Source organism: Callorhinchus milii, unplaced genomic scaffold (assembly GCF_018977255.1).
Source record: "Callorhinchus milii isolate IMCB2004 unplaced genomic scaffold, IMCB_Cmil_1.0 Scaffold1, whole genome shotgun sequence".
Taxonomy (NCBI): domain Eukaryota; kingdom Metazoa; phylum Chordata; class Chondrichthyes; order Chimaeriformes; family Callorhinchidae; genus Callorhinchus; species Callorhinchus milii.
The window spans coordinates 79,646,089-79,790,267 of record NW_024704742.1 but is presented as its reverse complement, the minus strand read 5'-3'; positions in this window follow the sequence as shown (position 1 = coordinate 79,790,267).

Here is a 144,179-nt window from a genome sequence, read left to right as displayed (position 1 = left end):
TTATTATTATGAAGTGCTATAAAAATGTAAGGATTATTATTATTATAACTCCTGATTTTGAAATTCCTTTTGAAATCACTGCATATTGGACCCCAGTTTGCTTGTGTCAGTGCTGGTTCTGAGCTGCAATCAGGCAGGAGGTGATTAAAGTGTGATACAATCAGTCTCAGGTCATCTACTTCAGTACAGAACTGGCAGGTATGCATATTACAGCCATTAATGGAGAACTGCAAAGTACATGAGACCAAATTGGTGTTTAAATCATATTCTTATATTCAGTTCACCTTGGCAGTGTTATACCAGCAGGAGAGCACCACTGAAGCAGATCAAAAACTTATACCAGCTCCATGCTTTAATCAACCAATAACTGATAGTGGTGGTATGAGCTCAGGATCTAATTCTGTGTATGGGAGGAATCTAATGCTGGTTTTATGCCAACCACTCTGTACAAAGTAATAATTCAATTCAGATCACTGGAAGGAGTGACTATCCCCAAAACCAAGTGCTTCTCCTAAACAAGACAAATTGAATTTATATGGAGCCTTTCACATCAAAAGGATGTCCCAAGGTGCTGGACAATGAGGGATTTGCACCTGAGTGGGATGGGATCAGAGAGGGATGACAGGCAAAGGGGGTGTGGAGTAGAAAAGATATTCGAAGGCACGGTTAAAAAGGAAGGTTTTAAGATGGCCTTGAAAGAGTTAGGCGAGAGGGTGAGATGGAGGGGCTCCAGGATGGAATTCCAGAGAGTGGATACAGAAAGACTGATGGTTGAACTGCTGAGAGTGGAGCAGGCAGGGCAGGAGATGTGGAGCAGGCCAGTGCCTGCAGAGGGGAGGGAGTGGACAGATTTTTGAAGCTCTAATAGGTCGTAGAGGTCGAGAGGAACAAGATCATGGAGGGCTTTCAAGATGAAGACAAGGAACTTGAACTTGATCCTCTGGGGATGGGGAATCAGTGAAACCAGACAAGGAAGGGGGTGATTGGCTCACAAAGGTTAATGTGGGAGCTGCAGAGTTTAGAATAATCTTGTAGAGAGAAGAGTTCGGAAGTTTGCTGAGCAGGAAGTTAGCATAGTCAAGTCTGGAGGTAGAGAAAGTGTGCTGATGTAATGAAACCAGCGCCTTGGGATGTCCTCCCGACGTGAAAGTTGCTATACAAATGTAATGTTTTTGTTGAAGGCGTGGATGGAGTCAAGAGAAGGAGGGCAAATCAGAGAGGGAGTTATGCCAATGTTATTTGTTTTTTTCCAAAAGGATGTTTGTAGAGCATACAGCCATAAAATCTAGAGTCAATAATGACTTTCAAAAGGGAGTTGGATGTATACTTGAAAAGGGAAAATTTGCAATTTGAAAGAGTGTGGGAGTGGGACTATTTGGATATCTCTTTCAAACAGCTGGCACGATGGACCAAATTGCCTTCTGTGCTGTAAGATTCTAGGACTGAAGCTTAGAAATTACAGCACAGAAAAATGTCATTCATCTTATTTTGTCTATTTTGGCTCTTTTAAAGAGCAATCTATTTTGTCCCATTTACATGCTTTTTCCCTACCCAATACTCCTTTTACTTCAATGACTTACTACTACGAAAGCTAATATTGATTCGACCTCAACTATTTCTCCCCTAGGCACTCCACAACTTTCTGTGTAAAACAATTTCTCCTAATCTACCCCTTCGCTCCCTTGCTAATTATCTTATTAATGCCCTCTAGTCACTGACTCATCGACCAGCGGAAATCATTATATCCCCATTAACTATCAAAACCCTTATAATTTGTTATAATAGAACTGGACAGCAATGGCAGAGGCTTAGGTCCAGGTTCCATGTGTGTTAATGTGGTAATCGGAAAGAGGAAAGAAATATTCAAGAGGATAATTGAAAAAAATAAACTCAGATATTCCTACTCTACATTGGAGATACATGGTAAAAATGTGAAACTGCTTTTCAGCAGGGGGTGCCAAATCACCTTTGCAAAACCATAGTGGTTTTTTCATAAATCCTCAGACAGCATTAAAATATGGGATTTTATAAGTAAATGACATAAAGATTTGCAGCCATTCAAACTACCTATTTTATAAAATAATTTATCAGTTTAAACATCTATGTTATGCAGTTTGTTGCACAGGTTTTAATGCATTGAGTTTAGCTTTCATTTCAATGTTGCACACTCAATGTTTAACAAGGAGTTCGATTAAGGCCTTTTGACTCTGTGTGGTCTCATCCTTTATCTGAGTTTATGATGCATCCAATGCAAAGTGAATGCGATTGCAAAGTCAGTTGACAGTACTCTGTGAATATGTGTCCTTCAGAATCGCTCTCGTGGGGATGCACTGCAAGAGATGCCTCTGTTCATTTGCAAGTTTTTCTTAAATGGAAATTTGACTTTGTCTATTTTAAGTATTCACACTGTGGTGTGATGTGAAATTGCTGGTTTTGTATCTTTAGGAGTGGAAAATGACCCGATATATTCGGCTTGGATTCTTTGGTATGGATACAACTTGGCCAACTGTTTATGATAACCTGTTTGTAAGTACAATGACATATTATTGTCTTCAGTGCATTTTGTCAAATGCTCAATGAAGCACTTTAGCCGTGTGAAGTGCTTCAAGGACATCATCCCGATATGAAAGCCGCTATATAACTGTAAATTGTTTTTATGTTCAATGTGAGGAGGTGCTGTATTTCCTCGTTGTGCTACCAGCACTCCAAATTCAGTCAGAGGACAGCCAAGTGCAGAGTAAAGATCCTACTTTCCTCAGCAATATGCTGCATTCCCACCCCACACTCCCCTCCACTTTCACCTCATGATCATATAAGAGATTTGGGTGAAGAAGTCTCTTTGACCCATTTGTCTCAATTTCCGGAATATTAACTCTGCCATCTTCCCATTACAGCATCTTAAAATGAATCCAGTGTTCGGGCCCTATTGTATCAGTGACAATTCCATATCTTTCAGGTCTCTTTGAGTGAAATTAAGGGTAATTTTGAGCCATCAGTATCAGGGACTGGACTGACAAGCTCCATTACATTCAGTTCTGTGATTTTTAAGGGATCACTAACTGAACATGCAAAATAATTTACTGTATTTCTGATATTAAGTAAATCTGGATTAGAAACCATTCTAACTTTGGTAGAAATAATAGTTTTCTTTTCAAATGCAGAATGCCACATAACAAATACAGAATCCAGTTATACCAATCCAGTTTTACCTGCTTTGTTTTACCAATGAAAACTGCCTTAAATTTGGGCATACTCCCCAGTACAGTCATTTATTTATGAAGGTCAAAATATTATTACATGTTCTCTTTCTCTGCAGTGATAATTTTAGACCTACTATATGTTCTGCATTCTTTTCTCCTTCAATTTGTATATTTCGATACATTTACTTGTGCACATGAAGTTGAAAGTAATAGCACTAGAAATGGGATACATTAGAAGAATGGACAAACGAACAAAGCTTTCCTTAGCTAATTTCTGCAGATGTGCCTCACGAGGTTGTGTGATTGTAACATGACAATAACATTAACAATTGTAACATGATTGGTATTGTGATTTGTTTTGTTCTTCCCAGCATCATTTTACAGTGAAGGAGATTGAAGTGTTTGGATACTGCCCCTGCAATGATCTGGAGGAGGACTGTGTGATCAATAATGTAACTGGACAGTATGAATGTGTGTGTGGAGGGAACACTGAAGGAAGATACTGTGAACAATGTAAAGACTTCTATAACCAAAGAGCATATCATCCTGGAATTCCTTGTGAAGGTACTTCTGAGAGTTTCTATTGGAAAGTCAGAGCGGAAAACATAAAACAATTTTGCCCACAAAATATACAGTCAATTCACTTTACAGTATATTCTGTGAAGCACTTTGAGACTTCTGAAAGACATGATAAGGTACTATATCAAATGCAAGGATTATTATTATCAGTACAATATAATTTACATTTATATGGTGCTTCCCACATCAGGAGAACGACTCAAAGAGTTTAAATTAGGGTATTTCAACAGGCTTCATCTGCCCACCCCTTTCACCATTTCACGTGGCCCACTCGCTTTCTCCATAAACTGTAAAATGTTATGTTTCTGAAGGGAAACACAAAAATATTGCTTATGCGACCTGCTGACGTTTCTCAAATAGGGCATCCGGCCCTCGGCAGCCAAAACGTTGGACCACCCTGCTTTAAATCATGGACCTTTTAGATTATTCAAACTCAGCGGCAGACTACTCCACTACATTTTAGTTTTGTCTCATCCTCTACTGATTTAAGTGCTCTGAGACGCTACTCTGCATGAGGGGTGCTACATAAATGCAAATTGGGAAATCCATAAGGGTTCCTAATCTTGACTTAATGTCCAGCGATTCCAGGCTATAAAATTGAATATGAATAGGGTTGGGCTCCACTGTGATTTCTTCCTGTCCCCCAATTTGTTGTTTGTTTCATAGCTTGATGGTATTTCACCTACAATTACACAATAAAGTCCTGCAAAGCGCTTTGAGATGTCTCAACATGATGAGGCGCTATAAAAAGATGCTTTATTATTATTTATTATCTTTATTATTATTTATTATCTATTATTTATTATCTATCTCACTATTGAAGAATGGCCCCTTGAACAAAGTACTGGGGGAGGGATCACTAGTGCCTATGTTATAAAACTCAGCATGGTGTCTAACAGGAGAGGAGGGTGTTAGTTGGTGAATTTCATTCTACTGTTCATTGCCTACAAATACAGTCAATTAATTTTAGAGTATGTCCTGCGAAGCACTTTCAGAAGTCTTGATGAAGTTATAAGGCGCAATATGAAATGCAATGATTATTATTATTGTTATATGTATTGCCGAAAAATAGTGAATGATTTGTTCACCTTCAGTGTCAAGGAGGAAGCTATTCAGATAAGGCAGTTATCCCATTACTGTGCAGCTCACGTGTTTGAGGTCTACCAGCGATGTGGAGACTAATGCATTTTAACAATTGTGGACAGAGTCGAGCGCTGCGCCACATTACTGCAACTTTCAAGATTCATCACATCTTTGCATAGAGTGAGAGAACTTTAATTTTTAGAGCTCCATACCACTTTCAAGCATCTCAAAGCGCTTCACAGGTAATTACTGTCAAGTGAATGATTGTTCAGAGTCCATGGGGCAGAAAGATGCAAACAGATGGGCAAGAGGATTGCAGTGCTGGGGAATTGTAGGACTTTGACAAGTGATTGGGTGAAAGTCTTTCAGCTATAAAATAAATTGACAGTTGCTTGGTGTTTGCTCTGGAAATTGCACGTTTAAACTTCAAGGGCAAACTGCTTTATTTGATATGAAAACAAAGGGCATTTTGATTTTTGATGGCATGTTACATTTGTATGCAAAACTAAACTATTCTACCAAGTGTTGTAATTCATTTTCTGACTGTCTGGAGAAGAGTTTAGATAATATCAGTGATCTTTATTGGTAAAACGTACAATTTATTTGTGACTGACGTAAACTTGTCATCACCCTTGTGCACTCTTTCTTATGCTCACTTTCCTTCTATGTCTCTTGTTCATTTTGCTTTGGGTATGCAATGTTTTTATTGTGAACAGAACAAAAATAAAACCTTGAGACTTTTAAAGGCATGTTTAACAAGATCGCAAATGTTACCCCGTAGTAGCAAAAAGATTGAAACATCTTAAACTGTTTCACAAGTAATTACTATCAAGTGTAATGATTATTTGTTGGCAAAGGTAGCAGCCAATTTACACACACCAACATTCTGCAAACAGCCATGAAGTGGAGTGAAATCCTAATTTATCTGAAGGATTGTCTGCCATGACACCAAGGGAAACTCTTTTTGAATTGTAATATGGGATCCTTTACCTACCCATGAACAGGCAGGCAAGACTTCAGTTTAACATCTTATTCCAAAGATGGCACCTCTGACAATGCAGTATTCCCCCAATACTGCATTGGAGAGTCAGCCTGGACTTGAGCCAGCCCTGATGTGGAGCTTGAACCCAGAACCTTCACACATAGGCTGAGATCCAATTCTGTAAAATATGAGGGCTGAAGCTAAAAGACCAGGAGCTCACTGGTTTGAATCCTGATCCCTGCTGGTTTGAGTTTGTGGGCTACATGGGAGGCTACATTTTATCCAGCCTTCCCATGCTTAGGAATGCGAAATACAGCCAGGGTTCCTGCCCCTGGAGTCTCTACATCATCTTCTGCTGGCTGTGTTTGACAGCTGGGTGGGGAGAGGTCAGGCTCGGCTAAGACAACCTCAGTAGTTGAGTTGCCTGTCGATACTCTGTCAACTTTCAGACATGAGCAATGGTCATTTCATGTGACCAGAGGGCAAATAGCACCTGTGCAACCACACCCCAGCAAGACAAAGCCAAACCAAGAGCTGAGAGACATACATCATTGGCGAAATAAGCAGAGAAATAATTGACACATTAAATATTAGAAAAAAAAGAGAATGTGAAACAAAAAGTGGTGAAGCCATTCAATGGAAATGGGTGGGGGCACGGGCTTTAGTCCCAATCCTGCTGTGAGAGACCTGAATTCAATTCCAGGCCGGGCGAAACCTTGGGCAAGTTTCCTTACTCCACATAGAGCCTAATAATAATCCCTCCAAAACCAAAAACAATAATAAATTGGTCATTTTCAATCTACGACTGTCTGTGGGACATTGCTGTGCGCAATTGGCTGCCGTGTTTCCCACAAATGTACAGTCAATTTACTTTACAGTATATTCTGTGAAGCGCTTTGGGACATCTAGAAGACATGAAAAGCGCTATATCAAATGCAAGGATTATTATTATTATTATTTGTGGATAGCTTTTAAGGATAGATTTTAACAATCCTCCTTAAAGTTTTTCTTAAATAGCTGTTTGTGTCCCTTAAATGGCTGTTTGTGGGACATTGTTCTTCAAAAGGTAGCTATCACATTCACCTACAAATACATAATCACTAAATGTTTACAATATATCCTGTGGAACACATTTCAGATGTCCTCACAATGTGAAAAGTGTTATATCAAATGCAAGAATTGTTATTATTAAATAAGGAACATCAATAATTAAGGAATTGAGTGAATTTGGGAATAGCTCATTCCCTCATCTGGTCTACTAAAGTCTTCTGCTTTTTTTTAATAGCCTGCAACTGTTTGGGACACAGTGATAAATGTGTATATAATCAAACAGCAGCAGATCTCAACTGGAGCAAGAACACACAGGGACAGCAGGAGGGGGGAGGGGTCTGCCTCAATTGCCAGCACAACACCACCGGTATGTGATAATAACCCTCGAGAATAGATCATCTTCCTTCACAGACCCTAGCCATCTGACAGCCAGCTACTTTATTAATCCCTACAAAGGCTGTGACAGCATTTGTTCAGTAAAATAATCTGACAAGTCAGAATAGCTTCAGTTTATCTGTGTTTTAAGTAGATATAACTCTCTGGTACCATGCCTCAGATAGTGCTTCTCGATGATAATCTGAGGCCACAGGCAATGCAATTATAAGTACCAGCCATTATGTAGGAGATTTTTGTTTTTGGGTATGAATAATGATGATACATGTTATAAAGCTGGTTGGGAATACATAGTGGAGGGCTGAAAGTCATGAATGGAGTGGAGTCCTGTAGCTCAGTGGTTAGAGCCCTCGCTTTGCAAGTGAGAGACCTGAGTTCAATTCCAGGCAGAGGGCGAAACCTTGGGCAAGTTTCCTTACTCCACACAGAGCCTAATAATAATCCCTCCAAAACAAAAAACAATAATAAATGGGTCATTTTCAATCTACGACTGTTTGTGGGATATTGCTGTGCGCAATTGGCTGCCGTGTTCACCCACAAATATACAGTCAATTCACTTCACAGTGTGTTCTGTGAAGTGCTTTGGGATGTCCCGATGTGAAAAGCGCTATATCAAATGCAAGGATTATTATTAATGCTCAGTTCTCAATTTCATTCAGCCCAGCTGTAAGGGGTACTGAGGTGGGCTCGAGGGTTAGGGCTAAATTGCATTGTTGGATCAGTGTAGGGGCAGTGATCATTTAGTCTACATTTTATTCCAGCTGTACCAATTGCAGTGCCATGTTTCTACTGCGCCGCTGGGAGAAAAGCTGCTGCACACCTGGCACTGATGTGAAGAGACTGATTTTGAACTTCCTGTCCCACATTGCATCGAATCGGAGCACAAAAAGCAAATTGCTGATTGTGTGGTTCGGTGCATAAAGCAATCTCAATTGTTTGACCTTTGCAATTTTAATGCAGGATACACAAATATAATTGATGTCCTGTAAGACTACTTTGTACTGACAGTTGCATGCAACAGGTTGATTAAATGGGATTATATCCCCATTTACAGTTATCCGCCTGGACTAACAGCAATTTGGGAGTGGAATTACTCCCCTTTTCATTCTACGGGAAGAATTTCACACCCTAGAATACACTTTGTTGGCAATGATGAGCATAAATACACTATTTACATGCCCATTCACACCCATGACTTGCCCAACAGAATCTGCTCGTTTATATAGTCAAATCATAAAGTGTAGCAATACAATTGTGTGTATAAAATAATGCCAAGCATGTTGCCTCAATGTTTGATGTGTGAAGACCTTTCTTTTCAACCGTGCTTTTGGCCACCTTCCCTTCCCTCCCCCTGGCTCGGTCCCGGGATCCGAAACTGTAAAGTTTTATGTCATATGATGAACACTGATATGCCTGTCTGTATTGGCTCCATGCTGCTTCCATATCAGTTTGATGTAGTTTGAGTTGTGGTTGGAAGCACAGCGTTATTTTAGCTCAAGGAAGCTGTTTGTTTCCAAAGCTGCACACTGGATAAGTGTTTGTGAAGCAATGGTAACTTGACAATAATTAATTAACCTGTAGAGAGCTCTGTCCAAATGCATCACAGTACTAATTTAGCTTCTCACTCCACCTTACACGGCAGCTGGTCTGACTGAAATTGGCAATTTTATGCTAACTAAAAGCAGCTTGGTATTGTGGACTCATATCCACCAGAAACTAGGCTTAAGCCGCCAAACTCATTTCAATTAGAACTCCAGCAGCCAACAGACAGAAGAGTTTTTTGTCAGGCCAATTGGATTCACATCTTTGTTACCAACTAACTCAATTTCTCTGACCAACTCCTCGATTATCTCCCCTGTGTCACCATCCATAAGCTCCAGTGCATTAAAATTCCACCACCTGCATCCTCATGTGCACCAAACTCTGCAAGTCCATGACCTCAATCCTTGCCAATCTCCACTGGTTCCCAGTCTTCCAGTGGATGCACTTCAAGGTCCTCACCCTCATCTCTTAATCCATTCACACCATCTGAAACTGATCTTAAACTGCCAAACCCATTTCACATAGAATTCAAGAATTCCTTACAGGATACCTTCTGATATTGGGGTTATCAAAGTGGGTAATATGAAATTCTGCCTATAATTCTCTTAAGACCTGGCCTGTGGTTAAAATCAGCAGACACTGCCTTGGTGTAGTAATTTAGTTACTTTTAGTTATTGTTATTAACTAAAGCAATACCAATTATTTAACCTTTCCAATTTGTCATCTCTTCCCACAAATGTCATCTCACCCTCTCTGCTTGACAAACTCAATCCCTGCTGCTGATCCCTATTATTCAGTGGCTGTGCCTTCAGCAACTACGCAGCCATTGTTTGGGAACACCCTCCCTCTACTCCTCTGCCTCCTATCTATCCGTCTTTAATTCCTACCTGAAAACCTATCCCTTCCCTTGTTACTGTGTGGTAATCAAGGGCCTGTTCTCTTCCAGGCGTGAACTGTGAAAAATGTTTGCCGTTATTTTTCCACCCAGAGATGGTGGGGCTCTCCTCCACGGAGGCATGCCAGCCCTGTGCTTGTTTCTTACCTGGCGTCAGACAGATTGCAGGGCAAGTGCCTGGTGATTGTTTTAGGAAAGAAGACCATCTGCTAGTCAAGGATAAAGTAGGTGCACGCCATTCTAAGATTATTACCCCTTCCCCTCGCCACCTATAGATTAATTCAATATAAAAGTTATTGCGGGATGAACGTCGCAATTTTCTGCAAAATATGTATTTGCGGGCAGGAAGTGAGCCGATAGCACATGTTCTCAATGAAACTGGCTATCGTGCCTTGTTGGGATTTTATGCATCTCTGCCAGCCACTTTGTTGTAATGGGGCTCCTCTGTGTCTTGTTTCTGAAGGGAATGTCTCCATGTCCACAATCTTTAATTTTTTCTTCAGGATGCTTCTTCAAATTAGAAATAATGGATAAGGTTTGTGGTAATCCTCAAAGCCAATGTAAAGTAACTTTTGTGTAAACCACTAGGTGGCAGCACTCGCCTCCAGTTTTTCTTATTCTACATTGTTGCGAACCTTTGTCTACATTATTCTGAGCGTCTCCTTAACACAGTTTGAATACTTAACCTCTATTTTCAGTCGCCTGGTGATTGCTTTTGTAAGAAGAATGTGATGGACAGTAAATGCAGCCTGTGTAAGAATGGTTTCTTCAACCTTAGTGCCGAAGAGCCTGAGGGATGTACAGGTAAGTCAGAGAGGACACTGGACTTATAAGAAGCAGCTTGAAGCAGTGTTGGGGGGAACGGTAGGGTGACTGTTCTGAAGGGATGAGTTCTGATGGGCCAAAGTGCCTTCTTCATCCAAACTGATCTGGTGAATAGCTTCTTTGATATTGGATACAAGATTGTTGGTGTGTTTCGATGCCAAACAAGGCAGCCAATTTATGCACAGCAATGTCCCACAAACAGCGATGAAGTGAATGACCAAATATATTTGGGGATTTTGGCCAGGACACTGGGAGAAAGTCCCTTTTGGAATAGTGCTGTGGGATCTTTACGTCCACCTGAACAAGCAGACAGGACCTCGGTTTAACATCTCATCTGAAACACGATGCCTCCAACAATGCAACTTTCCCTCCAGCCCTGCACTGGAATGCCAGCTGAGAATCTAAGCCTTAGACAATATAAATTCCAAGTCCCGATGTGGGACTTGAACACAAAACCTTCTGACTCAAAGCCAAGTATGTTGCTAATTGAGCTATGCAGCAGATATCAAGATAACAAATAAACAATTTCCACTAAATTCCCTCTCCATTACTGTACCTTTCATTGCACCCTCAACCTCATCTGCTTCCTCCCCTCCTTGGTGAACCCCGTTTGGTAATCTTTGTGAAGCACTTTGGAATGTGTATTCTGCATGTGAGTTACTCTGTAAGCTGCTGTTCTAACCTTTTCTTGTTTTACCTATTTGTAGCCTGTGATTGTGAGACTGCAGGGACCAAAGACTTCTCGCTCCTCTGTGACAAAACCTTAGGCCAATGTCAATGCAGAACGTATACCACTGGTCGCCGATGCTTTGAATGTCTGGATGGTTACTATGGTCTGAATCAGAGTAACGCTGAAGGCTGCTATCCTTGCAATTGCAATGCCGGGGGCTCCACAAGTAAAATATGCAACACGTTGACAGGACAGTGTGCCTGCAAAACTGCTGTGACTGGTCAGCGGTGCAATAGACCTGCTCCAAACCATTATTATCCCAACATGCAGTTTATAGCTGGAGAATTTGAAGGATTCAGGTCAGAGATTTCAAAAGGGTCTTTTGTCTGGAAGGACTTTAGTGGCTTTGGTTATGTATTTGCATTTGGAGACCCTGTTCATGCAGTCCTGACTGTACCCAGTAGCACAAAGTTCAGTGGTTTGTTCAGAATATTTCTCCGATTTATCTCTTCAAAGAATACAAAAGCAACAGTGTCTGTCGTTCAAACAAAGGTAAGAGCTTCTTCCCTGAATAGGTAATAGATGAATGAAAGACAATTCATTCTTGGTTTGAAGCCTTGACATTGGTGTTAGTTTGTGTGATGGTTGGATAACCTCAAATTTTTGAAAAGGCAAGGCTAGAATGTATGAATGTGGCTACCAAAAATCTTGGATTGTAGTTAAAAATAGGCGGTAGTGCAAATTTGAAACTGTCTGTCAGAAGCTATGATTGAAGGATCAATGTATTTAAGAAAGAATTTGATGCAAACAGTAGGGAGAAGGAACTAGAGGAGTATAGGTGAGGGCAACAGTAAGGGTGGGGGGCTTGTGTGGAGCATAAACACCCACACCCAAATGAGCTGCTTCTGTGCCATATCATTCCACATAACTCAATATAAATTCAGCCTCTGATAGCCTTGAGAATCTTTGAAACAGATGCAAGTCAACTATTGTATGGTTTCTTTTATGAAACAGAGGGCAGGCTATTCGTCAGTTGTAACGTTGTATGATGGCTGTCAGACCTGGTGCTATGTGTCTCTCAATCCTGCGGGAGAATACTGGAAGATGGCGCCTGGGGACTGGAAAGTGGAGGTTCAACTTAACATTGAAGAAGACATTAATGTTCTTCTGGACCAGGTAAACTCCTAGCTTTACAGTGAACATTATAATAAGAGAATTTGCATTTGGTAGATTGCCTTTCACGATAGGAGGATTTCCCACAACGCTTGCAGGAAATATTGTAAAGTGGAGTGACTGTGTTTTGTGGTTGAATGCAGCAGCACATTTTGTGCACAACAACGTCTCACAAATGGCCATGGACTAAATGACCAATTTTATTTCATTGTGGCCTATTGTCACTTTGGGAACTGCAGACATTTCATGGGGTTGAAGGGAAAGAGAAACATATTTTACTTTCCCCATCTCCCTGAAGGCATTGACTCATATGAGTTCGAAGTGGCTGGCTATCCTGCAGTGCATTGTAAAAAAGGACTGTTACTTATGGGTAACGAGGGCCAGTGAGTGTCAGCAGTCCTCCACTCCTCCCCAACATCCACGCTCTTTAGAAGAAGTGACAGTGGTTTGTCGTCAGTGATTAGAATCCAAGGTGACTTTCTCGATCATTATCCCTGAATTCATGTGAATCATGTGGCCAATTGTAACAACAACAACTTGCATTTACATAACACCCTTCACGTGGGGCAGCGTCTCAGAGCGCTATAACTGCACGACTGAGATCAGCGTTCCCATTAAAGGCCAGGGACTGAACTTGGTTTCCTTCTGATCTATGTTGCTCAGCAACACACTGGGAGGTATAATTTGCTTAATAGATGAAATATTCCATACTGTTATAGTTTTTTAGTGTACAGATTACAAATTAGGAGAGGGTGTTGTGTCTTGCTTTCAAACTGCAGTTGCGGGGTGGGGGAGGGACTATCTGCACCATAAGCGTCTAAATTGAGGATGGAGTCATGTTCCCAGTTGTTCTAAAGTTAAGATTGCCACATACCCTGTGTTGTTAATGAAATTAAATGCAGTATAATGGACAGCAGGGAGCAAATTGCAAACCTGTAATCTAATTGAAGAATTCAATCATAAACATCACAAGCATGAGCCGGGTTAGTGAGCTCAAATCACTCCCTGCTGTTTTTTTTATTAAAATACATAATTTGCAATTCATAACTTGTAATGCATTGTGAATTGTCCTCAATATAATTCACAGTATTATTCACCGAGAAGTTTGTAAGGTATGATAACACTTAACATTTGATATAGTACCTTATTGTGTAAAATCATCTAAAAAATAACTCACACAACATGTCAGTGCTGAAACAGGTGACTAATACAAATCTTGTAATACTTATAACCTGTGCATTTAATATAGTGTGATATATACACAAATTTGTGAAGGCCTATGTAAAGAATGCTATATAAATGCGAGTTGCTAATTTTCTTATCATGATTTTGAAACGTATCAAAATGCTTCAAACAATTTATTGTAGAGTGTAGGGTCTTTGTATTTTTTTAAGGAGAAATGTTGCAGCCAACTTATGCACAGCAATGTGTCATCAACAGCCATAAAGTGAGTCAACAATTTTATTTGTGTGATTGTTGGCCAGGAAAAGAAGAGAAAACTCCCTCTTTCTTTTAATGCATGTCAGCAAATTACACAAAAAAGTGGAGATAGATAACCATTTCATCTAATTTATAAGACATTTGAATCGGAGAGCGGTACTGACCAAGGTGCTGGGAGGATTTTGCTCCACAATAATAATAATCCTTACGTTTTCTGTAGTGCCTTATCACATGCTGTAGGATTTTTGATTTATATATCATATATATATAATAATCCTTGCCTTTTGTTATAGCACCTAGTCACGACTTTGAGACGTCTCAAAGCGCTTCACAGAATATACTGTAAAGTGAATTGACTGTATATTTTGTGGGCAATAAACAGCAGCTAATTGCACACAGCAGTGTCCCACAAACAGTTGTGGATTGAGTAACCAAATTATTTTTATAATTTATATTTGAAGGAATTATTACTCCAGGCAAAGTGATCTGCCAATCGAATACAACTGGATTCCTATTTACTGCTAGGTAAACAGAGGCATGTGGAGTAAAGAAACTTGCCCAACGTTTTGCCCTGCCAGGAATCAAACCAGGTCCTCTCACTTGCGAGGCGAGTGCTCTAGCCACTAAGCTGCAGGTCTTCCATCTGAACAGGCAGATGGAACCTCAGTTTAACCTCTCATCCGAACGACAGCACTTCCATCAATGCAGCACACCCACAGCACTGCATTGGAGTGTCATTTTAGATGATGCAATTCCAAATCCCAATGCGAGTCTTGAACACACAACCTTCTAATTCCAAGGCAAAAGTGCTGCCACTCAGCCAAGCTGACACACAAGGTCCTTATTGTCCAACTAAGCCACTAGAATATAACTTTAATTTCACATCTCACACAAATGCACTACCAAAAATAGTGTGCTCCACATTTACTACATTGACCTGCAACGGAGGATTAATCTACCTGAGCATGCCAGTTGATCAAGAAATAATCTGCAGTTATGAAAGGAACATTTATATGCTGAGCATTCATCAATATTTTATTTAATTGGAGTACTTTACCTACAGTGAAGAGCATCTAATAGATCTCTATTATGTTTGCAAGTGCAAAAATATATTAAAGTTAAGTATGTTCAGGTGAAATACCTTCTTTGCTGCACTCTGCAGTGTAAGCACTTGTTATTAGAATTATGTATTTATGATGGAGGTTGAGGTCTAGGTTGAGTGCAATATACTTAACATTTAGATCAACATTTTGATCTCTGCCGTTAAGAAAATAAATCTTATTTTTATTACTTTACATTTCAAACAAGTACATAAAACCTTCATCCACCAAGGTGAGAACCTCCAACTCCAATGCACCATTTTGCCTCAAAATTATAGTCAATTCGCTTTGCACTATATATTTTGTGAAGTGCTTTGAGACGTCTCGATGAAGTGATAAGGCACTACAGCAAATGCAAGGGTTTTTTTTCTTTCCCAACTGCAAACAACCTCTCTTCTTCACCCATACCATGCCCCACCATTCCACAATTTTTAAATTAGCATGGCTAAGTTGAAGAGAACAGTGATCATTATTTTATTATTAATAATAATAATAATCCTTACATTTGAGACAGCTCCTTTCACGAGAGGAGGACACATGGCCAAGATGCATGGAGAAACTCCCTTCTGTTTTCAAATGGGGGATTTTTTAAATTTCTAAAAAGATAGACAGGATCTCAGTTGAACATCTCATCTGAAGAACATCACCTCTGTCACAGCATCACATCTGCAGCACTGCGCTGGAGTGTCACTTTAGACTAAATTAGTTCAATGTCCCCTCTAATCTATGCAAACTCCCTGCTTATTGGGTTCTCCAACTCCTCCCTCAATAAGCTGCAGATCATCCAGCACTCTGCAGCCCGTGACCTCTCCCACACCAGGCTCCATGATCCTATCACCCCCATCCTCGTCTGACTCCGGTGGTTTCCCACACAGAGGATACAGTTCAAGATCCTGGTCTTCACCTTCAAAGCCGTCCATGGCCTTTCTCCCCTATACCTCTGCGACCTTCTACTCACCCACACAAAAGTCTGTGACCCCATCACACCATTCCTTGCCAGGCCCCACCGGCTTCCAATTACCAAATGGTTCAATTTCAAGTTCTATCACTCGATTTCAAATCGCTTCATGGCTCGCACCGACCTACCTGTGCGATCTGCTTACCCCCCACTCCACCATCTGCTGTCTGCAATTTTCTGGTTCCAGCCTCCTGTTTGTCCCTCATCCCCTCCGCTCACTGATGGCACGCATGCCTTCAGCCACTACATAATAATAATATATAATAATAATCCTTGCATTTGATATAGCGCTTTTCACGTCAGGAGGACGTCCCAAAGCGCTTCACAGAGCACACTGTAAAGTGAATTGACTGTATATTTGTGGGTGAACGCGGCAGCCAATTGCGCACAGCAATGTCCCACAAACAATCGTAGATTGAAAATGACCAATTTAATTATTGTTTTTGGTTTTTTGGAGGGATTATTATTAGGCGTGTGGAGTAAGGAAACTTGCCCAAGGTTTCGCCCTGCCTGGAATTGAACTCAGGTCTCTCACTTGCAAAGCGAGTGCTCTAACCACTGAGCTACAGGACTCCACAAACTACACCCCGAAACTTTGGAACTCTCACCCTCAATTTCTTCACCTTGACCCCTCCCTCCTCACTTTCCAATCCCACCTAAAGAACTTACTTTTTGATCTGCCACTGTCAAGGGGTCTGGGACTCTACCTCAAGTGACGGGCGCTATATAACTGCAAGGTTTTGTTAATAGATTTTTGTTAGGTAAGGTTATCAAGGGATACAAGCCAAGAAATTGGAGTAGAGGCAAAGATCAGCCATTATGTAATAGGATGGCAAAACAGGCTTGAGGGGCTGAATATCTTACTCCTGTTCTTATGTTACTATGAGTCATAAATTGGGGCAACAATTCATCACACCTAGGCTTGACTACGCAACTCCCTGCTGTCGGCCTTCAACTCCCTCCACAAGCGGCAGATCATCCAGAATTCTGCAACTCGTATCCTCTCCCACACCAGGCTCCATTCCCCATCACACCCACCCTCACCTGGCTCCACTGGCTCCCCATCCCTCAGAGGATCGAGTTGAAAATCCTCATCCTCACCTTCAAGGCCTTCCATGGCTTTGTCTGCTCCATATCTCTGCAATCTGCTGACCCCATATCAACCTGTCCACTCCCTTCACTCCGCAGGCTGTGGCCTGCTCCACATCCCCCACTCGGCGTGCTCCACCATCATCGATCAGGCTTTCAGCATTTCTGCTCCACTCTCTGGAACTCCATCCCACATATCTTTCACCTCGCTCCCTCCCTTTCCTCCTTCAAGGCACACCTCAAAACCCTCCTTTTTGACCGAGCCTTCAGCCACCCTCCTTACCCTCCAGGCCCTCCACCCTCCCCGATCCTGACCCCCAGCTCATATCCAAATCACTGACAAATGTAACTTGGTATTTTAATAGTTATATCTATTTGAATATATAATTGCTCCACTAAATATGTCCTGACAGCCTCCACAAACTGTATGAAGCTATTACTGGCGAGTGTTGGAGTTTGGTTGCACATCCTTCCAAACAGCAGTAAATAATGTTTAAGAATTTGATGACCTGGTAAAACTTTTCTCTCCATGTCTGTAATTTTTAGGTAGTTGCCATTCCGTCAGAGTTTATTTATCCTATTGGAATTCTTGAAGAACAAGACACTATCACGTACATGAGTAAATGCAGCTTTCCGTCTGAACGCTGGGGGTATGTATGTCATTGTTACAATAGAAACACATCTATTATTATTTTCGAAGAAAATCATCACTTTAATCTATATGTGTGCTTCATATACTTTTGCAGCTTTGTGAAAATAAAACTATAGAAATTTACAGAAGAGAAGAAAGCCATTTGGCTCAAAGTGTCTGTGCTCCATCTTTGAAAGAGCAGTCCTTTCAACAACAATAATAAATTACATTTATGTAACTCATTTCAGGTCAGGAGGATATTCCAAGCCACTGGATAATCAAAGATTTGCACCCAGGCTGGGGGTTGGATTCAGGACCAGTTGGACCTATGTAGTGGGGGAAGATGATTGAAGGTGCAGTCAAGGAGGAACGTCTTGAGACGGGCCTTGAGGGGGAGGTGAGGGAGGGGCCAGGTTGAAAGCATTCCTGGATAATAACAATAATAATACTTGCATTTGATATAGTGCTTTTCACGTCTTCTGGATGTCTCAAAGTGCTTCACAAGATATATTTAAAGTGAATTGACTGTGTAGTTGTGGGCGAAACAAGGCAGCCAATTGAGCACAGCAGTGTCCCACAAACAGTCGTGGATTGAAGTGACCAATCTATTATTTTTTTTTCTTGAAGAATTATTATCAGGCGTTTGGAGTAAGGAAACTTGCCCAAGATATTGCACTGCCAGGAATCAAACCCAGGTCTCTCGCTTGCGAGGCGAGTGCTCTAACCACTGAGGAGTTCCTGAGAGTAGACGCAGAAAGGCCGAAGGCCCAAACGTCGATGATTGGGCTCATGAAGCTGGCCATTGCCTGCCGAGTGAGTGCAGGGAGTGGGCATGTTGGTAGGGTTTTTAAACGTCACAGAACAGGCTGGTGCAAGATTGGGGAGGGATTTAAAATTGAGGATGAGGATCTTGAACTCATTCTTCTAGCGAATGAGGAGCCAGTGAACCGGGTGAGGATGGGGCGATTGTCCCATGGAGCCTAGTATGGAGAAGCCATGAGCTGCTGAGTTGGAGAGAAGAGTTGGGAATTAAAGTGAGCAGAGAGTTGGCATAGGCTAGCTTGGATCAGATGAATACATAGATAAGATTTTCAGTGGCTCCCGGTGTGAGGTCGTGGCAAAGGGGGCTAATATTGCAGAGGTGGGGTCAAGGCACAGATGTGGAGTTTGAAGGACAGTTGAGAGGTGAACACCAAACTTCTGTATTGGCTCGGTGAGGTGGAGCTTGTATCCATGAATAGTGAGGCTGTCAACGCCTGAGATGAGAAGACACTAATGGGCGCTAAGCAGAAGAGCCTCTGCTCGACATTCAACTGGAGAAAGTTAGCTCTCATCTAGGACTTGGCAATCGGTCAGGACAGCAATATTCTTGGAATCGAGGGTGGAGGCAGGGAGATAGAGTTGGGTGTTATCTACATACATATGGAAGTTAACCCCACGTGCTTGTGGATGACATCATTGAGTGGGAGCGTGTAGATATTAAAGAGGAGAGGACTGAGAATAGAGACACCCTTTCAGCCAATTGCCTGCCCTTTCCCCATACCTCTGTAGTTTGTTCTTTTTTAGATGTCAGTCTTTAGATATTTAAAAAATCTGTCATGATAAACAAAACAATGTTTCATTATGACTTATTTTCACAAGATTTGATTCATAATTTTCAAAAGTGTGCTAAAGGGTTTTCCATTTTTCCCTTTGGTGCTGATGATTCAGGAGAATATTAAATATCCTGCAGCTTTACTTTACTGTAGAAAGTATAGAATGCAATTGGAGAAATCCTACATGTGCTTATTGAAGAGTAACTGTAAGATTATTTTTTAATTCCCCCTCCCCTTTTTCAATCCCATTAGTCATTTTGTAACATTTGAACATAATAATACTTGCATTTGATAGAGTGCCTTTTATGTTAGGAGAACATCTCAAAGGGCTTCACATGATGTACTGTGAGGTGTCTTGGTGCCAAGTGTTTCTCTTCAATATTTATTGTGCAATTTATTTCACAACATTCAAATCCTGTATAATTTTCATGCTTAGTGACTGCAATAATCTTCTGTGTATTCATAGCTGAATGCAGCATGGCTGCTTGTGGTACATATATTTGCATACAAAATTGTCCCACAAGCAGCAATGAAGTGAATGTCCAGTTTTATTTTGGGGGATTGTTGGACAGGGGCACTGGGAGAGGGAAACTCCCTTCTCTTTTTGAATAGTGCCATGCAATCCTTAACATCTGCCGGAAGAGGCAGACAGGACCTCGGTTTAACATTTCATACAAATACAATACAAATTGACATGTTATAGCGCCTTTGACTTTGGGAGCACGTCCTAAGGCATTTGACAGTCCTGCCTTGGAACCTGAGCTGGAGGTGGTGCTGAAAGGGGTTGGGAGGGGAAAAATGACTGAAAGCACAGTCAAAGAGAAAGGACTTGAGATGAAGCTTGAAAGAGTTCATCTGAAGGACAGCTTCTCTAAACATGCAGCAAACTCCCAACACTATATTCAAGTGTCAACCTTGTTCTGACACATGTGGAAATGGGGCTTGGACTCGAATCCTTCTGCCTCAGAGACGAGAGTGCACCAACTGAGGCAGGCTGATACCTAACATACTTGTAGACAGTTGATGCACCAGCTTATTTTTGAGTTTAGAAGCACATCTCCCAAATACAATAGTGGTTTCTGGTATACAATATTGTCAAATCCGTTACCAATCCTGCCAGATGCAGCCAACATTGAAGCACTAATAGAAAACTCAATTGAAATAGGAGAGATCAAATCTATTAACATTGATAATTCTGCTTGTTTTTTAAACAGTTGTCTTGGTGCCAACAATTAGCATGCAATTTATCTCACAACGTGCAATTCCTGTATAAGTTTGAATACATAGTGACTGCAATAATCTTTGCAATTATCACTTGTTTCGTTTAACTTAGTGTGTCTATAATAATGTCAGGAAAGTCCATAACAAATGCCAGGATCATACAATTCCATGAGGAAATAGAAAGCATTCGCATTATATGTTTCATTCTGGAATTTTAATGTGCTTAAAAGAAAAATTATAAAATCATAAATGAGGAAGAGAGGGATAAATAGGAGAGGGGAATAGGAGCGGTGGAGGCTTGTGTGGATTATAAACGCTGGCGGGGACCAGGTGAGCCAAATAGACTGTTTCTATGTGATATCACTCGATACAATTCTGTCAAGTATCCCAAGGCTTTGGTTTCCCGCCAAAATATAATTTGCCATATTTTATCAACATTTTTCTGTTTTATTCCTTATGAGCTTCTTTTAAGTGTGGGTCCATACACACACACCTATAAAGGAACTTGCAGTTTTTATAGCGCCTTATAGGTCAAAAGTGTTTTACAATAATTATTGTTAGGTCTATTGCTTTTGGTGAACACAGCAGCCTGTTTGTATACAACATGGTCCCACAGATAGCCAAGAGGTAAATAATCAATTTATCTTGAGGAATGTTGGCCAGGCCAATGGTAGAAAATTCCCTTTCTTTTCAAATTGTACTATGGGATTGTTAACATCTACCTGATCAGGCAGACATGACTTTGTCTAACGTAATACTGTACTGCAGAGTTAGCTTGGACTATGAGCTCAATGTAGATTTTGTTTTAAATATATATTTGTTTACAATCATCCTTTGCAGGTACTGGCCCCCGGATCCAATTTGTCAAAAGTACCTGTTCACATTGGTATTGTCTTTCCTGGACGGGGCTTTCCCTTGTGAATGTAGTCCAGTCGGAAGCATTTCTTCGAGGTGTGAGGAATATGGTGGGAGATGTAACTGCAAGCCAAGTGTGGGTGGCCAGCACTGTGATACATGTTTCCTACAGCATTACAACTTCTCCAACAGCGGCTGCACTTGTAAGTGTAACTTTGAGAAGCACTTAATTCTATGAATATTCACGGTTGTCAAGCAGACAGGCTCCTGCTTATATGTAAAGACATCATTCATGGTTACATCTTAAGTCATGACTTACTGCTCTACTCTGCCATTCAAAATTGTCCAGAGCTTCGGCAGTCTTTGTTTTGGTCAGGCAGGTGTCTGACACAACTGGAAACCCATCACATATTTAAGAGCATCCAAACCAAACTGAGAGTTCCGTATAAGCTACTTACACATGGACATTCACGTGAATGGAATGGCATGCACACTCTCTCCCAAGAGGGATGCACCCTGCCTGACTAATTCCAGAGAATATTCTGTTGAGTATTTTGGCAGAAATCTAGATATAAATTCAAACATACTGGATTAAGGGACTTTCAGTATTTGCAAATAATACTAAACCTGTACCTAGTTATTTTACTGACTTTGTACATCCGAAATTATTGCCTAGAAACAACCGCATGAGCAGATCTGAATCAGCACAAATTTTAGGGTTAAGAAATTACAGGTGGTATTTGTGTCATTGTGTACTTTTTTACTTTTCTTTGCATCATTGCAGTTTGCAACTGCACAGGAGTAAACAAGATGTGTCATGCCTTGTCTGGACAGTGTGACTGTCTGTCAAATGTGAATGGACAGAAATGTGACCAATGCATTTCGGATACATGGAGATATGACGCAGCTGCTGGATGTCTGGTGGGTAAAATTATTCACAATGCCAGTGTTACAATTTTTCACGTATTGAAGTGTATCAAGCAATATTCCAATAAAAGCAATGTGGGGAGAGGGGTGAAAATTGCAATGTTTTCAAACCAATTTAATAGATTTTATATTCAGAGTAATTGAATAGAAAAGTAAGGAAGTGTTAATGAATCTTTGTAAGACATTGTTTGGATCACCATTGGAATATTCTGTGCAGTTTTGGGCACTGTGTTATAGAAAAGATACTGGAGATTTTAAAAGTGTATTGTAGATGTTCATGCGAATACAGCAATATGATTCAATTTATAGAGCGCCTTTCATGTCGGGAGGACGTCCCAAGGCGCTGGACAGTTGGGTCAGGACCCAAGCAGGGGGGAAATGGTCAGGGGGAGGGAAGGGAGGGAGCGAGGAGGGGGTATAGAGTCGAGTGGGGAGCTGAAGGCACAGTCAAAGAGAAAGGTCTTGAGACCGGGCTTGAAGGAGGAAAGGGAGGAAGCAAGGCGAAGGCACTGGGGAATGGAATTCCAGAGCCTAGGGGCTGAGAGGCTGAAGGCCCGGCCACCGACGGTAGGGCGGTTGGGGCGGGGGATGTGGAGCAGACCGGAGCCAGAGGAACGGAGGGTAGGGGGATAGTAGGTCGGAGAGGTAGGAGGGAGCAAGGCCGTGAATGGCTTTGTAGGTGAGGATGAGGATCTTGAATTCGATCCTCTGGGGGGTGGGAAGCCAGTGGAGGCGAGCGAGGGTGGGAGTGATGTGGTCACAAAGCCTGGTGTGGTAATATTGGTAATGAAAGGATAAAAGTATGAGGAGAGGCTAGAGAGGTTAAGACTCTTTCCATTGCAGTAGACAGGGATTACAAGATCAGGTATGGATCAGCCCATTTGATCTCAATCTTCATTGAGGGGGATGTGGAAGAGGTGTTTCAAGATAATGAAAGGAATTGAAAGAATGAATTGAAAAAAAATCCTTTCCTTTGTTGTGCATTTGAGGACAATAAGGCACAAAGTTAAGATGTAACTGGGGGAGTGAAACGAGAGGTTGAGAGCAGCCTTTGCCCAGTAGGTTGTCAGAGTATGGAGTCATTTATCGGGGGAGAGGTAAGAGTAGAGCTATTTGGAGTATTTCCTAGAGGAAGGGTATATGGCATTTGATGTGATATTTCTCAACGGTGTCTAGGCTCTTACGAACATGAACGATAGTCACTTTAGTCATAAATTTCTCCAGTTGAACTTCAACAAGACCGAGGTCCTCCTGATTGGCAGCATCACCGTACATGGATGCACACTCCACCTCACTGAGCCAGTCTGGAACCTTAGCATTTTGTTTGACCCTCAACTGTCCTTTCTACCCCACATCCGTGCCATATCAGCACCTTGGGACGTCCTTCCGACGTGAAAGGCGCTCTATAAATGTAATTTTGTTGTTGTTGTTGTCAATCTGCTCTGCCTTTCCCCCACCTTCACAACATCACCTGACTCTGCCAATCCCTTTCCCCTCAGGCTACCAAAAACCTCATGCATTCATTTATTACATCTAGTTCAACTATGCCAACTCCCCACTTGTCGGCCTTCCCAACTCTTCCTTCCACAAGATGTAGATCATCCAGAACTCTGCAGCTTGTGTCTCTCATGCACCAGGCTCCATGACTCCATCACCTCCACCGTTGCTCGGCTCCACTGGTTTCCCATCCCCCAGAAGATATTCAAAACCCTTGTCCTCACCTTAAATGTCCTCCACAGCCTTGCACCTTTCTATCTCTGTGACATGATAATCCCATATCAATCAGCCTAATCCATGTCCCATCAGTGGTCGGGTCTTCATCTTTTCTGCCCCCATCCTTTGAAACTCCATCCCACAGTCCCTTCACCTCATCTCCCTCTCTTGTCTCCTTCAAGGCATGTCTCAAGAACCTCCTCTGTGACCACTCCTTCAGCCACCCTTCCTCTTCCCAACCCTGCCCCCCACCCCTCCTAGTCTCAACTCCCTGATTGGGTCCAAATCCCTGACTGTTCAACATCTTGGGACGTTCTTCCGACATGAAAGGCACAATACAAATGTAATTTGTTGTTGATATTTGATGAAGCCCTGGACAAGCAGCACCCCAGCATAAGCTTTAATGAGAGATGGTGAGAAGGGCAGAAATGTGCAATGGTGGGGAAAAAATAAAAAATGTATTCCGTCTCAATGTAATTCTTCATTCTTTTGCAGGAATGTTTGTGTAATGCCACTGGATCCCTGTTTAGCCAGTGCGATGTGGTGAGCGGTGCCTGTGAGTGTGTGCCTAACGTAGCAGGGAGAATGTGCAACCGTTGTGCTCCAGGATTCAAGCACTTCTCTGTGGACGGATGTGTTGACTGTGGCTGCGATCCAGCTGGGAGCCAAAGCGATATTTGTGATCCTTTCAGTGGACAATGCCCATGTAAGGTGAGTGCCATAAAATATTTTGCCACTCCAAGAATAATAGGTACATTATCCCAGACTAGCCCCTTATAATGCCGAAGAATGGACCCGTAAACCTATAACTGGACATGCCAAGTAAGGGCTGCTAATTTGTGCTTCCAAGTCTAAGGTCACTGCTGATGCCATGTGATGTATACTATGCATAAGAAGTGTCACTGCCATCACTTCCTATGTGCTGCTTATGTATGCTATCCCAAGGGAGCCTGCCCAATCCTGGAGTCGGCTCACCCTGCCTGGGGTACAGTGAGGGAGCCCCAATTCAAGAGTGCGACCAAAACTGAGTGACAAGGCTAGTCTGTCGTTTGCCCCACTTTATCTGCCCAGATAAAGTTCGACCCTCAACTGTCCTTCCTCCCCCACATCGATGCCATGTTCCACTCTGCCTTCCCCCACTTCTGCAACATTGGCCGACTCTGTCATTGCCTCACCCCTCAGGTTGCCAAAATCCTCATACTTGTCATCATTACACTTGCCTTGTATAGCACCTTTCACGCCTGATGACGTCCCTATAATGAGTTGCTTTATGATGGGGACTGCCTATACAGTTCACAGCTGAGAATGTGACATTGCTTTGCCGCAAAACTTGTCTCATTCAGAATTTGGCCATAAGATTGATATGGAGAATTTAATGCTGGTACAGTGGGGGAGATAAGGAGCCAGTGGGAACTGTTGAGTATACTGGATTGATGGACACAGAGTCTGGTGTAAGTGAGGACGTGGATGGCAGAGTTATAGATGAGCTGAAGCTTATGAATAATGGAGCTGGAGACACCAGTGAGGTGTGCAATAGAACAGTCTAAGGGAGGTAACAGAGGCACGGATAAGTGTTCATGCTCAACAGTGTAAGAGAATCCTCTCACCCTTGGTAAAATCTTAGCAAATCTAGACTGCACTCTCATCTGTCTGCTTAAAAGAGATGGATATTTAATACAAACTGTATATTAACTTCAAGACTTTCAAGCAGAAGACCATTTAATGTGCTATTAATGAAATACATTACACTTTAGCAGTGATATATTAAAAATAAATCATTGGCAGCTGTCTGCTGGGTAAGAGCTGATGGAATTTTCAGCATTGTGTTGGCTTATTTTCATTAGCTCTTTACTTCTGATTTTTTTCTCTTTAATTAAAAAGCATGTACGGAAAGTGTGCTTGTTTGGAGTTATATCCGTGCTCCTGTTTCCTTCCTGTCCCTGTGGGGAGGCACTGGAATCTCCGTGTATCCCTAATCTGACATCTCCCTAATCTGTTTTAAGAGGGTGGCAGATAATAGCACCATGGCCTGCCTCTCTGGTGCTCAGTACAGAGGGCTCAGCATTATGTCTTAGTGATGTGAATCTGCATCACAAATCCTGTTGTGTGACATCTTCTTCCAAAAAATTAAGAAGATGTCCACAGCGGTGCAGACAGCAGTGTGTTGCACAGTACTGGAAGATTGCCAGCATTGTAATCACTCATAAGATAGGAAATGTAGAAAGCCCCAGTTGATATCTTGTCAGTTTTGCTGCAGCTGAGAAGCTGCAGTTTATGACTTCGCCCTCCACGCTTTATAGCCATGTAAAACATTGTAACCCAGTTGTTGTTCATGTACTACACAGATCTCAGTCCAAAATCCAAGTCTGCCCTTGTATATTCCTATATCAAATCTGAAGCAGTGTTTTACTAATCCTCTGTATCGATGAAGAAACAACTATTTTGCAGGGCCTGTATCCTATTCTATCAGGATTTTGCCCTCAAATATGTAGTCAATTCACTTTACAGTCTATTCTGTGAAGCGCTTTGAGATATCTGGAAGATATCTGAAAAGCGCTATATCAAATGCAAGGATTATTTATTATTACTATTTATCAAAATATAAAATTGATGATATTAAGCCTGTGGAACAGGAGGGAGGATATGGTGAACAGGAGAGACAAGAAGTTTTCAAAACTTTTATTAGGTCTTTCCCCAGTCTCAGTAGTCAGATCCTGAGGCAGGCAGGTCTGCAGTGCTCCATGCCACTGCTGATAACAAACCAGGAGGACAAGAAGGGGCAGACCATTGGGGATAGGGATTTTTTCCATTCAGCTCCTGTTAATCCTGCAAGGCAAAGTCCTAATGGATAGGGTGGTCCTAGCTGGACAAGTAGAATACACAAAGCTCGAGTGAACAGCAACAAATTTGCTTTTTATTCTGCTTAAACTCTGAACAGGAAATACTGCTGAAGTGGCTTTCTGCCGATAAGTCTGAATCCTGCCCAGATTTAAGGGCTGATAGTTTTGCTATCTTTTAAGAGTCTAAGTAAAATGCATTAGGACAGAAACCACACTGTGTCATTACTGACAGTGTGGCACCTATTTGAAGTCTCATTCACAGAGACAACAGGATGACGTGTCTTTAGTTGCTGCACAGATTTACGGTAGAACACATGGAGCTTGAGTAAATTATATTAAAGATTGCTTTTATTCTGCTTGAGCTCTGAACAGGGCATAGTGCACGATCGTTTAAAGTGCCTTCCTGCTGATAAATCTGAAAATAGGCTTTAAGGTTGCTACTGTTTTCCTTCACCAAGGGTTTTACTTATTTATGGTCACTCTAGATCTGCTTTGCTGCTGTGAGCACACTAATGCAGTGAAGTTCATAATGGGCAAATTGATCACACTATATCAATCCTTAGGCAAACTCCTTAAGCCTGTCACTCTTTGTTGAGACAAAGTGACACTGAAGAATGGTGCTGTAGTGATTTTAGTTGCTACCATATGCATTTATAAAGCCTTCATGTATCAGACTGACTCAAATGTTATCAAAGTCCACAAATAATAACCCACTAGTTCACGGGATTGCTTAAAGTTAATTTTCTGTTCTAGGATAATGGGGATTTCAACTCTCCTAAACTATCTTGGGAATGCAATATTAAGTAAAATAATGACCAGAGTCTGATGAACATCAAAATATTATCTTTTAGCAATTAGGCTGTCCAGACTTGAAGCCTCTGGGCCAATCACAAGATGTTACATTTTTGGCTGGGGAGAGCATTCATTTCAACTGTCTTAGTCAGCTAACCTAGCCATGATTAAGCTTCTCTTGAACAGAAAGCCATTAAACTACATTTTCACTGTTGTGAAATAATAACTTCAGGGGATTCAATCTGTTTCAAAATGGTTTGTTAAATAAGAAAGAAAAAGCATAGAATGTGGGAATCCAGTTTGTCTCTTTTCACAAGCAAGATTATAATATACAGGTTAATCTCAGTTAGTAGCACTCTTACCTCTAAATCAGAAGGACGTCGAGATTTGGGACCCATATAATCTATGCTGACTCTCCAATGCAGTGCCGGGGGTATTAGTTAGAGGTGTAATGCTTCGAATGAGACATTAAATAAGGTCTCGCCTGCCTGTTCAGGTGGATGGTAAAGATCCCATGGCACCATTCGAAAAGAGAAGGGAGTTTCTCACTGTGTCCTGGCCAACAATCCCCCAACATAAAATTAGTCACTCACTCCATGGTTGTTTGTGGGTCATTGCTGTGTGTAAGTTGGCTGCCATGTTCGCCCACAAAATACACACAATTACAATACTTTACAGTGTATCCTGTGAAATGCTTTGAGACATCTCAATGATCTGATAAGCTATATTAAATGCAAGAGCTATTCTAATATATCCCATCTTAGACTGTACTCCATATATGGAATCACTTGAAAAAGCGCTCCATAAAAATTCTCTTAGTCCCCAAACCTTAAACCTTCCAATTTCATCTTCATGATGTAAGACACTCCAAGATCACATCTCTGCTATTCAAGTGAGTTGTTGCTTCCACAGATGGTATTTCCATGGTTCCAGTAGCACAGGAAGCATCATTTAATCTTCACTTATACTCCATTACTAATTAAATGCTTGTCGAGATTCTTTATGAAGGTGTTAATTGGCACAATTTTAGTGGATTTTCAAGGGATTTCTTCCGTGTAGTCAACACTCAAAGCAAAGAAAACAGAATTATTCTGTTTCATTATTTGAAGCTTGTTCTGTTTGCATTTGTGACTCACTTTTAGTTAAATACAGTGCAAAACAATTTATGTTCATATAGCGCCTTTCATGTCAGGAGGATGTCTCAAAGCACTTAACGTTGCTGTCTGGGCACCCAAGCTGGGAGTGGGAGTCTATGGGGGTAGGGAGAGGAGAGATTGCGGTCAAAGAGGTATGTCTTGAAAGTTAAATGTCTAGAACTTAAAAGCTTAAAGAGTTAAATTGAACATTTTAAAGTTAAAAGTTTAATTTTTTTTTACCTGCATCAACTGTTTTTCACATCTTGGATTATGACTCATCAGGCTTCATATTTGCAATGAAAATAAATTATACTTCATGAATCTCTTCTCATAAGTTGAAGCTTTAATTCCTGTAATAATCAATATAAATCAACACTGACTCCTCCTCATTGTGTCTCTGCTCTTGAGATGAACATTGATGGCAAGCATTTTCTGCATCACCAGTGCAGACTAACTGATCCACCGTTTATAGGAACAGGATAGGTCATTCAGACCCTTTGCTGTTAGATCACGGCTGATCTGTACCTCGACTCTAATTACCCGCCTTTGTCCCATATCTCTAGATATCCTTACCTAGCAAAATTATATCCATCTCAGTCTTGAAAATGTGAATGGATCCAGCATCCACAGCCTTTTGGGGAAGAAAGTTCCAGATTTCCATTACCTTTTATGTGAAAAAATGTTTCCTGATTTCACTTCTAAATGATTCAGCTCTAATTTTAAGATTATACCTCCTTGTTCTTGATTCTCTCACCAGAGGAAATAACTTCTATGTAGGTTCTTGTCTTATATTTAAATATCAGAATAACATTTTCTATCTTCTTATTAGCATTATTTATCTAACCTCCTGTTTGTGACTAAGAGACTGAATAGATGTGTGTTGTTTTTTAAGGAGCTTGTCACTGGACCTCAATGTAATCAGTGCCATCAAGGATCATTTCATCTGTATGAAGACTATCCCTCGGGTTGTTTGAAATGTTACTGTTCAGGGATAACATCAAACTGCACTAGTCTGAAAGGGAGTCTGCAAAGGGTATGTAATCCAGAATCATTGAAATTTACAGCACAAAAGGAGGCCATCAGGCCTACACTGACTCTTAGAGCAAGGTGTTCATTCAGTCCCACTGCTCTATCTTAACCCCAGAAACCTAAAGCCTCTGTTTGTCATATCGCTCACGGAAGGATAAGAGCCTAAAGTCACAAAACTTTATTTTAAATTGTATCTGTCAAACCCTTTAATTTAATGCTCCCAGCTTTCCACTCTACTGTATATAAATGCACAAGCAATAAGGGCATTACTCTATTTTTCAGGAATAGTAAAGCAGCCTGTATATTTGCATAGATGTATCTGGCATCTCATTTTTTAAAATGTTTTTTTAAAATGCACATACTTATTTTCCTTCGGCAGCTGGTAAGAACATACAAAATCATGGAATGAGAAAAAGACATTCAGTTTATCAAATGTATTCTTCCCATTATCACGTAAAACATACACACTATCATTCACATCTTCCCACACACAATCTACTTACAAACTGTTGTATTGATTATCTTGAATCACAAACCTAAGAAACAAAACTCCAGAAAAGCAAAGTGCGTCATTGTTTGTAAGAGGAAGCTTGATACATACACAGCAAGGAAGTAAACAGAGGGGTATTGAAGAGGGGATTAGGAGTGGTTGAAATTCATGTGAGCATAAACACCATCAATGGTTGATCTTAATGGCCTGTTTCCATGCTATACGTTCTATATAATTCTATGTAAATGATTTTGTCCAATACTTTTGACAGTAGAACCACAAAACAGTACTCTGATCATTTCTGTTAAAATCCAAGAGTAAAGTTCAGGCATTGGAGTTATGTGCCATTGAAATAAGTCATGTTTCTGTTTGCATGTTGAGGAAATGATGATTAAAGAACTGAAAAGATTAATGTGAACAAGCTTTTTCCCACTTCATTTCACTGTTTCAACCATTGGGGTTAATTTGGCCCTACAGTAACTGTTTAGATATAGTATCCAATAGACAATGTTCACAATGAGCTTCTTGTGTAGACTGTTTGGGTGACAATTTCACCTTGTTGGTTTTGTAGGTGCCGATTCCTGCACAGGAGAGTAACTGGCAACTATGGCAGAAAATGAACTCTACAGCCCTCTTGTGCCAAAGTGTCAGCAAACTGACTGCTGTCAGGAACACTTTGAGGCTGTTATCCCACAGTGTGCAGTCTGAGGTCTTCTGGAGACCATCAGCTCTCGTGGGAAATCTCCTGAATCTCTATGGAACAAGAGTTAGCTGCACTGTGAGCTGTAGTGGAGAAAACTCAACATCAATGGCAGTGACATTGCTAGAGGTACCGATGAAATCTGAATTACTTTTGACTCTGAACAGTAGATTTTCGATCCTGGATGAAATCCATTGCATTTGAAATAGACACTTTGCATTTCAGTGTTGGAGCTGTTTTAAAAGTCAAATGATTTTTGGTGTTTTGCTTTCTTTTAATGTCTTTTTTGAGTAATTCATTTGAACAGTGAGCTCTGGTGACATTATCGGGGGAGCTGGCTTGAAGGAAGTATTGAGGCTTGACTGTTCGAGGCAGCTGAATTAACATCTGTACAGATACAGTCATTAACCACAGAGGCATCAGCAATCTTGTTATTTCAACTTTACATGTTAATCAAGTTAGCTTCCAAACATTATCAGGCTCATTTTCCAGAGTGTTGTTAACACTTTGATTTAATGAAAATGATCTCTCTTATACACATGCACACGCATGCATGCACTCTCTTTCTCTCTCTCGCTTTCATGCTCTCTCTCACATTTCCATGGCATTTTAATGATTATAATATCATTTTAAAATAAGTTATGATTCTTTGTAATACATTCATTTTAGGTTCGGTAGAAGACTTGGAGGTAGCAATTCCAGCTCAGTCTAGAATTACTCTCATTATGTAATATTTCATGCAGGATAGTATTCCAGAGTGCTTAAAGAAAGTCCAAGATTAAAAAGTCTTAATGTTGAAACTGGTTTTCTGTAAGTTCTTTTAAGAATCAAAAATAGAGCTGCAAAGGTTCAATTGAATTCAACAATTTGAAAAATTCTGGATGCTCTGAAATGCTAAGAAGAGTGAGTAAATTTATTGATTATTGGAAAACATAAATTTGCCATTTGATAATAGGTTTGAAGTTAGTCTGAATTTAAAAAATCATAATCTGAAAATAAATAATATATGAAAAATCCTGGAGAATGATTGACAGATTCTCAAGTGATGAGGGGCATTCAATTCAATTGCACTTGCAGTCACATTTTAGTGCTGATTGACATTGGCTAAATTGCATTTCAGTAATTATGTTTTATATTCATATATTTTCCCTCCAAAAATAGGGATCTGGTGAGAAACTGAAGCATAACATTGGATCAATTCAGTGCAAAGGACAGAAAGAAGTGATTGCTTTCCCTTTGTATGAGTGGTTCTGGATGCATCAGATAACTGATCGGCCTGTAACCCGCCAGGACTTTCTCTTAGTTCTATCCAATGTGACGGATATCTTTATCCCTGCTTTATTTTCTTGGAAAGAGACACAAACGATGTAAGTTTAAGTGTAATTACATTTTCCACCTTATTCTCTTTCAAACACAAATCTAAGGATTTATAAGTACTCTGAATTGAATAAACACAGAGGTTAAGTGAAATGTGGAATGGTGTGCCAAGGAGAATGATGGGGCCTCATTTAAGAAACAGCTTGATGCTGTCATGGTAGGACGAGAGGGTGAGTATTCTAGAAAGATGCGATCAAATGGAGCAAAAGGAGTACTTCATCTGAACCTCTCTTGTGATCTTACACTGCACTTCTATGAAGGATACAATGGTGCAATAACTTAAATAAGTATCAATGTTAAAACATCTTAGTCCTAAGGGAAAGGTATATACTGCACAACATAGTAATGGATATGATAGGCTGTGTGATGATTTGGAGTAGGCTGGGGAAGGGCGGTTATTCATGCTTTAGAAAATCCATGGCACTCAACACAGCACTTACACTAAATATACTTAACCCATTAAATTATTTGTAGAAGCTAATTTTGGTAAACTTTTGCAGCTGTCAATACACCATTAAAAGCTATGAATTCTGAGGAAATGTGAGTCTCCAAAGTGAAGAGCAATCTCTTAAGAGCCCTGGATGGATGAGAAACTCATCTACGTATAGTATGTCAGATTCTGATTCTGATTTGTTTAGTGGATTTATAGCCATGTTCATTTATAATGACTCGCCTTCCTGCTTCCTTCAATAATGCAAACAAAGTTTTGCAAATGTCAGGCTGCAGTGAAAATTCTTCCCCCTTCTCTTCCCCACTTGCAATTTTAAAATCAGAATCAGAAAATTTGAGTTCTTCTGTGTTGTATAAAGCCTGATTGAGATCTCTGTTTGACTCCTCATCTGTGCTGCACCATAAGTGGCTCAATTAAACTTGTAACACTTCCCAATACCGTGGTTCAAGGAGCAGAGAGGTAATGGGGACATCAAATTCTGTTCAAACCAGCTTAATTACTGCCAAGCCTTACAACCTGCTATTTTCTGAATATATTCAGTATTTAAAAATGCAAGAAAACACTGGGAATGATTTTAGCATTTGAGTGGGGGATTTTCAGTTTATTTTTCAATCCTTTGCATCCTAACTTCCTGTTGTGAATGTGTTAGTCCTAGCTGGAATAAATACAGACACTGGCCACTATCTGGTATTTTGTCCAAGTGACCATTTTTCATTGGCAACCGTAGATAGTTGGGTTTAATATGTGAACGTCGTAAAATAATTTATTAATTATGTAATAGTTTTGTTGGTTGTTAATTATATAATTAAGGACACCTTAATCCCCTACGCATACCTTGTTTACACACGCACATGCCTTTAAACTTGCCTTACACATGGCTTATACACAGAGCATTCTTAATAACATCCAAATCACTTTATATCTATATAGCACCACTCATGTGGGGAGGACCTTTCAAAACTCTGAACTGAATTGGGAGTGGGGAGAGGTGATAGAAAGCACTTTGTAAAGGATAGGTCTTCAAGCCCAAATTTATTCATATGATTGTGTAGTCTACACCACAGATATGTATTTCAGTGAAAAAAAGTTGAAAAAGTGGTTTATGTCAACATGATTATTCTTGCTCATTTTGCACTAGGAATGATCACTTTGGTTAACAGTTTAATGATGGAATGTTCAAGTGAGGAGTTTAAATTTTGCAATATAGCGTTAATATATATTTGATCTGTGTATTTCTGTTGTGAGTTGTTGCATTTTGCTTTTAGCAGTTGAGTTTTTGCAGCGCAGTAACAAGAGTTCAGGGTCAAAGAAAACAACATTGAAACTGGGGTATGTGGCAATTAATATTCTGGTGTTTGTCAGGAAGATACTAATAAGATGAAGCAAGGCAAAACACTCTAATGATTACAATTTGTCTCAATAACGATTAATAAAGTACTAATAGATATGGTCATGCCATATTATTTTGTATACAGTCTTTATGAAGCCTCCTATACAGTTGCCGTTGCTGGATCAGACAAAGGGAATGACCGGGATCTTGCTGTTGAAATGTGTTCCTGTGGACCCTCCTACGGTGGATTATCCTGTGAGGTCAGAATCTTCAATTTTGCCATTAAGTTTAGAGTAAAATGTAGTCAAACCATACAATACTATATTAATCAACGCTGTGTGTGACCATCCCCCCTCCCCCCACCACCACCATCTGACCACCTACCAACTGCAATACAATGACTTAGTTAAAAATCGGACTAAAATGGGAGGTGTTCATGCCCATTGTTGATAACCGGCTAACAATTATCGAATGGCTAGAATGCAATTTTGCACAATATGATAATAATATGTGGCATGTCCCATTTTCCGCTCCTATATGTTATGTTGCTTCTCCATGTTTGCTAGTATTTGCTTGTATTTAAATTCAATAAAAATAATCCTTATAATTGGAATAGCACCTTTCACATCAGGAGGACATCCCAAAGCTCTTCACAGGACATCTTGTAAAGTGGAGTCATATTGTTTTTATGGGTAAAAGCGGCAGTCAATTTGCATACAGCAAGGTCCTTAAATTTAACATAGCTTGGGGGTGAAATAAATCATCCAAATGGATGACTGATTTAGGCCAAGTGAGTTTGTTTGGTTTAAAATTTCTTAATGGAATTTAAACCTGATTGTGTTATCCCTTGGCTGGAGCAATGACAGTATACTTGGAAGTTTGTACAAAATATTTGACTTGCCTTGAAGGGAGGATTCCTACTGTTGATGTATCAGTCCTGTATTTAATATTAACACAATACATTAAATGCAAGAAACAAAATGCAAAATACTGCAGATGCTGGAAATCTGAAACAAAAACAGAAGTCGCTGGGAACACTCAACAGGTCAGGTAGCATCTATGGAGAAAGTAAGGTTAGTCAACGTTTCGGCTCCATGACCCTTCGTCAGAACAGCTCTACATCAGAACAGTTCTAACAAAGGGTCATAGATCCGAAACATTGACTCACTTTCCTTTCTCCATAGATGCTGCCTGACCTGCTGAGTGACACTAAATGCAGGGCTGTTTATGGAGTGGAACATCTCTTGAGTCTGTTTTTTTGATATGAAGATAAGTCCTCACTAATGTGTTCAAACATATATATTCCACTGCCCATGTATGTGGAGTTGTTCTTACACAAAAGTGATTTAGCTGGACATGTAAGATCCTTTGAATGTTTTTCCCACTTCCCAATTTCATAAAAACTGGATATCCTCTCTGCAGTTTTGAAATAGGTTGTTTAGTGGCAATTTGACTCAAACAGAGCTGTTGGTTGAAAACCTGACTTTCCCCTGTGCACGTGAGGTTTGATGGGATGTAGATAAACCACGTTTGCTCCTGCACTTTGCTTGCTCTTAACATAGCATATTTCTGCTTTATTCCTGGTCAAAAGTTACTCTTCACTACATATTATTTGGATTAGTGTTTCTCTTTTTAAATTTTCTAATGTTTTAGTCAGTGCAGCAAGCTGGGTAGAAGCTGGGTAGAACCATGTTTCTGGTTAGAGCAGATGCATAATACACATTGCCCGTTTCCGCTACTACCTCTTTTCTCGGGCTGCTGAGATGCTCTTCCACGCTTTCAGCATGTTCAGCCTGGACTGCATGATCTGATCACTGGACTCTCCAGCTCTTCCCAACACAGGTTGCAGATTACCAAGAATTCTGGCAGCCTGTGTCCTCTCCTTTATCAGGCTCAATGAGCGTATCACTCCCCCACCCCAACCCCCCCATCCTCGCTCAGCTCTACTGGTTCCCTAGCCCTCAGCAGATCAATTTCAAGATCATTTTTCTCAGCTTTAAATCCCTCCATTGTCTTGTCCCATTCTCCTTCAACCACACCATCTTGGCTGCTCCCTTTGCTTAACAAACACTTCATGTCCCCTACCTTATCTGCCCCACCATCAATCAGGCAGGCTTTCAGCGATTCTGCCCTGATCTCAGAGTACCTTCCTTTTCAAAACATACCTCTTTGACTGCGCTTTCGGTTATCTTTCCGCTCCCCACCCCATTGGGTTCCCACCCGTAGCTCGGATACCCAGCCAGAATTATCAAGCACTTTGAGACATCCTATTTGATGTAAAGGCACAAAATAGGTGTAAATTTTACTGGAATTGTATAACTCAGGCAATCCTATATTGAAAGGTGCTTAAGCAGGGTTTCCTTGTATTATGCTATTTCTCCATTGCAACTTTTAATAAATATTTCTTAAACAATCGAGTAGCCTATTTCTTGTGCAAATATAGCAAAGTTAAACAACTGTATTGCAGTGGGCTTGGCAGCCAGTGGAGGCTGAAACATGTTAATCGAAGCAGCTTTGTTTCAGTTGCTTTCTTTTTCATTTCCGCAGATGTGTGCAACAGGATACTACAAGGCTGAACCCGGTGACCGAGAACCAAGAAACTCCTGTGTCCCTTGCAAGTGTCACGGTCACTCATTAATGTGTGAATCAAACACAGGAAGGTGTTTAGACTGTGCAAATAACACTGCGGGTAAAACCACTTAACCATCATAAACATGACAGTCCCCAGCAGTAAGAGAATTATGCAAGTTTTGGTTAAAGTTAAATCTCTTGTCTTATTCCCATTAAGCTCCGACTATGGCCTTTAAATTTAAGTTCGCAACCTAAAGTCTCTGAGAATTTAAGACCATGCAGGACCATTAAAAAAAAATCATAAATTCATTGCTAATTTGAACATCTGTTTTCTCTATTTAGCTTCTAATATTAGCTTCCAACTTGAGACTAAATGTAAACATTTTCCAAAGTTCTGTGGAATGTTAAATGTTAAGACAATGGTTTTATGGGGTAGACCATCTGGAAATGTTGTGCCTCCGGGAGTTTTCTTTTAATTTCCTTATCATAAATAATTCCTCTGCTCTTTTTGTGTTTCCTCCAGGAGACAGATGTGACTGCTGCATGCCTGGGTTCTTCAGGTATTCGTCTGCCAGCCTCCAGGAGCCTTGCTTGGTTTGTCCTTGTCGCTCACCCCAGGCTTCAGCAGCTGAATGCGATGTAATGGAAGGGAAGCTGACTTGCATGAACTGCTCTGATGGTTACACTGGCCCACTGTGTGACAGGTGATTACTGGAGACACACAGTAATCATTTAATGATATTGGTTGAGTGCTTATCAGGGGCAGTCATCTCGCTGCAGGGAACATTGACATTTGGTTAATTTCATAAATCAGTTTTGAACCTATCAAGATTTTACGCTGGGATTAAATTTCCTGGCATGCTTTGTCACTGACTTAATCTATTATGAAATATTGCAAATGTATCCTGTAGCCGTCAAATTCATGTAAGAATTGGCAACATATGGGCTGAAGATAATCAGTATTTGTCACACCTTAGAACCATGGGAAATGTTGCTCTGTTGATGTCTGCAGTTGCCCCTCTCTCTCCGCCCACCCTCCCTCAATTTTGGTAAAAGGGTTGGGCCTGAAGCCTCTTGTGGCTACCATTAGATTCACAGCCCGTGGAATGTGCCATTTGACTGCCATTTCTGGGCTACTTGCTTCAGTTTTTTTTGAGCTATCAACAAAAAGGTTTCACAGGAACTGCCACTTAAATTGCGCACAGGTCAAAGATAAGGGAAAAGAAGTGGTGGGAAGTGTTACGATATGACATTGACAAGAGTGGGATTTTCTGTGATGTGACAAATATTAGATTATAAGTTCCAGTGTTTGTCTCACATGAGCATATGTTCTTAGGAAGGCACCGGTTTCAATTTCTGGCCTATGCTGGTGATCTCAGGTGGTGAAATGTTGGACATGTTTCAGTTGGTTTCAGGGTTCTTGGTACAGAGACAAATCAGACTAGGCTCCTACTCATGTTGCTCAGTGACCCCTGCTGCAAGCGGATAATGTCAAACATGGCGTTGCTGTGCAGGCCTCCAGAGTTGAATGGCCTGCTAGCAAGTGTGTTTAAAAAATGGCTACTGTACACATCAGCTGTTGCAAGATAGAAAGAGGGAAGAGAAGTATCTCAACGTGTTTTTTTTTAAAAAAAGGGTTGAAAATGATTTCTCCTAATCAGATTTTTCCTGTTCAGTTTTCATGAAGCAGTGAATCTGCCAGTGAAGCTGCACACTCAACCTCACTAGGCCAGTCAGGGACCTGGGTATCTTGTTTGACCATGAACTGTCCTTTCTCCTCCACATCCGCGCCATGACTGGCACTGCCTACCACCACCTCCGCAACATTGCCAGACTCCGCCACTGCCTCATCCCTCAGGCTGCCGCATTCGTCACATCAAGGCTCGGTTACGGGAACTCCCTCCTCATCGGCCTTCCCAACTCTTCCCTTCACAAACTGCGGATCATCCAAAACTCTGCAGCTCGTGTACTCTTGCGCACCAGGCTCCATGACCCCATCAATCCCACCCTTGCCCAACTCCACTGGCTCCCCATCCCCTCAGAGGATCGAGTTCAAGATCCTTGTCCTCAGCTTCAAGGCTATACATGGCCTTGCTCCCTCCTACTTCTCTGACCTGCTGACTCCCTACCAACCTGCCCACTCCCTCCGTTCATCGGGCTCCGGTCTGCTCCATGTCTCCCGCCCGACCTGCCCTACCATCGGTGCCCGGGCTTTCAGCCTCTCTGCCCCCACACTATGGAACTCCAGCCCACAGTCACTTTGCCTCGCTTCCTCCCTTGCCTCCTTCGAGGCCGGTCTCAAGACCCTTCTCTTCGACCGTGCATTTGGTCACCCTCCCATCTCCCTGCCTTCCCTCACCCCTACACCACCCTTCCCTCAGGCCCTGACACCTGACTGCTCAGCGCTTTGGGACATCCTCCCAACGTGAAAGGAGCTCTATAAATGTAATTTTGTTGTTGTTGTTATTGAATGCTAGTGGATTAGAATCATAGAAATTGTAGAATCTATTCAGCATTCAGGGAAGCCATTTGGCTCTCTGTAAGAGCTAAGTGTTTAGCTGTTGTCTCCTTATACCCATTGTTAGCGTTGCTTTTTAAAATATTGTCTAATTCTCTCTTAAACGTTACTTGACCCAGTCCTCTGAGATGATATCCGGTGCTCTGAGACATTATAATAATGATGATAAATAATAATCCTTACATTTGGTATAGTGCCTTTCACATCAGAAGTGTGCCTCACAGAACTTGACAAGACATACTCTAAGTTGGAGTGGCTGTGTGTTTCAGGGGCATTATCTTACAAAAAGGTTTTTTTATAAACGCACGTCATTGTAGATGTGTGTTCATCAAGCGAACCACCAGGAAGCGATCTTTGAGAGCTCAGCAGTTTGAGCTCAACACAAATGCTTGAAATCGCCTATCAAGCACGTGTGCTGATGATCATATTCTTTGGCTTCTTCACACTTACCTTCTCCTCAGATTCTCAAATAATGCTGAAAACCATCACTATAATTGTGTGGAATTGATTTTTGGAAGTTGTATTCAGATTGACCCCATCCTTAAGCAAGGTTTAAAGTTCCTCTTGGGCTGCTGAGTCTTAAGTTCATTCTTTTCAAACAGATTGAATGAGCACCAGTTACATTTGCATTTCTCTCTTTTAATTTTTNCCCTTCCTCGCTGCTGAATCCAGCCAACTCATTAAATGGTGCAAGACTTTATGAAATGCCACACACTTTACCCTATGTTTTGTAGCACAATAAAATAGTTTTGTCCCTGAAGAGCAAACACTACTTAATATTTCACAAACGCAAAGCAAGTAGCCTGAGGATTGCAATGTGAAGATGGAAGTTTGTGCAGGGCAACACTATCAAAATAAACCCCATTTCCTGTTCCCATTAGATGTGAAGACTTCTTTTATCGAGACACAAACTCCACGTGCAGAGAGTGTGACTGTTGGGAGAATTCGAACAAGTGTGACTCTAAATCTGGAGAGTGCTTGAGCTGTGAGTTCAATACCACGGGGTCCCACTGCGAGCTCTGTGTGACAGGAATGTACGGCAACGCCAATCTTCAAGGAGACTGCAAAGGTTGGTCATTAATATTTGACCACTTAGTGGGGCTTTCAATACAGCACTTTTTTACACACAGCTGTCTGACACAGATCAAATTTTTTCAGAAAGTGGTGGTGGACTCTTATTTTCATTGTCTAAATGTAACTTGACTTTGCCACTGTCAATAAATGCACGCATGTTTGTGTATGGGTGGGTGCAGTCTGGTGATCTGCATATATAATTCTCACCCTCAGTCTTCTAGCCCAGAGATGAGATTACAATCCCTGAACCAAACTGATGCAGGATTTGCCTTATCTTATCTTTTGTGACTTCTGTGTCAGAATCCATCTCAGCTTTCGTATCTTTTTCTTTGAACAGCATGCAATTGTAACCAATGGGAACACTGAGCAACCACACATGTGAGCCCACAACTGGTAAATGCCCTTGCAAGCCTGGCATTGGTGGAAGAACATGTCATTTATGCGAGGTAATGTTGGGGAGGCGTGAGTGTACACTGTGAGCTGTGTGAAAAATAATTCTGCGTATGGAATATAAACCATCTGTTCCAGAATATTACCCTTTCACAAGTGAAAATCATAAAAGACCACTCAAGAAATAACTTACAATGGAATTTAGTGCATCGAAGAGCCAAGTGTTTGTGTATGTTTTTGCAATGCACTTCTCATGTTCTTGGCATGAATGTTTGTTTCTCAAGTGACTAATAATGGCTTGCTAATAGCTTTTCTAATGCCATTAATAAAATGTTTGGCAAATCATCCAGGAATACAGCCCTAATAACTTGACTCAATTGGAAGCCCTCCCTCTCCAGTCAGAAGGTTGTGGGTTCAAGCCCTGTATTTGTTTTTTCAGCTCACAGTCTAGGCTGATGCTCCAGAGCCATGGTGGAGGAATTTTGCATTGTTTTATCCCATCCTTAGGATGACATATTACAACAGCAAAAACAAATTGTGTTTATTTGGTGCCTATTAAAGCAGGAAGAAGTCCCGAGGTACTGGATAGTAAAGAGTTTGCATCTGAGCTGGGGTTTGGGGTCAAGAGGGTGGAAGGCAAGGAGGGTGGTGGAAGTCAATGGGGGTGGAGGTGGGAGGATGACTGAAGGCGCAGTCAAAAAGCAAGATCTTGAGAAAGGTCATGAAGGAGGCAAGGGAGGTGGCGAGGCAGAGGAGCTCTAGGATGTGGTTTTCCAGAAGCTGGAGGCAGAAAGGTTGAAGGCCTGAACGCCGATGGTGGAATGGGCAGGACGAGGGACATGAAGCAGGTCAGTGTCTGCCGAACAGAGGGAGTGACAGGTTGGTAACATATTTGTAGGTCGCAGAGGTAGGGAAGAGCAAGACCAAGAAGGTTTTACAAGTGAGGAAGAGGATCTTGAACTCAATCCACTGGGGAAAGGGAGACAGTGAAACTGGATGAGGATGGAGGCGATTGGCTCATGGAGCTTAGTGCAGGAGAGAACATGAGTTGCACAGTTCTGAATAATCTGCAGCTCGTGGAGAGAAGAATTGAGAAATCCAACAAGCAGATAGTGAAGCCTGGACATAATGAAGGTATGGATGAGGGTCTCGGCAGCCTGAGTGGAGAGGCAGTGGTGGAGGCGGGCAGTCTTTTGAACCCCGTTGATGGTCGAACAAGACACCAAAGTTCCGGATTAATCACAATCTCATCTGTTTGTTCAAGTAGCCCTTAAAGGTTCCATGACACCCTGTGAAAAGCAAAAGGGATTTCTTTGAGTTTTCTAGCCACCAATCCTCCAGATAGGTTGATCGTTCTCTTCAAGGCTATTTATGGGACCTTGGTGTATGAATCTTGGCTACTCAATCGAGTGGTCAGTGACGGAAGTGGTGTCCAAATGATCTTACTTAGGATATGAGACAACAATTGTCTTTTCTGGCTTTATGCACTTCAATGCTGCTGTAACCAGGATTTATTTTACAACAGGCATATATATAGTAGGACACCCTATCCCCTATTACTCTATCATTTGCACTGATCAAACTCCAAGTTATAATGGGAAGAACTATATGCTCAGGTTGTTGCTGATATTGCTTGCTGTGGGTGTACTTAGCACACAGGACACTGACAACTGCTCTTGCGAGTATTTCCAGCAGTTGTTATAACACCACAAAGTGTCAGGAGGCCTTGTTCACCTGCATGCTATAAAGCTGGTCAGTTGGTGTTGGAAGCTGGCAATATTTCACACCTTTGATAAACCAACAATCCATCGGTCAATATTATAAGGGGATCCACACATTACAAACATTTTTTTAAAGGGATCCACTGTAATATAGTAAGTAACTATACTGAGTCCACGAAAAAAAACTTGTTTGAGAATCACTGCTATGCAAGTCAGGGTTCCACAAAAAGCCATGAAATGAATGATCAATTTTACCTGGAAGATTGTTGGCAGAATCTCTCTTTTTGAATAGTGCCATGAGATGTTTAAGATGCGCCTGAACAGACAAATGGGACCTTAGTTTAATATCTCATCCGAAGGACAGCACTACCGACAATGCATTGTGTGCCTTGAATTAAAGGCCACAAACTTAGAAATCTTGAAACAAAGCAATGTGTGAAAAAAAACTTCAGTGCAGTGTTTGCCAGCAACAACACTTCAAGAATGTTCCTAACCATAAAACCAGTGAAATTAATATTCTATTCCTGTGAACGTTCAGTTTAATTTGAGATTGCATTGCTCTCAATATTGATCCAAAGAGTGATTCAAAGACTGCCTAATCTGTATCTATATGTTGACTGTGAACCTGACCTGAAATTGACTGTGTACTTTGCAAAAATATTGTGATCCTGAGCCTGACTGTTTTGTTTGTAGCTGAGTGGTTTTAAGAAGTATAATCAAGAGTATCAGTCAGTGCACAGACAGAGATTAAATGTCTGAAGGTCCTGGCTTTTATTATTCTGTGAGGAATACTCAATGACTTTGTATGGGAGGAACGATGGAAGATCAGTGGTCAGATATCTGAAACAAATTGCCATTAATACCATTATTACATTCCCTCAGTCACGTTAAAGTGAATTGAGGCATTGGCGTTTTGGTTCACTGTGCATTGTGATGTGCAAAAATATAACATTTATTGTTTATTTGCAAGTATGTTTCCTTTATTCTTAGGATGGATATTACGGGTTTTCCTTAAGTGGCTGTCAGCCTTGCAACTGCAATGTCCTGGGTTCAGTAAGCAGGCAATGTGATAAAAGGGGCAGGTGCTTCTGCCAACCAGATGTCACCGGAGAGAAGTGCAGCCTTTGTCCCCGCGGTCAATTTGGCCTCACACTGGGAATGAACTGCTCAGGTTAGTCTATGTCTTCAAAGGAAGAAGCTTTCTCCCATCCCCCCTCCCCCAGTCCCTGCTGAGAAACCATCTCTTGACACCTGGTAATAAAAAAGACAAGGGATGAAAATTGCAATACGATTATTAACACACTGATTAAAGTGGGATGGAGACCGTCGATAACTGCAGATATGAATTCTCCTCCCCCCACCCCCTATCCCTGATTTAATCACAATTTTATTTTGACATAAAGTTGCCCATGACATTCGTTGCATTTTTCCCCACCGATTCCAATTGGAGTTCCAGCATATCGGGTGACTGTTTAACTGAACATGAATAGATCAGAATTAATCCAGCATTTTCTAATATCAAAATCACAAGATTGATTTGAATGAAGAAGGCCCTTGGGTTCACCTGACCTCATTCCTCTAGGATACCCACCCAACCATCACTCCCATCGCAGCATCAACTGCAGTTTAAATGAGCCCAGTGCCCTGGCCTCTACCATGCAATACTCTGACTGCAATACTTTGGCCCAACCATGGTTGTGGAGTTGAAAGGGGAAAACAAAGGGCTCTTTCGACCATACTTCACAATTTGCCGTCCCAAACCTCCTGATGGACCTAGCTGTCTTCGTAATTCTACCTTGCAATAGGTTTTTCAAATTTGGATTTACCTAGATTTTAATTGATTTGAATTGCTGATTTCTTCCTTGCTGAGGTTTCCCTTGATGCTGTATTAATGTTGTTTTCTGATTGATGGCTCTGCAGGTCTCTAGATCTGGGCTGTTGCTTTCTGGTACTGAATAAATTCTTTAATATTTGATGAAATGTACTATCGCCTTGAGTTTCAAATGTGACAGAACTGTACAATTATATTCAGAGTGAAATATAAAAAGCCATCCAATTAATTGATTGTATTTTCTAAGAGCCATTTATTTGTATGTGCAATTGTAATGGACTATTATATGTCTATAGACCAGCAATGACTTGGAGTCCTGTAAGCTTAATGGTTACAGCACTCACTACGCCAGTTGATATACCTGGATTTGATTCCCAGTAGGGCGAAATGTTGGGCAAGAGTCCTTACTCCACATGCCTTTGTTTGCCCAGCAGTAAGTAGGAACTCAGTAGTTAGTCGATTGCTGGATCACTTTTCTGGGGGTAATAATTCCTTTTTTTAAAAAAAATAGTCACTCAGTTCGTAACTGTTTGTGGGACATTGCTGTGCGCAATTGGTTACTGCATTTTGCCCACAAAATATACAGTGAATTCACTCTATGGTATATTCTGTGAAGTGCTTTGAGTCATCTTGAAGACATAATAAGGCACTATATCAAATACAAGGATTATTATTATATAGTTATGGCAGTTAATTTCAATGTTAATGATAGATACATTTTCACCTGTACCTTAAAAAGTAAAAGGTTTTTCACTTTTTTCTTTAAAGTTTTGCAAACAGAGGGTTAAATACTGTATTTGCCTTGAAGTATGGGTGAAATGGTTGCATACACAATACAATATTCAAAACGGTGTGCGGAATTTGCAATAGCAGAAATAGGACCAATATCCACTCGATTCGAAATTGCTTGTTTTCACAATTTACAGATTTTTAAAGATTTGCTGTTAACTTTTAAAATGATGTTTTCAAAAGGGAGAAGTCTATTTCCAACTCAGGAAAACTGGCAAACATTTAGTAATGGCCCTTACTCGGAATGTACATTATAAGGAGTAATGGCAAGTTTATTCTGACAATTCAATACATTCAACTCTTCCAAATAGGTTTATGTGAATACAGTAATGAACATCTCTCAACATTTGTTTTAATATGTTGTATTACATAGCATCATGCAAGCGCATACTGAGGGCAATAAGATTAACAGTACACTGTACTCATTATTTTATTAGTTCAGGGCAGCTTTTTATTTTTTTAAATCTAATTTTCCTGCTTTTTCTCCATATGCCTCTGTACCTTTATTTCCAAGTACTTATCTATTGCCTTCTTAACCACCTAATTGATTTTGAATCTATGGTCTTTTGGGGGCATTGTATCCCCTGTGCAAAGAAATGTATTCTGCAATCACATTTAAATGATTTAAGGTCCAATTTTAAGATTTTCTACCATTGTTCTAAATTCCCACACTAAAGGCAAGAATAATTTCTTATCCTCTTTGTCAATTTCCTTTATTATTTTAAGGACCAAAATCAAATCAACTCCTTATACCTCTGTCTAACATTGAATGTGGTTTGTTTAGACAAGACTTACATAACTCATTTGTCATAAGCACATTGCTGAATCTCCCTGATTAACTTAGAGTTGTGCATGTGCTCAGTTATCTTGCCTTGTCTTGAATTTGTGTAGTTTTACCTCTAATAATATTAGAATTCAGAAACATATATTTGCTTGGATTCTTTCTGGAATAACGTATTTTCTTCATCTTTAGATCTTCTTTGTTTAATCTTGAACGTACTGAGCTTTAGAAGATTAAAACAAATGCCTTTCAAATTCCCAACACCTATTTTGATACCCTTAGGTAGAACCAACAAACATTGATATTCCACATTGTATACGAAGAGAAGTTCTTACTTAGCTGAACATTAGAGTTGCGCCAACTTGCAAATTCAACAAAATAATCATGAGTTTGTTCTGCATAATCATTTCCTATTCTGTTCTCAAAGGACTACAGTGATGATGAATATGTTGTATAGAACAGTTCTGTATCTGATGAGAACTGAAAGCAAAATCACCAGTATTGGAGGAACACTTCAAGCTTTATTTGGGGAGCAGTATGCAATTTATCTTCCATCTTCCATAAGGGAAACTGGACAAATGTGTTTTCCCAGTTTTTTTTTATCAAGAACATATACCTTTTTTGAGGTGCACAGCTTAGATTGAATCAACACTATTTCTAATTCATTTTACCCTAGATAAGCTTATCTAAGACATCCGTTCAAGCTAAGATGTCTCATACAAAGTATCCTGCAAAACAGCAGCTCACAGGTCATTGAACATTTTCCAGTTAGTGCAGATGAAATGGTGTGATTATAAGGTTCTGGTATGGTATCAGACAGCGTTTAGGAGTATAGTTACTGTAGCAGTGAATCTAATGGCAGTAATTAGTGTTGATTTGATGTGTCTAAACCATACCTTAACAAAAATCAAAGAGGGTGGTGGGTGGCTAAATGCAATGAAAGGCGATTATTTTCTTAAATTGTGCAGCCTGGCCTGTTCTATGAAGAGTATTTTTCTTAGAATGTCATCAAGCGTTCAAACCCACTGTTCTAATATTCAAGAACAGTGTTTTTTGAATATTAGTAGAAGATATTAAGAGTAGTATCAAGATGATAATAATGTAATATTATTAAGTAAAAAAAAGCAAAAAAAAAATAGACTGCCACTTTAGTTTTCTGAATACTGTACTTAACACATATGAGTACTTACTTGGGGAATGAAGGTGTTAAGGGAAATGGGTTAAAAGATTCATTATAATCTAATTACCATGAACAAACTTGTTGGGCTGAATGACTGACTCTTGTCACTATGTTACAATACGATTGCTGAACTGGTTCATCCACACTTCTTATTGTTTTTTTCTGCTGAAAATGTAAATTGTAGCCATATGTTTGATAAGCAAAGATGGTTCATCCAATCTATTTAAGAATGTGCCTCTAGTTGCACCAGACTGTTTCAGTTTCTGGAAGGGATTAAATATGAGGATTTAAAGGTGTATTCTTTGCAGGTTGTCAGTGTAATACACTGGGCTCTTTCAGCAAGATCTGCAATGCAGTTGGTGGGCAATGCAGATGTAAGCCAGGAGTTGGAGGACGTACTTGTGACCAATGTCTACCCCTTCGTCATGGATTTGGCTATGAAGGCTGCAAAGGTAGGTTGAATTTCAATAAAGTGTGTGAAAATGTGTTTGCAATTGACAGTCATGATCTGTCCTGTGACTATGTTAATCATAACTCTTCTGGATTCAGATTGATTGAAAAATCAATTCCTGATGTACATAATCAGGCCGAATAGTGCTCGAGTCAGACTGGAACCTAGAGTACCGCATATAGTTCTGGTTAACTCTTCCCTCCACAAGCTGCAGATAATCCAGAACTCTGCAGCTCATGTCCTCTCCTGCACCAGGCTCCGTGAACCCATCAACCCCACTCTCGTCCGGCTTCCCATCCCCCAGAAGATGGAGTTGAAAATCCTTGTCCTCACCTTCAAGGCCCTCCACGGCCTTGCTCCTTCCTACATCTGCGACCTGCTGACCCCATATCAACCTGTCTGCTCCCTCTACTCAGCAGGCTATGGCCTGTTCCATGTCCCCCATGGCCTGCGTCACCATTGGCAGTCGGGCCTTAAGCCTTTCTGCCCCCACCCTATGGACCTCCATCCCACAGATAATTTGCCATGCGGCCTCCCTTGCTTCCTTCAAGGTATGTCTCAAAACCCTCCTCTTCGACCGCAACTTTGGCCACCCTCCCTGCCCTTCACCCTCCCCGATCCCAAACCCCCAACCTCCCTGACTGTCCAGGGCTTTGGGACGTCCACCCAACATGAAAAGCGCTATACAAATGTAATTTTGTATTGTAATTGTCATTAGTATTATTTTAGTTGTTTTGAGTTATTACGGTAAAAAGCTGCTTCAGACCTTTGATTTACTTTGAAACTGTAAGATTAATTTGTTTCAATGCTATAACGCATGTGCTGAAAGTGTATAAAATCAGTCATCCCTGGACTGAAGGGAATGCAAGGACCAACCTTGTTCAAACCGATGCTGATTGCATAACATATCAAACTGCTGTGGAAACAATGTTGTCAGATTTTACTCTGGGTAACTTAGAATGTTGATAAATGTTATATCAGCACCTCATACCTTTGCAACAATCACTGATTCACAGCCTTTAGGCTGTTAATGTTCTCAGGCAATAGGATTCAATTTGCTTTCAATCTTAATCTAGTTTCGCCGAGATGCTCAGTGTTTCATTCTGCCTGAATTACTACTGATATCCAGGAGGTGTCTCACTTACCCATCTCACAAATGTCCTTGACTTACTCATCTCAGGCAAATAACTCACAGTGTGCAGTTTTCAGCTGGAGTGCTCGATGAAAGAGTGGTCCCTGATGAATGAGTGAGAGAAAAGCTGAACCTAATTCTAATATGAGTAAAGTCCTGGAGTCCTGTAGCTCAGTGGTTAGAGCACTCGCTTTGCAAGTGAGAGACCTGAGTTCAATTCCAGGCAGAGGGCGAAACCTTGGGCAAGTTTCTTACTCCACACACCTAATAATAATCCCTCCAAAAAAAAATAATAAATTGGTCATTTTCAATCCATGACTGTTTGTGGGACATTGCTGTGTGCAATTGGCTGCCGCGTTCGCCCACAAATATACAGTCAATTCACTTTACAGTGTGTTCTGTGAAGCGCTTTGGGACGTCTAGAAGACGTGAAAAGCGCTACATCAAATGCAAGGATTATTATTATTATTAAAGTATGAGCAACACCAGCAAAGAAAGGCCAATCACTTCAGATAAAATACAACAACAAAATACATTTGTAAAGCACCTTTCACATCGGGAGGACATCCCAAGGTGCTGAACAGTCAGAGATCAGGACCCAATCATGGGGGGCAGGGTTGGGAAGAGGGAGGGCAGAGGGGGTAGGAGGGCAGCTGACAGCACAGTCAAAAAGGAGGATCTTGAGTCATGCCTTGAAGGAGGCAAGAGAGCAAGGCAAAGGGATAGTGGGATGGAGTTCCAAAGAATGGGAGCAGAGAGGCTGAAAGCCCAGCCCCCGATGATAGGGGTGATGGGCAGGAGCCCTGGAGCAGGCTGGAGCCTGCTGAGCGGAGGAACCGGACAGGTTGATAGGTGGTTAGCAGGTCAGAGATGTAGCATGGGGCAAGGACATGGAGGATGAGGATGAAAGTGAGGATGAGGATTTTGAATTCTATCTTCTGAGGGATGGGATGCCAGGGGAGCCGGGGTCACGGAGCCTGGTGCGCGAGAGGACACAAGCTGCAGAGTTCTGGATGATCTGCATCTTGAGGAGGGAAGAGTTCAGGAGGCCGGCAAAGGGGAAGTTTCCGTAGTCGAGCCTTGAGGTGACGAATGCATGTATAAGGGTTTCAGCGGCCTGAGGGGTGAGGCAGTGGCAGAGTTGGATAATGTTGCGCATAAAATACTTTAGCAGAGGCAATTCACAGTCATGAACACGTTCCAAGGGGTGGCTCATAACTTCTGAAGGAAATATTTGTTGCATTTGCATCTTCCAGGAATCGCAGTATGAGAATGTCACTGACAGATTTGCCTTTATGTTTACAACCATCTGGACTATATTGTCAGTCTGGCTTAGTTGGTAGCACGCTCACCTATGAGTCAGAAGGTTGTGGGTAAAATTCCCACATTGGGACTTTGAGATTCAAAGTCTAGACTGATACTTCAATACAGTGCTGGAACAGCCGTGAATTGTCACAGATGCCATCCTTGGATGAGAAGGCAAATCAAGATCCGGTTTGCCTATTCAGGCACTCAAGATCCCATAACACGTTTCGAAAAGAGAAGAGAGTTTCTCCCATTGCCATACCTAATTATCCCTCAAATAAAATTAGTATTTTTTNCCTAGCTGTTTGTAGAACATTGCTGTAGGCAAATTAGTTGCTGCTTTCATCTACAAATACATAGTCACTACATTTTACAATAAAGCACTTGTGATCAAGTGCAATATCAAATGCAAGGATTTTGTATTTATTATCAGAATAGCCACAAGTTTTGCTGAGCACAGCTCCCTGGTTTATCTGTTCTGTTCCTAGTCTCAGTAGGTTTGATGCTGAAACTCAAATGCTCAAAATGGGAATGTTTCTGATACCCTAGCACTAAAATCATTACCTTGAGGACACAACAGAAAATAATTTAGTTGCTGGACTGATATGTGATTCTGTGTAATAGACATTAGTCACTAGTTTTTTTCTGGCCTAGTATATAAGTATATATATTGGGGAATCTTAGGACTTAGGTGACATTTGCAACAAAGCCGGTCAACAAAACTTGTCAACAAAGCAATGATTCCGTTTGGGTGAACAATTTTGACAGTTCCTTATTTTCTGAACCAGTTCTACATTGTTGGTGCTGTCAGCCCCCAGAGAAACAACATTGCGTTTAGCTGAAAAACTGAGGTGACAATAGCCTTCCTTCCCCAGTTTAACAAAAAGAATAGGAATTTCAGGTGAGGGTGACCCAGTAACAACCATCTGCTAAGTTGGTGTCTGGTCAATTGCAGGGAGCTGGTGTGAGGAGCAAAATTGCATAAAAGATGGTAATGAAAGTCTGCATTTCTGTCAGGGATGACAACCAGACAGGTGTTCCAGGACATGTACTGAATGAGAATACAGTGGACAGCTGTATTGCTGTGTGTTGTGGGGAATAGGTTTTCTTTGTGCCAGGACGTAAACTATTGATGTATTCTAGCAGCTGCAGCATGACTCTGTACTGGCTTGGGATTCCCTTCTCTCAGGAAAGATAAATGTAGACTATGAGATGCTGAATGTTGAATTAATTTTGTGCCTTCATAACAGATATTGAGAAAAATACTTTCTTTTTCTGTCAAGCGAAGGTCTGACATATATGAAAACCCACCACCATGCTTAAGAGTATCCAAACCAAACTGGGAGTTCCACCTAAACTTGGACATTCCTGTGTATTGGAATGGAATATGCACTCACTTCCTAGAGGGACTCAGCCTACTTACCTAATACCGGAGCGTATTAGGCGCAGATTGGCAATTACCAAGATTTGGGGACCCTAGAATGTGCAATGATATACTGCTGGGGTTTAACACATATTTTAACACAACAATACCAACTTGCATTAAATAGCACCCTGCAAGCCGGACGGTGTGTCGACGCACTTATATTTTACCATTGAAAGCACTGCCTGGCAATCTTTCCCACTGCTTATCCAGCTGGATGACCCTATCCATTAGGGCTTTGGCTTGTAGGATTAACAATAAACAAGTTGGAAGAAGTGCTGCGGAGTACTGTGGATCCTCCTGCCTTAGGAACTCATATGGTGACATCTGTATGGAAATTAGAGAACCTTCTGGGAGGAAATAAAATTGCCTTTTACTGTTAATCTATTGTTTGCCATCCTGTCTCATTTATTGCAACCAAATATCAATGGGCTGACCACACACTCAGAGCATCAGTGCAGGCTTGTAACATAAAACCACTAATGCTTTTCCTTCTGTTGTAGTTAAAGACCACATCAAAACTCATCTGCTGATTTTTGGGGATTAAATACCATTCACTGCTGAATGCCTGGTTCATTGAATTCAGTTGTACTTTTATTTGAATTCATGTCTGGAAGTCAACTCGCAACCAATGTTTTGGAATATGCTGTCTTCATCCTGAGACAATTCTTTTCACACTTTGGTTTAAGATCTTCCAGGCCTGCAGGGTTGGCAGTTTGGTATGAAAACAGTTAGCTACCCACAATGGTTATTTTGGGTCCTTGTTCCCATAGGTTGAATACCTCACTACCCATGTAAAAGGTGCTATATTAATGTAAAGTTGTTGTTCACACGTTGAGAATAGTCTTTTGGGCAAATTGACTTGAGATATCAGATGCCCATTAATCCATATTTGAGCATGAATGACTTTGTGAGAAGAGAAAGTTGGAGGGAAGTTTAAAAGAGCAAGAAAAAAAAGGCACATAATATGACAAATGAAGGGATGCACACATACAGAAAGAATAATGATAATCCTTGCAATTAATAAAATATTTGAGGTGAAATAGGAAAACTATTAGCACAACTTTTGCCTAATACTGTATTCTCATCCTGTACTCAAACACAATAATATGCTTTAAAAGAAGATTGAAGACAGCCAATTTCTCTTGTCATATTGCCATTTAATTCTTTAGAGAATGTATCTATTCTTGGCAAAATAACACAAGTGGTAATTATGGACTCTAATGATTCAGTGAATCGAATGAATGGGCTTTATTGAGTGCAAAATTCAGGTGAAGCTGAATTATTATATTGTTATCTCTGCTCATATCATTAAAGAGCAAATATCACCATGATAACCTCTCAAAAAAAACATAGACCGTTTTGAAGAATAAATGAACATTGGTATCTTTCCCTAATTTTTTTCTTTGCCTAATACTTTTTTGGTGATGCCCAATTTTATCCTTCTCCCTCATCCCTTAACTCCAGGACCACTGCTATTCCTATGGACTGCATTGCCAGATATTTAATCCTGCATGAGGCATAATTTTCTCTATCTCAATGGTAACAAACTGGGGAGGTTGATATGGTCAACACATGTGGTGTGGTACCTCCACACCACATGTGTTGACCATACCAACCTCCCCAGTTATTTACACTAAATCATGAAGCCTGTGGGAAAAATGGCGACCTTTTGTTTCACTCTTAACTCTCCTTCATTTTTCCATCAACCTGAACTCTGCAGCTCATAGCCTTCTGCACCAGACTCCACAGGTTTATCTCCCCAATCCTCTCCAAGCTCCATTGCCTCTCTTTCCCCAAGTAAATTAATTTAAAAATCCTCAACCTTCCCATCCACAACTTTGCACCATCCTATCTATATAATATCTTCCACTTGCCTAATGCCCCGCAACAACTCCACCCCACTATCAGTAGGCGACCTTTGAGCCACTTTCATCCATGGTAACTCTCTCAAGATCTTTCTTCCACACTCTTTCCCTCTCTGCTTTCAAATCTTAATAATAATAATCCTTGCCTTTGATACAGCATCCATGACATATCATTGAGATGTCTCAAAGCACTTCACAGAATATATTGTATTTTGTGGGCAAAATGCAGCAGCCAATTGCATTCAGCGATGTTCCATAACCAGTCATGGATTGAGTGACTGTATTTCATGGGGGCAGGGAGGGATTATTATCCCCGGAAAGTGACCTGTCAATCGACCTGTCTCCTACTTACTGACAAGTAAACAGAGGAGTGTGGAGTAAGGTTATTTACCTAAGGTTTCACCCCCCACCCAGGAATCAAACCCGGGTCCTCTCACTTGCGAGGCGAGCATGCTAACCGTTATGATAAGGGACTCCACAATCTTGCCTGAAGACCTACTTCTTTGTGCTTGTTTCCAACCTTGGGCTTCTATTCAGTCTTGGTAAAGTGTTATGAGACATTTGAGACATATGAAAGATGCAGGCTGGGTCCAAATTGTTGATTTTGCTGACTGATTGTTGTTTTTGAGAAAAATGGGCAGAGAAAGAGCTGCAAAGCACCAAAGCTACATTACGTTATTGTGACCTGAAATTTTCCCTAGGTTTAGCCTTAAGAATGTTGTCTTAAAATTAAAGCTTAGGCAGAGTTTTGGAACATTTTTAAATTCAGTTTTAACTTGGGGTGCTGATTTTCCCCAGTTCTTAAAAACAACAGTGAATAAACAATTTCCCAATGACTTTTTAAAAAGTCCCTCCTTGTAAATGTGGACAGAGTGAGGTGTAGTAAGCTCATTTCGTTTCAAAAGACTTGTTGGTTACGCTGTGTAATGAATGTTCAGGTTGTTTTTGAAGAAATTATATAGAATCAAACTTCTATTTATGTAATATTTGCATTCTCCTTTAAGTAAAATGTACCTGGGTAAGCTGTGTCCTATATCGTAGAATTACAAAGACTGTATAGCACAGAAACAGGCTATGTGGCCCAAATAGTAAAATGTAAAATAGTGTACAAGTTGAAAATAATTTCACTAAAAAAGAATTGCCAGGCACATAATTGGCTTTTCTACTGAAGTGGTAAATAAATGGCAGCATTGCTGCAAGATACTGCAGCACAGAAAAGGATTTCTAAATATAGAATCTGTGTATGCTGGGATGTGCTTCAGACTCATGTCGTGGTTGCCGATCTCAATTCTGTTTTTCCTGAATTGAAATTGAAAGAGTTTCTCCAGCAGGAGATTGGAGTCCGTACAAAATGTCAGCTAATTAGCGTAAGACACATTCAAGTACAAGTTGGATTCCATCCTTTCAAGTCCTTTTACAAGTCGCTGCTGTCAAGTTTATTCACAAGTTTACTCACTGTTAAATCCAAACATTGAAAATGCTCAACAGAAGCATAGGTGAATGGTGCATCTGTGTCAGCCTGACTCAGTTGATAGCACTCTTTCCGCTGAGTCGGAAAGTAGTGAGTTCAAGCCCCATGTCAGGACTTGAACTGACATGGTCTTAGATGACACTCCAATACAGTGATGGGATGTGCTCCATTGTTAGAAATGCCATTCTTCAGATAAAATATTAAACAGAGGTTTTTTCTGCCTATTCAGGTGGATGTTAAAGATCCCATAGCACTGTTCGAAAAGAGAAGGGAGTTTCTCCCAATGTTCTGGACAACAATTAACTCAAATAAAATTTGTCAGCCGACGTAAAGGTACTATACCTACCAAGTGTCAGATTATTATTGTTTTGGGCTCCGTGGTTTAGGCTTTGACAATATATACATCTTGTGGGAATTTCTTATTATAATTGTCAAAATTGTTACATTATTAGGTACATTATTATAAAAGTTGTATTTTTGCAACTGATGTAGCACATTCAGATCAGGAGGAAGTCTGAAAGTACTTCACAGGATTTACTTCAAAATGTTGTGATCAATTTGTACACAGCAATGTCTTACAAACAGTTGTGACATGAATGACCAATTTTACCTGGAGGATTGTTGCCAGAGCAATAGTAAGAACTTCCTTCTCTTTCTGAGTAGCCCCATTGGATCTTTAACGTCCACCTGAGCAGCAGACAGGACCTTGGCTTAATGTCCCATTTGAAGGACTGCACCTGTGACAATGCAGCACACCTCTGGCACTGCATTGTAGTGTCAGTCTAGACTGTGAGCTCAATGTCCTGATGTAGGAATTAAACCTACAACCTTCTGCCTCAGAGTTGAGAATATTACCAACTGAACTAGGCTATCACCGTGTCATCACCAAAGCCTGTTTGTGTTTTGATCCTGATACTTGCTTTCTAATGTAGTTTAGCATGCATGTGTAGACATACAGTATTACAGTTCTCATTAACACCTTTTCCTCCTCTGCCTGTCCACTCTTCAGAATGTGACTCTTGCACAAAGAGTTTAATAGATCTGATCCACAATTACTTCAAGGAATTGGAGGCTCTACACCTGAAAGCTAATCAGCTCACACAGTTACAATCTGAAGACAGAAAGTTAACAGAGATCATAACTGAAAGCCGGGCATCTCTGAATGAGGCAAATAAACTTAAAGGTTACTGGAAGACATTTGCAGCCAATACCTCCACTTTACTGAAAGTGGCAACTGAAGCACATACAGACACCCTTCCCAGATTATTAGCTGAGGTAAATGATTTACTTCTGTTCAGAGTGAACGTCTGTCTTTTGAATCTTATGTTCTTTCTTTCCCCTTGCTCACGTTTTCCTGTCCCAGGTTCAGGAGGCAGATTGACTACCTCACTAAGTCCACTTTGAAATTTACTACAAAGAAGACCAATGCTGTCAAAGTCCTTGAGGTGGCATAGCTGAGATTTTGCCCACAAAAAGTCAATCCACTTTACAGTATATTCTGTGAAATGTTTTGAGATGCCTTAATGATGTGATAAGGCACTATATTAAACTCAAGGATTATTATTATTTGAAAGCAAGTATGTGGGTATATTAGGGCACAATCAGCTGTCATCGTGCTATTACTATAGATTCATTTTAAAGATGATCAAATGACCAATTAGTGACAATCCTCCTCAGTGCGGAGGTAAATGGGGTAAAGGACTGTCGAAATCGAGTCAATCCTCTGTGATGGTCTCGATAGTTAAGTTCCTGAGCCAGCCTGGCTCGTTGCAAGACTTGCAGGAACAGACGAATCACTGGGGACAGAGATTCTTCTGATTCAGTTCCTGTTAATCCTGCAAGCCAATGTCTTAATTGGTAGGATAGTCCTAGCTGGACTTGTCAGGCAGTGCTTTCAGTGGCAAGCTGTGTAGTTTTAACTGTTTAAACTCCAGCACTACCCTAGCACACACTCTGGGCTTTCGAAGCCTTGGCTGGCCCTTGCAACCTGTGCAAAACATTCCCTGAAATTATGTAAGCAGGGTGCATCCCTCCTGGGAGAGATTGTGCATTCCACTGTAGACACAGGAAAGTTTCCATGTGTAAGTGGCATATATATGTGGAACACTCAGTCTGGTTTGGATACTCTTTAACACAGTGATGGGTTTTTGCATGTGTCAGACAACTAGCTGACCAAAAAAATTAAAGTTGAAATGCTTGTTATTTTTCTCAGCCTGTTTTAAACTCAAGCTGGTATTCCTTCAATACTGTACAAATATGCATTTTCTTGTCATGATATTTGTAAAGTACTGTCTTAGAGAAGGAGCCGTTATTGAGATAGTGTATTCGACCATTGCATTTTTATTTAAATTTAAACGTATTTGCATCCGCACTTGAATTGCCACCCTTTCAAGCTACATGAAATTGGTAGCATTTGTCCATTCACTCTTAATGTGGGCATTTATTTTTGCATAACACAACAAATACAACATTTAAAACTCCAGTTTTGTGCCCTCTGCGCACGATATACCAACAACAACTTGCATTTATATAGTACCCTTCATGTTGGGCAGTGTCTCGAAGCGCTTAACAGCAGCGGAGACTGATGCCGAGCTGGCAGTAGGGAGGAGGTGGCCGTAAACACAATTGAAGAAGATCTTCAATCATGATCTAAAAGAGGGGAAGTAGGGGGAAAGACAGAGGGATTGGGTGAGAGAGTTCCAAAGCCTCAGGGCGTAGTGACTGAACAATCATATGATAAAGGCTCGACGTGGATCACTTATTTTATGTCCCTTCTCTTAATGCATAAACCCATTTACTGAGTTTTGTCAATTGCTGTCCTCCTTCAGGTTGGGAGAATGGGACCAGTTAGTCCTATTCAATGATTGCTCAGTGACACACATCACAGTCTTTTTGTGCTCCTCACACGATAGCATGGTTGGTTTGAATGAAGAAGGCCCTTTGGCTCATCTGATCTCATCTTTCCAGAATATCCATCCTACTGTCCTCCCTTCACAGCATCAAGCTATAAAATGATTCCAGTGTCCTGACCCCAGCTACACTTTCTGATAACCTGTTCTAGCCGTTAGTTACCTTGTAGGTAAATAAATACTTCCTAATACCTGCCTGAAATTGCCCTTTGCAACTCTAAATTTGCTTCTTGTTGTTGTGTCTTAGTGCATTCAACATTATTGTTCTGCTTTTACTTTCTCAATCCTATTTAAAATTTTGTACATGTCCAAACATGTCTTGTCAGACATCTCCTTTCAAGACTGAAGAGCCCTAGTTTGTGTAATTGTTGCTCAAAATTCATTCCTCTAACGTGGGAGATCATCCTCATTGCTCTGTTTGACTGGCTCTCGGGTCTGCACATCCGCTTTATGTTGTGGCAACTAGAAATGTACACAGTACTCTAAGTGTGGCCTGACCAGAGCACTAGATATTTGAATATGACTTCTGGGGATCTGAACTCAACTGATTTGGCAATATAACCTAGCATTCTGTTTACCTTGTTTATTGCTGTCTGCCTCACACTGTTTTGACATGGTGAGCAATATTTCCTGATGAAATAGGCTGCCTCCTTGCTATTTTCTTTGTTTTTTCTTCTGAGAGATGGGACTCTGCTAGCAGAAAGCATTTCATGCAATTCGTCAACCAAGAATCCCTGAAGCAATTTTTTTTGTGGGTAGTTAAGGCTGGGATTCAAACAAACATTCTGCACGTAGGAATTCTGTATTCTACTAACACAGCTAGAGCACTGGGCAATGTGTTTCAGAGCACTAAACAATATATTGTTTACATATAACTGCATTCAAACACGAATCTTCTAAATTTGTCATTGTATGCTACCCTGGATACTGTAACGATAACCACATACATTTTTAAAGCTTTCTTTTCCAAGTAATTTGAAACAGAAAGTAGCAATTACGTTAAAGGAAAATGAAATAGACCTTTGGAGGCAAATTAAATGTGCTGCGGCTTGTTTATGTCTGTCTGAAGATATTAAAACCAGCCCTATTGGGTTGGTTTCAGATATACATACTGGTTCATTGATCAGTTGGCTGGAAGCATGTAACATAGAGATGACACAGATAGAACTGTTATTTTCCGCATGGTTGAGGATCCCACCTACTGACAAGATTAAGAAGTGACCAAACTTATCCCGCATTCTGATCAACCCTACCAGCCGCAAGAATAATCTTATCAGCCATCTGAACTAGAAGTACGTTGAGTACATTACTCTCTTGACGACGTGGCTGTTGAAGTCTTTAAAGATCTGCTGGTTGTGGAATGATGTGTAGTACTCTGTGCGCACTGTGTATAAATCACCTGTGTTTCGAAATGTAAACGATACCACAGGATGCCCGTAAACATTTCATTTCCTGTGTGTGATTTTTGTCTTGAATGTGACCCTAATGAAACATTTTTTTAAAAAAAAATATTTTTAAGACATTGGGGATTCCTCCTGCAGGGAATCATTAAAGGTACTTAAAGACACTAAATATGCACTGATCTGTGGGAGTGGTATCTTTTTATTGGCAGTAACTCATTTACTCCCAATGATAAATTGAACTGACATATCAGAACTAGGTTTCAGTAGCTAGTTTTGGCTTGAGCACATAATTATAGTTCCCTCAAGAGCTATCAGTTCATCAGTCTCCGCATTCAAAAATGAAACTGCACCAATTTCTTGAATATTGAAGATAAAAAAGAAAAGCCAGGGGAAAATTAGCTATTACCTAATGAATGTAATATCACACGATGCTTGGCACCATCTCTGCTCATCAACTTAGAATTGTAGCCACATCTATATTTGTACAGTTTCCAACCAATTTCACAATCAGATTTTCCAGTGATTTTCATAGCTCTTAGGTTTTCAGAACCTGATTTTTCCTCTCCTCTACGGTATTGTCCCTCTCCCCTGCTAAGGACACTTTTGACCTTATGTACTACACAGTACCTGTAACCACCCTCCCCTTTGTGACATGTGGAAAGGAGCTCACTGTTCAAGGTGATAACTGCAATTACCTTCACTGCCACAGGTAGTGCTCCAGCTCTAAGGTATGTTAATTCCAGGTGTTCATTGGGCATGCTGTAAATGTTGATGATGAGGATCCTTGGAGAGCTGAAATCATGACACACATTGGTGCTCAGTCAAGGCCAAGTAAGTAAGCCTGAATAGTGTCTCTCTCCTGCCTGTGGGGGAAAAAATTGAACAGCCTGCTTGGAAGACATTTCCAAATTCTGAAATGGATTGTTAGTTTTGCAGAGGCAATGGGAGGTGGGTTGAAAAAATATGCATATGTACGCGACCTCACTCAGCACAATTAGACAAAAAAATCCTTACATTTCATGTAGCACCTTATACATCAGGAGGACGTCTCAAAGTGCTTTACAGTATATACCGTAACGTTTAGTGACTGTATTTTGTCGGCCAATGCAGCAGCCATTTGCACACAGCTATGCCGCACAAACGGGCATGAAGTGAATGGCATATTGCCTAATACACAATGCTTATCAGCATGCAAGCTGCTTGAGATTTGGTTAGTTAAACTGCCAGCGCACTGAAGCTACCACACTCACTGAATGTGGCACCCCATGATGGCTATATGTTGCTTCATGCTTACACTCCCGTTTGAGGTGTATGACCGTGTTACTATATTACCTACTGTATAAAAACAATTGCCTTCATACCTCCTGCCTTCTGCAAATGACAAAATGCTGCCTTTGGCACTACCGTAATTTGTGACATGAATTGTCCCTGATCAAATGAATAATCCCTGAAAATCCCCTGGGATATACCAGTTCATTGAAGATGGGGGAAATATCTGTACAATTTCTGCTGCTACAATTGGTTAACCCAATTTAGGGCAATCACAGTAATTAACCTGGCATATGAAACAAAGGCCCACCTTTGCTGTGGAAAGATTCTGAATAGAGAAATATATATTTCGTAGATTTGCAGGAGGTCTTGAATTCTGCTACCTGTGTTTCCCTTCAGGGAAGATCTTAATGAAATATTGAAAATCCTAAAGGGAAAAATGATCTAATAACATCTTAACATGGTTAGAAATAAAGGTAAAACAGGGAACTCAAGCTCAGAAGAGGGAGGTGAACAGAGAGTCCAAATTTCATTATTTTAAGTGGAGTGATGAATATGTGGAATGCCAGGAAGGTGATAGAGTCAGTTTGCATCAGTAAATTCAAGAGAAAATACACAGCCATTATATTTGGTAATGAAAATGATTGAAGGGAATAAGAGAAAGATTAGTGTAGATTTATTTTTGACTTTTTGGAACCTGACACCTAGATGATGTGCAGTCGTCTTTTGGGGCCCTCTATGTTCTCTTGTAGCAAGGACTTCAGCGAATTCAAATTAAACTGGAAACAAAGAGAAACAAGATGCCAGGCACATTGCCAACACTGTAGAGTTCAGATCTCCAGAGGTCATGCTGAAGATCTACATTGTTCTGGTCAGGTTCACACAGGGTACAGTTCTGGCTGCCAGCACAGAAGGAGACTGTTCAGGTGCTGGAGGCAGTTCAGAGGAAAGTCATGAGGTTGCTTCCCTGTGGTGGACAGATGGCCTCTAAGAAATGGCTAAATTAACTGATGATTTTTAGCTTTGAAAAGAATTACCTGAACTAATAATCCTTGTGTTTGATATAATGCTTCTTCAGGTTTAAATGCTTCAGGGTCTCCATTGGTCGATCACCACTAGGCGGCGCTCTTGAGTGTGATCAAAACGACAAGAGGAAGAAGCAATAGAACTGCATAGTTATTAGATCCGGTTGAGAACGAAGCCAGACACACAAAGTATTTCATGTATCTCGAAATAAAAATATAAACTTTAATGTTTAAACTGCACTAAACATTGCAACTTTTTCTTGTTTTAATTGAGTGTGTGCGAAATGCCACCAGCTGTGATCGCCCAGTTGAAGACCCCTGCAGTAAATTTTACTGTTAGTGACTATGTATGTTGTAGGCCAATGCAGCAGCCAATTTGCACACAGAAATGTCCGTCTGCCATGAAAGATCTTTAACATCCACCTGAACCAAAAGGTGTGAGCTTGGTTTATCATTTCATCTGAAGGATGCTATCTCTGAGAATACAGTGTTCCGCTAGTACCTATTGGAGTGTCATCTTAACTTAGATTATGAGCTCAAAGTCCCATTATGAGGCTTTCTTCCTTTTGACTCAGAATTGAGAGCAATACCAACTAAGTAAGACTAATGAGTAAATAGTACTTTTATGAAGGTATACAGTATATGTATTTAACAAAATAGGGAAAGTAAATGCAGAACAATACTTTTCAATAGTTTATCAAGGGGCACAGGTTCAGAAAGAAGGGTTGTGAATTTTTTTTAGGACAGACACGATGAAGTTGTTTTTTATACAGAGAGTAGTCAATGACTAGAGAGAGGTCATCAGGAAGAGTTAAAACCAGGGCACAACTTATTTAAGAAACAGCTTGTTGCTGCGATGGGAAGCCATTACTGTGGGGAATCACACTAAGGCTGATATCAAGTGTTCTTCCTCTTCATCTGAATCTTCTTGTGATTTTGTTTGTGATGGAAATGGAATGAGAAAGTCATTGAAATGATGCACCAAACCCAGCAAGAATGTTTTGCTGCTTGGTGTTGGAAACATGACTTCAGTTAATCAGAGCTCTCATATCACTGTAGAAGTGCCCATCAAAATGATGTACACATGCTTGCTTTAGACCAGTTTTCTATCTTTGTTAATGTGTCCACACTTGACTAGTCAAACACAAATGTTAAAGTTTGGATTATTTCTGACGGCTCCAACACTCAATGATCTTTTGTATCCCTTGGTGTGCTGTAGCTTGGCATCCTTTAATGGTTGGTTGACAGCTGTTACACTACTGAATGTTTGGATCCCTATCTGAACTCATTTCGTTCTTATGTATTTATTCTATTTGAGCTTCAGGCCACTCACTATGTGGCAGCTCCATCCCTTGTGAATAAAATCACGCTCTGCTGATTTCCTTACACTGTAATTACTTCATAGTGCCAGTCCTAGACTTCATGGAATAACTTATTAATGTATCATAATCCATTATCTGTCTGCATTTTAAAACTGCTAGCAGTAAAGTATCAAAAATTAAACTAAATTGGCCACGAAGCACAAGAGCAAGTTACCTTTTTGTGATAATTCAGAGTTCCTTTAAATTAGTTGTGTGTGTAAAGCTGTGAGTTTACACAGGACAAAAACAGTTTAGTCATTCAATCCACGAGTGTTTGTGGGATACTGCTGTGTGCAATTGGCTGCTATGTCTTGTCCACAAAGCATAGTCGATTCACTTTGCAATATATACTGTGAAGAGCTTTGAGACATTGCAATGAAGTCATAAGGTGCTACATCAAATGCAAGAATTATTATTATTCTCAAGTGGTGATTAAGCACAGTCTTTTAGGCAGATGCCCCGTTAAAACTGGTCCATGGAAAAGGTGGCCACTGGTCTTGCTTCTGTGCCATTGAGTGACCGCTATTATCACTTCCATTGCAAAGTACCAGCTTCCTATGCACACAGAGAGCGAACTGGTTTGCCATGACTGTCTCACAGGTTTCTCTAGAATATATCCAGTCTGTGTTGAAAGTAAGACGAATATGGCACTTCCAGTATCCACAGATTCCCAAGACACCTGTGTAATGAATGGACTCACACTCCAGCAGAGGCACTTTCTAACGCTGTTATCCTGTGAACAGTGAAAGAATGTTTGTTCACAGCAACAAATTTATCTTTATATAGTAACTTTCACTTTAGGAGGAATCTGAGAGTTGGATTGAGGACGGATATAGGTCAAGGGGGGGTGAGGGTGACCATAGGCACAATCAAAGAGGAAAGTCTTGAGGCAGATCTGAGAAGGAGGTGAGGCGAAGGAACTCTGAGGTGGAGTTCCAGAGATTGGGAGCAGAAAGGCTGAAATGCCAACCGCTGATGCTAGGGTGGGCCAGGTGGGGTATGTGAAACAGGCCTGTGTCTGGAGAGTGGAGGGGTGGTTGGTATTTAATAGGGGGACAAGGAATTTGAACTCAGTCCTCTGGAGGATGGGGAGCCAACGGAGCCATGTGAGGATGGGGGTGATAGGTTCAGGGAGCGTAGTGCAGGAGAGGACACAAGCTAATTTTGAATAATCTGCAGCTTGTGGAGGGAAGAATTGGTAAACTGGCATAGTCTGGTGTGGACATGACAAATTTTAAAACTTAGTCAGAGATCTTCAGGGTTCAGTGGCTGTATATTCCCCAAGACAAATGAACAGTATCGTACATTTCTTTACAGAATCCAGCCCACTCGAGGGTACGTTTGAATCCTAACTTTCCTGAAGTCTATTGTCTAATTATGGCTCATGTTCTTTACTTAAGCTTGAATTGTCAGGTGCATTCTCCCAATTTCCCCCTTCATTTACTAATTTTATCATAGCCGTATAGTGCATAGGAGCTATGAGATGCTCTGTATTCAGCCAACTGATAGCCCAACCAGTCACTTGCCCAGTTGCCGTGACTGCTGTTGCTTTATTCTCAGTTTGGTTGGATATTCTTAAGCATGGTGATGGGTTTCTGCATGTGTCAGACACCCGGTTAATCAAAAACAAAGTCCCCCTTGTTGATTAAGCTAGAGGCGAGACACAGTCACAATTTCATGCTCATTAATGGGCTGTTGCAATTTAAACTGAGCAACCATTCATCATGGAATACAGATTGGGACAGCTACACTGGATTATTCATAGATCCTGCTTTGTTGACTAGTTTCATCAATTCCAGTGTATTGCTCGCTCACACCACCTCCTCTATGAGATTCAGCCAAGAGGCATCTTTCCTCCTTGAGCGCTGTTTAAATGGCATGCTGCACCAGGTTGTTGTAAAGTCTCACAAATGGTGATTCTGGTCCTTGGCCGGTTCTCTCATTCTTTGGTGAGCATCTTTGCTCTCCAATTCATTGCAAAAATATGCTATAACCTGCTGATTTTGTTGTTATGAATATCCTGGCTCAGTTGGTAGCACTCTCACCTCTGAACCAGAAGGTTGTGGGTTCAAGCCCCATGTCATAACTTTGAGCTTACTCTAGGCCAGTGGTGGCCAACCTTTATTTTCAGCGAACAAAGTACATTTTATTGATTGATTAATGCCATAAATCAAGAAATATTCAATCAAGAAAAAACTGAGAACACACTGCCGTTTGAAAAGATCATTTAAAACAGCAGTGTATAGAGCTATGCAGAAGTCAATGTGATAAATTGTAACAGAAGTCAAAGTCAGTGAAAAATAGCAACTTCTGCCAGTATCCAGTGCACATCAGCCCAATCCACTTGAGAACGAATATAACATTTATATCAGAAGAATTCTCTTCAATGAGCTAACAGAGATGAATGCAACAGCAATTGTTGAATACATGTACACTTACTGAGCTCCTCAATTCAGCTCCAAAACACTGGCAAAAGCACTCCCAGCTTTATGGAATCGTTTGTTAATCTATCATACTATATCACTTGATAGCTTTTATATAAATGCAAAGAATAAAATATGAAAAAGAAAACTAGTCACAAAATAATAATAATAATCCTTGTATTTTATATTACACCTTATTGTGTCATATTTACCTCTGTACATTACCGTGGATAAACTCACTATAAATTGATTATATTGATGTCCATGCTTTTCTAAGGATCATACATCACTAGTTTCGCCCACAAATATACGGTCAATTCACTTTACAGTCTATTCTGTGAAGCGCTTTGAGACGTTAAGAAGACATGAAAAGCGCTATCTCAAATGCAAGGATTATTATTATTATTATAGTAGCCAAGCTTTCATTTCAAATTCTGCCACATGTGATTGCTGCCAAAACCACCGAAAGTGGACCACCATTTGATAGCAATGTTGAAGTGTGAAGTGTTAAAAGCATTGTTGACGTGTAATATATTTTGGGGTAAAAGATGCATTGGTCAATGAATCATTAAGTGGACATTATGGTTCATGTTCTCAAGTGTTTATAAACCCTGCATTTCTTCTGTGTATGTCTGCAGTCACTCCATCTCCAATCATTCTTTCATGTATGTCAGACTTTTATTTAAAGATGAGCTAAAAATATCTATGCTTTTCTACCTCTCCTTGTCATTTCATATACATTATGTCCCATTATATAGTCAACATCTGTCTTCAGCAACCGCTCAGGGGAGAGGACCAAAGTGGCCTTTATGTAAGGATGGCCTTTGAGTGAGGGTTAGTTTGCTCATTGCCTAGGGCAGAATTTTTTAAAAAAAATTTCCACGAACCTAAAATTTCCATGGGCAAGTGTGCATACTCCTGCTGGACTTCTAGCGCATTTACCAACTCCGCCTCACTGGTGTGGTGGAAGGTTAGAGGCATCAAGTGGGCTGCTGAGCGCAGTGTTGGTAATTGCACTAGGAATCCAGTGGGAGTCTACAAGCAAGCCTGCGGAAATTGATAATGCATTACCCGCAAATACACTTAAATTAACTTATAACTGGCCACTGAAAAGGGGCACACCTAAAAAAAAGGTGTTTACAGCAGTGGTTATTGACAGCAGGTGAACATTAAATAGAGGTGGTTGCATTTCACCCACAAATATACAGTCAATTCACTTTACAGTCTATTCTGTGAAGCACTTTGAGACGTCTAGAAGACGTGAAAAGCGCTATATCAAATGCAAGGATTAATATTATTATTTAACATGTTTGACTGCATATATAAAAAGTGCTGACAAAACCCTCCATGAAGTGAATGGCCAATTTTGGAAATTCTTGGCTATGACACTAGCAGAAACTCCCTTTTTTTTTGAACAATGCCATGGCATCTTTAACATCCACAGGAAAGTACATAAGTGTCCTGGTCTAATGTTTCATTCAAAGGATGTCATCTCCAACAATGCAACACAGTTTCACCACTTCATTGGAGTGTCAGCACAGAGTTCAAAGTCCCATCGTGGGTCTTGAACCCATAACCATCTGACTCAGAGGTGAAAGTGCTACCAACTGAGCCAGACTGACACCTAAAATATAACTGGTTTAATAAAATACAGAAACAAAAGGCATTTGCAACTTTGTCTTGCCATCTGCAGATGTAATTCTGTAATTGTACAAATTGGCATCTGTTGCTTTGAGTCACTGAGGTATATCAATCAGCTCTCCATCTTGTATATCTTACAGGTACGTGATCTGCAGTATGGGAGCCGAATGCTACTCCAGACCGTTCATACACTTGAACAGGGGCTGCAGCATAATGTCACTGTGGCCAGAGATGCTGTAAAACTGGTGTCTGCAGCAAACCAGAGTCTGGAGGTTTCAACTAACATTGTAAATGAACAATTATCCAGGTATGCAGATTTCTTGCACCGCAGAGAGAAACTTGACAACTTTGACATTCATAATCAATGAAAGACAGTATTATTGAAGGAAACTAAACCACTGGAAGATGAATAGTATTTTTCAGAGGGCTGTTGGATATGGTATTGGTTTTTATATCACAGTTAAAATGTTGTGACAGTGCACATCCTCTCCTGGTAACAATATAGAATAAAACTATTCTCCACAATGCTGGTGACCCCAAGTGTATTAATGCTATTTGAAGGCACTGAAGGAAACATATAGGTTGTAAAAACCTGCTATTCAAGTGTGAAGTTTATTTTCTTTATTGTTTGCCCTTTATATTAATTTATGTTACATGACCATTATTTAAGTACACTTATTCTCTGTTTTAGTTGCCATGAAGTTCTCTCTATGGCTATAAAGGAGAGCGCTCTTTCAAACGTAATGAGCATAGACAATACGCCTGAGCTTATGTCTACTGATGGATTGGATTTGACACTTTCCTTAACAAAGCAGAAAGTGGAAGCTCTGTTTTCAGAGACTTGGAAGCAGGTACTTTCAAATGTGATTTTACTGAATGGGGTTAAGGCATCATACATCTTACATATGTTGGAACAACACATGAGCAGTACCCATTCAACAGAGGCTGAAAGGAGCTTTCCCCCTTCAAGCCATTGGTGGGCAGTTTCTCGATATTCAGAGAACTATGTATGATACAAAATCAGCAGTAAGTTCATTGAGTTAACGTTTTTAAACTAAATTGATATGGTGCTAGATTGCAAGTGCGGATTTAAATATTTTATAGTTCACAGAGATGACATGATAATTGAGAACAGGTAGTAGAATGGGAATTGAAGTTTCATGGCGACATCACTAAAATAACTATGATTTGCGTGTATGCAGTTAAAATTATTCTTCAAAGCATATTTTAATCCTTGGTGCACTAAGCAAGGGGAAGGAGGAGATGACTACAGGCATGTTTGAAGAGGTAGGCCATAAGATGACATTTAAAGATAAATAGACAGACATACAGAGAGGGAAAGAGGGAGAGGGGAGAGAGATGGGGGGATAGAGGCAGGGAGTTCCAAAGGGAGAGGGACAAAAGCAGAATTAAAATTGATAAGCAGTGTATGAGAAAGAAGACAAAATTGAAAAGTGAAAGCAGATGCAAGATATTTTGAATCCAAGTGCTAAGCATTTAGCTGCAATTATATAAACAGAGAATTTTAGAACCACATGCTACTCATAACTGAACCAGGAGCTATTAGTTCACCACTAACTTGTTTTCACCTACAGTCCTCACCAGGTATGTTACTTTATGAATTGGAGACTATGCATTAGATAATGGCCACACAATTAATGGAAATATATGATTAAAGTTTCAAAGCTGGATCTAACCTTGTTAACTTTGTTTCCTCAACACATGCCTGCTCACCAGTGCAAATAGAACAACAACAACTTGGATTTATATAGTGCCCTCCACGCCGGACGGCGTCTCAGAGTGCTTCACAGTAATGGATCCCGGGGCCGAGCCAGGGGGAGGGGGAGGGGGAGGAAGTGACCAAAGGTGCAGTCGAAAAGAAAGGCCTTCAGCAGAGACCTGAAAATAGGTAGAGAGGGAGCGAGGCAAACGGAGTGAGAAAGGGAGTTCCAGAGCCTCGGGGCATAGTGGCTGAAGGCACGGCTGCTGCGGGTGGAACGGAGGACTCGGAGTCAAGGAGGAGGCCAGACCCGGAGGAACGAAGGCAATGGGCACTGTTTTGAGGAGAGAGGAAGTCAGAGAGTTAGGGGGGTGCAGAGGAGTAGAGGGATTTGAAGACAATGGTGAGGATCTTGAAGTGCAGTGCAGTCTGGCAAGAACTGGGGTAATCGGGGAGCGGAGTTTGATACGGGTGAGAATGCGGACGGCAGAGTTTTAAATAATCTGGATTTTGTGGATGATAGTGGAGGGGAGACCGGCGAGGAGGACATTTGAATAGTCCAGTCGAGAGGTGACAAAGGCATGGACCAGGGATTCAGCGCCTTTCGGAGTGAGGTATTGGCGGAGACGGACGATGTGTCGGAGGTGAAAGAAAGCGTTGCTGGTGAGGGACTGGATGTGCGGGAGGAAGGATAATTGGAGGTCGAACCTGACGTCAAGGTTGCGTATGGGTTCGGAGAGTTTTAAGGGGAGGTTAGGTAGGTGGAGGAGGTGAGAGCTGTGAGATTTTAGACGTTGATGAGAGCCAAAGAGTATGGCTTCCGTCTTGTCAATATTCAGCTGAAGGAAATTTGCGCACATCCAGCCCCTAAGATCTGACAGGCAGGCTGACAGAACATCAGGGGACTGGGGGTCACAAAGAGAGGTGGAAAAATAGAGTTGGTTGTCGTCCGCATACATGTGGAAATGTACCCTATGTCTGTGGATGACATCCCTGAGAGGGAGCATGTAGATCATAAAGAGGAGGGGGCCAAGGATGGATCCTTGGGGTGCCCAGCAGGTAACCGAGTGGGAGGAGAAGCCGTTTGTGCAGATGTACTGCTGGCGATTTGTGAGGTAGGACTCGAACCAGTCGAGTGCGGTCCCACTGAGGTGGATGCGGATGAAAGACGGTGGAGGAGGATGATGTGATCGACTGTGTCGAACGCGGCAGAGAGGTCCAGGTGGACAAGGAGGCAAAGGGAGCCCTGGTCACAGATAGAGAGGATGTCGTTTGTGACTTTCACAAGCGCAGTCTCTGTACTGTGGGCAGGGCGGAAACCGGACTGGAGGGGTTCGAAGAAGGAGTGGGAGGAGAGGTGTGGGCGAAGTTGATTGGCAGCAACGCATTCTAGGACTTTAGCGAGGAAGGGCAGGTTAGAAATAGGGTGGTAATGGCTGGGGTTTGAGGGATCGAGGGAAGATTTTTTGAGGAGGGGGGTGATGACAGCAGTTTTGAGGGAGGCAGGGACTGATCCAGAGGAGAGATACTGGTTGATGATGTCAGCCAGTAGTGGGCAGAGGAGGGGGAGCTGGGTGACCAGTAAGTTGGTGGGGAGGGGGCCGAGGCAGCAGGTGGTGGGTTTCATAGATGTGATGGTAGGTGAGAGGGAGGAGGGAGAGATGGGGAGGAAGGAATGTAGGATGGGGGTCGTGGTAGGAGCAGATGATGGGGAGGGTTAAGGGGACAGAGAGGGCATGGTGGTGGGTGACAAGGGGCAGGTGGATGAGGCTGCCTGGCGGATGTTAAGTATTTCAGAAGAGAAGAAGTCCATGACCTCCTCGCACTTGGCATTTGATATGAAGATTGAGGAGGCCTGAGGTGAGGCATGGAGGAGGTAGTGGATGGTGGGAAAAAAGGATTTTAGTGTGTTTAGCCTCCAAAAATGATGTTGGAGTAGAAGGCCGTCTTTGCGCATGTCAAAGATCGACGGTAACTGTGGAGATGCTCGAGCCACAGTTGGCGGTGGACTGTCAGGCCAGTTTTCCGCCAACTGCGCTCAAGTAGCTGGATTTGGGTTTTTTGGTGATGGAGATGGTTGTTGTACCAGGGGGATCGGGTGGGTTTGGAGATGGTCCTGGATTTTAGGGGACGTGGGAGTTGAAGGTGGAGGAGAGGCAATCATGGAGCATCTGGACGGCTGCTTCAGGATCTCCGAAGGTGGAAGGCCAGAGGGATAGGATGTTTGATAATGTGAGGGCCTTTGTGAGGGTCTCATGGAGTTGCCTTTTTCAAGGGCAGTTGAGGATAGTTGAGGACTTGGTGGAAGAGAGAGGGATGTGAGAGGAGAAGGAAATGAGCAAGTAGTCTGAGATGGCCTTGTCCACTATGCTGAAGTCGGAAATGTCATAGCTGTGGGTGATAACGAGGTCAAGGGCATGACCACGGTTGTGGGTAGGTGCCTTTATGAGCAGGTGCTCGGGACAGGAAAGAGAGTAGAGATGTCTGTGTGGAAGGAGCCGAGGGGCTTATGGGGTCAGTAGACAAGGAGAATTTTCATAGGGAGAGAGGGATGGAAGAGGGTGAAGTGTTTGAAGGAGGGGAAGCAACCAGAGGAGTAGGGGGTGAGACCAAGGGAGGCTTTGAAAATGAAGGCCACCCCACTGCCACGTTGGTTTGGACGGGGGAGTGTGGTGGAAAGTGTATCCTGGAGGGGAGGCTTCCACTAGGGGGATGGGGTCATTGGGGGACAGCCAGGTTTCTGTGAGCCCAAGAATGTCAAGGTGCTTGTCCAGGATGAGGTCATGGATGGTGAGGGCTTTATTTGAGAGGGAACGGACATTTTGGAGGGAAATGCGGGTGGGTTTGCTGGAGGGAGGGGAGGAAGGAGAGGGAGGAGAAAGTGATGCGGAGAGGATTTTGGGGTGTATAGGAGAGATGGTTGTGGAGAGTGATGTGAGTGGAGAGTTGGGGAGGGTATGTATGAGGGAAGGGGAAGTTGCATTTGCCCTAAGGAGGCGGTTTGAGCGGAGGGAGTGAATCATTGGACACTTGGGGTTGCTGCTCTGGGACAGCCAGTGCCGGGAGCCACGATGGGCCCGGCGGAGATGCCCAGGCTGGAGCAGAGGGAAGTGGTGATGGGGTCGAGGAGAGAGAGAGAAGGCGGGGAAGGCGGTGGGAGAGAAGGACAGAGGGTGAGTAGCGGATAGAGGGTGTGGGAGGAGAGAAATTTAGAGTGTAGGGGAGGCTCGGGTCAGAGCGCACGCAGAGACCGGGAGCGAGCGATCAGAGGGACGGCATCAGCCCGCAGGCTGTGTGGTCATGGCTGGGATGGCAGTGGCAGGGGCTGCGAGGACATTGTTATTGTTGTTGTCGCTGTTTTTTTAAATCGTGACGTTACGCCGACGTCACTTTGTGAATCGCGCTGCCCCATCACTTACCCCTCTAGCGCTCTCCTGACTCCGCTCCCGACTGAGTGGCTCCTCACCTGACTGGGCTTTATACCCGCAGCTAGGCCTCGGCTCCGCCCCGCGCTCTCCTGACTCCGCTCCCAACTTCATTATTTCCGTTATTCATTGGATAACATGCAATACAAGTTTACATTATATATCACATTTCATGTTGGGAGGACATCCCAAGGCACTGAAATACTCTTTCACATGTACATAGTAGAGGTCACTGGATAGTGACAGGCACTGGATTGATTTCCCTTCCAAGCACAGACTGATGGAAATGTCCCCTACCTCTAAAACCTCTACTGCTGTTCAATCAGCTATTTCATTGCTCAAAAGTATCACACCATACTACAATTTTTCCATTCCGAAGATCTATTAGGAGCTCTTGTGTTGTAAAAATAATTGCAGACAAAGAAGACTTTTATTCTCCCATTGGAAAACTACATTATTCATTGAAACCAGCACTTTCCAAAGTCTGCTAACAGTTTGCCGGGACTTTATTCTAACCTGACAGCAAGTACTGCAAGAAGTGCTCTCCAAAGTTATCGTACAAATGTCCAGGAAATTCATTCACTTTCATCTCCATCTTGTTGAAGAAAGAAAGAATTTACATCTTAAAGCAGCCTAACAAGCTGAAACAATAGTGATTTACAGTACTTTCTGACAATGATAGTGAATTATTTTATTAGCAAAGCAGCAAGATCCCACAAACAGCCATGAAATGAATAACCAATTTAACTCATTGTCCATGACACTGGAAAAGCCTCTCTTTATGAATAGTGGGATTTTGTTATGGTCAGCCAGCTGTCTGACACATGCGGAAACCCTTCACCATGCTAAAGTGCAATGAAACCAGACTGAGACTTTAATGTTTGCCACCTACACTGGAAAATGTCTTTGCCTAGAATGGAATGCACCTTCAGTACTTGGAAGGAAGCACCCTGTTTACCTAAATCTGGAGAATATTAGCTTCAGGTTGGCAAGACACAAGTGACCATTGGGATACTAGGAACACTACACTGTCGGATAAGCTGTTAAATTGAGGGTCTTTCTGCTTCTTCAGGTGGATGCCTGGCTCAGGAAAGAGCTACAGAGGGCTGGCTTTATTCTGACATTCTGTTGCCAAGCAGGTCACCTTGGAGCCAGATCAGCTACAAGGAAACTTAGCTCTCCCCCACCCCACGAGGCTAATTACCAGTTGATCAGTTTTTATCCGACAAGCTCAGGTCATTTGACATCTGAGAAGTACCGATGGGATCTTTAATGTCTACCTGAACTGAAAAATGGCACCTTGGTTTAATGTCTCATTCAAAGGACATCCAAAGCACTGTGAGCTCCAAGTCCTGAAGTGAGACTTGAACCGACACACATTTGACTGAAAGGTGAGACTGCTATCAACTGAGCTAGGCTATATTAAATGAAAGCATAGTTTAAGCAATTTGGGGTCGAAAAAGAGCTCCAACTGCACCACTACTGGAGGCCACTGACAAAATGGGTCTCTGAAGTGAACATTAGTTTCTTCATGGAAAAGTAGGACAGACTTTGTCTTGCGGCTGAGGTCTTGTCTGGATGAAATCTTGAAAGGTCATATGATATATAAAATTGAAGGCACAGGGAGTGGGTCTCCTCTGTTGCTCAAACCAATACTACAGTGATAGGAATCTAATGTGGTTCCTCTGCCTATGATAATTACTGTAGTTTTGCCAACAAATATATTAAATATCATATCATTCAATGGTTTCAATTTATTACAAAGTGGTATGGTAAGAAGAGCTATAATGACTATCTTAATAGAATTTGTGCAATCTCCTGCTACTATGATAATCTCAGCCATAAGAGCTCACTAGGTCAATATTTGCTTGTACTTATTGATCGCATATGGCAAAGGTAGATTAATGACTTCAGTTCTTAGGCACTTAAAGGACTCATTACAGGCAATGTGGATCACCTATGAAACTGCTGAATACCACTGATAGAATGATTTGCTTTCCACAGGGATGTTCCTATGGTCTTCTAAGAGACAATTAAATAGGGATATGGACTGGCTTTTGGAGGTCAGAGATAATAAAGTAATATTAATTGATAAAGATGCTCCTGCTATATCTGGTGTCAGCCTTGATCAGTTGGTAGCACTCCTACCTCTGAGTCAGAAGAATGTGGGTTCAAGCCCCATGTTAGGTATTTGAGCTCATAGTCTAGACTTGCATTCCAGTCCAGGGAGAGCAATATACTGTCAAAGGGGCTATCCTTCAGATGAAATATTAAAGCATCTCCTGTTGTTCAGGTGATTTTTTTTAAGATCCCATGGCACTTGAGAAAAGAAGGGAGTATTGTGTTGTGGCAAATTATCCCCCAGATAAAATTGGTCATTCACTTTTGGTCATTGATCACTCTATCCTTCTCCACTGCCTCTCCTCTCACTTCAAACTTCATGGTACTGTCCTTGGCTGGTTCAGATCCTATCTTTCACACCATCTTAAAATTTGTCTTCACAAACGGCTTCTCCTCCAGCCCACGCACTGTCTTGTGTGGTGTTCCTTAGGACTGTGTCCTAACCCTAAAGCTTTGCTCTTCAACATGTACATGCTCCCTCTTGGTGACATCATCCAGAGACATGGGTCAACTTCCACATGTATGTGGATGACACCCAACTCTGCCTCCACCCTTGACTACAAAACCACTGTTGTTCTGACAGAATGTCTGTCAGACATCAGAGCTAACTATCTCCAGGTGAACATCAACAAGATAGAAGTCCTCCTGATTGACACCTGCCAGTGCCTCCATGCCTCAGGAATTGACAATATCACCATGCATGGATGCACACTCCACGTCACTGAGCCAATTCGAAACGTTGGCATCTCGTTCGACTCTCAACTGTCCTTTCTCCCCCATGTGCCATGACCCCCTCTGCCTTCCCCCACCTCTGTAACATTGCCTGGCTTCACCACTGCCTCTCCCCTCAAGCTGCCCAAAACCTCATCTGCACATTTATTACATCTAGGTTCAATTACGTCAACTCCCTGTTTGTCAGACTTCCTGACGCTTCCCTCCACAAGCTTCAGATCATCCAGAACTCTGCAGTTCATGTCCTCCCTGCACAAGACTCTGTGACCCTATCACCCCCACTCTCTCCCGGTCCCATTGGGTCCCCATCCCCTGAGGATAGAATTCAAAATCTTCATCCTTTCCTTCAAAGCCCTCCACAGCCTTGCTCCTTCCTCCCTCTGTGACCTACTATTGTATATCAACCTGTCGACTCCCTGTGCTCAGTAGGCTCCAACATGCCTCCCGTCCCCCACTCGGCCTGCTCCACCATTGGTAGTTGGGCCTTTAGCCTCTCTGCCCCCACCCTCTGAAACTCATCCCACAGTCCATTTCCTTGCTGCCTCCCTTGTCTCCTTCAAGGCACATCTCAAGCCCCTCCTCTTTGACTGTGCCTTCGGCCACCTCCTATCCCTACCCTACACCCCTCCTATCCCAACCCCCTGCTCGGGTCCAAATGCATGACTGTCTAGCACCTTAGGATGTCCTCCAGATATGAAAGCACTAAACAATGTAATTTGTTGTTATTATTGTTCATTCCTGTGCACAAATTGGCTGCCAAAGTAACTACACTTTACAGCAAATCCTGAGAAGTGCTTTGAGACATTTTGATTCCTTGGTAAAAGCACTACATCAAATGGAAGAATTATTATTAATTCCCTGTTCTGTTGGATTCTCAATCTCACTGAAAGCACCGGACTGTGCTACGCAGAGGATGGGGTTCAGTTTTGGGGCTACCAAAGCAATCAGTAAGGAGCCTCTACTGGGATGTTCTCATACATCTTCTGAAAGCAAGCCAAGAGTGATGTGGGCAGTGAGCACTTTAGGCATGAAATTTATCTCAGTCTGTGAGACTATTTTTGCTTAACATTTAAAATCACCCAGAATTGTGGAAAATTCTTAAATTCTCTGTTACAAATAGAAAGTGGCTCATTTCAAGAACTTCAGAAAACCAAATTAAGGCTGGATCCACAGTTCTGTGTAAAATGAAATGTTCAGGCTAAATAGTCTCATAGGCTAAATCTAAATGCAATTTTAGGCCTTTTATCTCCATCTCACATTTGATGGTCCATGTCTTCATAGGAGTCTGCATAACCTCAAAAAAATACATTGTTGGCAGAGCTCAACGCTAGATTCTGCTTATGATATATTTATGAACTGAGGAATTTGACACTTCCAAAGATGTGGGCTAGTTATTTTTTTCTTGACGCAGCATTACTTAAAGGGAGCTGTCGTTATTTAAGGAATGTAAAATCCTCAGAGAAGCTCAGTATTCTATTCATCATGACAACATCAGTAAACGTGACATTTTTGTTAATACAAGTTGTGTCTTTTGAAAGTGAATGGGTGAGCCATATCCCATGTTTATGAACAATGGGGAAAGATTGGTTCACAAATATTGCATGGAAGCTTGCACTTTTGGGTCCCTCCTTAACACAAACCCTCACTGAAAATTTATAGGAGATGATCAAAACATATTATTAAGCTGCTTTTTTGAGGACAAATATCTTCCACGATTTTTCTAATGGTTATTTTTTGGTCGTATGCTTACTCTCTACTCCATTACCCGGGGGCTCCACTCACTCTGCAAGCCCCTGCAGTCTGGTTTTCGCTCTGTCCACAGCATAAATTATAATAATAATCCCTCCAAAACAAAACAATAATAAATTGGTCATTTTCAATCCACAACAGTTTGTTTGTGGGACACTGCTGTGCGCAATTGGCTGCCGCGTTTCGCCCACAAATATACAGTCAATTCACTTTATATCATATTCTGTGAAGAGCTTTGAGAAGTCTAGAAGACATGAAAAATGCTATATCAAATGCAAGGATTATTATTATTATAGAGACAGCACTTGTCAAAGTCACAAATTATGTCCTTTCTCTCTGTCACCAAAGCTCCCACTGCTTCCTCGTCCTCTTGGATCTCTCTGCCGCGTTTGACATAGTTGACCACAACATCATCCTCCATCACCTCTCCTCCCTCATCCACCATGGTTTGAGTCTTACCTAACCGACTGTCTCGGTTAAGGCATTTCACCTCGATAAATGGTTTCTCCTCCCGCCACCGCCAGGTCACCTGCGAGGAACCCCAGGGCTCCAGCTTGGCCCCCTTCTTTTCCTTATCTATATGCTTCCTCTTGACGATGTCATCCGCAGGCACTAGGTAAACTTCTACATGTATGCAGATGACACATAAATCTATTTTGCATCCTCCAGTACCAACTCCAGGTCCGCCCATATTCTATCAGTTTGTCTGGCAGACATCAGGGCCTGGATGAGTGCAAACTTCCTGCAGCTTAATGTTGACAAGACGGAAGTCATACTCCTTGGCTTCCATCAACATCTTCACTCTTACGGATCTAAACTCCTCAACCTTCCTGGGCTCTCCCTCAGACTCACCGAATCAGTGCGCAATCTAGACGTCCCATTCGATCCCCAGCTGTCCTTCCTTCCCTACATCTGGTCCCTGACCAGGACCACCTTCTTCCACCTCTGCCACATTGCCCGCTTCTAATCGTACCTTACCCCAAATGCAACCGAAATCTTTGTGCATACGTTTGTCATCTCCCACCTGGATTATTCAAATGCACTCCTCGCCAGTCTCCCCAGCTCCACGATTCAAAAGATCCAGCTCATTCAGAACTCTGCTGCCCGTATCCTGACATGAACCAAACTCTAATAATAATAATAATAATAATAATCGTTGCATTTGATATAGCGCTTTTCACGTCGGGAGGACGTCCCAAAGCGCTTCACAGAACACACTGTAAAGTGAATTTGACTGTATATTTGTGGGCGAACGCGGCAGCCAATTGCGCACAGCAATGTCCCACAAACAGTCGTAGATTGAAAATGACCAATTTATTATTGTTTTGGGTTTTGGAGGGATTATTATTAGGCATGTGGAGTAAGGAAACTTGCCCAAAGTTTCGCCCTGCCTGGAATTGAACTCAGGTCTCTCGCTTGCAAAGCGAGTGCTCTAACCACTGAGCTACAGGGCTCTGTACCCACATCTCACCATTTCTGGCCAGACTCCACAGGCTCCTCATCACTGAATGGATCGACTTCAAGATCCTCACACTCATGTTCAAATCCCTTCACTCCCTGGCACCTCCCTATCTCCCTGACATCCTCATTTCCCAATCCACCACCCGGTGCCTCCGCTCAACTGGAACCAGCCTCCTACTTGCCCCTCGCACCCTCCGCCCCACCATTGGAGGTTGCGCTTTCAGCCACTACGCCCCAAAACTTTGGAAAACTCTCCCTCAATACTCCGCCTTGCCTCCTTTCGCCCTTTTTTCAAGTCCCGCCTGAAAACGTTCCTCTTCAACCGTGCTGACGGCCACCTCCCCCCCTCCTCCCCCAAGCTCGGAGTCAGGCTCCACCACTGTTAAGTGCTCTGAGACACCACTCTGCGTGAAGGGTGCTATGTAAGTGAAAGTTGCTGCTGTAGATGATTGCTTCAATATAATATTGTAGAATAAGCAAATTAGCGTTAGGGTAGGTAAGTAATTAATTGTAGATGCACTCACTTAGTGAAAGCAACAATTACATTGTAATATTTCAGATTTAAAAACAATTGACTGCTGATATTTGAAAACATGCAAGATATACACACACACACACCTCACAGACACACACAACACACAATTACTCAGTATTTTAAGTTGATGCCAAAACAAATTTTAATTGTATGAGCCAAATGTGGTTCTGAATTCTTCAATGTTGATTTTAAATGTGTTATCTATGCGAAGTTGATAATAAGATTATAATTTTTAATTTTGCATCCATTAGACCGACAAGTTGCAGTCTATTCACCTGGATTTAATTGCTGCCCAATCTATTGTGGAGGATGCAAAAATTCTAGAACAAGAAACCAAGAAAAGCACTTCAGATCTTGACAAATATGTTGTGGTTATGGTGGAGAAAATGGGTCAGATCAAGGTCAGTTTCAAAATATAGAATGAATTAGTATGAAATATAAGGTCAATAGAGTACAGAATCACAGCTAGTGTTGTGGCTTTAACACTGTTGTAATAAAGTAGGATTGGACTGTAGATTTATTCTCAATTGACAAAAAACACAACAAATTAAAGTGCAGCTTGCTTATTATGTTGTCGTGGCTTTGAGCTCAGGGAAAGGAACCAAGAAATAAATTGTCCAATCCTTGCATTTGATTTTGTGCCTATCATATCAAAAGAACTCAAAGTGCTTCACAAGTAATTTTTGTCTTGGGTAGTGGACTGTATATTTGCGGGCAAATGCAGTGTCAATTTACGCACAGCAATGAACCCAATCAGCAGGCATAATGTGAATGACCAATTTATCTGGAGGAGTGTTGCCCAGGAAAACAGAAGAAATCCCCTTCGCTTTTTTCAATTAGTGCCACAAAGTCTTCGATGTTCACTTGAATGGGCAGATGGGGCCCTTTATTTATCCCCTTGTCTCATTCAGAAGACAGCACTTCTGACAATGCAGAACTCCTCTCAGCACTGTATGGAGGGAAAATACCCTAAGATACATGCAGAAGAAATTCCAATAACACTTCAAAGCCTGAGGTAAACAGATCTGCTTTTTTCCTGCGCATTGCACTTTAATGTCTGAACTTGGTCAAAGCCAAATCATCATTTATTGGTTCAACACTATCTTTCGGAAACATTGCTAGAGTTGAGCAAAATCTTCACCTTTAATGATACGTGTTACTTTTTTCCTACCATTCGTTACAGATGTAAACTAATTTATAATCTTAAAATTAACATAACATCAGGAATAAAGGGAAACTACATTTGAATAACTTCCTCAGAAATTATATTGAAAGTCAAAAATAATTTAAATAAGAATCACAACAAAATATTTGCAACACCATGCAAGAAATATATTGTTATGAGAATATTGCACTTCAATCTCAATCTAAAATCTTTTTCAAAATCTGTTAAGTGATCCATGCATAGTCATTAGTAGTTTATGTAAATAGGTTGTTGATCATAAGATGGTGAACCCATGCAGAATGATGTTTTTCATATTACCTACTCAGTTGGTAAACACTCGCTTCTGAGTCAGAAGATTGTGGGTTCAAGCTCCACATTAGGACTTTAAGGTCTTAGGTTGACACTCAAGTGCAGTGTTGGGGGAGTGCTACAATTTCAGAGCAGCTTAATGATGTGATAAGAGGGTGGTAGCATGGATATTTTGGAGGGATGAGATCAGATTGGCCGAAGGGCCTGCTCAATCCAAACTAATCTTGTGATTTTGTGAGTGCTGTCCTTCAGATGAGGCATTAAAGTTCTGTCTCCTGTTGAAAGACTAATGAAGCTTTTCCTCAGTGTCCCTGCCAACAATTCTCCAAATAAAACTGGTCACTCACTTCATGTGGCTATTTGTGGAATGGTTGCCATAAAATGGTTGCCATATCTGCAGATACACTGTACAGAATATCCTGTAAAGCACATTAAGATATTTTGATGATGCGATAAGGCATTATATCAAATGCAAAGATTATTATATACTTTCCAGTCAGGGTGGACTAACTGTATGGGAAATCGGGAAATTTCCCGAGTACCCACATAATTGGCTCCCGATACTTTACACAGAGCACACAGTTTGGGTGAGTGACAGATCATATCAGCCAAACATCGCTCCAAGTCTGCCCTCCCTGATGAGCGACAGCTACGATAACCAATCGCTGCCTGGATCCAGCCCCCCTGTTAAAGCTCTGACGAAGGTTTTCAAGTGCAGAGGTTTTACGCCAAATTGGTGGCTCCACAAATCGATGTCCCCACAAATTGGTGCCTCCAATTCACCTGAAAATCCTGAGCCCTTTCGGGGAGCCAGCCACCCCTGCTTCCAGTTTTAAGTGCTCATTGTATCCTTTCCATTTCTTATATTTTATATATTGACCTCATACCATTGTTTCTACTGCTGTCAGCATCCCTTGCAACAGTACTGTTTCTGGTATGACTAAAACAATTCAACCTGTGGACAAGAGTTAGCAGTATAATTTTAATGTGTTCAGGATAATTTTAACAGGTTCAACAACAACAAAAAACTGGCCAGGGTCAGCCGTCCGGAGGGACGGAGCAGGTAGGTAGGGTTTAAGAAGGTCGCAGGTTCAGTATAATTTTAAAGGGATCAGTATAATTTTAATGGATTCAATATATTTGAACTTTTTAAGGTTAAAAATTGCTTTTCATCCAAATTGTGGCCAGCAGCTAACAAACTTTTGTTTTTCTTTCAATTTTTATTTTGAATTATACTTTGGAAGGTTTGGAAAATTAAGTCTTTCAAAGACAGATCTCAATTCGGTAACTTTGATACAAGAGTCAAATAATGGCAATTGTTATCCAGTTTCCTCAGTGCAGATTAAACATAAACGGGGAATTAATTGTATATTGGATTATATCCATACCACTACTTTCATGGATGGATGGATGTGTGGGTGGGTGGATAATTACTTTGATGTTTCATTCCTACTTAACTAACATGGAGCAGACTTATGCATACCACTGAGTGATCTCCCGTGCTTACCTTATGAGAAGGACATGTTGTCCTGTGGAAGACATGCGGACACATGGAGATCATCAAATGGAAACCTGATCATCTCTTCCTAAAAATTTCAATGAGTAATCGTTTGCAAGATGTGCAGCTGAAACCTTTACATAGCACATACCAAACAAGTGTGATTACACTACTGGTAACTGTAAATTGTAACAAAAATAATGCTTGCATTTGGTATCGCACCTTATCATATCGTCGAGACGTCTCAAAGCGCTTCACAGCGAATTGACTGTATATTTTGTTGGCGAAATGTGGCAGCCAATTTTGTACAGCTATGTCCCACAAACAGTCCTGGACCACACTTTTAAATATATATACATAATATGTAATATATATGTATATATAGTATATGTATATATAGCTCAAAGTTGGAGAGGAGCAGAGAAGTTGGCACCCTCACTCACATTTTATGAACTAGTCTGAAATGTGCTGATCCTGGAAGAGAAAAGGGCATCATTAGCTGTATGATTGACCTATATATAACAATATAATATAATATATCCTTTATACTGGGGTCACCAGCTGAAATACTTTAGACTGGACTCCACTTCAGTCTATCTAGTGGATCTCCTCCATTTTGTAGCCCAGAGATACAAAATTACAGCTCCCTTCTGAATTGCTCTGGGTTGAGCAACTGTGGAGAGTAGCAGTATTCGAGTGGATACAATAACAACAAGTTTACATTTGTATAGCGCCTTTCACGTCAAGGACGTCCCAAGACGCTGAAATGTATTCTCTCCACCTGACCTGGAACAAATTCTCCTGTATAGAGTCTTCATTTTTACACATTTGTGCTCAGAACAAACTGGGTGTTTGGTTTCCCGGTGCAGGTTCTTTCAATGATCCTTTGGTCTGTCCTGCAGGCAGAAGAGATCTAGGCAGGTGTGTTGCACCTTAAAATGGCAGTGGTTTGGCCCCTCTGATAATCAAGACTATGGTGTGGGTGTGGGAGAAAGGAAGTCTCTGCTTTACTATTATAATATATTATGATATATCCTGCAAAACAACAGTTCAAAGTTGTCAAACAGCAGCTTCACAAAGTGGAATTTAAGGTATGGGCTCCAAACATTTTCAGTCGTGTATAAACTTCACTATTATTTATAAAGGCAAGGTGTTTGTACAATATATTTTAGCGATGTTCTTTAAATAAGGAACTGGATATGTTTAGAAATACCACAATTCTGACCTTGTGGTACTTGAATAAAGTAATTGTTTAAATTAAAATGGGCTTACGTAGTGTGTTTATTAATGTTATTCAATTAGTCCATTTCTTGATAGGGTAGTGCTAGAATTACCACTGATATTATTCCATTAATCTTGCGTGGTCTCCTTTGAAAACGCAAATCATGCATTCTTACTGGACACTCACTAAAGAAACACTGCCTAATTGGTACAAATGTAAAATGTTGCGTTGCATAGAGAGTAGTGTCCTTGAAATTGCCTGTGTCACATTAGTAATCCCTTTGGTGATGTGCATTTTAGAAGCCATGGACTATTACACTGATTACCAGTTGTAGGTAATTAGTAGTGTAAAAGTAAATTGAGGTTTAAAGTAGAGTTTGGGTTTCTTGCCCCCTAACCCTGATGCCATATGCTAAGAATATTGAAATAAATTTGAGTCTCAAGGTGAGAATCCATTATATTAATAAAACTAATTCTGATTTGAATCAAGCTTTGATTCTCTCTAGATTACCTCTCTACTTTTGTGAGGTTACATTGCAAATAAGGTTTAATTTTCAGCCTGAGTAATATTTGAAAAAGTATTAACTTTCAGTTGAACTCTGCATTTGATTACACAATGTTCTGGCACGGAGCCCACTGTATTATCAGGAACTGAATGCCAGCCCTCCGTCATCTCTCCTTTGCCACACACTCAACTCATCATTCTGCATCACTTGAAGGCAAAGTAAGACTATCTTGCTGCTGGATTTAAAAAAAATAGATTTGCCTGATGACGGACTACAAGAACTTGATTGACCTCTGCAACCCACAGATCTAGGAATTAAAAATATACACAATCACAGAGAGCAGTGATCTGCTGATATCAGCAGCCTATGTCCTAGAGTCATGTAGTTCAGTGGTTCGAGCACTCGTCTTGCATGCGAGACACCTAGGTTCAATTCCAGGCAGGGAGAAACCTTGGGCAAGTTTCCTTACTCCACACGCCTAATGATAATCCCTCCAAAACTAAACAATAATAAATTGGTCATTTTCAATCCACGACTGTTTGTGGGACACTGCTGTGTGCAATTGGCTGCCGTGTTTCAGCCACAAATATCCTGTCAATTCACTTTCCAGCATATTCTGTGAAGCGCTTTGAGATGTCTAGAAGACATGAAAAGCGCTAGATCAAATGCAAGGATTATTATTATTATATTGTTATTATAAAATGATAAGTATGGGGTGAAATTTGAAGTTGTTCTTAATGCATTCCTTATGCTGACTATTACGTTTCTTGAGACATTGCACATTTCTTCCTGTTCCTGAATTATTGCAATTATTGCCAATCAGTTATCAATCAGCACCGACTCTCCCTTGAATCCCAGAGTCACAGCTGCCTATTGCTTTGGGCCATCTTGGGTTTCTGATCTGCACAACTCCACTCCTATTTTACTATTTTGCAGGCAGATTTTCTTTAATAGAGAGGAAAATGGCTTAATTTGTTGGTGTAGTTGGTTTCCTGTCCAGGAGAATTGAAACTGGAATAGCAATAGTTTTCTCCCCTTCCCACCACAGCAAAATAAAACTAGAGGAGATTTATTCCTATTGTCCCTCTAACGATGAAACATCACAAAGTGCTTCAAAGAAATGAAGATCATTTTTTGCTACAAATGTGACAATCCTTTTGTGCAAAGCGAAGTCCTGCAAACAGCCATGGGATGGGGTGAATAATCAACTAATCTAAAGGTCTAATAAAACGCAAAACACTGCAGATGCTGGAAATCTGAAACAAAAGCAGAAGACGCTGGGAACACTCAGCAGGTCAGGCAGCATCTATGGAGAAAGGAAAGTGAGTCAACATTTCAGGTCCACGACCCTTCATCAGAACTGTGGCATGTTGGGAGGGAGAGGCTTTTAAGGGCTAACAGGGAGGTGGAGGGAGGCAGGGCAAGGAAGACGAAGGAGAAAATGGGTTAGAGGACAGGGGATGTTGGGTTAAAGAGGTGTTAATGATGCAAAACAAAGGGGGGGATTGCAACAAAACAGGGGAATAAAGGGGTTAATACTGCAAAACAAAAGGGGGAAAAAATTGCAACAATTGCAAATAGGCAGACAAGAGAGAGAAAGGGTGTGTCTGGGACCAAGATGATGTGGTAACGGTCACAGAGTGGGGGGAAAGGGAGGTGTTATGGACTGAAATTGTTGAAATCAATATTGAGGCCAGAGGGCTGTAAGGCTGTAAGGTTTCTAGCAGATAAATGAGAGGCTGTTCCTCAAGCTTGCACTGTGGTTCAATAACAATGACAACAACAACTTGGATTTATATAGCGCACTCCACGCCGGACGGCGTCTCAGAGCGCTTTACAGTAACGGATCCCGTGGCCGAGCCAGGGGGAGGGGTGGGAAGATGACCAAAGGCGCGGTCGAAAAGAAAGGTCTTCAGCAGAGGCCTGAAAATGGGAAGGGAGGGAACAAAATGAAGGGAGTGAGGAAGGCAGTTCCAGAGCCTCAGGGCATAGTGAGGACTTGAATACAAGGGTGAGGATCTTGAAATTGATCCTCTCTGGGATAGGTTCATTGGAACAGCGCAGGAGACCGTGGATGGAGAGGTCAGAGTGCGAGAGGGAGGAAGAATTGAAGTGGCAAGAAACTGGAAGCTCAGGGTTGTGCTTGCGGACAAAATGAAGGTGTTCGGCAAATGAATCACCCAATCTATGTTTCATCTCCCTAATGTAGAGGAGACCACATTGTGAGCAGTGAATGCAGCAAATTACATTGGTGGTAATGCACATAAATCACTGTCTCGCTTGAAAACTGTGTTTGGGGCCCTGGACAGTGGTATGGGAGGAGGTGAAAGGACAGGTATTGCATCTCCTGCGTTGGTATAGGAAGGTGCTGGGGGGAGGACAGCAACTAATGTGAGTGATGGAGGAATGAACCAGGGAGTCACAGAGGGAATGGTCCCTTCGGAATGCTGAGAGGGGAGGGGAGGGAAAGATATGTTTAGTGGTTGGATCACGCGGGAGGTGCCGGAAATGGTGGAGAATTAATCTAAAGGATTGTTGGCCGGGCCACTGGGGAGAAAATTCCCTTCTCTTTTCGAGTGGTTGCCACAGGATCATTAACATCCACCTGCAGATCAAGTTCTCTGGGGAGCCCTCTACTATTAGAGAATCTATTTAGAAAATTTCCTTTGAGAGATTTGTTGTAAGGACTGAAAGTCATTCTCTTGTGTTCTTAGACTGGTTGTGAGGATCACTGTTGCGACACTGGTTCTTACTTGCTGGAAACATGCCCAGCGGGAAACCTAGCAGAAGTGAAGTTTAATCAGCTTTGCAGGAGTGTTTTGTGATCAGCTGTGACTGAACATCAGGTCAGCCTATTAAAGCTAGTGCACTGAAGAGCTACTGTGTTCACCTTGACTTTTATTGGCAATCCATTCAAGAGAGTCCCTGGAAGTTTATTGAAGACTGGTGTTTCAAGATATTAGAATACAGCAACATCAACAACAAATTTACATTTCTAAAGCTCCTTTCATGTAGGGAGGATGTCCCAAGGTACTGGAGAGTTTCGGACTCGAGCTTGGTGTTGGGATGTGAAGGGTGGAGGACAGGGGAGAAGCAGAGTAATCAAAAGCACAGTCGAAGAGGAGGGTCTTGAGATGGGTCTTGAAGGAGACAAGAGAGGGGCGAAGCGGAGGGACTGCGGGATGGAATTCCTGAGAGCGCGGGCAAAGTGTCAGAAGGACCGCCCGCCAATGGTGGGGCGGGCGAGGCGGGGGATGTGAAGCAGCCGTAGCTCGCTGAGTGGAGGGAGCGAGCAGGATGGGAAGGGGTTAGGAGGTCGCAGAGGTAGTAGGGAGCAAAACCATGGAGGGCTTTGAAGGTGAGCACCAGGATCTTAAACTGTATGCTCGGTGTGATGGGAAGCCAGTGGAGTTGGGTGAGGATGGAGGTGAGAGGGTGATGGAGCCTGGTGCGGGAGAAGACACAGGCTGCAGAGATCTGGATGATCTGCAGCCTATAGAGCAGGAGTTCTGGAGGGCGACAACTGTTTTTATTATCATTCTAATGTTTTTCTTCATCTCCTGTCCAGTTTTTGTCAAACTGACTCCAGGTGAAGAAAAAACAGTATCATAAAAAGAGCAACTTGGCCTCAGCCAAATGATTTCAGAACAAGATTGTCACTCATAGCAATGCAATTTAATCCCTATATGCTGAGAAACAATGTATTATTCTGCAGGTTTATTTGAAAAAGTACTGTTTAATATCAATTTTAGTGCTCAAGATTTTATTTTTTTCCCTTCCGCAGAGCAATATAATCTTAATCCAACATTTGGTTGGTAACATGACTTATATGGCTACAAATACATCACAGATACTTCAAAATGCAAGCCACTGTATGCAGCGAATAAAAGCAGGATTCAGGAGCATTCAAGTCATGTTTTGGGATAAAGGAGGTAAACAACATAAAAACAGCATTGCACTGAGGTTAATCACTACGGCGAGTAATTGAGTGGATTTGGTGTTGTGAGGACAATGTAGAGCTGTTCAAAGTAAGAGCTGATTAGTGTTTTATCAGTCTGAATCCTGCAATCATGGAGAGGAACCTTCTTGGTTCCACAATTATTCAGAATTCTGCAGCTTGTGTCCTCTCCCACACCAGGCTTCGGGAGCTCCCCATCCCCCGAGGATCGAGTTGAAATCTTACCAACCCGCCCGCTCCCTCCACTCGGCATGCATTGGCCTGCTCCAGCAACTGCAATTGGGCCTTCACTCTTAAACCGTTACCCTCTAGAACTCCATCCCAGAATCTCTTCACCTCACCCCTCTCCCTTGTCTCCTTCATGGCCTGTCTCAAGATCTTCCTCTTTGACTGTCCCTTTGGTCATCTTCCCATTCCCTTGATTCCAACCCCAAGCTCGGGTGCAAACCCTTGACTGTTTAGCACCTTGGGATGTCCATGTGAAAGGCACTATATAATTGCAATTTGTTGTTTGTTGTTGTTGGTTATTTTCGGTGAACATTTTTATTCTGCATTTCCAATTTTGACAGAAAGGAAGATTGAATTGGTTCTGAGATTGTTACCTTCCTTTTCTACCGTTTTTGTTAAGAGCTATATGTACTCACTTATTTCACAAATTTTGATTTGTTAGCTGCTCATGATTTCTACCATGAATCACTGACTTACAGGGAGTCATTTGGCATCAACATTCCAGTCCTGAAAGATGCATTTCTCTTTGTACATTACTATTCAGAGCTGAGTGCCTCAAGCAGGTCATTTATGTAGTGGAATGTATTTCGGTATTGTTGGAAATGCATTGACAAAATTGTTTTTCTGAGAAAAGAAAATTAACATAGTGTATTGGAAATACAGGATATGGTGTGAATGTATTGCAACAAAACCATTGCATTTATTACAACAAAATACATTCTGAGTCCCAATCATACTGAGTCAAATTTATAAGCAAATTTAGAAAAACACAATTGAATATAAAGGGAAACATCCAAACAATATTTTTGAAGATTTGGGAACATATTAACTGGAGCTATCTGCAGCCCATATCATGTCATTCTCCTGACTATAATACTAATAATCCTTGCATTTCAAAAAGAGCCTTATTACATCTTTGAGTTGTCCCAAAACCCTGCACAGAATATACGGTAAAGTGAATTGACCCCTTATTTTGTGGGCGAAACGTGGCAGCCAATTGCGCACAGTAGTGTCCACAAACAGTTGTGGATTGAGTGACCAATTTATTATTATTTTTATACTATGGTTGAAAACATTACAGGGGCATCCAATCCAAAGTCTTTTGCTTTCCTTTCCTTATAGAGGGTGGCAGAAGTGCAGCTGACTGTGACTTTGATAGTGATTTGGAGCCAAGCTGCGGCTATCAACTTAATATTGAAGGGGATGACTTTGACTGGAGCAGATGGTCAGGAAACAGAACTACCACAGGAATGGGGCCAGGCAGTGACCACACCATAGGGACCTCAGGTAAATGGCATGTTTGTCTAATCTGATCATGACTTTATATAACCCAAGCTAGCAGTTACAAGATATCCTTTGTACAAACAAACTTTATAGGAGCAGCTTTGATTCCTTTACTATTTGAAGCCATCGTTTATTCATTTAAGTGTGTAGCTTATACATTAATAGAAAACTGTAACTTTTAATAGTTAATTAGCTGTCTAATTTGTAATTATTAATTAGTTGACTGTAACATTTAATGTTTAATTAGCTGAATGAAATGTGAGACTGTGATCTGATTGTGGCTGTCCATCGACAGGCTAGTGTTACCTTATGGATAATGCATTGTTCTGACTGAGATCAGCTAAACCAACGCACACTAGTGCTCAAACCTGCAATCTATTGATTTGGAAGGGCCCAGTGCTGCACCAGACAGTAATACAGCAACAACAACAACAAAATTGCATTTATAGAGCACCTTTCGCGTTGGGAGGACATCCCAAGGCGCTGGACAGTCAAGGGTCAGGACCCAAGTATAGGGGAGGGGTGGGGTAGGGATGAGGGAAGGCAGAGAGGTGGGAGGGTGACTGAAGGCAAGATCGAAGAGGAGGGTCTTGAGACCGGCCTTGAAGGAGGCAAGGGAAGGAAGCGAGGTGAAGGGACTGTGGGATGGAATTCCAGAGTGTGGGGGCAGAGAGGCTGAAAGCCCAACCACCGATAGTAGGGCGTCGGGTGGGAGACATGGAGCAGACCAGAGCCTGCTGAACGGAGGTAGCGGGCAGGTTGGTAGGGAGTCAGCAGGTCAGAGAGATAGAAGGAGGCAAGGTCATGGATGGACTTGAAAGTGAGGATGAGAATCTTGAGTTCGATCCTCTAAGCGATGCGGAGCCAATGGAGTTGGGCGAGGTTGGGAGTGATGGGGTCACAGAGCCTGGTCGGCTAGAGTACATGAGCTGCAGAGTTTTGGATGATCTGCAGCTTATGAAGTTAATAGTAATGGAATGAGAGCTATTTGTATGATCAAGATTGTTCATCCACACACAACACAGAGTTAGTCTGTTGTGGGCTCTGCACCACTTTCTCGGTTGAGTGAGATAAAGCTCTACACAGATGCCTTCTTGATACCCATGGCCGGATTAACCAATAAACCAAGTAAGCCATGGCTTTGGGCCCCGAGATCTGAGGGGACCTTGGAGGCCAGTGGGGCTCAGGCTATGATTGACGCCTTGATCAATCATTTGATCAATGATTGATCTCCCAGCTGCATCTCTCTTCCCATTGCTCTCTGCTATGAGGCTGTGCGTGAATGGCAGCAAGAGGGGTGAAGCTGGAAGTGTGAGTCATTCCACCAGAAGGTCAGACCAGGTAAGAGGCAGTGTGGAGAACAATAGCCATGTTTACTAGCAATAGAGTTTGGTACAACATCAACCACAAAATTGTTGATTATACATTATTAATAAATTTATAAAGCACCTTTCATGTTGGGAGGAAGTCCCAAGGCGTTAAACAGTCAGGGAGCAGGACCCGAGCATTGGGGAGCAGGGTTGGGATGAGGGAGGGCAGAGAGGTAGGAGGGTGGCTGAATGCATGGTTGAAAATTGCTGTAGTTTCACCAGCTAAAACTGCACAGCTTGTCATTGAAAGCATTGTTTGACAAGCTTTTCTGCTGCTTGTCCATCTAGGACCACCCTACCTATTAGGCCTTTGGCTTGCAGTGTTAACTGGAACTGAGTAGGAGGACCCTCTGCCCCCAATAACTAGTTTGTCCTTCCAGGTCGTGTCGCTGAGTCAGGCAGTCTGTACTGTCATCAGCAGCACCCTGGAGTACTGTGGACCCACTTAGGGTTAAGGGGGAGTCATTGGGTAAACTTGAGACTTGTTAATTGTACAGCAATGCTTACTACACTGCCTATTATAAATAGTGCATTCTGTGCATGGCTGATGAGCATGGAGTGATGATGTGGTGGCCTTTATGAGTCCCTGCTGCCTTACAACACATTACCTTCTACTGGAGCCCATGGACACGAGACAGAGCGTGAGCAAGAAAGCAAGCAACCAAAGTGAGTGGCCAGCAGTTAGGACTGTCAGTATGTGTAACTTCAGAGAGATAATGGAAAGATATAGTAAAAGTGGCAATTAGTGAATAGATTGAGGTCATAGACTGAGAGGGAAGTTGGGTGTGAAAGAGGGGAATCAGTACACACCTTTCTCCTTTTGATTAATGTCTACTTGGACAACCAAACTTGGAAGAGGAAAGTGAAGAGACTTCATTGTGCATTTATCCATTCTGTAGGTGGGATCTGAGTCTTTGATGGTTATAATAGGTGCCTGAAGTAGCAACTATCCCTTAACTAATTACTGAATTCCATCATCTCAAAAAACACAAATGTTCACTGGGAAAATTACAAGGTTCTTGTAGGAGGGGGATAAATATTTAAAAAGTACATTATAATCCTATAGTGCTTTCCTTTTGTGTTGAAACATTAACAAAGTGACATTTTAAAGGAACAGTCTACAATTAGGCTGTGAGCCTTAGTCACAATTGCCTCTCAAAATCATAGTGATGTAAGAAGCCTTTTTATTTTATTTTTGACATTGTGCTTCTTTAAAGTGTGTTCACATACAATCCTGGGTCTAGGCAGTAAATAGCTATCTGTAGGAGGACGGAGGTCATGCCTGGAAAACAAACTTGGACCAAAAGTTTTTAACAAAAAAAGGTTGGTTTTATTTAGATTTAGATAATGAAGCTATTGCTTTGTACAGACCCTTGTGCAAAGCTCCCCCACCTCTCTCTAGCACCCAGCTCTATACTGGTGCTAATTCATTAGCAGGTCACTGGTGTCCAATTAGCATTAGGACTGGACCTTCAAACAATCCTGAATGGAGTCCAACCCTTGTTATATATACATATATAAATGGAAGTTGTTGTTGTAGCTACATCTGTTGAAGCAGCTTTTTTAAATAAGTGAAAAAAACACCCTCCTTTACACATAAGTAGAACACCAATATCCATAGAGAGAAGGTACAGGGTTTATCTTCCTGTCACACCATCCTTTACTTGTTGAAAGAGAGTGCTGGAAGGTATATTAAAGTGAACTGAATCCATTCAGCAACTGCCCCTGATAGTACCATTGAAATGGAGATGTTAAGTGTTGAAAGGATCACCAAAATGAAGTGTTGGAGTAGCTTAGGGCTTCAACACACTGTCGCTCAAAAACATCTGACACTCTAAGCATTTTTGAGTTCATATTTATTCAGAAATGATAATTATAATAATCATCCTTGCCTTTGATATCATTCCTTTCCTGTTTGGAACAGCTCAAAGAGCTTCCAAGGATTGACTATATATTTTATATATATATGTATATATATATACATATAGTGTAGTGATTATTTTGTGGGAGAAAGATTTTTAGGCAAATTATTTTATTTTTGTTTTCCCTCCTTTCTGCAAATTTTCAAATCTTAGTTCTATCCTCTGCTGAAAACACAGCCTCTGGCTAGGATGAGCTTGCATCATGGTATCTCACCCAAGCAGCTATTTCTTATATGAATCCGGTCACATGTTGAGAGGCTATTTAACTTTTTTTCGTTAGTGGGATGTCTGACACATACGGACACCCTCACCATGCTTAAAAATAATAATCCTTGCATTTGTTTTAGCGTCTTATCGCATCATTGAGACGGCTCAAACCGCTTCACAGAATATACTGTAAAGTTGCAATCCCTTCCTTTGTTTGGATTTGCCGAACACCTCCGTTCTGTCCGCAAGCTCAACCCTGAGCTTCCGGTTTCTTGCCACTTCAACTCTCCCTCCCACTCACACTCTGACCCCTCCATCCACGGTCTCCTACGTGTTCCAATGAACCACAGTGCAAGCTTCAGGAACAGCACCTCATTTATCTGCCAGGGACCTTACAGCCCTCTGGCCTCAATATTGATTTTAAAAATTTCAGACTATAACAGCTCAGCTCCCACCTCCCCCTCTTCTGTGATCATTACCACATCATCTGGGTCCCAGACACACCTTTTCTCTCCCTGATCTGTCTGTTTTGTTGAAAGTTTTTTTCTCCCCCCTTTTGTTCTGCAGTATTAACCCCTCTATTTCCCTGCTTTGTTGCAATCCCCCCCTTTGATTTGCATCATTAACACCTCTTTAACCCATCATTCCCTGTCCTCTACCTCATTTTCTCCTTCGTTTTCCTTGCCCTGCCTCCTCCCTCTCTGTTAGCTTTTAAAAGTCTCTCCCTCCCAACATACTCCAGTTCTGACGAAGGGTCAGCGACCCGAAATGTTGACTCACTTTCCTTTCTCCATAGATGCTGTCTGACCTGCTGAGCGTTCCCAGCGACTTCTGTTTTTGTTTTCAGATTTCCAGCATCTGCAGTATTTTGTGTTTTGTATACTGTAAAGTGGATTGACTGTATTATGTGAGTGAAATGCAGCAGCCAATTTGTGCACAGCAATGTCCCACAAGCAGCAATTGAGTGACCAATTTTATTTTGCGAATTTGTTGGGCCAGGACACCGGAGGAAATTCCCTTCTCTTTTTGAATCATGCCATGGGATCTTTAACGTCCACCTGAACAGGCAGACAGGACCTTGGTTTACAACAACAACAACAACAAGATTGCATTTATAGAGCGTCTTTCACGTCGGGAGGACGTCCCAAGGCGCTGGACAATTGGGTCGGGACCCGAGCAGGGGGGAAATGGTCAGGGTGAGAGGAGGGAAGGGAGGGAGCGAGGAGGGGGTAGAGAGTCAAGAGGGGAGCTGAAGGCACGGTTGAAGAGAAAGGTCTTGAGACCGGCCTTGAAGGAGGAAAGGGAGGAGGCGGCGAAGGCACTGGGGGATAGAGTTCCAGAGCTTAGGGGCTGAGAGGATGAAATCTCGGCCGCCGATGGTAGGGCGGTTAGGGCGGGGGATGTGGAGCAGACCAGAGCCAGAGGAATGGAGGATACGGGCAGGTACGTGGGTGGATAGTAGGTCGGAGAGGTAGATGGATGCAAGGCCGTGAATGGCCTTGTAGGTGAGGATGAGGATCTTGAATTCGATCCTCTGGGGGATGGGGAGCCAGTGGAGGCGAGCGAGGGTGGGAGTGATGTGGTCCCGAAGCCTGGTGCGGGACAGTACATGAGCTGCAGAGTTCTGAATGACCTGCAGCTTGTGGAGGGAGGTGCCGGGAAGGCCGGCGAGGAGAGAGTTCCCATAGTCCAGCTTTGAGGTGATAAAGGCGTGGACCAGAGTTTCAGCAGCGTGAGGGGTGAGGTAGTGCCGTAGTCTGGCGATGTTCCCGAGATGGTGGAAGGCGGTGCCAGTTGTAGCGCGGATATGAGGGAGAAAGGACAGCTCAGGGTCGAACAGAACCCCGAGGTTCCTGACTGGCTTTGAGAGGTGGAGAGTGCAGCCTTGGATGCCGATGCTGTCAGCGCCTGAGGTGCGGAGGCGCTGACGTGAGCCAATCAGGAGGGCCTCAGTTTTGCGCACTTTGAGCTGAAGAAAGTTGTCTCTCGTCCAGGACTCGATGTCGGACAGGCAGGCTGTCAGGACATCGGTGGTCGTGGAGTTGTGGGTAGAGGAGGAAAGGTAGAGTTGGGTGTCATCTGCATACATGTGGAAGTTAACCCGATGTCTGCGGATGATGTCACCGAGGGGGAGCATGTAGAGGGTGAAGAGGAGGGGACCGAGGACAGAGCCCTGAGGGACACCGCATGAGACAGTGCGGGGGCTGGAGGGAAAAACGTTTGCAGAGACAAAATGAAGATGGTGGGAGAGGTACGACCTAAACCACTCAAGGACTGGGCCTTGAAGGTTGAGGTGGGAGGTCATGCGGTGGAGGAGGATAGAATGGTCGACCGTATCGAATGTGGCCGATAAGTCGAGGAGGCAGAGGGAACCCTGGTCGCAGATGGTCAAGATGCCGTTAGTGACCTTGACCCGGGCAGTTTCCGTGCAATGGGCAGCATGGAATCTTGCCTGGAGGGGTTCGGAAAGTGAGTGGGTGGAGACGAAAGAGCGCAGCTGGGAGGTGACGACTCTTTTGAGAACCTTGGACAGGAAGGGGAGGTTGGAGATGAGCCGGTAGCTTGATAGCTGTGACAGTGGCAGTTTTGAAGGGAATGGGAACAGAGCCAGAGGAGACGGATAGGTTGACGATGTCTGTGAGAAGTGGGGCAAGGAGGTGGAGCTGGGAGATAAGGAGTGGAGTGGGGATGGGGTCCAGGGAGCAGGTGGTGGGTTTCAAGGACAGGATGAGTTTGGTGACAGAGGGTGGGGAAACGGGTTCGAAGGTGTGTAGGTGAGGATGGGTGGGAGTTGGAGTGTGGGAGGGAAAGGGTGGGGGATGGGTGGAAGTTGGAAGGGCAGTAACCGCGGAGCGGATTCCCTTGATTTTGGATTCAAGGAAATCCAGCATCTCCTCGTAGTGAAGGTTGAAGGAGATGAACTGCGTGGGGTGGCGGGGGGGACGGAGGAGTCGGGATGTGGTGGAGAACAGAAGCCTGGGTTTGTTGTTCGCCTCCAGGATTATCCTGGAGTAGAAGGACGCCTTGGCCGAGGCTAGAGTGGAGTGGTAGATTTTGAGGAGGTCCAGCCAGATTTGCCGGTGGACCGTTAGTCCAGATTTGAGGCAGGTGCGTTCAGCGGCCCACACCTGCCTCTTCAGTGAGCGGAGGTGGGTGGTGAACCAGGGGGAGGAGTGAGAGTAAGAGAAAGTACGGGAGGTGATGGGGGCAAGAGTGTCAAGTGTGGAGGAGAGGGTGTTGTGGAGGCGGGTGAGAGCAGAAGAGGGGTCAGTGAGGGATGAAGGCCTGAGGCAGAGGAGTTCAGAGGACTCCAACGCAGCGGTTAGGGATTGTGGGGGTAACTTCTTCCAGGGGCGGTAGAAGATGGTGGTGGGTCTGGCGGAGGTAGGGAGGGGGGTGGAGGTGGTGAAGGAGATGAAGTGGTGATTAGAGATGGCCTTGTCGTTAATGGTGACATCCGAGACACTGAGGCCCCGGGTGATCACCAAATTGAGTGGGTGGCCGTGAATATGAGTTGATGTGGAGGGAGAGGTTGAGCGAGGAGAGGAGGGAGAAGTCCGAGGAGGTGGAGCAGGAGGGGTGAAGTGCAAGTTGAAGTCGCCCAGGATGATAAGGCGATCAGAGCAGAGGCAGAGAGATGTTAGGAGGGTAGAAATATCGGAGATGAAGGTGGGAGAGGTTTTAGGGGGCCGGTAGAGGAGGAAAGTTCTGAATGAGAGGTGGGAGAGGGTGATGTGCTCAAAAGAGGGGAAAGAGCCAGAGGAGTAGGGGGATAGGACAATTGGTGTCCTTGAGATAAGGGCTACACCACCGCCACGGCGGTTGGGGCGAGGGATGTGGTGGGAGGTGTAGTCGGGTGGTGTGGCCTCCATGAGGGGGAAGGTGTTGCTTGGGGTGAGCCAGGTTTCAGTTAAGGCCATGATGTCAGCGCTCTCATCAAGGATGAGATCGTTGATGATCAGGGCCTTATTATTGAGGGAGCGGATGTTTTGTAGTCCAATGTGGAGTCCTGTAGCTCAGTGGTTAGAGCACTCACGTTGCAAGTGAGAGACCTGAGTTCAATTCCAGGCAGAGGGCGAAACCTTGGGCAAGTTTTCTTACTCCACACAGAGCCTAATAATAATCCCTCCAAAACCAAAAACAATAATAAGTTGGTCATTTTCAATCTATGATTGATTGTGGGACATTGCTGTGCGCAATTGGCTGCCACGTTCGCCCACAAATATACAGTCAAATTCACTTTACAGTGTGTTCTGTGAAGTGCTTTGGGACGTCCTCCCGACATGAAAAGCGCTATATCAAATGCAAGGATTATTATTATTATAATGTGGAGGGAGTGGTTGACAGAAGGGTGTGTGGGGAGGGAGAGGGGTCCAGGTTGTGAGGCAGGGGTGGGGGGGATGGGGATGAGGGAGGAGAGGTTGGCTCCCCGGGTCTGTGTCCGGGGTGGCTGGCGAGTGTGGTGGGGAATGGGGCAGTTGGTGTGGCTGCTGCTGGACAGCCAACGCCAAGTGCCGCGGTGAGCCCGGTGGAGGATTCCCAAGCTGGAACAGAGGGAGGTTGTGGGAGGGTCAAGTGGGGATAGAAGGTGAGAGGGACGGAGAGAGTGGAGGACAGAGCGAGAGAGATGCAGAGGTGGGAGAGGAGGAGGGAGGGAGGAGGTGAGGTTCAGAGCGGCAGCCATAGTGCGCACGCGGGGACCGGGAGCGAGCGGTAAGGTGGGCGATATTAGCCCATAGGCTGGGGCTGGGGCAGCCAACCCAATAGGAACATGGTGTTCCCTGATGTGATCCCGGGGGTGGGGGGCGTGGTTTAATGTCTCATTTGAAGAATGGCACCTCCAACAATACAACACAGCCCCAGCATTGCAATGGAGTATCACCTTAGACTGTGTGATTCCATATTCCAATGTGTGGCTTCAATCTACAACCTTCTGAGTTCCCGACATGGAGCGATTGCTCCAGATAAAATTGATCATTCACTTGATAGTTAATTGTGGGACTTTGCTGTATATCGGTTACAGTCACTAGACAGTAATTACCCTTTTGAGCGCTTTGTGAGATTTCAATAATATGGGTGCTAATATAACCAATGTTATTGTTAAATTTTTCAGGAACAGAAAATAGGTAGTTTGGTCCAACAAGCCTTTTTGATTGATTTCAACCTTTTCATTTCTCGCTCTCTTTATCAATCTTTGTTTATTCAAATCTATTTGTTTCTATGACCTCCTCTGCTAACAAGATATACCTCTTTGGCCACGCTTTTGATCATCTTTCCCCTCCCACCCCATTCATTTTCACCCCAGCTTTGGTGTTCAGGCAGCAGCGCGAAAACCTTAGGTTCCTGACATGAATGGTGCCCCGAGGTTCATCAAAGTTGCCTTACCTCTTCCTGCCCAGTTGAGGAGCAGTGGCATCACCTTCTTCCCATTGCCGTTCCTATTGGACAGGAAGGAGACCAATTAGTGATGGCTCCGAGGTGATTGACAACCTGAAGCCGCTTGTGAATTAATGGGTACTCCACTCATTCATAAGAGGCTGCAGCTATCAATCAATCATGATTTGACTCCTCTCAATTCCTCCCTTGTTTTTTCCCTGTTCCTCCACTCCTTCACTGAATGACAGCCCAGAGGGCTTGTGAATGGCAATTTGACTCCTCCCATCTTCATCCCGGAGCCACACATTGCTGAATGGAGCCACTTGAGGCACAGAGAGAGTATACTCAGCAGCAACCAGTGCGTCATTTTGTCCGGATTAACTGGATTGTGGTTTGAATTATCCACATTATTTAAAACAGGTGAAAATACAAACGAATCGTTGCTGGACTTTTTGTTTGTTTTATCCGGTGTCCGAGGTTAACCAGGGTCCAGCTAAAGCGGCTTCCACTGTATATTATATATAAACATATCTTAGTGTCTTTTTCACGAATTGGCGGATACCTCCATATGTCTTATCAGGATGGTGTGTGAAATAGGTTTGTGCATTGAAAGTCAGAGGATGAAAATCAGTATGAATGTGTTTGGTGATGTGTCATTCAAAACACATGGTTCATGTTTGGATGCCCTATGTACGCCTCTTTGGGAACATTAATTTTAAAGCAATTCATACTTGATGATGTTCCAATCCATTAAAAGGTCTCTTATTTAATATTTATACCCAAGCATTTACGCATCATAGATTCCTTGAAATATATTGCAATTGTAATGAAACAGATGGTGCTTTGAAATATTAACCAGTGAATGAATTTAAATGTTGTTAGTTAAAAGTGCTAGCAACACAATGCATAATTTCTTAATTCCAGATAGCTTTTCATCTTTCTTCAACTACACTGTATTCAACTTGTTGATATATTGTCATTTCCTTACTGCAGTTTTGTTTATTTCTTGAATTACATTGTTAATGTTAACGAGTTTGAAAATTCTAAATGATAGTCAGACTGGTGTTAAGTCTATTTAATTTTGCAGAACTTTAACAGCAGTAACTTTGACCTATAACAGCCAGTGATATACAATGTACTCAATGAACATTTGTCAAAGTGTTCTTGTTAACATGACCTTTCAGACTGGCATTAAGTAATTACGAAAAACTTTTTGTACTTGGCAAGTAAGCTTTCTAGGGGTGGGGGCTAGGTGCTCTTTTGAGTTTCTTTATAGGACTGTTTATGTTCAAGTGGCTGTATTGGGTTTGATTTGTGAGATTCTCAAAAGGATTTAGGACAGTAAATCCTGTAGGTAACTAGATGTAATGGAAGCTAACTTACTGGAAATCTGTTCAAAGTCTGATACCAATTCCTAACTTCTCTGAAGTTGAATTGCAGAAATGGAAGATTCTAGCACCTGGCAGGATATTGGTGCTGAGTGTCATTGGAGCAGAGGGCTCACCTGCAGGATTTCCTACAGTATTTATAAATCCTTTTGCATCTATTGCACATTGATGTTTTGACACTGTTCTCTGAAGCAACATGCACAACATTAAAAATGTATATTATCAGCAATAACTAGGCCCCATAGGACGTAGAGCCAACACAAGAAAACATGGCTACTGTGAGATGGAGTGAGCAATAGCAAGGCTAGTGAAGTAGTTTGACCGGTGTTAGTAATGTACACATTTTATCTAGGAAGCCAACTGAGTTGAAACATGTGTGCATACAGACTTTGTTTTAGTGGATCCAGCTGCTATTAGGAAAGAAAACAGCTTGCAATACCGACAGGGGAGAATGAAAACAGAGGGTCTAGCAACCAATGACGTAGAACTGATTCAGAGAGAAGAGCTGTCAAGTAAATGTTCACAGTTTGTTAAAGTTTGTGAAGCTCAATTTGGTAAATTAGAAATGGACAACTCATAAATAGTGATTTTCAAAACATCCTCGATAATGTTAATGAGATAATTCATCATAAAGACTTAGAAATCAGGTGTATAATGAAGTCCTCTAGCTCAGTGGTTAGAACACTCATCTAGCAAACGAGAGACCTGGGTTTGATTTCTGGCAGGGCACAATGTTGGGCAAGTTTCCTTACTCCACACACCTGTTTACCCAGCAGTAAGTAGGAACTCGGTTGTTAGTTGATTGGCGGATCACTTTTCTGAGAGTAATAATTCCTTCCAAAAAATAATAATGATAAATTGGTCACTCAATCAACGACCGTTTGTGGGACACTGCTGTGTGCGATTGGCTGCCGTGTTTCACCAATAAAATGTACAGTCAATTCATTCTACAGTGTATTCTGTGAAGTGCTTTGAGATGTTTAGAAAGCATGATAAGCCACTATATCAAATGCAAAAATATTATTATAATGTTGTGGTTAGTTTTTTCTAGGATTTACATACAGTTGTGGTGTTTCAAAATTTGTTTTGAGGTCTAGTTTCACGTGTGCTAAAAAAATGATTGAAACAGAAAGATTTCAGGAAGTTTGTTTGAGATGGCAAATGTATCAGCTCTTGGGGGGGATAAAATCAGCAATAAAACATAAGAAGGAATGGTCTAGTGGATAAAAAATGCACTAGAGCAGACAGTTGCAGGTTTGAATCCCGTTTTGCTTGAGCTGATCTTATACAAGGCAGATATTGAGATGTTACAATTGGCTTCAGTGCCCCTGAATTATGGAGTGGAAAATCATCAGAGTTCCTAATAACCATCCTGCTGGTAGCTTTACATGGGTGGATGTTGTGTGAGGATGGGATCTGACTTGGCTGAGATTTATTTTGCAGTAACATTGCATAAAGTATAAGGAGAGCATTTTGGAACTCCAGTTATTTATTGGTGAAACATAGTTCACAGAATGACCATAAAAACATTTATAATGTTAATTTTGTTTGCTTTTCTGTATGCCTAGCTAAACAGGAGTTTGACTTCCCCGAAGACAGACTTCCACTGCTATTTTAAATTCCCCTTTAGAAAATGCAGACTATCAATAATATCACAGAAAGTCAATTTCCTTATGAGTGGGAGGTCAAATGCTAGACATTTTGAAAAACTGTCCTAATAGATAGAGATGTTTAACATTATGAAGCGGTATGATAAGATAAACATGAATAGGCTGTTTCCACATGTTGGTGAGTACATATAAAGGGGCACAAGTATAAGATAGCCACTAACAGATCTATGGAAGACATTCTTTACACAGAGTAAGTGAGAATGTGGATCTCGTTGCCAGAAGCTATGTTTTAAGCAGAAATCATTTAAGAGGAATCTTGATGCATGCATGAAAGGAATAGAGATCTATATGGGGAGGCTAGGGAAGGGGGATTAGAATAGATGGATGGATTCTCATGTGGAGTATAAATATTGCCATTGATCAATTCTGCCAAGTAGCTTGTTTCAGTGCTGTAGACTCTATGTATGTAATGCTACATAATAAAATTTGGCCCTGTAGTTCCATAAACTCAGTCTTGTGCTTTTAAGTGACATAAAATCAGATAATTTTTTATTTGATAGCCTAAAAAGGAGATTCATGAGTACTGTCAGCATCAAAATAGTAACAGTATGGCACTGTAATACACTATAGTATTGCACTATTTGTTCATGATAGTATTGCAATCATTGCATAACCCATTGAAATCTGTGCTGTATCAAAACAATTTTTACAATCCTTGAGATCGACATAACTTAGTGTGCAGGCTATTAAATGCAAGATGGCAAGCTCATTTTAACATGACTTACTAGTACAGAGCTGAGGATTTGGGACTCGAGAAATACATTCACAAGCTGAATGAGGTAATGTTAAGGTATTCTGTAGGCACTCTTGACAGTGTGCATGAGAACACTGCTATCATCAGGTTTTGGAAATCAAGGTGATAGTGGAATGTTTTGACGTGTGCTAAGCACTGCATAAGATGCTCAAACTTAATCCAGAAAATAATGAAAGCCGAGTGTTGCATTATTGAATAGTTGCGTTGTGCTCTCTTCCCACTGACAGGATCATATGTGTACATAGAAACCACAGGCCTGAAAGAAAATCAAAAGGCATATTTGGTATCTCCAGTGCTCCTTGGTACCCAACGTGCATGCTTCAGCTTTTATTTCCACATACACAGCTTATTTCAAGGCATCATGGTGGGACCTCTCCGAGTCTATATAATCTCTGCTACTGAAGGTAAGAAGAGCTAGGAAAATATCACCAGCATTACCCTGCTGTTTGCCCTTTCAGAAATCCCAGGGTTTGATGTTTACTGTGAGCTTTTACATCTATCCCTGTTTTTTAAAAAAAATCCTTTTTTTCCCTTGGTGTAGCACATTTCACGTCAAGAGTGTCTCAAAGTGCTACACATTATATACTGCAAAATTAGTGACTGCATTTTGTAGGCAATTGCGACAGCCAAATTGTGCACAGCAGGAAATCTCCCTTTTCTTTCAAATAGTGCCATGGGATCTCTAAAATCCACCTAAACAAACAGGACCTTAAAGTCTCATCTGTAGGGTAGGACCTCCAACAATCCTATGAGATAAGTGTTCTGTAGCTCAGTGGTTAGAGTGCTAGCCTTGCAAGCGATAGACCTGGACTTGATTCCCAGCAGGACAAAACATTGGGCAAGTTTCCTTATTCCACATGTCTATTTATTTCGCAGTAAGTAGGAACCTGGTTGTTAGTCGATTGGCGAATCGCTTTTCCGGGGGTAATAAATCTTTCAAAAATAATAATAATACTAATTTGATCACTCCATCCATGACTGTTTGTGGGACACTGCCGTGTTTTGCCCACAAAATATACAGTCAATTCACTTTACAGTATATTCTGTGAAGTGCTTTGAGACGCCTTGAAGATGTGATAAGGCGCTATATCAAATGCAAGGATTATTATTCTAACAATGGAGCAAACCAGCAGCACTGCATTAAAATGTAGCTTACATTGGGAGTTTGAAGTCCCAACACGGGACTTGAACCCACAACCTTTAAAGGCGAGAGTCCAACTACTACTGAGCTAGGCTAACATATTGGTTGTTGAACAGTCTGTAAGCAAAATAATGTGAGATCGTCTTTCATCTCTCAAGGAGTTCATAGATAATTTATACTGTGTTTGCTTCCCTGCAAGGGATATATTTAAGTGCATGGTGTGGGATTTTCTCATGAATAAATGGAGTTCAATGAATATTGGTATCACAGAGAGTAGGTTAATGATTGTAATTGCTGGGGTGAAAATGTTTATAAATGTGATCCTGAGAATATTTGTAGCCTCTTGAATTTTTATTAAAAAAAATTAAACTGCTTATTTTTGTTTTACCGTGATGAATATTTTTGCTAATCTGGGCAAATGCATTCAGGGATGCAAAATATGGGTGTGTGATGTGCTAATTATCACAATCTATTATATCCTGGATGCAACGCTATGTTTTATAATGTAAAAGTTATACTGTTAATTACAGCATCACATGACACATTTGTCACCCTCCACTCTTTATTAAAATGTGTCTTAAATTTTTTGTTTCAATTCCTCCGTTCACTCTCCCCTACTAAACCTGGTGAGAGCCATAAATTTTGATTGCTGGTTTGCTGGGATCATTTTCGGTCATCAAAAACAACAACAAAATTACATATGTATAATCCCTTTCACGTCAAGAGGATGTTCCAAGGCATTGGACAATTAGTGTTTTGGATCCGAGCTGGGGGTCAGGTTTGGAGAGAGTGGTGGCGGGGGAAAGGTGGGTGACCGAAGGCACAGTCAAAAAGGAGGGTCTTGAGACAGGTCTTGAAGGAGGCAAGGGAGGGGGCGTAGCGGAGGGAGCGGGCAGGTTGGTAGTGGGTTAGACGAAGGCCCACCCACCTATGGGTGGGGGGTGTGAAGCAGGCCAGAGCCTGCTAAGCGGAGGGAGCGGGCAGGTTGGTAGTGGGTTAGATGGATGCAGAGGTAGGGGGGAACAAGGCCATGGAGGACTTTGGAAGTAAGGTCCAGATTCTTGAACTGTATCCTCTGTGTGATGGGAAGCCAGTGGAGTTGGGCAAAGATGGGGTTGATAGAGTCATGGAGCCTGGTGCAGGAGAGGACACAAGCTTCAGACTTCTGGATGATCTGCAGCCTATGAAGGGAGGTGTTGGGGAGGCCAACAGGCAGGGAGTTTGCGTAGTCAAGTCTGGATGTTACAAATGCATATATGAGGGTCTCGGTGGCCTGCGATGTGAGACAGTGCCCGCCCCACCATTGGTGGTCAAGCCTTCAGCTTTTCTGTTCCACCCTCTGAAACTCCATCCCCAAATGCCTCCGCCTCATCCCCTCCTTTTCCTCCTTCGAGACCTTCCTCTTTAACCATGAGCTAGGCTAACATACTGGTTGTTGAACAGTTTGTAAACAAAACAACCTCCCAACCCCCTATCCTCCATCCCTCTTGATTCAAACCCCTTGCTCTGATGCAAACACTTAACTGTCCAATGCCTTGTGTGAAGTCCTTCTGATGTTAAAGGTACTATATATAGGTACTGTATTTTGTTGTTGTTCCTTTCGACAGCCTGGTTCAGTTGGTAACACTCCCACTCCTGGCCCCCAGATAAATTGGTCATTTACTTCATGACTGTTTGTCAGACATTGCTGTGTGCAAATTGGATGATGTGTTGGCCTACAAATACACAATTGTTGATTGCACTTCACAGTAAATGCCCTTTGCAGAGTTTCTTTGCTCACCCCTCTCGCTCTACTCCCTACTAAAGCTTCTCCAGCCCAGTTTCCGCTTTGCCCACAGCACAGAGACACATCTCCCATGTTTAGCAAAATTCTGTTTCAATTTATATCCTAACTAACAAATCTGAAGTATGACCACAGCTTCTAAGCCCTGGTATTAGCCTCTTCAAACATTTACTCTTGCAATTTAAGATAGCACAGAATTAGGCAAAAAAATTTAAATTCAGATTTAATTGAACAACATTTTACCATTTTTTTAAAAGAACCATTTTCAAAATAAAGACTGAATTTGAAAAATGTCCACAATCCTCTATGTTCATTTTAATTTTAATACAGGATGGCCTCATAGTGTAAGCCTGAGTGCAATTCACGTGAAATAGATTTGCAAATGTGAGTTGGCAAATAATTGCTTGAAACCATTGGACCTATTCTGTTCCAGGTGTCGGGGTATGTTAGTGGGTGCACAAAGTGAAGTTGATCTGTAAACATCTAAGTAGTTAATATCCTCATTTCCGGATCTGGACCTGAGAAAGCTAGTTAAATAATAATTATTTCAAAGCCTCAGCAAGCACTCTAAAACACCAATGACAATCTCATTTCATGAAGAGGAGGCAAACTGCATAAAATATTTGTAAAGGAAGCCTGACGCATTTAATTCAAAATTACTTTTCTTGATGTACAATTTAGATTATCCTTCCGGACAACCAATTTGGCAAGAATATGGAAATAAAGGTGAAGGCTGGAATAAAGCAGAGATAGAAATAATGGCCCCACGGGACTTCAAGGTAGGATTCTGGGGCAATTGGAGAAAGGATTGCATTAATGGCGAACAATATAATTACAATATTTTTCTCAGACACCGGAGTTAGTGCTGGCATAGTGCAATGCTGCTCGTTTTTGTTTAGTAATGATTAGAAGAGGAATTATATGAGATATTTACTTTATGCTTGGATGCTCTGCTTCATTAGCGCTGCACTTTTAATCAGCTAAAGTGCAGCCAGCAATCTCCTTCACTCTCCGCTGTGTTCTGAATCGATGAGATGCACCCTCTCATTAGAAAGATTTTCTCAGCTTTGTTGGAGCCTGGTTGACATTTTTCGCATATTAGTTTTTGGAATTGTTTGTGAACCATCATGTCCAAGCAATAAAAAATGTACCAACTGGCTTTTCGCCTTTTTTATTCCTAATAATGGGAGTGAATATTCTGACATGTGATGTGTTAATTAGCATGTTGTTACATTTACATAATGCCTTTCATGTCAGGAGGATGTCCCAAGGTACTTAACACAACTGGCTTGGCACCAAAATGGCACTTTGTCAAGGACCATTTTAAAAAAATTGGTTTGAGAAGACTTTTCGAGACGTCCTCCCAACATATATGACACTGTATAAAATTGTTGTTAAATGATTTTTTGTTGAGTTAAGCTGGTATGCTATAACATGATCCATGTTCTGCTGAAGGACTCCAATTTGACTTGCGATCCAATCATCCCACTGAAGATTGGAGGGGGAAAGGATGTCACAGGCATGACATGTCGATGATTGTCAACTGTATTGACTGCACAGTTGTCAATGTGGTCATGTTACACTGCACAAGATTCTGCCAATCCAGCCTGTCTTCAGGATTTTCATTTTATAAAGAAAGTGCATGAATCATAGACTGGATTTAACTACAATAGAAAAAATAATAATGATCCTTGCATTTAACATTGCCCCTTTCACGTCAAGAGGAAGTCTCAATGCTCTTTCTCAAATGTCACATTGTGGACAAATAAAATTGCAGAGGAGGCTCAACAGATTGATTGGGTACTCCTAATCCTACAATACTTATGAAACCAACCAAGAACTTTGCAAGAAATTTAATTACCAAGGGAGCTGAACACATGGTAAACAACTCTCAGTGGGAACGTCCTTGCTGCTTGCTTTCTGCTGCTCTTAACCTGGATTAATGCCAAATCCATTTTATGAAATCGCAAAGTTCCAACCCTTGGGCGAGCTGAACTCTCTTCTGTAAGGTATCCAGGCCTGCACCTTCTCTGGGGATGTGTTTCTTCTCTTCAACTACCTCTCCCTGGCTTGGTATCAGATTACATCACTGTTAAGTGTTTCGAGACAATAACCTGCATGAAGGGTGCTATATAAATGCAAGTTGTCATTGTTTTTCTAAGTTACTAGCTGGCTGCGTTGGTGGTTTTCAACACCTTTTCATTCTTTCAGTGGGATCCTCAGAGGCTCTCCAGCTGGTGAGCTTGCTGTGGGCCTCTCCACATCACTAACTCCGTGAGTGCTATGCGACATGTTGGGACTTGAATTCATGTAATCTCAGATGAGAGTCCAATGCAGTGTGGGGACTATATTATTGTCGAAGATGCTGTCCTTCAGATGAGACATTAAATTGAGGTCCCGTCTGCCTGTTCCTTAAGGATCTAGTAGCACTATCAAAAGAGAAGGGAGTTTCTTTTGGTGTCCTGGCCAACAATCCCCCCAAATAAAATTGATCATTCACTTTATGCTATTTGCAGCATGTTGCTAATGCACTTTACAGTACAGGTGAAGGTTTTGGGGTCGTGCTCCCAACATGAAAGACCTCTATACCAAATACAAGGATTAAGAATTTATGTATAATATTTATAACAATATTGTAATTTGGTGTAAACAGCCATGAATTAAAATGACTAATTTTGTCTGAGGAATTGTTGGTCAGGGCACCAGAAAAAATCACTTCTCTTTATGAGTAGTGCCGGATTGTTAACGTGCATCTGAATGAGTAGAAAGAACCTCGGTTTAACTGTTAGAATTTACACTTTTTGTATAATGTTAGAATCGCAATAGATGCTGCGAACGGGTTAACTTTTAAGTGTGTTGTGGGCAGCTGGACTGAAACTCATGAGTTTCCCAGGATCACGTGAATGTCTCAAGGATAAGATGTGTACTACTGCCCTGCAAGTACACAAGATAACGGACTGTCTCAAGGACAATGTGTTTGTGTGTGTGAGGCACGTACACCCCATGAGGTGTTCACGTGAACCCAGCATGATTTCGACCGGGTGATCTAATGTTCGCACCATGATTGGATGAACATTGGTATAAGAGTTCCGATAACTTTGTGTACGGGGCCGTCTCGGGTCATGGAGACAAGGATACGGGAGATGGAGCCGTCGCGGAGACAAGGATACGGGAGATGGAGCTGTCCCTGGTCGCGGAGACAAGGATACGGGAGATGGGGCCATCCCGGGCTGCGGAGACAAGGGTACGGAGATGGAAGACTGAGAGCTGGAAACACTAAGATTGAGGATATCAGATAGAAGATTGAAAGCTGTAAGCAAGAAGACTGAAAGCATGAAGAATCAAGCTTGTGTGCTGGAAAGACACAGTGTTGAACTCTTGAACTCGAGATATCTATAGTGGTGTTATTCTGTTGTAAGATCTGTTGATTGTACCGGCCTTTGGTCTGACCCATCGGGATATTGGGGAATAACGAACGAATAATAATAAAACAGTCTGATATCTTGTTAGAGGAATTAGCGTTATTTCCTTACAGATTTGGCTGATTTTATTTTCTAACGTAACAATTCATCCAAAGGACAGCACCTCTGCAAATACAGCCCTTCCTTCATTCCTGCACGGGAGTGCCAGTTTGATAGTTGTTAGAAAACAGAGTTACTGTTTTTGCACTTACTGATAACTATCCCTTCTTTGGATGGGATAAAGTGCTTTGAATGTATACATGTCTACATAATTTGTAATCAAGTGCAACAGCCATTATGAGCACAGCAGTGTCCCACAAATAACTATGGAGTGAGTGATCACTTTACTGAAGGAATTGTTGGCCAAGAAGCCAATAGTTTTCGATTTCAGTACTGATGTGAAAGACGATGTATAAACGTAGATTGTTGTTATTGTCATGGACTCTTTGATGTCCATCTGAAAGATAGATGAGAACTTGATTTATGCCCTGCACACACTTTGGCTGCCCTCAGACCTGATTTGAAAACTGGTTTGAAATACAGGAATAAAGATTGGGCTCATTCTTTTTCCCTGTGCATTTCTTCTTTTGAACATGTTTTGATATGATGAGTAATATTTTACATAATCAGACATTTTGATACCTTGCTGCTTCAAATTACAGTGTTTAGATGTATTAGAATGGAGGTAAGAAATGTGGTATGTATTAAAATGATAGTATGATACTTAGAACTATCTTTCAGTTCTAAATATCATAGTTTAATTTTAATACATATTCCATTTCTTACCTCCATTTACATATCAGTATTGCATTCTTTAATTTCACACAGTTTCCAGCTGTCTTCCTCCCTTTGACATTCAGACCATATACAACCAAGAAATACTGGAGACATACTGTGCTTTAATAGCTGCTTAATGGCTTCAGCTCAAAAAGCACAGGGGTGTACCTACAGAAAACTTCAGCACTTAGAGGACAGAGTGTCAGAGATTCCGGGGAATTAGCCTTTGAATCAAAAAATATCTTTTATGTGCATTTCTGAATATGGTTTATTATATAGAGTTGAATTGTGCATAAGAGCATTTACAAATAAGAGGAATTTTGTTAAAATCATAACCTTGAAGCTGGATGGATAAAGATGGGCAAAAATGTTATGCTTGTGTAGTCCAACTCATCCGAGCACAGTCATAGAGATGCTACTTATTTAACTTCAATAGCAGTCCTGGAGCCAGCTTTGTATCAAAAGCCAAGCCTATCTATGCCTTTCATTCAGATTCACGTGTGGAATCTAAAAAATGATGAGGGGATTTGTAAATATTATTTTACAGTTTTAAGATAGCCAGCCACCTGAGTCATCTCTCACATAGAGCCTCTGATACAACTTTTCGTTGTTTTATCCAGATTACTGTTGATGAATACGTTTAACAAATGTATAAGGAACAAATAAATATACAACCCTCAAAAAGAGAATTGGCTTCTGTCTGTCCAGTGTTATTTTCTATAATAGTATTGTTCACTATTTCTTATGCCCCCAATCTCCAGCTCCATCTTCTACCTAGGTAATTCCATCTCAAAAGTGTGAATATTTCATCTGTTGTGCTTCACAGACTTCAAATATACCGTCCAATGCACTTTTCTTCCGCATTCATAGAGAAGGAAATTTCTCTCGGTGACCTGATTAACAATCCTTTAGATGAAATTGTTACTTCATGGCTGTTTGTGTTACATTACTGTGCGCGATTGGCTGCCACAAAATAATCACTACACTTTAAATATTTCCTGAAAAAGCTTTGAGACATCCTCACAATGTGAAAGGCGCTATATCAAATGTAAGGATTATTGTTATCATTGTGCTCGTGCACACCTATATAAAAATTATGGGGGTGCAGTTTTTGGTGTTTTCATGTGGTAATGTGAAAGGCCACAAATATCATCCTAATATACACTTCAGAGTTTTGGGTAGAACTCAGAACCAAGGAATAACATGAATGGGACTTGCTGTGAGGGACTAGCATTAGATAGTGAGGAATAAGCCTGGTACTGGACAGCAATTAGAGATTTGAATGGAACTTGGTTGGCCTTGTTTAACCCATTAGAAAATATAATTATTGGTTGAGAATGTTATGGTATATTACCTTTATACTTCTCTGGTAAGTGTAGATATAAGTCTTTTGCATAATATTATTTTGTACGTCTGAAGAACATGCTGCATTTATGTATAATATTCATTATCATTTTCCTGACAATGAAATTAAAAGTGAAAGTGTGTGTCTGCATCACAAAAAGGTTTGCATGAGCAAAAAAGGATAATTAATGACTGGAAAAGATTGCCGTGAAGGGTGGTTGAGACCAGAGTACTGGACTCATTTAAAAAAAATTGATGCTGCAATAGGAAGATAGTAGGGTGGGAATTCTGCTAGAATGAGATCAGATGGGTCTTCTTCATCTAAATTAATCTTGTTGACTTGTGATACTTGTGAAGAAGAGCCTTTGGCCTATTTTATCTCATTCTTCCATGATAGCATCTGGCTATTCCTTAGGGAGTGAACACATTTAGTCTCCTTGGATTACTCATATCTAATTTCAAACCAAGATGATTTTTTGGGCTGAAAAATAAATGTTGTATTAGGTGCAGGCGAATGACTACCTGTTTGAAATTTTGAAAGAATATAATGTGATGGGAATTAGAGTAGGAAGAAAAAAAGTTGCCAACTTCTCTCTGCAGCTAAGGCATGACTGGAGGCAAAAGCTAGAATCAATTTTGCTTGTATAGCAACCCACTGGTTTTAACTCTACAGGGGAAACATTCTCACTTGGTGCAGGAAAGTTTGTGAGGATCTTTTTGTAACTGACATCAAGTTTGCCTCATGGTCGTGGAGGAAGAGGAGTGAAGAAAAAAAATCCTGAGCGGAATATGCAATCTGACCTGCGGTAATTTCTGTATACATCAAACATTCAAAAGATCGATAATTCTGATGTTTTCAAGGGTCGGGTATAGCTCTGATGAGCTTTCTTGGTTAAAGCTTGGCAGAAATTTTGATCCATGCACTTACCATCACAGTTTCTGTTGTTCACGAGGTGTCAATATAAGCTCTATTATACTGCTCATAAAAGAGTTTAATTCGTGGCATTTCTTAATGCTGAGAAATTTTGAGGGGAAAGGGTGGTTACAAAGAACAGTTTACATACTTTATAATAATCCTTACAGTTGGTATAGCCCCTTTCACGTCATCGGTTATATTTTAAAATGCTGTGACTATATTTTGTAAGCAAAAGTGCATAAGATTGAAAGTTTGAAAGGTAAGAGTTCAGCTTTCTGAGAGAAATGGATAATATAATTAAATATTTAGTATGGTTCGTTTCTTAAGCACAACTAGTTGTCACTTTGACGTTAGGCTATGCATTGCAATTGTCCATTGCAGAAGGCGAAAGCATAGAGGTTTTCATTATTTACAATCGATATGTGTGATTGCATCCAATTGGTCTGAACATTCAAACGTTTCCAGATATTCAGTTCCTGAGGTCCAATTTTAAATGGTTCATATTAACAAGTTTAGTTATATTTGCTCTCCAAAGAAATCAAATCTAAATGCAGCTAAATTTCAGTTGTTACAAAATAAGTTCAAAGAGTCTGAATCTGGATCAAATTTAAATTCCCTCTCTGAAATTGCTGTTCATCCCCAGCGTCCAATAATCTCAATCATTCTTTGGAGTTGAAGGCAAGGTTTTAATTACTGAAGCAGCCTGAGCTGAGTTAATTTAGCCTCTTGGAGGTTAGATGACAGTCTTTACCACCAGTAATTGTTCCTTGTTTCAGATTTTTTTTCCCCCAACCCCTCCCAACCACCCATCCTCTCAGATAGAATGGATTGACATAGCCTTTAATTGGCCTTTCTCAATCCACACGACAGACAGCATGGATTTTGTGCCTCATTGCCAGATACTATCAATTTTAAAATTGAAAGATTTAAATTGCTGTTCTCGTGCCTATGAATGACAATTAGAAATAAAGATGGCATCTGTCTCCATCCTAAGCTCTAGGACTCCCTGCCTCTAACCTTCCGCTTCGCCCATTTTTATTAATCTTTAATTCCCACCCGAAAACCTGCCTGTTTGACTGCGCTTAAAGTCACTTCCCTGTCCATCTGCCTTGCTCAGCCTATGTAAATGCAAGTTGTTGCTGTTTAATGCTCTTCCTCCATGAACCTGTGTGTCATTATACAGATCTTGACATCTAAATTATGTGAGAAAGCTGCTCTCTGCCTGCAAAGGCAGGCACAGTTTTAAATTCTGTTTGCAACTAGCAGAAATGACTGCAACAATGCATCATGTTAATTACTAATTATAAAGAAATGTAATCTGTGTGATTCCACGGGTGCTCTGCTGGAAAATTAGAAGCGAGCCATGCAATCTTTTATCTTTCTTGTCAACAGGATTCGACTGTTGTTAAAATGCTCAAGCAGTTTTTTTATATTCCACTGAGATAACATAATGTCTAGTGTTTCAGGCAACATCTTCTCCTGTGTTCCACCTCCCACCCACCCGCCCCAACCTCTCTCCACCGACACCACCTACTCAGAAACAGTATTGAAAGGGAGATGATGTGACGCTGATTTTTCCTGGAACCCTCCCCTTCTCCCCTCCCCCTCTCCCCCTCCCCACCCCACCACCTCCCAAGAAGTGATTTTCTTCACTTCAGAAGAGGCAATATGTCAAAAACAACCACCAGCATGTTCCAATGAAGCTTATGCACATTTTTTTCTGGCTGGTAAATGGGCCAGTCTCTCAGCCTGTCAAGGGAGTTGATAGAAAGGATGTTGAGACATAGTCTGCAGATTCTTTTTAAGGCAACAACAACAAATTACATTTGTGTCGCACCTTTCATGTCAGGAGGACATCCCAAGGCGCTGGACAGTCAGGGATCTGCACCCGAGTTGGTGTTTGTCGTCAGGAGGGGTGGAGGGCAGGGAGTGGAGGGCTAGGAGTGTAACTGAAGGCACAGTCGAAGAGGAGGGTCTTGAAGGTGGCAAGGGAGGGGGGGACGAGGCGGAGTCACTGTGGGATGGAGATCCAGAGGGTGGGGGCAGAGTGTCTGATGACCTGCCTGCCAATGGTGGGACGGGCAAGGCGGGGGATATGGAATGGGCCAGAGTCCGCTGAGTGGAGGGGTGGACAGGTTGGTTGGGGGTTTGGAGGTCACAGAGGTAGGGTTAGCAAGGCCATGGGGGGCTTTGAAGGTGATGACCAGGTTCTTGAACTGTATCCTCTGGGTGATTAGATACTTGAAAATAAGGAATACTTTTTCACATAAAATATGCAGTCAATTTACTTTACAGTATACTCTGTGAAGCGCTTTGAGACATCTCAAAGACGTCATAAGACACCATACCAAATGCAAGTATTATTATTCTAATACTAGAGGATATGAGGAGTGAACAGGAAAGTGGGATTAGATTTGATGGATAATGCAGGGAAAACATTGTCACAGATTTGATAAGTCGTGTGGCTTTTTCTCTGCGGTAACAATACATTTACATTTATATAGTGCCTTTCATGCCGGGAGGATGTCTCAAAGCGCTTGATGATACTGGATTGGCTCCATCCTGGAGTCCCTCTGACTTGCTCACTCCCTCCCCTCTTTCAAGACCTATCCCTTTGACTGCACTTTTGGCTACATTTCCCCTCCATGCTCTCCTTGGGTCCTACCTGCACTAGGATGCCCAGCAGTAATGTGGAGTGATTTGGAACGTCTTCCCAATGTGAAAGGTACTATTGAAATGCAAATTTGTATTGTTTAGTGATGTTTTCACATAAACAGCTTTAGCAAATGCAAGGATATTTTTATTATTATTATTAGCTTTTGTGCATTTCTCGCATTTTCTGTCATAAGATTCACAGTATTTTCTCTTGTCATGAGTCAAAAAATATTTGCACAAAGCAGCTCTTAATTAGTACGACTGTAGAAAAAAAGTAGAATCTTGTCATTTCAAATATAAAAATGAAATCGAGCAAAAATATTACTGTCTTCATCATGGAACTAAAAACAGATGCCAAAAGTAAAATAACAATAATAATCCCAACATTTGGTATATAGTTCCTTATCATGCTGTTGAACAGCTCAAAGTGCTTCAAAGGGTTTAACGTAAAATGTAATGGCTGTATTTATGATCAGTTCTGTGGAAGTTATATGTTGTGACCTATTGGAGACAATTAAATAATGAGATGACACAAACCTCACAAAAAATCGCAAAATAAAAATCATAATCCTTTCATTTGATATAGCGCTTTATCACATCGTCAAAATGTCTCAAAGCTCTTCACAGGATTTACCATAAAATGTAGTGAATGTTTATTTGCAGCTGAATGAAATTCAATGGGAAGTTATAAAAATGAACTAAAGGGAAGGTGAGAATACATAAACCCAACACACAGATGGTGGTTGGAATATGGCCATAAATTCCAGTGGAAGCAGAGCACATAAATAATTTCAAAAGGGAATAGGAGCGATGCTTTAAGAAGAACAAATATTAAAGGACATGAGGAGAAATACAGAAGAGTAGACTTGGATGTGCGGTGCCTCATGTAGGGAATTACAATATCGCTCTTGATGGGGTGAATAGCCTCTTTCCTGTAGTTTCCTGCTGTTTCCTGTTGTATGATTGTATGAATTTATTTTGGCTACTTTTTACTATTGATGGTATTCTCTTGATTTCTATTTTTTGGAATTCAGCCTTGTAACTTCTACCTGATTATTTATGCACAGGGCTCCAATCCGCTTCCTGGAAGGTCTTTTTAATTAGATCCTGCAAGATTTCATGTGCTCTTAAAGGCAACATGAACAGCCTTCCTGAGCAGAAAAAGGAGTTCACTTCCAGTGAGAACATCAGCATTATCCTTCTTCGAATCGTAGCCTTTTATCATTATTCTGTAATCAACACAAGTAGCAGAATGGGAGATTGGGTATATTGCCAATTTACATGTGGCTATGCTACCATCTGGAACTTGAATTCGCAAGCACAGTGGCTAAGTTCGCAGATGACCAAGCTAATGAAGGTGGCAGATTGTGAAGCTGAACAAGATAGGTTACAGGAAGATTTGAACATACTTGGGAATTGGGCAGATCGGTGGCAGGTGAAATTCAATGTGGAGAATTGTAAAATATTTCACATGTGGACAAAAAATCCTGGAAGGGACTATTATTTGAATGGAAGGAAAATACATGTATGCAAAATTAAAAATCTGGGGGTCCTGTTGACAATAATTTTCTCCCAACAATGCACTGTGGCAGTGAATGAAGCAAACCAGATGATGTGATGTATCAAAAGATCAATAGCAAGCTAAAATAGTGGGGTAATCCTGCCACTGTATAGATCATTGGTGAGACAATACTTAGAGTACTATGTACAGTTCTGGTTGTTGCAGTACAAAATGACTATTGGAGAAATCAAGAAGATACAAAGGAGGGCAACCAAAATGATGGAGGGATTGGAATGACTGGACTATGAGGAGCGACTAAATAAATTGGGCATGTTTATACTGGAAAAGAGAAAATTGAGAGGTGACATGATTGCTGAAATTAAGATTCTAAAGGGGAAAGACAATATAGATCATGATGGACTTTTTCAATTTGTCCAGAATAGTAAAATCAGAAGGCAAGGACTGCAATTGAAGAGCTCAGAATGAATCTACACAGATACTATTTCAGTGAGCGAATACTGAACCTACGGAACAGGCTCATTAGGGAAACGTTGATTCAGTAAGTGTTTATTCTTCCAAACACAGATTAGATAGTTTTATTTTAAGAACTAACATGATGGGATATAGCACATATGTAATTTGGGACATATGTGCATGTGACTGCCAAGAAGGTGGAAGATAAACAAGATGGACCTTGGTCTTTTTTCGTCTAGCATTTCTTATATTCTTATGTTCTTATTGAATGGGTGGCAGTCTGCAATTTAGCAAAAGCCATGGGTAGAATTCATGTAAATCTACATGGAGTGAATTGTGCTCAGATTAATTTGTAGTGTTTATGTAAAACATTGGATTATTTACCTCTAACCTCAGAAACTCCGGAGAAGTTGTGGACATAGATAATAATGATAATTCTTGAATTTTTTTTGGTCACCCAAATGTCTGACACAAGTAGAAACCCATCACCATGCTGAAGTGTATCCAAACCAAACTGAGAATTCCATGTATTCCATCTACACATAGAAATTCCAAGGGTAGATTTTTGGAATGGAATGCACACTCTCTCTCTGGAGGGATACATCCTGCTTACCTAATTCCGGAAAGAATTAGGTACAGCTTGGCAAGAGCCAAGGTTTGGGGATCCAAGAGTGTGAATTGGGGTATTGCTGGAGTCTATTTAATGTTGTGCCTCTCATGTTTTTGAAATGTCTCAAATCGCTTCACAGAATTTGCTGCAAAATGTAGTGATCGTGAATTCAGTAGGTGAAAGCAGCAGCCAATTTGTGCAAAGCAATGTCCCATACACAACTGTGCCATGAAAGATCAATTTTATTTTGGGGGATTTTGACTAGGTCACCAGGAGGAAATCCTTTCTATTTTTGAATAGTACCATGGGATCTTTAACGTCCACCTCAACACACAGATGAGATCTCAGCTTAATGTCTCATCCAAAGGATAGCACCACCAACAATGCACCCCACTGTATTGGAGCATCAGCTTACACTATATGATTTTAAAATCTCAACATAGGGTTTGAACCCACAGCATTTTGACTCAGAAGCAAGAATGCTATGAACTGAGCCAGGTGTACACCAAAATAACATTTGAAGAGTAAATCATATAGGCAAATGACAGCATTGGTGAGCAGAGTGCATTAGAGATGGCAAACAATGGCATGTTACAAAATGGTATTAGCCACCTGTTCTATTCTGATCTTATGTGCATACAATAATGTCATGTGTTTGTTCCGTGACTTTTCATATAAAGTAAATATGTTCTTCATCAAGTGATAATTACCTGCATTTAGTTTGTATTTTACTGCAGTTAATTATTCCTTGCATAATTATTAGGTTCCTAGACAACGGAATAATCATTCACTCTCAGAATGAATGAATTTCAGATTCACCAATGCCAAGCACGCTGTGCGGTACAAGTTTTTGCTTCGTAAAGTATTTTAATCCATACAGCTGTTGTTTAGCTTGGAAGGGAGGTGGCTCCCTGTAAATTGTGCATCAGCCTTGCTCAGTTGATTGCACTTCCTCCTTGGAGTCAGAAGGTTGTGGGTTCAAGCCCAATGTTAGGACTTGGAACTCATCTAATTTAGGCTGATATTCCAATGCAGTGCTGCACCTGTCTACCTGTAGACATTAAAGATCCTATGGCGGTATTCAAAGAAAATGGAGCTTCTTCCAATGACCTGGCCAAAAACCTGACAGATAGAATTATTCATTCACTTGTGACTGATGGTGGGATATTGCTGTGTGCAAATTGGCTGCCGTGTTCACCTTCGCGCCACAATAAATCTTGTGATCGATACATAATAATGTGCTCTATCAAATTCAAGTATTGTCATTATTTTGTTAATTGCAAGTATAATATTTTTTGTTAAACTTTCCTGTTCATTTTTGCAGATCATTTTGGAGGGCTACAATGAAAACTCGATGACCAGTCAAGCAAACATTGCCATAGATGATGTAAACTACAGAGAGGGGCCATGTGGTGAGATTAAATTTGATGCTATTCTTACGAGTTCTTAGAAACAGTTCATGCAATGATCAAACAATTAATTGATGTCCCAGTTCTTTCTAATGTGCAAATTGAGTGAATGCTGATATTCTGTATAATTCATGTTGCTTTTACTTTGAGGATCTGGAAACTGAAAATCATACTGGAAATACTGCAGCATCCCAGGGCTCTAATAATATGTTGTAGAAGCTGTTTTTCTCTACTCTACTCCAAGAAAGACCAGGGGCAATTTAGCCTCCCCATGCATCCCCACCTGAGACCAACAACTCAGAGAATGTAAACTTCTAAAGACATATTCTCGTGCACGCACAAAATCAGATGGATCACAATGACATCTACACTTGAGCAGAATGTTAGCGAGTCTGTTGACTCATCATTACAGGGTTAACTACAAAGTTGAGACTGAATTCAACAATTTGCCAAATAGGCAGCTGAAATGCTACATATAAATAGAGTAAATATGGGCCTAGGTGGAATTTCACTCTCTCTCACCTGGTCTTATTTGTTGGACCATTTGTCATACAATTTAACATCCATGGAATTGAGATCTTAAAATTAGAGCTGTTTACAATTGAATTAAGAAAACATTATCTTCATGAAAGGTTTTGAGAATGTGGAATGCGCTGGCTCAGAAGACAAATGATAGACAATAGATTGAGAAATTTGAAAGAGAGAGATTGATTACAAAATTACTGCATTATAATTGTATTTGGCAATTATTCTATATATGAAAATGTACAACCACAGTATTTTTACAACTGTAATACTCTGGACCCATTCTGCTTTAACTATGGAATGACTCACACAGTGGATTGAAATATTTGTCAGTTTTATATTGGCTTGGAGATGGATGGGTAGATGAATGGATGAGTGGGTGGAGAGACTGATTGATGAATTGATTGATCAATTGATTGGTGGCACAGACTGAATGGTTACTCCTGCTTTTAAAATACACATGAAACCAATTCTTTGTTTCTTTTAACTCCCAACACCTAATGACTGGTGTTTAAAAAATGATAATTTTCCTTCAAAGCTTGTCTTTCTTTTGCAGCACAGATATTTTGCAAAATTTCAAAATATTCCTTTCATAGCCTCTTCAGGGTAACTCTTACTCAGTGGGGAATTTGATTCACAGTCTCAAGTAAAAGAAACGGTATTCTTTTTTGTTGACCCCTCAAGGCTGTATGAGGGATCAAAGCTAATTATATTTTTAAAAATGCTTCACCTATCTCCAAAGATTATGCAGCTTCTTTAAAAATGTATATCTTGAAGTACTACAAGGATGTGATCAGCTCTTGAATAAAAATGAAAATTGATCCTGACAGCACAGTTGGTATCATTTATTCAGGTATGGTAATACAAATAGCATTCTAGTTGCATCACAACCAAACTAGCCACTGTGACTTTTACACATCAGTTCTGAAGGTATGAGATAACAACTGCATCGCATTGCTGCATTTCAAACCTCCTATACTTTTGTATGACCCTCATATTTCTGGACACAGCTTGCAATGATTGACTTTCCTTAAGTGTGGAACTGCAGAAAAATACCTTTTAGCAAATTTAAGGCTTTTCCCAAAATTCAGCACAATCCCAAAAGTCAAGGCATTGTTGTAAAGCTAAAATCTGGTTGAGGCTAGGACACTGGACGCTTTTTAAAAAACACAGTATCTTGATATGCTGCGATGGGAAAACATTAGGGTATGTAATCTGGAAGAATGAGATGAAATAGACCCAAAGACTTTCTTCATCCCAAACAATCAGTGATCTTGTGAACTGCTTAGCTGATGTAATTCAGATTTAATAATAATAATCCTTGCATTTGATATAGCACTTTTCACGTCTTCTAGACGTCCCAAAGCGCTTCACAGAATATACTATAAAGTGAATTGACTGTATATTTGTGGGCGAACGCGGCAGCTGATTGCGAACAGCAGTGTCCCACAAACAGTCATGGATTGAAAATGACCAATTTATTATTGTTTTGTTTTTTTAGAGGGATTATTATCAGGCGTGTGGAGTAAGGAAACTTGCCCAAGGTTTCGCCCTGCCTGGAATTGAAGTCAGGTGTCTCACTTGCAAAGCGAGTACTCTAACCACTGAGCTATTTGACTCGCTTGTCCTCTTATGTACTGAACCGTCCTTAAATGACCAATTTAAAGACCAACAGATATATCAGTTTTATCATTCATTAATAAAACATTTACATACGGTCTGAACAACTCACGTAAAAGACATTATTGTTTGCACAATGTTTACACAAGAGATCCTAGCAACCAAATTCTCTGTACAGCTTCAAGCAATCTGAGAGATAACATTTCTAAGTTTAGCTCAGTCTCCTAGCTTCCAAAAGCCAGGTTTCTGATCCTTCAAATTATTATTAAGAGTGAAGAAATAATTGCTCCAGCCCAGCTTTCAAACTTTGCATTGAAATTAAAAATTCCATATTGTAAGACTCCCTTCATTCTTGTATAGGATTTAGCTGGCAGTGATCTTTTACCATATTAAAATTAACACAGAAAATCACATCAATGTTCTTTTGCTGAAATAAAACGTAATCAAATAGAAAACTTTCATTATAAATTTTTTTGCACTGGATATCTGGCAGCATTCTGTATTATTTCACACATAGATTGGGGATTTAGATCATTACCAGAAGGTCAAAACTCAATTACAATTAATCTCTGAATTCTTTGTGACGTTTTGATTACTGTAAATGAAAGGTTTACTTGATCAAAACTCCACACAGTTTATGTACACAGTTGCTGAATGTTGCCTCAGAACTCAGAATGTAAAGCAACATTTCTTCAAACAATTGAATGCAGAACAACACATTGCATTTCCTACGAAAAAGGCTTTATGATGGTGAATAAAACCAAAGGACTTTTTGTTCAGTAAAGATAATTGAAATACATCCTGAATTTGAAAATCCTCAATTTCCAAGCTGAATACTCACCTGGAAAATGAAGCAGAAACAAAAGCAACTTATTATTACTTCAAATCTAGGTCATTGCTGTATAGCTGACTGCTCCTTCCTGATTGTTCAAGGTTGATTTATGATGGTTCAGTCCTACAAGCTTTCATTGTACTTTCGTTCCCTATTTCAGTGATAATAATCCTTGCATTTGATACAGTGCCTTATCATGTCGTCAGTATGGCTCAATAGCTTCACAGGATTTACTGTGTATTTTGTAGCCGAACGCAGCAATCAGTTCACATATAGCAATGTCTCACAAAAAGCCATTAAGTGAGTAACCCATTTTATTTGGGGAATTGTTGACCATGTCACCAGGAGAAACACCCTTCTCTTTTTGAATAGTACCCTGAGATCTTTACCATCCAACTGGTCAGGCAGGCAGGAAAAACAAATACTGGAATTATCTGTGTTTTTTGACATGTTACGATCATTTCAGAACATGGGATAACATTGTGCTTTAAGAATTGTCCATCTCATAGGAGATTCAACTGTGTCTGGAAAAATCTTATCTAACCAATAATATTTCTAGTCAAAACGCAAAATACTGCAGATGCTGGAAATCTGGAACAAAAACAGAAGTCGCTGGGAACACTCAGCAGGTCAGGCAGCATCTATGGAGAAAAGAAAGTGAGTCAACGTTTCGGGTCCACGACCCTTCGTCAGAACTTTTGTTTCTCCATAGATGCTGCCTGACCTACTGAGTGTTCCCAGCGGCTTCTGTTAATATTTCTAGTCACATTGCTTCCATGACTGTTCTTTCCTATTTAGATATCAGCAATCTACATATAGCCATGTATGTCCACGAGCAGATTTTATTTTCAGTGGCCTTGTCCCACATGGGTGGAGTCCTGTAGCATATTGCTTAGAGCAGTTGCTTCGCAAGCGAGAGAAGCTGATTCCCGGGTGGGATGAAATGTTTGGAAAGATTCCTTACTCCACATGCCTCTGTTTACCCAGCACTAAGTAGGAAAATGGTTGTTAGTCAATTGGCGGATTGGTTTCCAGGGGTAATAAATCCTTCAAAAAAATAAATTAATAAAAATAAATTGGTCACTTCAATCCACAACTGTTTGTGGGACACTGCTGTGTGCAATTGGTCGCTGTGTTTCACCCACAAAATACACAGTCAATTCACTTTACAGTATACTCTGTGAAGCTATTGGGACGTCTTAACAAAGTGATAAGGCACTATATCAAGTGCAATCATTATTATGACTTTCTTTTCCACTTCATCTCATTTCTTTTGCCTTGCTACTTTTAGCAATCTAAACCATTTTACACTCCATTTGCCATGTTTCTTCTTCTGTCTTTCTTAACAGAACTATCCAGTTAGGAGATAATCTCCACCCAGGAGGTAAACCAGATTTAGACTGGAGTTCACTGAATAAAAGATTGAGAAGCTGCTTAACCATACTTTGGCCACTTGTTGGTTAAACAAACATTGAATGACACGTAATGACGGGCTTGAAGAATAGAAGGGTAACATAGTGTAACCACAGTCACTCATTAATCAGTTTGAAGAATCTATCATGAAGAAAAGTGTTCTTATTGAAAAAGAGTTTGGGCCACAATGCTCATTTTATCATTTGTGAATGTTAGACGGGTCCACTAGGAATTAAACCTGTCCCATCTGGACGCTTTTCACAACTCAATCACCTGAACTACCTAAAAGGTAAAGAGTGCATTTTCATACTTGTGTCAGGAAGTAAACTCAAGACAATAAACACTGTGAAAGGCAATGCCTGGCAAGATACAGTCACAAGATAACAAAATGTATTTCTTACCACTTTCAGCCGCTACTTTACCACACAGAGTAAATAATTCAAAATGAGCTATTGAGCTTTTGTTTATTCTTGCATTTGTTCAGTTGTGAACAATAATTTGTTCTTTTCAACAATTCAAGTGTCTTGATTCATTTTTACTAAACCGGTGTCCATTCAATCCTTTATAATTTTTCTGGAAAGGGGTAACTGGAAGTCTATTCATTCAGCCAGCCAGCTAGCCATCTGTGAACATCATGCTGTCACTGACGTAACTCACATTATGTGTTGCACTGAATACTAAGCTTGATGAATGGTTGTACGCATAAGACTCATATTTCCTTTCAGACATGGAGACACAGAATTGTCTCTCACTATTCAAAAATATAATTGGAGTTTCATCAAATGTAAACCTTTTATAATATTTTTCTGCAGTATGTTCTAATTGTACTTTTTCTCCAATTGTCTCATGATAAGCTATTATGAATATTGCTGGGGATTTTATTTGTTTGCAGCATTGGCACTGTTTCTTATGTTTGGTTTCATTCTTGGACTGCACATGGAACCATTTTTCAAAATATCTTCAACATTTAAATTGAACATTGCTGATGAGAGTATTGGACTCTAGGGGTAAATGAAAAGTAAATTAAGGCTTTGTGCATTCACATTTTAAAAGTAAAATATTTGCTGCTGTTTCAATTGCAAAATATGTTTTGTTACATACATCATCATTGTTTTTTTTATCAGCTGGATGTCTGACACAAGCATAAAACCATCATTATGCTTAAGAGTATCCAAATCAGTCTGAGTGTTCCTCATATGTATGCCACCTACATATGGAAATTTTCCTGTGCCTGGAATGGAATGTGCATTCTCTCCTTGGAGGGATGCACTCTGCTTCCCAAATTCAAAATCATTATTTATATTATTGTGCCTTTTAATGTATTTAGTTTTGTCAGTTAATGTAAAGTACATTGTGGTCATGACATGCTGAATGGCAGTATCGTTAAGTCCTGTTCTGCAGTTTTTTNGTGAGCAATTGTGAAGGGCACAGGTTATTCAGGAAAGATAGGAAAAGCGGAGTGGTTTCCATATGTCCAAGGGAGGTTAAGTTAGTTGAACCAGCAATGCAGGATCAATCACAGTATAAAATCCTCTAGTTAGATGTGTTCAATGGGAAAGACTGGACTAACATTTGGGGTTTGCTGTAGGTCATCAGGCTAAAGTGGGGAGAGTGACTTATCACTACATAATAATGTTAGGAGTGTGTATGAGACAAAGAGGATTGTACTGCTGATGGACTTCAATCCGTCCAATATAAACTGCAATTGCCCAAATGGGAAGATATTGGTAGAGGACTGGTGGAGCTCATTTGGGTGAAGTGGACACAGGTTCAGAGGTCCTCTGCTCCACCACAAAAGGATTCTAAGCTTGTTAATATAGGGTGTAGCTGCTTTGTGACTCAGTGTGTCGGAGTGCACAGGGGCAGCTCCCTCCTTGACCTAATTGTAGTCAGTGACCTAGACACTATTCATGGAGTGGAAGTAGTTGATCCACTGGGTGTCAGTGACCACAGATCAACAACATTCAATTTGAGTTAGGAAATGGCACAAGTGGAGTCCAGTAGCTCAGTGGTTAGAGCATTCGCTTTGCAAGCGAGAGACCTGAATTCAATTCCAGGCACAGGGCGAAACCTTGGGCAAGTTTCCTTACTCCACACGCCTAATAATAATCCCTCCAAAACCAAAAACAATAATAAATTGGTCATTTTCAATCTTCGACTGTTTGTGGGACATTGCTATGCGCAATTGGCTGCCGCGTTCGCCCACAAATATACAGTCAATTCACTTTACAGTGTGTTCTGTGAAGCGCTTTGGGACGTCCTCCCGACGTGAAAAGCGCTATATCAAATGCAAGGATTATTATTATTATTAAGTACGTAACCAACTCTGGTGTACAACTTTAGACTGGCATACTTCTGGGGAATGAGGACTGAGCTAAGTGACATAGACTGGGAAGCATTACTCAAGGACAAACCAGTTAAATGGATAAATGGACATACATGAAAAACATTATGCAAAGCTTCCAGGGCAAGCAGAAGCCCAAGTTCAGCAGGAAATGATCAAACTGGATCAATAGGGAAATAAAAAGGAATATTAAGATTAGCAAAAAGTTACAAAGCTTGTTCGAAGAAAGGAAAGGTTGGCCATTAGGCTGAATGCAATGTAAATAAAGATTTTTTTCAATATGACAGTAAGAGAGTCGAAATTCAAAATGTGTTGAAGAAGAGAATGAACAGGAGAAAGTGAGCACATTCATTAAAATTGGCTGCTGTATTTGTCTCCCACCTTAGGTTCCATGAGTAGATCACCCCCAATCTCATCCAGCTCCACTAGTTCCCCACCTTCCAGAGGATTGAGTTCAAGATCTTCATTCTCACTTTTAAACACTCATTGGTGGTCAGGCTATCAAACTATCTGTGTCCATCCTGGAGTCCCTTCATCTCATCTCTTCCCTCACCTTCTTCAAGGTCCATCTTAAGATCATGCTTTCAGTCATTTTTGCCTGCTCACATCCAGCCCCCGCCCCTCCTGAATCCAAACGCCAGCTCACTCAGGTGCAAAGTCTTGACTATCCAACACTTTGGGATATCCTTCTGACATGAAAGGTGCTATATAAATGCAATTTGTTATTGTTGTTGTACAAATACAACCGCAACTTATATATTTACACAGACACAGTCCCTACTGTTTCAGTAAATCTCGTGAGGAGGTTTGAGGCATTGCGACAAGGTAAAGTGCTGTATCAAAAGAACAGATTATTATTACTATTAATAATAATGATAAACTATGTTCCCCCCAATGATCGCTAAATGATCATTGATCTCCAAGACAAGTGAGGCTGAGGTGTGAGACAGCCTGTAAATTGTAGGCACTATAATTTCTTATTTAATTTTTTTACTGAAATCATTTTTTAAAAATAAAAGCATTAAAACTGATCATTTGCAATGGGATGTTATTGTTAATTTAAAATCTGGGTGAATGATTAAGCATTGATTATTTTATATTTCTCAAACAGGCTCTTCAGGATTGCTGCAAGACCTGAAGAAACTGGAGAATACATTAAACAATACTCAGAAAAACATTCAAACATTAAAGCCAAAGCTGAGACGAACAAAGGATTACGTGGAGCAACTGGAGCACCAGGCTCAGAAGATACAAAGGTCTTTCATTTTTTATTGTAAGAATGAAATTGTCCAATTGAATTTCATTCTGGTACGTTAGTAATTATAACCATTGACATGCTGAGGAAATAGATTGAAAATAAACTAATTTTTAACACAAGATTTGGTGGAAGAAATGTATAAATGTTAGCAGGGCAAATTGACTGTATATTTCGGCAACAAAATATACAGTCAATTCACTTTACAGTATATTCTGTGAAGCGCTTTGAGACGTCTTGAAGATGTAATAAGGCGCTATATCAAATGCAACGATTATTATTATAAAGTCCTTTGTTGGTTGGAACCTGACTTCAATATATTGACACATCAATGTAGATACTATACAGTGGTCTACATGTTTGACATTTTCTCAGGACCAAGCTGCACTTGCAATAAAACTTAGGGGGGTAAATTTAGAACGACTCTACACAAATACTTTTTCAGTGAGTGAATAATGGACCCATGGGACAGCCTTCCTAAGGAGACTGTTGAAGCAGGAAGTGTTGATTCTTTCAAACACAGATTAGATAGTTTTAGGAAATAACATGATGGGATATAGTACAGAGGTACTTTGGGACATATGTGCATGTGACCGCCAGGAAGGTGAACTAGATGGACCTTGGTCTTTTTTTGTCTAGCATTTCTTATGTTCTTATGTTCTTATGTCCTGAGGGAAACTGCATATTGCACTAAAAACTAATCAGGAATGGATACCAATGCGTTATCTGTTCTTATAGTACAAATCAAACTTTCTCTGGTACAAATCAATCTATTGTATTTTAAGGTACTTATTACTTGAGTTCTACACAATTGGAACTAAGCAAATCTACTGTATTCACAAGACTAAGAATAGAACAATTACTAAATTCCTTCTACAGGCCAATCCCATTATAATATACAAAAGGCAAAATATTGCAGGAGCTGGAAATCAGAAATAAAAAAACACAGATGTTGCTGAGAACACTCAACAGGTCAGGCAGCATCTATGGAGAGAGGGGTGGGAGGGTGGGGGCTGATGTTTTCAACCCTTGAAATATTGAAAAATGCACTTTCAGGATTGCTTTTGTTAGCAATGCCATCATTCTATCTCATTGGTCTATACCATAGATGAGAGGACAAGTCCCTTAAAAAGAAAATTGATCATATTTACATTTATTTCCTAGGATTTTCATGGTGGCTGGGCAACATGGCAAAGATGCTATTAATGTCATGGAGACATTTAGCAACATTACCAAAATGATGGAAGCATCAATGACAACCGTCCAGACAGCAAACACAACTATCCAGCAGGCCATGATAATGTTTAGGAATGACTCCTTAGCTGCTCTTGAAGAAAAGGCATCAGACAACTATAACACAGCACTTACTCTGAAAGATCATTTGCAACAGGCTAAGTCAAAGTTGAAAGGTACAACTGAAATTTGTCTGGCACATTTTAGTGCATCATATCAACACCTAGATCAATGCTTCAGAATACAACAAGATAGCAGAACAAGAGGACATTTAGAGTTGTAAAGGGCAATTTCAAGGCATATATTAGTAAATGTTTTTTTTCCTTAGAGGCTAATCAACGGTTGGAGCAGGTAGCCAGGAAAGTTGGTGGAGACCAGGACACTAGACTCATTTAAAAAGCAACTTGTTACTGTGATGGGTGACTGGCTGACCAAAAAAGCACAATGTCCACCCCCCAAAGTAATGGCACAATCCTTAGTTATTCATTCTCCCTGGCCTCAGTGATACCTTCAAATTCAGACATGTTGTGGCTGTTTGGAGTCTAAAAAGGATGATTTTGTCAGCTGTATTATGACTGTTGCTGGTGTCTGTGATGGACATGATCTGTGCAATACTCTGTGGCAACTTTAGAATGATGTTGGTTCAGGGGATTTTATGAACTCGATCCAACTTAATTCCAGTGAATACCAACATATTAGGTTTGCACTTAATTCTTTACTTTATTGCAAATCATTCTTATTAAGATTAGGGAGGCTAGTGGAGGCAGTCAGAAGCTCATCACCATGCTTAAGTGTATCCAAACCAAACTGAGAATTCCGTGCATCCCACCTTTGTATTGGAATTCCAGAGATGTTTATTGGAATGGAATATGTACTCTCTCCCTGGAGGGATGCATCCTGCTTACCTAATTCCGGAGAGTATAAGGCAAGAACCAGGGCTTGGGGACCCCAGAATGTGCATTGGGCTACTGCTGGAGTCTAACCAGCTAAGACCACATAGCTTGCCATTGAAAACATTACCTGACAAGCTTTCCCTCTGCTTGTCCAGATAGGACCCTCACTAGGTGGATGGCGGGTACCAGGAATTCCCTGTGAGCTTCCTGGTGGGCAGCTCAGCATGAATTGCGTGAGATCTTCCAGTCCATAGCTCAGATACACATCGCATCCCATTAAGGAATGGTTTTGCATATGCTGTGTTTGATGTGCCATTATAGGTTCAATAAATATCCTCAAAGTTTGCACTGCATTAAATACCTGCAACTATTTGCAAATCTATGATGAAATCTTATGAAATATTCCTATTGCCTTCCACTGTTTCTCTTGATCAGACATTTGTGGGTTCAAGCTCCATATCCGTAAGCAGATTCTCCATGGAGCTGAAGCGGCTCCAAGGTGACGAACTTGACAATGTCAGAGTCAAGTCAAATGGTTTATGCTGTGCAGTTCCTGAGTCAGGCAAGTCTGCAGTATTCCAGGGTACTGCTGATAACAGACCAACCAACCTGGCTCACTGACAGTACCTGGGGTGGCAGGCTGTGGTGGGGATGGGGACACTTCACACTCAGGTCTTCTTAACCCTCATGTCAAAGCCTTAATGAGTAGGGTGGTCCTCACTGGACAATCAGCAGGAAGCTTGCCAGACAGTGCCTTTAATAGCAAGTTTTGCAGTTTTTGGTGGTTAAAGTACCCCAACATGCACTCTAGGCTCTTGCCAGACTGCACCTAATACTCTCTAGTAATCAGTTAGCAGGTGCGTCCCTCTCAGGAAAGAGTGGACATTCTATTCCAACCACGGGAGTTTGCATCTATAGTTGGGATGCCCGGCACTCTCAGTTTGGATACTCTTAAGCATTGTTATGGGTTTCCACATGTGTCAGACACTCGGCTGACCAAAGAAAACTTCTGAAATGTTTACCTATTGAGATAGAACCCTCCTTAAGTGTAGGTGTCCATCAAGAACATAAGAACAATAAATAAAATGGACTTTAACATTTTTTGATACCCATAATGTGGTTTGTAGAAATCTTTTGGGGTTTTGAAACTGCTTGAAATGGCAGCTGATAATGCCATCATACTCCACATGGCTACTCACTGTGTCCTGCACTTAATTGGTTTCCTCAGAGGAGTGGAGGTAATTACCACATAAGCACTGTGGATTTTAAATCTGTTCAAGCTTTCTCAATTACATTTGGCTTCATGGCTTGTATCTATTACATTTAAACACACAACTGAATGTCTTCTTGTGCATAATTAGAATTTTTTGCCACCAACTCAATTACACATGGCCCTATTGTTAAAAATGATTTGAAGCTGGTTGAAAGAACTTCAGAAGATCCATAATTTGAAACATTACCCCTCTTATATAAACCTTCAAATAATTATTATATAAGCTCTTGTACATAATCTTGTTTCCCAAATTATATAATAATGCTTACATTTAATAATAATCTCTACATGTGATGTAACGACTTTCATATCTCAAAATTCTTCACAGGATACACTGTAAAGTGTTGTGTTTGAAGTTTGACAATCAATTTGCACCAATGTCCCATAAACAGGTGTGAAGTGAATGACACTAGTCTTTTCACCTACCCCTCCACACCACCGTACAGCACCCCGCACACACACAGCCCCCGCAGATTTCAAGGGGGGTGTGACATGACATGATGCAGGGTGCAGGGTTCCCTCACTAGACAATAGCCACTGGGTGTCTCCCCCTCCACACACACACCTCACCACCCCCGGTCCAAGATTTCACACCCCCTTAACAACCCAGCTATGGCTCAGTCTCGTTCTGCAATTGAGCTAAATGGATACTTGAACTGAAATGCAATTCTAGTCTTTTTTTTTAATATATATATTATCCCCACCCCCCCTTGAGTGTACAAAGTATTAATCCATTGTTCTCCCCCTCGCCCAGGACCCTGCCTCACTCTCCGTTCCCCTCCTCATCTCTCTCTCGTAGCATAGTGTTTTGCACACTCGCCTCTCAAGTGAGAGGGCCCAGGCCCAATTAGATTCCCGGGCGGGTTAAGGCGAAATCTTAGGCAAATTTCTTTACACAACACACATGCCTCTGTTTAACTGGCAATAAGTAGGAACACAGCTGTTGGTCGATTGGAGGATCGCTTTTCTGGGGATATTAAACCCTTCAAAAAAATTATAATTTTGGTCACTCATTCCACGAATGTATGTGGAGCACTGCTGTTCACGATTGGCTGCTGGGTTTCGCTCACAAAATATACAGTCAATTCACTTTACAGTGTTCTGTGAAGCGCTTTGGGACGTCCTCCCGACGTGAAAAGCGCTATATCAAATGCAAGGATTATTATTATTATTATTATATTCAAATGCAAGGATTATTATTACATTTATACTGTTTAATTTCTGGGTCTATTTTATTGTGTTTCATGAAGGGAATCGTGGAGTCCTGTAGCTCAGTGGTCAGAGACATCTGGGTTCAATTCCACCAGGGCGAAACCTTGGGCAAGTTTCCTTACTCCACACGCCTAATAATAATCCCTCCAAAACAAAACAATAATAAATTGGTCATTTTCAATCCAAGACTGTTTGTGGGACACTGTTGTGCGCAATTGGCTGCCACGTTTCGCCCACAAATATATGGTCAATTCACTTTACAGTCTATTCTGTGAAGCGCTTTGAGATGTTGAGAAGACATGAAAAGCGCTATATCAAATACAAGGATTATTATTGTGTATAAGGGAAGAAAACTCAGTTGCTTGATTCATTTTGTTTCTCCTATTGATGAAATTGGATATTCACTCCATGGCTGTTTGTGGGACACTGCTGTGCACAAAACTGGCTGCCGGGTTTACAGTATAACCTGAGAAGCACTATGAGACATCTCAACAACGTGATAAGGCACTATATCAAATGCAAGGATTGTTATTATTATATTATTTTTCCCATTTTTAGTTAGTTACCTTATCCCCACATTTCTTGGTAGACACTAACACTTAATGCACTTCATGAACCAGTCTGATGACACTGCAATGAAAGGTTATGAAGGAAAAAGAGCTTGTATTTTTATAGCAATAAATGATGGCATTCTATTATATTGAGACATCTCAAAGTGCTTCATTGGTAAATACTGAACCATGTAAAAACTGCTTTAGAGGCAAACACAATTCCCGTTTTTCTTAACAAGGTCTCATAAATGAAATATCTTGAGAATTGTTGACCAGGTCACTGGGAGAAATTCTATTTTGTGTCATCCAGGATTAGTTGGTAGCATTCTCGCCTCTAAGTCAGAAGATGAAGGTGTGTTCAACCCCAATGTCAGGACTTGGAACTCACATAGTCTAAGGTGACTCTCCAGTGCAAGGCTAAGGTGTGTGCTGATTTGTTGGAGATGCCTGTTCAGGTGGATGTTAAAGATCCTACAGTACTATTCAAAAAGAGAAGTGAGTTTCTCCTGAATTCTTGGCCAATAATCACCCCACAAAAAATTGGACAATTACTTCATGGCTATCTGTGGGATATGCTGTGTGCAAATTGGTAGCCTCGTTCACCCACAAAATCAACAGTTACTGCACTTTACAGTATATCCTGTAAAGCACTTTGGGTCTCCTCCCAAAGTGAAAGATCCAATACCAAATTAAGGATTTATATAACCATTATTTTCTTTTATGCTGATGCCCTCCATCGAATAGGAAGATATCTCAGTTTGTAATTTCTAAGGAACAGCAATTCTGGCAGTACAGCAGCCTTTTTGAAAAATGTAGTGCAACAAGAACAAATCTCTGTAAGTTAACAAAATTCTAGCAGGAACGTGAGGAAGAGCTCCTGATCCACTAAACCTTTTGCTGAACTGACTTTTTTGGCTGAAAATTCTGTCACCTGCAAAAAAACATAATTTTGAAAGATCAGCGAGAGCACTGTGCTTTGGGATCTACAGTAGAAGAAAATGAGGAAAACTATTGCATTGGGACAGGATTAAAATGGACACTGAGAACAAGTTTCATTATCAGACCAACTCAGTTGTAAGACTAAATTTTATTCTTCACCAGCAAACTAACTTATGCTTGTTTGAATACTTTGAGTTAATGGACTAATTCTTTTGACCAAAGCCCTATTTTTCTGAATGTAAATAATACTATTTTCAGTGTTTCTGAAAGACAGTAAATGAGAAGAAACCAAAGGACTGAGAATAAGTGATCAGTTCTCCACAATACACTTACACTTCAAATAGCCACAAGCATTTTTCAATGATGCTCTGGTAGTAACACTGTAGAGATCCACAATAGGGTGAGTCAAGGCCATGGAGGGATTTGAACACGACGACAAGGATCTTGAATTCAATCATGCAGAATTATGGAAAATTCAGAAATTCAGTCTTAACTTAGAAAACAAGTTTTTTCGAGAATGCAGAAAACCACTTTTCAATTGAAGATTAAATCCAAGATTTCATAAGACTGCCATTGTCATTTGCTTTACAGTTTGTTGACTGTAAAAAGTTAAAGCGTTTAACCCAATGTGCATCTATTATATGCCAGTGTCAGCCTGGCTCAGTTGGTAGCACTGTTGCCTCTGGGTGAGAAGCTCAGCAGGTCCCCATTTGCGACTTGAACTTGCATGGTGTAAGCTGATACTCCAATGCAGTGCTTGGGTTGTGTTGCATGGCTGGTACTGCCGTCCTTTTAATTAATATTATAACTAGTGGAGCTGAGGAGACCGACGACGAGGGTATTGGGAAAATTGTCACCTGCAGTGTACCCCCTTTTCTCATCTACATACTCCCTCTTGGTAATGTCATCCGCAGACACATATATGCGGATGTCACCCAAATCTGCTTTTTCTCTTTTAGTAGTGATCCCAGGTATACCAATGTTCTGTTCCTCTTGCTTTTCAGGTACACAAATTGTGGGAAATTATTTCAGCAAAGGCTTTTCATTCAATTTTCGTAGCCACCACTTCATCCTAACTGGTGGTTGATACTTCCCAACCCACTGCAGATGAGATCAAGAATTGAATACATGTGGTATATGTGGGTTGGGGGAGGAGAATCAACCTGCATCCCTCTACTCAATGATATCTGTCTTTTTATATCCTTTGTCTATCACATTGAGCCATAGACCAATCACTTTTTATATCTGCGATGCTATGCTCATTCTCTGGTCTTTTCAATGTAATGACACTGTAGTCCATTTTAGTTTAATTTAATCATAATTAATTTTAAAAACCGTATGAGTACACTTTAGACAGCACTAGAAACATACATTTTTTATAGTATCTGTCGCACTGAAACACCACAAAGTGAATGATTGATTTATCGATTTATTATTATTACTATTATTATCCTGATATCCACCCTAATATGGAACCAGAGATAATTATTTGGGGAGGACAAGTTTGCAGGGCTATGGGGAGAGAGCGAGGGAGTGGGATTGGATTGGAGAGCTCTTTTGAAAGAGTCGGCACAGAACCGATGAGCCGAATCACCACCTCCTTGCTATATAATTCTATAATAAGATGGGCACTCATGTGGAGTATTAACACTAGGTGGACTCATTGCGCCCAATTGCCTGTTTCTGACCTGCACCTTCTATGAATCTATAAAACCTTCTGACTCAGAGGTGAGAATGCTAACAACTGAGCTGGTGGGAGCAGATTGAAGGCTTTAATAACCCAATCTATTGAGAGGAAGTGGACTCCACAATGTGGCATTGCTAATGGTAAAGCAGCAGGTGTGGACGTCATTAATTCTGAGTTCCTATAAGCTTCTCAGGGTGGGGGGTTGGTGGACCTTGTGGAAGCCAATGGTGAGAACCTTACAGATTGGATCTGCCCTCCTAGGACTCTCTCTAAAGCACAAACTCCGTCAATGTTCCAGAGCGCAATTGTGAGTTCTATCCACAGATTTCTATCCTGGCCTCCACCACCAGCTTGAGTGCAAACTTTAGATTGTTCAGTACCTTAGCACATTCTCTCTATGTGAAGAGCATTAACTAAATGTAAATTTGAAATTCTATTGTAAGTTGAGAGATGGCATTTACCAGTGCAAAATATATCCTGTGTACAACACAAAATTAGAAATGGAAAAGGAAAGGCATTGCAGGAAAAGCACACAACAGGGGTGAAAAATGCAGTAATACCTCATGTTTCAGCCAGGAAATTCAATGTAATAGCCAATTGAAAAAACAACCATTTCCATAAGCTTTGAATTCACCTTTCTGCAATCTTTCATTGGCTTCCATCCAGGTTTTACTATACAATCTATACTGCAATTTTGCATGTAATTCTGGCCTATTCTATTCTAGCCATAGAAATTTACAGCACAGAAGGCCATTCGGCACATTGTGTCTGTGCTGGTTTCATTCAAAACAATCCTTTCAGGTCCATTTCCCAATACTCCTGTAGTTTACTCTAAATTGAGAAAGTAAACGCAGAACAATCCTTTCTAATCCTCCAAGCATAGGGATGCAAAGGGCAATTTTAGGCTAAGTTGACATACCTGGCAGTGGAATGCCGGAATCGTGCCAGCCTTACTATCATTAGTACAGTTCCTGAGCCAGCCAGGTCCAGGGGGGTTGCCCACAAAATATACAATCAATTCACTTTAAAGTATATTCTGTGAAGGACTTTGAGAAGTCTTGAAGACATGATAAGGTGCTATATCAATAAATGCAAGGATTAATATCCAGGACAGCACAGCCAACCTGGCTCATCGGCAGGTCCTGGAAGTGCAGACCAGTCACTGGGGACAGGGAGTCATCCCTCTCAGCTCCTGTTAACCCTACAAGCCAAAGCCCTAACAGGTGGGGTAGTCCAAGCTGGACAAGAAGCAGGAAATCTTGCCAGACAGGAATATCAATGACAAGCTATGTGGTTTTAGCTAGTTAGACTCCAGCAGTACCCCAACACACTCTGGGCTCCCCAAGCCTTGGCTCTTGCCAACCTGCACTTAATACTTTCTGGGGTTAGGAAAGTAGGATGCATTCCTCCAAGGAGAGAGTATGCATTCCATTCCAAAACTCTATCTCTGGGATTTTCATTTGTCGGTGGGATGCATGGAAATCTCAGCTTGATTTGGATACTCTTAAGCATGGTGATGGTTTTCATCATGTATCAGACACCCGACTGACTGAAAGGAGCAAATTTTTTTTAGCATAGAAGGTAAGAAGAAATTAACAACTGGAACAGCTAATTAAAAAAATAGCTTGGTGCTGTGATGTGAGGATAATAATAATAATAATCCTTGCATTTGATATAGCACTTTTCACGTCGGGAGGACGTCCCAAAGCGCTTCACAGAACACACTGTAAAGTGAATTGACTGTATATTTGTGGGGGAACGCGGCAGCCAATTGCGCACAGCAATATCCCACAAACAGTCGTAGATTGAAAATTACCAAATTTTTTTATTATTATTTTTGTTTTTGGAGGGATTATTATTAGGCGTGTGGAGTAAGGAAACTTGCCCAAGGGTTCACCCTGTGCCTGGAATTGAATTCGGGTCTCTCGCTTGCAAAGCGAGTGCTCTAACCACTGAGCTACAGGATTCCATGGATATTCTAGACAGATTAGTTCAAATGGGGCAAAGGCCTTCTAATTCCAAACCAACCTTGTGATTAAAGTTTCTCTTTTAAGAACAGAAAATGTGCAGTAAGTCGATCAGTATCAGGATTTCACTCAGAACCAGCGCCAATTATAATGCACCCAAAATGTTGCTGTGTCTCTGTCTCTTTCATGTGTTGATTCATCTGCTGTGCATTTCTAAAATGTTTGATTTGATTTTAGATTTCCCACATTCAATTTTTTTGTATCCCCTTTGCAATTCCTTTCAATGTTGTTTTCTGTGTTCAGGAATCAATGATTTATCAAAACATTTGGAGACTCTGAAATCCAGTTTGCCTGAAAGGGAAAGACAACTACAAGATAATGTTAAAGAAATGTTAAAGACTTTGACTAGCAGCAACAATGGTAAGCATATTCCGATCAAGTTAAACTTGCCTTACACCTCTCTTGCTGTATTCCTATAATAGTCATAGAATTATAGAATTATACAGTACAGAAGGAGGCCATTTGGCCCATCGTATCTGTGCCGACTCTTTGAAAAGAGTTATCCAAATCAATCCCACTACCCTGCTCTATTCCCACACCCTGCAAACTTGTCCTCCCGAAGTAATTATCTATTTCTCTCTTAAAAGTTGTTATTGAATCGGCTTCCATCATGCATTCCAGATCCAAACAACTCGCTGTGTGAAAAAAAATTCTCCTAACCTCCCCTCTGTTTCTTTTAACAACTATTTTAAATTGGTGCCTTCGGGTTACCGACCCACCCACCAGTGGAAATAATTTTTCCTTATTCACCCTATCGAATCCCCTCATAATTTAGAAAACTTCTATTAAGTCACCGCTTAACCTTCTCTGCTCCAAGGAGAATAATCCGAGCTTCTCTAGCCACTCTTGATAACTGAAGTCTCTCATTCCTGGTACCATCCTGGTAAATCTCCGTTGCACCCTCTCCAATGCCTTGACATCCTTCCTAAATTGTAGTGCCCAGAACTGAACACAGTACTCTCGCTGAGTCCTAACCAGTGTTTTATAAAGTTTCATCATAACTTTCTGACTTTTGTATTCTATACCCCTATTTATAAAGCCAAGTATGCCGTATGCTTTTTTAACAGCTTTATCTACCTGTCCTGTCACCTTCAAAGATTTACTTATATGAACCCCCAGGTCTCTCTGTTCCTTCACCGCCTTTAAGATTGTACCATCGGCTTATATTGCCTCTCCTTATTCTTCCTCCCAAAATGCATCACTTTGCATTTCTCCACATTAAACTTCATCTGCCACATGTCGGCCCATTTTACCAGTCTGTCTATGTCTATTTGCAGTCTGTTACTATCCTCCTCACTGTTTATTACTTTTCCTAGCTTAGTATCATCTGCAAACTTGGAAATTGTACTCCCTATACCCAAGTCCAGGACATTTACACAGATCCAAACACCAATGATCCCAATCCCTGGGGGACACCACTTGACACTTCCCTCCAGTAATTGACAGAAAACAACCGTTCACCACTACTCTCTGCTTTCTGCTTTCATGAAGAAGCAAAGCTTCAATAAAATTGTACTTAACCCACTGTGAATCACACTCAAGCTTGACACCAAGAGATTTCAGGGATAGCCAAAACCCTTGTCCATGCTTTCGTCACTTCCCAGCTGGACAATTCTAATGCTTCCTCGCTGGTCACCCAAGCTCCCTGATACACACAATCCAATTATTTGAAATCTACACCACCCAGATACTCACCCGCATAAAACTCTGTACCCCTAACACACCAGTCCTTGTCAGGCTCCACTGACTCTCCTAATTACCAAACGGATCGATTTCAAGATCCTTTCAAAAGACAAAATACTGCAGATGTTGGAAATCTGAAATAAACACAGAAGTTGCTGGGAACATTGACGAAATGTTATCGACCTAAAATGTTAAATTTCAAGTCAAAATGGTTTTATCGGCTAAAACTGGATGAAATTTAGAACCTAATGTGGGGGGCTTACATTGGACTACAATTTGTGTCGTTCATTGGAAGGATTAAGGGCTTTTTGTTTATGGTTATTGACGTGTCAGTTGTTTAGCCAGTTCTTGAATAGCACAGCGAGGTGAAGTGCTGCATCAGCAAAGGTTCTCTCCTTCGGATGAAATGTTAAACCAAGGTCCCATCTACCTGTCCAGACACTAACTATTTGAAAAGAGAAGGAAATTTCTCTCAGGGTCCCGGCCAGCAATGAACCAAATAAAATTGGTCACTCACTCCATGGTTGTTTGTGGGACATTGCTACATGCAAAAGGCTGTTGTGTTCGCCCGTAAAATACAGTTATGCAACTTTACAGTATGTCCTGTAAAGTGAATAATGTAATGAAGCACTATATCAAACACAACAAATATTATTACTCATATTACTATTACTAATAATAAAATAGTGTGTTATGTGATAATCTCGAGTGTTGATTATCACATCACTGAAAATTGTGACGCAAAACCGGCTTTCATTATTGACTGGAATGTTAACTCAGCATCCCCCTCCTGACTGCTGCAGAATGATTTTCCCCAAAGCTATCTGAAGCTTCAGGCAATCACCATTGTTTGCAAGTCATGTCATGACATAGCACTCAAACACTTGCTCTCCACCAGCAACAATAAGAATGGTGGTGTTTGGCTGTTTCGAGGCTATAACACTATGCAGGAGTTCAGGACAGAAAGTGGTCTGACCTATGATCAGAGACTAGAGGAATTGGGCGTAATAACAGTAAAAGTTAAAGGGAGACCATTAATTCTGAGTTCCTGTAAGCTTCTTGGTGAGGGGGCTTGTGCAGGCCAATGGTGAGAAGCTTACAGATTGAAGCTGCCCTCCAAGGACTTTCTCAAAGCTCTGAGGCACACACTCCGTCAGTGTTCCAATGTGCAATTCTCTGGAAGTGCAAAGAGATCTTTAAAATGTTGAGGGAGTTTGATAGAGAAAGATTTTCTACTGGTTGGTGAGTCAGTGGCAAGAGCGCATCAGTTTTTAAAAAAAATGATAGAGGGAGATTAGGAGGATTTTATTTTACACAGAATTGTTATAATGTAGAATGCCCCGCTGATGTGCAGTGGTCAAGACAGGATCTATACCTAGATTTCAAGGGAGAAGTAGATTCATATCTAAAAAGGAATACTTTTTAGGGTTAAGGGGAACAGACAGATAAATGGGGCTAATAGATTGTTCTTTCAGAGATCCAACACAGATACGATGGACCGAATAGCCTTTTGTGGTGTACATTTCTATGGGCCTATGACTATGAGTAAAGGTTCTGTTGTCATTGGCAAATATGTTCCAATACAATTATGTGGAGCTGTATCAAGAAGCTGTTTTACATAAATAGCAATACAATATGAACAGCTGCTTCAGTAAAGTACTAACATGGTACATAAAATGCTCAGAATAGCCAGAATGAGTCATACAATCTGGCAGAAGACATATAAACAGATCAAATAATTCTTACTCTTGTAAAGTACTGCTGATTTTTACGATGAAGAATTAGAATCTCATATATGCGTTCTGCATATCATATGAAATCAAATGTATTAAATCTAGGATTTACAGAGATGCTTTGATATATGATGTTATCTTGAATATATTGATGATGCACCTCTTGATAGCTGTTTGCATAGTGGACAAGGCCATCTCGGACCACTTCCTCATCTCCTTCTCCTCTCACATCCCTCTCTCCTCCACCAAGCCCTCAACCATGCTCTACCGCCCTTGGAAAAGGCTACACCCTGAGACTCTCACAAAGGCCCTCACATCATCAAACATCCTATCCCTCTGGCCTTCCACCCACGGAGATCCTGAAGCAGCCATCCAGCTGTTCCATGATCGCCTCTACTCCAACTTCAATTCCCTCATCCCTCTAAAATCTAGGACCATCTCCAAACCCACCCAATTCTCCTGGTACAACAACCATCTCCGCCGCCAAAAAACCCAAACCCGTCTGCTCGAGTGCCGATGGTGGAAAACTGGCTTGACAGTTCACCACCAACTGTGGCTCGAGCATCTCCACAGCTACCGTCAATCTTTGACACGCGCAAAAACGGCCTTCGACTCCAATATCATCTTGGAGGCTAATACAACCCTAAAATCTTTTTTTCCACCACCCACTACCTTCTCTGTGCACCCCCTCAGGTCTCCTCAATCTTCATATCAAATGCCAAGTGCGAGGAGGTCATGGACTTCTTTTCAGCTAAAATTCATAACATCTCGTCCACAAATATAGTCAAATCACTTTACAACATATTCTGTGAAGCGCTTTGAGAGGTCAAGAAGACGTGAAAAGTGCTATATCAAATGCAAGGATTATTATTATTATATATCCACCAGGCAGCCTCATCCACCTGCCTCTTGTCATCCACCACCACACCCTCTCTGTCCCCTCACCTTCCCCATCATCTGCTCCCACCTCCACCCCCATCCTACATTCCTTCCTCCCCATCTCTCCCTCCTCCCTCTCACCTACTATCACCACTATGAAACCCACCAACTGCTGCCTCGACCACCTCTCCACCAACTTACTGGTCACACAGCTCCCCCTCCTCTGCCCACTACTGGCTGACGTCATCAACCAGTCCCTCTCCTCCGGATCAGTCCCTCCTCCCTCACAACTGCTGTCATCAACCCCCTCCTCAAAAAACCTCCCTGGACCCCTCAAACCCCAGCCACTACCGCCGTATTTTTAACCTGCCCTTCCTCACAAAAGTCCTAGAAAGCGTTGTTGCCAATCAACTTTGTGCACACCTCCTCCCACTCCCTCTTCGAACCCCTCCAGTCCGGTTTCCGCCCTGCCCACAGTACAGAGACTGCGCTTGTGGAAGTCACAAACGACATCCTCTCTATCTGTTACCAGGGCTCCCTATGCCTTCTTGTCCTCCTGGACCTCTCCACCGCGTTCAACACAGTCGATCATGCCATCCTCCTCCACCGTCTTTCCTCCATCATCCACCTGAATGGGACCGCACTCGCCCGGTTCGAGTCCTACCTCACAAGCTGCCAGCAGTACATCTGCACAAAAGGCTTCTCCTTCCGCTTTCACTCTGTTACCTGTGGGGTACCCCAAGGATCCATCCTTGGCCCCCTACTCTTTCTGATCTATATGCTCCCTCTTGGAGATGTCATCCACAGACATAGGGTATATTTCCACATATAAGCGGACGACACCCAACTCTATTTTTCCATCTCTCTTTGCAACCCCCAGTCCCCTGATATTCTGTCAGCCTGCCTGTCAGACCTCAGGGGCTGGATGAGTGCAAATTTCCTTCAGTTGACAAGACAGAAGCCATACTCTTTCGCTCTCATCAATGTCTAAAATCTCAGGGTTCTCACCTACCCGACCTTCCCTTAAAACTCTCTGAACCCATACGCAACCTAGGCATCAGTTTCGACCCCCAATTATCCTTCCTCCCCCACATCCAGTCCTTCACCAGCATCACTTTCTTCCACCTCCGACTCATCGCCCATCTCTGCCAATACCCCTCTCCGGGAACCGCTGAAATCCTAGTCCATGCCTTTGTCACCTCTCGGCTGGACTATTCTAACACCCTCCTCGCCAGTCTCCCCTCCACTACCATCCACAAAATCCAGATTATTCAAAACTCTGCCGCCCGCATTCTCACCTGCACCAAACTCCACTCCCCAATCACCTCAATCCTTGCCAGACTGCACTGGCTGCGTGTCCCAGAGAGGATCGATTTCAAGATCCTCACCCTCGTCTTCAAGTCCCTGCACTCCTCTGCACTCCCCTACCTCTCTGACCTCCTCTCTCCTCAAAACAGTCCCCGTTGCCTTTGTTCCTCTGGGTCTGGCCTCCTCCTCATCCCCCGAATCCTCCGCTCCACCCTCGGCAGCCGTGCCTTCAGCCACTATGCCCCGAGGCTCTGGAACTCCCTTCCTCACTCCCTTCGCCTCGCTCCCTCTTTTCCTATTTTCAGGTTTCTGCTGAGACCTTTCTTTTTGACCGCGCCTTTGGTCACTTTCCTCCACCTCCCCCTGGCTCGGCCCCGGGATCCATTACTGTGAAGTGCTCTGCGACGCCGTCTGGCGTGGAGGGCGCTATATAAATCCAAGTTGTTGTTGTTGTTTTTCCTCTGTGTTTGAGAATGTGTTCAAATGTGCAAATATTCCACTGTTTTGATATGATAATTATCTCATTGATCTTTGCTGTAAGGATGTAATGATTGTAAACTATTGAGTAAGGTCAGTATTCTATTCATCCATTTGACTGGGCCTGAAAAAAGCAACCATTCCAGCTGCCACAGTTACAACAATCACAACAACTTATATTTATTTAGTGCCCTTCATATAAGGTGATATCTTGGAACATTTCACAAGGATGGAATTGGACACCAAGCAAGGGAGAGGGGGGAGGTGGCCATAAGTACATTCAAAGAGGTAGTGTTAAATCCAGATTTCGATGTGCGATTGCTCTTAAAGACCTGAAAAACTCAACACGGAGTCAGTGCGGTATACATCCAAAAAACGCTTTATTTCATATATATATGAGATGCAGAGCGGTAGCAACAACTCTCTCAAGATACTGCTCCCCACACTGCACACCAGATAAAAACAACATCTGACTTTTATACATGTTCCATTTTCCCATAATTGGATGTCTGCTTCTTTCATAAAAAGAGATATGGGTCTCGGGTTCCTTAGCACAATAACATATACATTGATAGTTGCAAACCAAAACAAAGCTGAGCTTACACCAAATGCGAAAACATGTTTTGTCTCATTGCCTTTGCTTATTCTGTAACTTTTGCGATTGCCCAAAGATGTTACATTCCCACACTTTCCACACTAGGATTTGAAGTGGATCTTAAAGTTAGTTCGAGACAGAGTGGTAGAGGGAAAACCTACAAAGACAGTCGCTGTAGCCAACAACAAAAACAAAATTAATTTGTAAAGCGCCTTTCACATCGGAAGGATGTCCCAAGGTGCTGGACAATCAGTGTTTCAGACGTGAGCTGGGGGTCGCGATCGGGGAGGGCGGAGGGCAGGAGAGAAAGATAGTGACTGAAGGTACGGTCGAAGAGGAGAGTCTTTAGAGGGTCTTGAAGGAGGCAAAGGAGAGGGCGAGGCAGAGGGATTGTAGGATGGAGTTCCAGATGGTGGGGGCAAAGTGGCAAAAGGCCTGTCCGCTAATGGTGGGGCGGGCGAATCAGGGGACGTAAAGCAAGTTGGAGTCCACTGAGCGAAGGGAGCGGGCAGATTGGTAGGGGGTTGAAGGTCACAGAGGTAGTGGGGAGCAAGGCCATGGAGGGCTTTGAAGATGAGGACCAGAATCTTGAACTGCATCCTCTGTGTGATGGGAAGCCAGTGGAGTCGGGCGAGGATGGGGTGATAGGGTTGCGGAGCCTGGTGAGGGAGAAGACATGGGCTGCTGTTCGGGATGATTCTGCAGCCTATGGAGGGAGGAGTTGGGGAGGCTGACACGCAGGGTGTTTGCGGAGTCGAGCTTAGATCTTATGAATGTGTGTATGAGGGTCTAGGCGGCCTGCGATGTGAGACAGTGGCAGAGCCGGGCGATGTTGTGGAGATGGGGAAAGGCAGAGTGGGACATGGCATGGATGTGGGGTAGAAATAATTGTTGAGGGTCAAACAAGACCCAGACAAACAAGCTGCTGACCATTTCTTAAATGCAATTGAAGTTTTGGTCTTTCAGTAATGCTTTACAGGAGAATCACTGAACCTAATTGATAACCTGTAAAATTGCATCTGAAATTTGGCTATCACTTTAAACGGGAACTCCAGATGTCAGGGTGTAGTGACGTTGAAGAATGAGGGTGGGGGGAATTCAAAACTAAATTTGCAAGACATTCCTTAATCAAGAAATGAAACATGTTTAGGAAACCCTCAAATCTGAACCATAGAAAGTCATCAGTTCTTATTGCCCTTAAGTTAAAATAATCAACTCAGGCTTCCACAATCAATGCAGTATCTGAACTATGGTAGGGGTGTGACTTTACCTACATAGTCTTGGCCCAAGTTGATCTGTGAACCAATAATAGTGACATTTTAAAACTTAAAACTACACAGATAATGATACGTGTGATAAGTGGGAAGCTGAGGAAACTGATAGATACAAAAATGCAAATTCTCTACTTCTTAAGGGTTGTGGTCAGATCAGAAATGACACTGTCAATTGCAATTGTCCTTCTTTGCAATGTGCTGCTCATGCCACTATGTGGGTGAGTATGGTGTCACTCTGAGCTTACTGCCATAGTTCAACCCTTGAGGGGTCTCAGCTGCTGCTTCAAGATAATTTGAATCAGCTATGCATATCCTTTGCTTTTACTGCCAGTGCTTTTGTGAGCAGGTCTAAGAGGTCTTCAGGAAGACAACCCCACCCCAGCCCCCACCCCTCACTGAAGCTCCTGAGAGTCGAGCAGTGCTGATAACATGCTGTTTTTTCTCTCTCTTTTAATCAGGTCTTGGGGTTACCTCAGATCCAGTGCCTAAGTAGCTATATGTGCAAATGGATGTAAGAACCTTAGGTTATTTGACAGGCAAGTGTTCAGTCTTGTCACGTTTCAATTATTGTCTGAAAAATTTGACTTACAGGATGACGTGGCTTACAACAGAATTACCGCTGATTTAATGCTGAGCTTCAGCAGCTTTACCAAACACCATTATCTTTCCATTCTGCACATCTTATATTGTCTCAATGTTATAATTTATTAACATGGTACTTAGCATATGTTTATTTGTTTTAAATCTGCTTTCAGGCTCTGCAACTTAAACTATGTAAAGTCGCAACTTGTTTGAACATCTTGTGCAAGTTGCGAAGCTGACGGCTTAAGCTGATGCATTCTCTGTTGACTTGTGCATGTGGAAATGATTGCAAATATGATGGGTATTGGCAAGGATGTTTCACAGAGGTTCTTTGCCAAACATGAAAGTGACAGCAAAATACAGTGTCTGAGCAAAACAATGTACACTACTCTGGTTACTATCTGACATAATTGTGTTTGTGGAATTGTCAATCATGATCAAACCTTGCAGAAATGGTAGAATGTTGACTTCTGAGCACATGCTTTGTTTCAAAGCAGCTTTTTGGCTGAATAAAAGAGATGCATTTTCTATTGTGTAGCAAAAGTTAAATAGTGTGCAAATGGCCCAATATG